Genomic DNA, 143,156 nt, shown 5'->3' on the forward strand with positions numbered 1-143,156 from the left:
ATTGACCATGGGTGTGGGCGCCCGGCTGTTTGATTACCTGCTCCAGTGAAGTATATGATGTAACTGTCTCTATTTGATATTACAGGATGAGCGCAGGCTTCAATGTTAGAAGCAAGGGGAGAGAAGTGGTGTACAGTAGGTGCTGTTTAATGTGCAGAATTTAACTGCTGCCTTTTATATTTTCTACAATATAGTCCCTCAGTCCATGAAGCTTTCCTGTATTGTATGTTGTTTTTTAATATCGTCAGTTTGTCAGTGTCTGTGCATTTTTAGCCAGATTAAAAAAAAATGCTGCCCAGCTTGAAGCACCATACTCTAAAAGACAAGTTGACCTGCATAGAAGGACACACACACACACACACACACACACACATATATATATATATATATATATATATATATATATATATATATATATATATATATATATATATATATATATATATATATATATATATATATGTAGCCTGATTTTTCAGTAAACATACAGAGCAAAGAGATTGTGTTTTGGAATAAAAATAGATACTGGATGGATGAATCAAAGCACAGTAATGGAAATCTCATGGTTTGGAGCTCCTTTGCTGCCTCAAGGAATGGGCAATGTGCAGTCCCTAAGTGTGTGGTCCTTTCAACAGGATCACGGTCAGTACCAGTTCCAACAAGGAATGGATGTAATTTACAGTTATAAAATGGCTGAATCAGAGGCCAGAGTTGAATATAACTGGAATCTACATATGTTGCAACGGAAGGAAATTTGCATGTGGTGAGCTTTTCTAGAGACTGGGATTCCACCCTTTTGTTGCGTGTGTATTTATTAAAAACAAAGGACACATTTTTGTGTTTTTCAAAATATAAAAAAATATCTCGTATATGTTAGATACAACTAAAAGGGCATTATGGAGATGAATAATGATGCTCTGCCAAATAATTCCATAACATCATCATGAGTCTAACATTTATATAAGAGATCATGATACTCATGAACTACATCATTATCAGAATTACAATCAGACTTATCTTTATGTGAAACTCTGAGTGACAAAAACAGCAAATATCTGAAAGAAGATCTCATGAACTTACAGGTGTGTAATCTAAATATGAAGCATTTCACGAAGGGACGTTTATATGAACAGGTAAGCTCATCAAATAAGACAGAGAGAGAGGGAGAGAGAGAGCGCACCCTGCTGTTGCCGCTGTCTCCGGCTGGCTGCGCTCTCCTCCCTCCTTCTCAGCACCGGACGGACAGCAGGAGCGCACCGGTAGCGCACCGTGAACGCATGAAGGATGAATGAACTTTAAATCCGCCTCACAACTTTCACTGCTCGCCTGCTCGTCTCTCTCGCTCGCTCGCCCTCTGCCTCCCTGCCTGTCAGTCTCTCTCTTTCTCCCTCCTCCGCTGATCCAGAAGCGAAACCCCAAAAGGAAGCTCTCTACAATGGATTTACTGCAATCACGATCCTATTGTGAATGATCGGATCTTTTTTTTTTTTACTTCTCCTTTCTTTGCTGATGCTCATTAGCCGCGATGATGGCATCGATAGAGGAGTTCGATCCTCTCAACACCAGAGTCCCTGCAACTAAAATAGAAGTTACCGTGTCGTGCAGGTGAGGTCAAACTTAAAAGTCTACATTGTTATCCACTAGTATAGGAAATCCCGCTTTAGAAAGGCAGGCAGCATGAATGTTTTTCTGTAACACTCATATGTTGCGTTAAGGAGCTGCATATCTGTTCAAATCATTTTACCAGTGCGTAATTTCCAGTGCGTAAAAATCAAATTAGATTCCTTCCTACCTGCCTACCTACCTGTCTGTCTGTCTCTCTGTCTGTCTTGTCGTGACCTTTAGTTTGGCTTCCATGGTAAATAAAAACAAACGTCCTTTGGTCCTTTCTTGATTTTTGCATGAAGTCTGGCTAATGACCCAGTTGATTGCCTCTGATATTCACAGTTCTCTTGTTTGTTTATCAGCTGAGGCTATAAAAATGCATAAATAATGCAAATATATGCAGCGATAATATTCATAAATGCATAATTGAGATTTAATTTGTCACTCTGAAACAAAAACAGGCACCTAGATTCACTGTGTGGTGCTGAATGGTTGACTGACTGACTGACTGCTGGCTGACTGGCTGACAGAGCAGTAAAACTCAGTCAGGGGTTTTCCAGACTGTCATCCTGCCTGCCTGCCTGCCTTGTGGTGTTCTGACTGTCTTTCCATTCCACTCCTGAATAATGAATAGCAGTTTCTTCTGTGCCGTCCCCCCTGAGAGCAGCCAGACTTGAAGTGTCCAGACACCTGAGTTTGACTTTCCCTTACCTGGGAGGCAGCAGCCAGCTCAGATGGTGTCTAACCATGTGTTTGTACCTACACTGTATTATAAATGTCTGCCATTATTTCGCCTTGAATCGTTCAATTGTTAGACTTAATGACAAGCGCAGCAACAAAAGTATAAGTATAACAAAAGTATACAATAGGCTTGTGCATCGGGGCCTGTAATGGCATGGACACCATGAACGGGGCATATTTTACAAACAAATCACTGTCATTCAAACAAACTGGTGACTTATTTATTCCTAATTCTAATATTGAACTATAATATATCAATTTTTCATGTTATCATGTTGTGTGTTTTTTTAAGTCACGGTGTGTCATGGTTTGGCTTTTTTTGTTTGTTTGTTTTTGTTTTTTATTTTTGTGTTTTTGTAGATCTTTCTCATGGTCTTTCAGGTGTTTCACTTACATATAGCCCACATATTTACTTTTTTTGCAATCAGACATAAAGAGCAGCATTTATCTAAGAACTGCAGTCATTTGTACAAAGTTTAGCTGGCATTGTTTGCAGTAAGAGATTTGAGAAAATGTACTATTTCCATTTCTGCTTCCTGGGGGTCTTCATCAGCCAAACCAACTTTTCTCATTGATTTTTCATTCCAGGAAGAAAAAAAAGCTTTGCAGCACATTTTTTGTTTAATTTCACAGAATAATTGAGGGAGCAATTTAAATTTGCCCATGACTTAACTTTCGGGGCTTAGCTGAGACATTTTGGAAACGCTCAGGAGAGCAGGGATGAAAAGAGATAAAAATGGAACTCGAGAAATGTTAACGAATGAATACATTGTCTCAAAACAATGAAGCGAACTGAAAGGATCTATATTTACCTGCATGTCTTCTAATGTTTCTACAGGAGTCTACTGGATGTGGATACTTTCTCCAAATCAGATCCTGGTAAGTAAAAATTACACTTGTTACTTGTCAGAAATGTAAATTTTGATTCTTTTGTTTACATTTAAGAAAACTAGGCATCCAGTGCATTTTTCTTGTGTATCGGCACTTGTCCTTATCCAGAGAAGCAGCAAGGCACAATAAATGGCGCTTCACTTTCTCTGGCTCTTCCCTAGTAAATAACCCTTAAGGTCAGAGCTATCAGTGGGTGACAACATGGCTGATACAATACAAAAGTGAAGATGGAGGGTGGAGGACAAGGACGAGACTAAGGAGGGAAAATTTAAGGTTAGGGAAAGGTCAGGATGTGAGGCTGGCTGAGCTTCGGCATGTTGGGCAGAGGGAAGATGACAGAAGGTGAGAAATAAAAGGAGCATGTCAGAGCTGGAACATGGGAACAATGTGCTGTAGAGGTATGTTGTAGATTCAAATTCAGCCAAACCAGAGTCCTGTTCATACAGATATTGTTGCAATTCCTACATATACCAGAATGCATTGCATGCCAGGGTTTCCCAATATGCTTGCTCATGTGTACAAAAAATATCAACATGTCATATATTTGACTGTTCAAGAAGAACTGCTTGTTACTGTAGACTTTATTTAGGTAACAAGAAGCTTTTCAGATGTGTTGATAGTGTTGCTTGTTCAGTGTTATCACCACCTCAGCCTGCAGCTAATGATTTCTTGGCTATGGCTTATACAGTTTGTTCTGAACACGGCTGCTACGTATTTACTTTCTGCCTCAAACAGCTTAAATCGCAGTAATGATTGGTGGATTCTGTGGTTTTAACCTGTGTCGCTGGTTGATATTTTGGGTCACTTGGTCCATTTCTCATTACCTGCACAGCTAACTGTGTGTTTGTTGTTATTTTCATTGTCACTTGCTGCTGTTTCTCAGGGGAATTTGATGTGTCAGTCAGAGGTGATACTAAGGCCTGACTGCCAAGTGTTGCATACAAACATGCTCATAGACATCAAGTTTAAATGGCCCTCAGCCGGTTGCTTTATTTCTAAGCAAACAACAGCACGCACATCATGAATGTAAAACATCACTTTTTTGAATAATTGATTCTCTCATGTCAATAGCTGACTGATGTTGTGGATGTTTCACAGCCAATTATCTCTGCAGGACGCAGTCTGGTTTTTGGTTTGCCACAAATTCACAAACAGCATGGCGATGTTTTCTTTCATATTCATTTTTATCTCCAACGCCTGATATCTTACCCAGGGAAGAAAATAAAGGAATGACACATGCAAACCAGAGGAAGGGGAGTGAATGCTCTGAGAGTGACTGGAGCTAAACACAAAAGGAGCATGTGGGAAAGATGAAGTGGGACAGGAGATCGCATGGCATGGTGCGCTCATTTAAAGTGTAACATTGTCCCCGATATTTGAGCAATACATAAGGGTCAGAGCAGAGGCGAAAGTGTTGTGAAGTGCTGCTATCTGGTATAAACAATAATAATATTTGGTTCTAATACTGACTCCAATACCCAAACTCTCTGATTCAATACCAGTGCACTGATGCAACAGCTGTTTTAAAATGTGATGTAGGAAAAATTCTTCTTCTGATTGGTGTATAAACCAATTGTGCCAAATTGTAGGTAAAATTATAGCCACTGTAAGATTCATTTCAGATACATGTGTTTGCTTCACTAATGGTTAGCTGTATAGTGTTTGAGCAGAGAGAGAGAGAGAGAGGGAGAGAGAGAGGAGACATGATGACACGATTGAGTGAAAAGACTACAACAATCCATTGAATTGTGTCTCTATATAAAGCAAGGAGTCTGTAAGTGTGTCTGTCTCACTTTCGTTGACAACCTCTCATCTAATCTATTTTGCACTAGTGTGTGTATTGATGGGAGCCCAAGTAAGTGCAGTGCCTAGGTTGAAGTCATTTAGTTGAGTGGTCGTCATATTTTGGCTAAAAGTAATCTTGTGTTTCGCTCTCAGCAGTACTCTGTCCCCGCTGAACTGAGAGAGAGAGAGAGAGAGAGAGAGCAAAGGGTGGTGACACCGACAGTACATACTGAGCAGTAGTCCTGAAAAGCCGCGTCGTATGTTTGAGAGCCTGCAGGCCCTAACTTTCTTAGACAAATAATCCCCCAAATCAGCCAGACAGTCGGGCTTTTAAATGAGTTACACAAATCACAGCTGGAGAGCCCAGCTGTCCAACTCCTGGTCTTAAGGCCTTGGTGATAATGTGTGTGACTGATGGCAGATGTGAAGGCCGCCCCGAGGAGCTACTGGGCTCCAACCAGTACAGACAGGGAGAAGTGGTGCATGAGCCTCTCATTCAGTGCAGCGCACATAAGCAGATGTGGTGCACAGCGTCCCCAGCTGCCTGTTGCTATATGTGCCACAGCTGGAAGATGTAATTAGGAGAGACACTATATTAATTGTGTGCTAAGTAACATGGACAGCACAGGAAAGAGGAAGGATAGTAATGCAAGATTTAGACCCTTTTTTGTCCAAACGATGAACCAGTTGTACTTCACAGTGACACTTCTGTTTTCTGTCATATTCGGTCTTCAGGAAAAAGTAATTACAAAGTAATGAGTGGGAGAATATAAACTTGACTTGAAATATTCAGTATAATGTGCAGCAATAAAAAATGTTCAAAGTCTGAGGTGAAACATTTGCATAAATTCAGAGTGCAGCAGTAATACGGTATTCCTGGATGTGCAGAAAGCACAATTGGTTGGATGTGCAATACTAAATGAGCCTTTGTTAAGAAAAACTTCTCCATTAATAATTATGCTAAACAGCCTACAGATTCAGTGCACTGCTATGCACACTAATAAAGCCATTTACTCATTAACTAAGACATCTGCCGAGCTCTAGCTTGCAGTTTATTATCAAGCATAAAAAGGGAGATCTTGAACCATGGTAAAATCTACACTTCTACCTTCACACCGAGTGTGCAGCAAACGTGTCGGCCATCTCATGAGATATGTTATTCGAAGCTGAAGTGACTGACAAGCCTAACAACCTCTCATCTAATAATATGTTTTCTAAGCTCAGTTCAGTATAACAGTAACTCTGCCTCAGTCCCAGCCCATGATTAGAGGTTGAGACTTGTATATGAATACAGCTGTCCACAAGTCTGACCAGTTAACTGATTTAGTTTCCATTTATAGCTGCTCCCTGCCATGGCAATAGTCAGGCCCTGTGTATGACAGGAAGAAAGTAATGAGGAAAACATCTTCATTATGTGATCACTTGATATAGGCTTGTTTGTATATGAATGTGGTTATTGGTAAATTAAACCAGTATTCTGTACTACTACTAGTAGTTTCAAATTTCGTATTTATTTGTTACAGTGAGAATTGCCCCTTGACAATGTGACTGAGCACCAGCCCAAACATGAGTGAATATCAGGCTGGCGGACCGATGGTGATGTGGCCTTGTTGCTGTTTGATGACTGAATTATAATTGGTTTGCTTAGCTTCAGCGGCATAATAAGCTGCATATTGTTGGCTGTAGCCTTTGTTTTTAATTTAAATAAACCACTGCACAGCTAAAACACAGGTAAACAGTCTTAGCAATCGTAGTACTTACTAAACAAGTGAATGTGGGCAGTCGAAATGAGCGGCCTATATAGCAGCGTGTCTGTGTGCGTGTATGAGGCAAATGGAAATCATATGTGTAATTGGCGTGGCTGTCCCTCCACAGTCACTGATGGGGTTGCTCCATTGCAAGTTTTTTTTATGTTTAACTGTGCTACTGAGGTTGTTCACCCCCCAGTTAATGCTCTTTAGCATAAGATAAACATTTCTCTCTCTGCAGCAATTCTATGTAGTTTTTTAGTGTAGTGTCCTTGTTTCCTGTCTTGATGGGTTGAAATGTTTCTCCCTCTCTGCCCACTGTCTATACCTTATTCTGGATCGCTTGCACTGATTATAACGAACTTCTTTAAATGTCTCCCAATTGCTCATTCTGGGGGTCAAAGGTCAAGAATCTCACAGCACTCATTTTTGCCTATATTTCTACTCATTAGTGCTTTGTTACATGAACACAGGGTCTAAAGAATCTCTGAGAAAGGTTTTGGATTCGAGGCTAAGGGGATTTAATCATTCGGGGTCAAAGGTCATACGTGACCAATCAGAACAGCTCAAGAAGCCTTAAAATACACATACTGTGACTGGTTGGCTGAAGCAGAAGTTGTAATTAGCTCAGGATAAAGCTGGAGAAAAACTGAGTTGCATATTATTCTGTGAGGCCTGTGAGGAATCAAAGTTACTGACAAATCTACAGCACAGACACGGCAGACGTGGAGGCACATTTGGGACAAAAATAGAAAGAGGAAATTAGAGAAGAAACTTAAAAGCTTCTACACTTTGATGCAGATAGAGGCAGGTAGAGCTTTATCAGGGCAAATCATGTTTCTCTGTGTTCTCTTTTAGAGGTTTATTCATCCTTGCCAACAGTTTTGAGAAGAGAGTGTGTGTGTGTGTGTATCTGCTGTTGTCGTGTGTTGCAATTTTGTGCAACAATGTGCTAAAGAGAGACTTGAAGCACTCCTTATCTAATTTATTGATGACTCAGAGTTTGTCCTTGGGGATGTTGTGTGACGATGCCTGGTCATTGTGCAAATTAAATTTGAGTTTTTTCGACTCTGCCATCAAATTACCGGATGCCTCTATGTATCTGCCCACACATGGTTGGAGGATGCAAAATGTTGCCAGCATTGTGTGAAATGAAGAACGATTAAGTCGGGTGCACAAACTTCTTTAGCTGACATGAATAGAGAAGCATTTAAAGAAGCAGGTAAACGAGACACATTTCCTGTTCCTGTTTTTTTTTCCTTTATGCTGGGTTAAATTGCACATGCTTCTTTGCTGGCTGCTGACTTTGACAGTTGTCTTTTGTGTTTCGAATTTGACGTGCTTTACAAAAACCCTGAACTCCTGCACGCCTGACTTATTCAGGATGCATATCTATTCTTTGTGCTCCTTTTGATTTTCTTTTTTTTTCATCTTTTGTTTATTACAGTCTGTGATCTTGATCTTGAATCTTGTTTTGTCTCTTCAATCCCAGGAGCGTGACTAATAGATACTTCTCTAACATTGTGTTGATACACACCTGCTAACACAAGGTCTCCTGACACCGCTTCTTGGGTTGCTTGTAGTGCATCCTCACCAGTATAATGACATTTTTCTATATAGAGGTTCAGCCATCTGAATTTCCTTACTGTTCCATGATTTGGTATGATATTAGTCATGTCATGCTCTACCAGACTCTTTACTGCATCACATCAACAGAACAGCAGAGCCCCTATAGGGATATATAGCTGAGGACTCCAGTAGCCAGGACCTCCTGTTGCAGTTGTAATGTGAACTGACAAATCAGCATACATTAGCATGGTGCTTATGGTCAAAATTACCCCAGCTGAAAGAGGAAAGGACAAGTCTTTTTTTTACATTACAATTCTGATATGCAAGCAGGTGTATACTTTAATGTCCCACAGTGAACAAGAATGCACGAAAGTGTCTTTGCTCTGTGGAATTATAAAGAGACCAGTGTTTTTTGTGATGACAAGCTACAATATCTTCTGAGGAAAAATAGTGTTGCTCAGATTCAGACTCGACATAATAATCATATCAATCAATCACTAGTTGATTTGACACCAATATTTAGTTTTAATTTGTGTGGACCCCTTTAGAAAGTATTCATGCATGCTGTGTACCAATTTATTCTGTCAGGTTTGTTTTGCATGAGGTGTCACAAATGATGATGGATGTTTCATTTTCAAACAAAGCTGCTTCACGTAAGACGCTCTGCTTTGTAGTTGGATACACATGTTGACCCTCCGCCCATTCTTCACTGGGTTTTAACATATTCCGAGCATGCGTGACCTCAACCACACAGACGTTGCCCTTGGAGTGAGGCAGGCAAACGGCTTCTCCTGAATGTTTCCCGAGCGACTAAAAAATTCCCCTCTGTTTGAATCACAGCAGCTCAGAAGAATTGAAATCCCCGAAGAGATTATGCGCTGCACGAAATTAAAAAAAGAAGTTCTGTCGTTTTGGTCAGAGAGACAAACGCATCTGTATGATACGTACTTTTAGACCCAGATAAAAAATAATGGAATTCATGAGCTATTTTTCCTCTCATTCCCAAACGCTGAGCCTCATTGCTTTCAGCACAGCTTCTTTGTCACCGATGTGACCTTTTTACATTTCAAAAACCTCCACTTCCTATTCAGGTTTGTCATTGCATTGATATTAGCCTCACTTCTCAATTACTTTAGAAAATTACTTATGACACTGGATCATTATAACCTTGAAAGTTAACAAGGAGACACATTAAAACCGAGATGATGGCTGAGCTGTTTCATGTGCAGCTCCTCTCTTATTTCTCTCCACCACCATCTAAACTTGCTATCAGGCTCCCATACGAAGCATCCCACTTCTCTTATGTAACATCATTTTCTGGTTGGAGTGCTGACGGTTTCCATCCACATGCATGGGTGTTTCACTCCATTAGATTCCGTGGGAGTCGTCAGCCTCGCTGCTTCCACCATCCCAGGAGTATTTAAAAGTAAAATCAATTACATTGAACCAATTATGATCACCGTTTACAGTCTCTCATTGTAAGTTAGTGAGTCATGTTTATTAAATTCTCTGTGATATTTCCTGCACATTTATTTGGTTTTCGCTGTTTGAGGATTGTGACTCATCAGCGGGTGGGAGTCAGTGTTTTGTTACAGTACAGCAGGTGTGCTTTTAGTTTTGAGGGTTTGTTGCTTGCCCTTTTGTAAAGATCTGCCCGCAGGAAGATTATATTTATATATTTAGGGAGGATGATTGATAGCTATGTGGTCGTCTACATGATGGTGACAGGCCTTCCAGGATGCCACTCTGCTATGTTTAAGAGGGGGCACCCTTCTCTGATGTTGCCACCATCTCCTGTTGGACCCATCAGGGGTTAAGCCCTTAAGGCCAAGGTAGCACAAAGGCCAATGATGATTGGCTGACTGATCCAGAACCAAAATACCTTAAAACTCATTGACTTCAAATGTTCTGCATCATGTCTTAGAGATATGGACTGTACCTGCATATATTCTCCTATCTTAGCCCACAAATGTGTCAATCTTCCTTCATGAAGTAAATGTATTTTAATTTTCTCTGTGTTGCACAGTAAGACAGTGTACAAATTGACCCTGAAGAATTATAGGAGACTCACTTCCTAAGGTCATAATATTTTTCTCTCCTCTGTACACATTATGTTAACAAGTGCCTCTTTCATAGGCGTGCTACGTGTAATTCAATAAGAGGTGGAGTTGAATAAAGTCGAGGCTTGACTCATACCATCAAAATAAAGGTCACTGGTCTCTAATTACCCCCAAGGTCTCCTAATGAGATCTGAGGTAAGAGTGATGAACAGCCCCTGTTGGTTCAGATGTTCGTCCATCCCGTACACACAGCGTTTAATAACCACGCTTAAAAAAGGAGGTTTTCCAGAAAACATAAGGAAATAATAATGTGCTTGGATACAAAAGCTTTCAAAGCCAACTGTATGTTGATGAATGAATGAATGAATGAATGATATCATATGATGATATCATGACTCCATCTGGCAAAAATCTTCTCTATATCAGAGGAGGGCTTAGAGCTACCTATAATATACTGTGCATGCCAAGCTGTAGAATATATGAAGTGGTGTCACAAAGACTTTCAGGTCAAACTAGAAGAGCTTTTGAAGTGAAATCCTTCTTTTTGAACTTGAGTGAGAGCCAGGCTGTTTTATTCTTCTTAATGCTGAACTAGCTGATTGCCTCAGAGCTCTGTATTAAAATGCATAACTTTTTCTGTATTTCCTAAAAAATGTCAGGATGCTCTTCATTCTCTTGTGGTCACAGATCATCATCAGTTTTGTTGGCTGACTCTATGGGCATTATTATTTTTTTTTTTTTTTAAATAAAGGCACCTCTATAAATAAGCATTCACTCAGAGGTTATCTTTAGTCTAAGTTAGTGGAGCATGTAGTGGAGCATTTAGCAGTGGTGTATTCCCCTCACAAGGTGGTGGAGACAAAAGCTGTGAATATTGGGTTACTGCTCACCAAGTGAATGCAAAACACACCTCCTAAGGAAATAATAATAAGCCTCCATGTCAGCTTGATGTGTATAATGGGATTTTGAAAACTGGGTAATCTCAGCTGAGTGTGATGAGGTGGTATTCACTATTGCACCCAATATTGGCTCCCAGCGGCGCAGTTTTGTCACAGCCTCTCCGCTGACGTTCTAGAATTACCTCTAAAGGGTTCTTGCCTTTATCCTTGTCTTGGCAGCAGATCAGTAGATTTGTGTGGATGTGCGACCACCCTGCCTCACCTAAATTGCTGTGTGAGAGGTGTATCTGTGAAGGATTTCTGACAGCCAAGCCCTTAAAACCTTTCTCTTCTTCCTCTCCAGCTGAAATCTGCCACCACCTGACTGTGCTGGACACAGATTTTCATTCCGCCTGTGTTTGCTTCATCTCCTCCTCTGTTTCTCTTCTCTTATTCCCACTCGGCTTCTCTGTTATTCTCGCTCCCATTTTTAATATTCTACCTTGTCCTTCATCACTCCTCCCCTCTCCAGCTACACCCACCACTACCACCACCACCTCATATTCCAACCACCTGACCACCTCTGTGTTTCACCTCACAGCGAGCAGTGTGCCCCCAGCCTGTAAGCCTGTAGCATCATGTCTATGTCTGCCTACTCTCTGATTATATTTTCCTGCAGTCTAAAACCAGGAGGCAGACAGTCTGGGGGAAAAAAACACCTCCACACAGGTGACAGCTTGCTCCGGATCATCCGGATGAGTCCAGAAGTACACTGCCATTTTCAGTTATGCTCAACACAGCAATAGGACAGACATTCAAAGCGGAAAAATGTTGCATATTATGCCTGCAGACGTTTGGTGGAGCTTAATGTATCCAAAAGGAATTATGCAGCTTCCATTAGCTCAGCTGTATAGTTTGTCAGTTTTTGGTAGAAGTGGGATGTTGAAGAACAGCTCTGTCCATTATGACTTCTTCTTAACAGCTCACAGTAGAAACAATATGTTGACCGCTCCTCCAGAATATAATAGATAACATAATAACATGGAAATATAAACTCTGCATGCATCCTCATTTTATGCATATGGAAAAACTGCTTAAGTGCAAATTCACAAAAACTCTTTTATTACTAATGTTTCGTAAGTCTGGACAGACATCGGTGTGAACCAGGAAGCTGTAACATGGTAGTTTTATTGCCAAAAGTGTGAGTGTGAGTGCAGGGTCAAAATGGATGCAGAGACATAGCCACCATCCACCCGTCCCATGGAGGAATATCAACAGTAATATTGTTTTATTAGGAGAGCTATACAACTGTGGCATTTATTCTGCTTAGTCTTCATCTTTGATATTAAGGATTCTCCTTTTGCCACCCTCAATATCAAAGATGACGGAATTGTATTGTTGACAGATAGATTATTGCCTCATAAAATGGTTTCACACAAGTGATCATATTAAAACTCCTTGCTAATCCTAGCAATAAAGTGCAGTATTTGCTATTTTCATTTTAATATGGTTCTCTATGATCTATAGCTGAGCTCTGCTGTTGAGAGCTGCCAGTCGGTAAGTGATGCACATTACAGTAAAAATGTCCTTTTTTAGTGAAGTGACTGAAACACAGCTGAGAAGAGGCAGCAAAGGGGATTGAGTCATTACTGAAACATCCAACATCCTAGATTTATGTAGTTTGTATGGTTTAAATATGAGCAGCTCGTACTTGTATGGCACAGGGGGATTGTGGCGAGTCCTCTCCGACAGCTGGGTTCAAAGGAGGGCCGGTTGTATAGCTGCAGACCTCACCCACCTAGGACACATACTGTTTGTGCCTCTTTCCTCTTGAATGATGTACAGGAACATCAAAACCCACATAAACAGACTGAGACACAGCTTCTTCCCCAGAGCTGTGAAATCCATCACCCCATCTCCTCAGACATCCACTCCCCACCCACCCAATGACTGAGCATTAAACCCCTGCAGACAGGCAGACAGACACTCACGCTGCACTCCACTTCAGGACATCAATTCACTGCAATATGAACAATATATTCATGCTGGTCACTTCAAAGGTTTGATTGCACTGTTACTCTTTATTGTTTTTATTCCATTTTTTATATATTTATTTAGATATATTTTAAGTGTGGCTTAAGCCAAGAGCTGCTGAACTAAATGTCATTGCCCCTTGCATAATGACAATAAAGATTCTTGATGGGCAAGAGGTGCACTCTAATGAATGCTAGATATATGTGTATTCTATGGGTTGAACTTGTGTATAACAGGTTTTATCTACAAGAACATGTTAACGTAAAAGGGCGTCCTTTGGAGCTGCTTGACTAAAAGAACATGAAGTCATGGAAGATGATAAAAGGTTTGGTGACCTGTAGAGTGCTGACACCTGTAGAAGGCCCTGGGACAGCACCCTGTGCACATTACTATTAAGATTAAGAAAAGAGATTAAGAAACCTTTATTAGTCCCACAATGGGGAAATTGCTGTATTGGCTGTATGCCTGTCCTTTCTCTGCTCCACTCTGTTCTGCTAAGCTGTGCGTCTACACTAGAACTTAATAACATTTGTGCTCAATTCTGAGTCGTTCATGTCGAGTGTCCCCTGTGTGCCCATCCTGTTACCAGATGGTTGTCAGGAGCTGGGAGTAGGGTTCGGGGGGGACATGGAATTGCCTTGTGATTTGGTCTCTGTGTGGCCGACCAGATGGGCTCCTTCCTTTTTTCAGTCACCTTCCATGAAGCAAGCAATCAGTCAGGTTTTTTCGGACATGGCCGACACTCATGTGGCCATTCCGTAGATTAGTCTGACGGCCTGGAACCTTTGGGAAACATCTCGGTCAAAGAAGCGTGCTCTGTGTCTTCTAGATTATTACTTCAGTTTAGGGATACGACTTTGAGACACACTGAACCCCTGTTTGTTAGTAATTCAGTTGAAGGCTAACATGCTGATTAACTTGTATTAGTCAGATTTACAAACCCCATTTAAGTGTAGCTGTATGTTTCCCGCATGGCTAACAGCCTGACAAAAGAAAGATTGTTTCCTTGTGAACTCGCTGTCTGAAAGGTTTGCTGTCTGCTGCCCTTTCTCTCCTATCTCCCCTCTGTTAATTGCTCATTAGGAGGGAAAATGTGGTTTTAATCGTGTGCCGGTCCAGCAGACAGTTTGAAGTTCATTAGAGCTAATGTCCAAACTTCACACAACGCAGCTGATGGTGCCCGTCTAGACACAAACAGCAGCACTTGGCCAATTAATAATAGATCCCAGTAGAGCCTTTAGCGATGGTACTTTGTTTGCTTATGCATGAACGTGCAGGTATGCGTCTAAGAGCCCAACATGATAAATTTACAGGTTTTAATTGGACCGCCTCTGTCATTGCATATTCATACTGTTGTACGCAAGGCAACATTTTCCGTCAGAAGACAAATATAATGTTGAACAAACCACAGTGGGACTTTGTAAACAGTAGGCTATGAATACTAACTAGTCTAAATCACAGTGTAACTCACCAACTTTTATTTTTTAGAGTACACACTCTGTGTCGATGCAAAAGTACAGTTCAGTCACAATATTAACCCGTCTTTATTCTAGCAGAATAAAGTCTGTGTAATGTCCTGTTGACCTGATGTGTGATGAGAGCTGCCACTAGTTGTAGTAGTCCACAGTGGGATTCACACCAGCTGAGTGGGCATGTTGATGCCATTAACTGCTTCTTATTTTTTTTTTTTTGCCTGCATGTGGTGAATATATAGTTTTGATAATCATATTGTAGAATACGGTACATGACTTCTGAAAATGACCCAGCCTCTTTTCTCTAGACTTTGTCTGCTGGTTAATTAAAGCAGCCTCCATTAAACAGTATAGTGGTGCTTAGTGAAAGATAGATATGAATAATGTAACATTTGTATTATGCATCTTTTACTGCTGCAGACTCAAGAAGACACGGCAAAGCTTTCTAAAGTACATCTGAGGCTGTTGCCAATCTGCATGTGTTTGGAAGGAGAAGGAGTGTTAGTGATGACACCCCGCTCTTTCATTTGGTCCTCAGACGAACTTGTACACAGTGATTCTGCCTCTCCTTTTTTTGGTATTATACATATTTATAAACAGCAAGAGGCTTGGTTGAAGGTGGTGAAAAGAAAGGACTGGACCAACACAGTTGTGTCAAAATATCTTATTTAAGAATACCCCTCCCCATTATCATTATCAGATGTAATGAACATAAATGTGGACTGTCTTGATATCTGTCAGGTTGTGTTGGTGCCACTTAAATTGAACAACTTTTCTCTTCACTTTTTCATGCTTTCCCTCGGGCTTCTCCAGTGGTTGTGTTGTATTTGCAAGCTGTGGGAACTAAAGAATGGAGGGAGGTAAGTAAAGCAACTCTTCGTTCCTCATATCAATATCCAATATTTGTGCCTGTCAGAATGTTTAATGTTTTTTAAAGGAATGCTATTTATGGATTTTACTTCATCTGATCTGATAGGGAAAAAAGAAAAAAAAGAGAAGGTTCTTAAGATTAAGTCCAGGGGTAACCCCTGAGAATATAGCAGTAGAAAATTGGGAGTGTCAGACTCTTCACTTGCTCACAGAGCACCCACTGCACAATGAATTCAGATAGGGGGGAAAAAATAGCTCCCAGTACCTGACCTACCTGGATGAATTAATAGCTGAGGTTATAAAATAAATATATAAAAAGGATCTCATAGTTTTATGATATTCAATGAATTCACATCATGACTCGGGGCAGGAAGAAAAAAAGAAGAAAAGGTTGATTTTCTTTCGACCTCATCAAAAATGCACCATCTGCTCCCCTTGACTTCTTGCTGTCTCGTCTTCTGTCACTGTTTTTTATAGCAGGGTCATGTGACTCTCCATTCATTTCTTTTTCTCTCTTTCTTCTGGCACACATTTCTATGTCTCATCCCATCGTCTTATTTTCCCTTTAATTTGCCTTATGCCATGCTGTCTTCTGTCATTTATTTACCCGTGTGCAAATTCAAAGTCAACACTAATGTGCCAGTTAGGGCTTTGCTATACTGCTGATCCCCTCACTTCAAGACACCTCACACCTTTTTATTCTCCGTGGCGGAGATTAATCAAAAAACACGGCGTGAATTGCGTCGCAATCAGCAGAGTAAACATCTCGCTGCCAGCCGTGCGCGTATCGACACCTTGAGCGGATAATTGCACTCCAATGGAAACCTGACAAATTCTTTGTTTGCTTTTGACGAGATGTTTTGCATTATGTAAATGATCAGTATATAATTTGTATGTGCTGATTATTTTTATATTCATTCCACATACAATCTAAATCTGGTTTATCAGCCTACTATTACAGAACGTCCTCTGAAAGCACATTTCTTACAATGGGTTTTGCTGTTGCTGTTAATGTTTTTGTCTTTTCTTTTTCTTTCTTTTGCTCATTGCTGTCAGATCTTGACATCGCAAGTGATTCCATTTTTCCAAGTGAACAGCTATAATCCTGCACTCACAGATCATCAGTGGTAACCTTTGGAAGACTTTGTCTCTCGTCTGTCTATGTGATTCCACACTCTATAAAGTTATAGGTGCAGCCGCACCGCTAGTTTCAACTGTTATTTTTTTTTACTTGAAACAGGAACAGTAGTATTACATACAGCCGCAGAGTCTATTTCAGAGTGCTCAGCCACCTTCTTACTGCTGGGGTGTTGTTTTCTGCATAAATCAGACCAGTTTTAGTTATTTCAATTAAATGATTTCTGCGTGTATATTTTCATGAGTGCTCTCCTCACTGCTTTGAAGTGGCTTTATCAACCTTGGAATCAAAATATGATGACAATTACAGGGTTCTTTGCTTATGCTTCCAGGCCACTGTTTATCAGATTTGATCAAACAAACACCCACATGGTTTCAGTGAAGCAGATTAGCATGAGAGCTAGTTAAAGGGAGCCCTATCCTACTCATTTCCACCTCTGTTTTTTCATTCTGTAGCCCCGCTCGTGGAGCAGCTCATGCAAAATCTTACACAGATCAGCCAGCTTTTTTACATTTTTAAGATCAGTTAAACATCAGCATCAGTGAGGCCTCATCCTTCCTATAATGCTACTATGTTAAACTGAGCCGGCAGCACCAGAACCTGACCAGTTCTGATGCTCCACACTTAACGAAATAGATGTGGACACATTTTCACAGCCAGTCATTGGTGCAAAGACAATCAATAAATATTTCATACAGCAATGTTCTGATCCACCCACTTAGAGGACTGTAAGTGTATACCATTTCATATTTATAATGAGTCATCTCTCAGTGTAAGCTCTTTTAGCAACACCTTGTTCTTGTGAGTTGTAGCATGCTATGCTATGCTGATTCCTATCGACCTTTTGTTAAAAAAAAAAGTACCTGTACTCAATAGTGTGAATAAGGAATACCTTTCATTTAGTGGAATTTAAAGCCTGGTATCGATGGGCTTTAAGGTCATATTCAAAGTAGGGAGAGTGAAATAAACACCTCCATCACTCTAGCCTGTTGAATTATTCTGAGCTTGTACACAGCTTAATCTGGGTTCCTCTCCATGTGTTGAGCCTGCAGAAATGCTCCTAAGGTCAAGCTGTAGAACACAAGGTGCTGAGTTCAGGGTCAGTTCATTCTGTCCTGTCAATCTATAGGTTAAACAGAGCTGACACATCTATGGTATGTTTTTTTAAGAACTGGCACCACTAAAGAAATGCTGTTAAATGAATTCACAGCATATAATAAATGTTGTTGTGTGCTTGCTGCTGAACCCATCCTGTAATACCCATTAAATAGGATATAGGACACACACATTCAAGGCAACAATTCTCTACAAAACCTCCAATACAAGTCGTTCAAAAATGGTCTCACTTACATGTTTACAATGAATGCAAATCTAGCTTAAAGCACACAACAACTGTACGCACAAATCTTCTTTCTACAGCAGCGCTGTTATTATTCAACTTATTTTTGGACTTGAATTGGTCCTTCTGTGTATTTCCAAAACTGGATAAATATTCCCTGTCAAAGCCTGACTAAGAAGCAGTGAAGTGGGTCTCTCACAGATACAGTGTATTTTCAGCAGTGCCTTTATATTCCTGTATGTTTATGCTGAAATGTCTTTTCAAACTTGAGCTCAGATAATGAAATGACTCCAGCAGTTACAAAGCATTTCCTTAACTTCACCCACAATGCCCCAGTATCTATTAACCAGTCATGTCTGAGTGAGATTATAAACCACAGGCCTCCAACCCCCGAAAATAGAAACACCACAAGGAAATATCATGGGACTTTCCCTTTAGGGCAATACAGCAGGTAGGTTCTTAGGTCCAATACACTACCCTCAGAGGCCCTGGTAATGAATAGGCTGGGGACGCAGTTGATAGCGCGGATTATGTGCGCTGGGCACTAAAGACATGAGTCGAGGTATTGAGGCTGTGGTGAGGCAGTGCCAAGATCAATAGCTCATTACACAGTGCTGTCGGGCCAGGCCAGAGAGGCGAGGCCGGCACTCCACCTGGGGGATTACTGGTGTGATTGTCAGGGTGATGGAGAGACGGCCTAGCCCAGGAGAGACGTTGGGAACGGGCCTCTTAGGGCTCGCGGGGTAGAGTGCTGCCTCTAATGTTGGAGCCTGATTTCTCTGGAGACACGAGATTTAGCTCACAGCACAATGCAGCTCAGTGTGATACAGTGTGGTCACATTTTTGCAAAGGAGATTTGGTATTTATGGATACCGGTTCTGTGTGAAATGTTGCATTGGTAATATGGGTTGCTGCTGAATCTCATGAATTTTATTCACTTGTTTCTCAGGTTGTCTTTTTTTGCCTTCAATGTGAGCATCGTTGCATCTATTGACTTTTGCATCAATACTGGTGATATCACCTATTATCACTTTCTTTCTGTTTTTTGTAGTTTGGCAGAACGGAAGTAATCGATAACACTCGTAATCCAGATTTTGTCAGGAAGTTTGTTCTGGATTTCTTCTTTGAAGAGAAACAGAATCTACGGTTTGATGTGTGAGTATTCTGACAGATAAATCTTTAGTTCAAACTTCAATACTCAGCACTCCATTTGAACCTGAATGACTCTTTTTGTTGGTCCTGGTGAAATGGTAATTTGGCCTTATTAGGATAAACCAACTGACCAATCAGTGGTAAAATTAGATGCTAGGATGTCCAATTATGAAAGCAGATTTTTTTTTAAATGTCACTTATCAAGGCCAATTTATATTCCTGCTGATTAAATTATACCTATGTGTTCTTCTCACCTACCTTTTATCCCCAATCAATAGCAGAGAAAGATCACTTACATGCCTCTGCAGCTTTAATCAACAGAAGTGAAGTTGTTAAGTGGGGTCTGTAGGGCAGAAGAGGTTGCAGTAAAAAGAGTTTGCAGAGAGGCATGGGAGCACAGCTTAGCTAGGAAAGCTTGAGTACAGCCTGTTATTCTCAGGGGAGCTTTATTTTAAAGTGATGGAAGCAACTTGTGTTTCTGTAGCTATGAGGAAGATGGGGGGGTGGGGGGTTTACACAGTCTATGATTTTAACCTAAACCAAGATCATTTCCTAAACCAAACAATGACTGTGCTTTACAAAGCAATAAAAGGTTACTAAGATTAAACCACTGCAGTGTAATGACTGAGCTCTAATTGTACTCCCCAACCTGTTATCACAATGCTGTAGTTATCCTACTCAGCACTGATAATGCTGAGTAGGATAAAGCTGGTATTTGTGCTTTGAAAATAAACAGCCCTATTGTTCCAAAATGTGTGGCTCACAAGTTCTTCCAATCTTCCAATCCAACCCTTTTGTTTCTCACAGGTACAATGTGGACTCCAGAAGCTGTAACATATCCAAACACGTAAGTTCAGTATGTCAACCTCATGAGAGCTTCGACTCCTTCAAATGTATCCACAGTTACTCATACTGGTAAAGCTGTGACTGTTATTTTGTCTCATGACAATGTCCCTTATTCTTTTTTTTCCTATAAATAAATCACACGGGAGAGCAGAAGGTGAGTAGTTTGACCTGAACCTTGTTCACCTGATGAGTGATAACAATCATCTTTTATCCCCTTTTTTAGTGTATTTTGGTGCATCCCCACATGACGCGTGTGTCATTCATTTGTTTTAATTTTTTTTGTATTTTCTTCCCATCTTTCATCTCATTACATCAAGGACAAACACCAACAGCTCCCACCCTGGAACGCTTCCTCATTTTGTCTGTCTACATTTTATCATTTGCTCAGGTAAAAAAAAATCTTTCAGAACTCCACTTCAAAGTGAAGGCAGCTGTTGTTGTTTGTGTGCTACAGCAGGATTGTGTATGTCAGGGCATTTCCACACATTGCGGGGACTCACACCCACACCTGCCTGTGCCCACGCACCACAAACATCAACACGCTGCCCTTATTGCTGCAAAAGGAGTTTTATTGTGTCGTGTCATCTCTGCTTTTTTTTCATGTTGCCATATGCTTTTCTTTGCAGCGTGTGGGCAGGTTGTAAAATCTGTTGTTCAATGAAAATGCTGAACGAAGGAGGAAGCGGTCTTTTCTGCTCTGAGGACATTTATCATATGCGCCGTGTGGTCCTTTCAGGAATAATCAATCGGTCAACAAGCAGCTGAATAATGCAGTGCTGTAGGACTTCCTGGGCTTGACCTAGTTGGGTTAATGAATGCTTATGTAAATGGTGAAATTAAACTCTGAAGCTAATGTTTAATTTAATGGCTCTTCAATAAGATGGGATTTAATTTTAATGGAAATTTAATGACTTTAATATCTTTGTTACTATCCCTATCGATTTTTATAGTCTTTTCCTAATTGCTATTAGGCCCAGTGCCTTAGTGTTAACCCTGTTTGTTGTATAGCACAAGCGGTCCAGGGATGTGTGTGTAGTGCGATGTTTAGTGTTCATATATTTTAATGGGCTGGTTCCCTTTGTTGCTAAATTGTGAACTGTAGTGGAGAAAGTTGAAGAGCTAATGAATGAAATGAGAATTTGTCATCGCTGAGCACGATGTGGTATATAATTAATAATCTGCACCATGACTGCATCATTATTATTAACTGCAGGTTTAAACCCAATCACAAACAACACTGTGTCAAACGTAATTAAAATACAACTGCATGATTTGTAGATCATTTAAATCCTCGACTTAATGGAAAATAGGACCAGGACAACACATACACAACAGGGAAATGACATTATGCTAATTTTGTATATTGAAAGAGAGTTCGGACGAGTCTGGCCTGGACAGATCAGCACCCAGAGTCGTTTACCACAGAGCTCTTGTTTATACACGCAGGATGAGGATTTATTGCCCTGTTGAAGTAATCAAGCCTTTCCTAAAGAAAAAAAAACAGGAATCTTTATATCATTATGCAGTAAATTGTCCATGCCACATAGTAACTTTATATATATATATATACTGTATATATATATATATATATATATATATATATATATATAAATATAAATAAATAAATATATATATATATATACACACACACACACACACACACACACACACACACTGGTGTTTGAGCTGCATGCTGATAACAAGCCAAATGCTCCCTCTCCTCATTAGCCTGTAGAAAATGAAAGAAACTGTAATGTATGCAGGAAACCCAAGTAACCTAATCCCTTAAACATTGTGATGTGATGCGTGCTTTGTTGCCACTTTTTGAAATCTTTCTTGGTATTAAATTAAAAAAAGAATATATATACATATTTATTTTTAAAAAAATCTTGAAATGCTGTCACTTAGAGGCCAAGCCATGTAAGCCCTTTTCTGCTTTTCTACTAAGGATTTTCTGGGCCAGACCTTCTGTACACTGGGAGAAATCATTGGATCAGCAGGAGGACGGCAGGAGAGGACGCTCTCGTGAGTGTTGAATTACTCCCCCTATTTATAGCCACAGTCAGAGGCTTTGCTTTTCAGGTTGTCCATCCAGATTTTGTGAAAATCTCAGAATGTAGCAGGCATTTGGTCAGAATTCATACACTAATTATGAAAAAAAAACTGATGACATTGTATGTTCACACACCTCGAAAATGTTCACTAAATGTGAGTTGGTGGAGGAGGTGTTTCCATCATAGGAATAATGGTCATGAGTAATGTCCTCGGCTGGGCAGAATGAAATGAGTCCCCCTCCATCTTTTGTTCTACATTTATTGATGGCTGCTCTGGAAAACAACGCTATATGAGGCATCTCACTAATGCAGTGTGTGTGCATGTAGACTCACCCATTTTAAATAGCCTCATCTATTATATCGTTAGATCAGAAATACTAGAGGCCACTCAGCCGGGTGCACGCTGTGAGCCGGAGCATTCTCTCAGACAAATGTGCTATATGACAGAAGTCAGTTTAACTTTGAATGAAAGATGCCAAATCTGCTCATATTTTCTGCTTGAAATGTGGATAACGCATTCCCTTTTTCAGATAATAAAAGTTGCATTCTTTGTGAGTTCACTCCCCTGTTTTTTTTACTGGATGTCTGCAGTGTTGAATCACATGCTGTATTCTGAGGAGTGAAAGGATTGCTATGAGACAGAAAGAGCTGTCAGGTCAGAGAAATCAAGAGCCAGGTCTGAAACCTTTTCATTGTAACAACTGAGCAACTCACTTTGTCTGCCTTAACACTGTGCAGCTCATCACACGGGGTGAAGTGGAATGATTCTCAACCTCAGGAGTCCTTGAAGTTACTCTTATCACAGAGCAGCAAAGGAATCAGAGGCTGTGTGTTAGCTGAACCAGGGCAGCTGCAGCAGTGTTACTGTTTAAAAATCTCTGACCTGAATTTCTTGAATGCCAATGATCAGTTAATTGAATTTATGACAAACTGTTATTGACTTCCTCATCCGGCTTTGACTGAATTGATTCCAAACTAATCAATGATTTGGGCTTAATTAGGCAGAAATAGTCAAATTAGTTGAGTTCAATGCAACAGAGGGATGTGATGAGGCTAGTTATAAACATGTTTGGTTTAAATAAACCCAAATGACATGAAGCATTTATTTCCTTTAAAAATCCTTGAACCCAAACAATAATTGGCAAGGTTACATCAATCACTAGTGCTTACACAGAGCTGTGGGGATGCAGGTAGTGTAAATCTTAACATTAGATTTTTTTTTTCACCATTTTCCGAGTACAGCTGCAGGTTAAGAGGGTGAAATCAGTCCTTGATGTACTTCATCTTGTAGGTATTTCATAGGGTAAGTAAGAATTTTAAAATGCTGGCAATATCAATCCTCTGAGGACCGTGAGTATTTATGGCAGTCCTTTTAAATATTGAGATATTTCAGTCCGACCTGAATGCTGGACATGAAGAAAGACTGCTAATTTGTCTCTGTTGTCATTGAAGTTCCACACTTTAACTAACAGGTTATCTCCATAGCAACAACTCATCCCCATGGTTTCCAGACATGCAACGTTTAGCTCAACCAGCAGCTCTACCTATAAACTCTGTCTATAGACAGCTTCTTGTATGATTTAAGTCACAATTAGAAGTCTTTATGAGTTTGTAGAGTTCTGTTGTAGTGGCTGGAATGGTTGTACATTGGATGAATCATTGCCACTGGACACAGACGTGGTGATGAGTCAAGTCAGCTGGGGGCCAGTTTATGGCTCCTGCCGCTGTTTGTTGCCAGTAGCACTATTGACATGTTCTAGACAGCTTATCGTGCTCAGACAGACCAAACAATCAGCTGGCTATGTTGTGCTTTCAGCCCAAATGCCACAGCATTGAGTGAAAGGGAGAGCAGTATTTTACATTTTGGCATCACTGGACTGTGTGATGCCAAAGCTGAAAGAACACACAAACACAAACATACCCATTAAAGCCAAATGTCATAATTAAATAAGTTGTCTTGTCTGACACACAGACAGAAATGAAAATATAAATAGATTCATAGATTTATTATGACACCACTCCTGCTTTCTGCATTTAATTAGATGGACTTTTAAAAACAAGGACAATTACTCACGCTCATCACAAACTTGTCATAAATTCTGATTCTGTGTGATTAATCATCTTTTCACTGTATTCATTAATTGAATTCACCTTGAGGAGAGAAATGAGAAAAGTGACATAAGTGAAAGGTTACATACAATAAGACCTTTTCTGAAGAGTCTTAATAATGACTTTCCGTGTGATTAATGGGAGGTAACGGAGCTTCGAGGCACTGTCAGAGGAGATTTTCACTGTACAGATAACAGCCTCAGCTATCCATTAACTCAATGTAGGGTTGTGAGCTTGTATAGGTCAAAATAAGAAAGTATTATTAATGTTGTGCAAACATTTGAAATCATATTCACTCATAAATTGATTTATTTTATAAAAAGCAGTCTGACATATGTGCTATTAATGAGGTGGAATCCTCCAATAACTCACAATTATGTTCACAATATTTGTCACAAATCACCAGTGTAAACCCTGTACAAGTGCCCTGTAAATAAAGTTTCAGCTGTCACTCAGATTTCCTCCTTAGACTTCAACATCCCTGATGCTTTTTTGGCATAAATGGTAGAACCTGTTTTACGCAAGTGCTTTTAATTTATAGTTTCCCTTTTACTGATCCTGTCTTGGCACTTAAACTCTTTCGCTATTCTTTTCACAGACATATAATACCATTCACAGTGGTTCATATCCCTGCCGGGGTAAAGCTTGGTCCACTGTTAGATCCTATGGCACTCTAGAGGACTGGAGACATCTGCACCAGCATGATTAAGAATAGGAAATCAAATTATTACCAGTCAGCTCTCTCTTCTTTTGATAATCACTCCTCTGAAATTTGGAACACAAAAGGATCTCTTAAGAAGATGGAAAGGTCACATCTCCTGCCACAAATCAAACTAGAATATAGTCATATTTCTGATTGACTGTGGCTGTTATTTCTTATTATATGATTTTAAATTAATAATTCTTAATAATTCTTCTTTTTCAGCTAAGGGCAGTATAAATATCTCAAAAAGTAGATGGAATCCACCAAAACAGTCAGCTTTCTTTTTCTGACAGCCAATTCTCCTCTGAATGATAAATGTAATATTTCACCTTTCACAAAAGTGGTGATGTCAGTCTGTACGAGTCCACACCTTATAGGCACAGTGGTTGAAAGTGTTTGCTCAAGCCCTCTTACCATCACTAATGGATTGCCACTTTAGGCTTTATTCTTGGTCCATTATAATATGCACCAGTAACATTCTAATGTCCACTTAAATGTCCATTTCTTTGCAGATGACAAAATGGTATATACTAATGCTGGACCTCTGTCTTTAACTTAACTTCAGTGAACCTTATATGCTTTCTACTTATTCAGGAAAAAAGATTGTAAAAAAGATTTGTGGTCACTGTGAATGTGGTCAAACTAATGATAAAACACCCACATTTAAGCTGAATATTGTAGCATATGCAGTTTAGTGCAGCAGCAAATTTATTTCACATGCACATGGCACAAAACAGGAGCCAGCTCCTCAGGATTGCTGTCAGCAGTACGCATATTATCCAAGGACAGCAACATGTTTTCAGGACAGCAAGGTACAACATATCATCTCATGTTATGAGCAGCATATGGCCTCAGCGATACATCTGTTCATTTGGCTGACACAGATAAACGTTAGGGCTGAAGTAGATAGTGGCTATAACATTGCTCCAGACCATGACCCAGGAGGCTGGAGTGAAGCCTTCTGGGTCTGTGCTAGTTTTTCTAAAACGGACTCTTTCTGCCTTAGGCTAAAAACGTCACTGCTCATAAAAAATATACTCAAAACTCAGTGTTGGAGGAAGTAATGAAGCCTGAAACCTTAAGTAAAAGTACAATTACCCAGCAAAATATATACTTAGGTAAAAGCAGAAGTGTTACATCAACACTCCTTACAGTACTTACCTAAATGTACTTAAAGTATTAAAAGTACAAGTACTCACACAATGAGTACTAAATATCTAGGTGGTGTCATTTTGATAAAGAATGCAGATGTAGCTCCTGGTGATACTTCTGCCTCTACAGATGTCACTACTAGTAAATCCCTGCCAGCAACTGTTTCCTTTGAGGCCGACACAGAATGCTCTGCTTTATCCACCAATGGTTTTATGGGCCCTCTAAATTCAAACATACACGGGTGGCTCAGTTCAGTGGAGGCTGACTCTCCATGTTCAATGGTAAGGTTAGCTGCAAAGGACAGGAGGCCAATGGTCTGCAATAGCATCATAATTGTCAAAGTAAAGTTTACATTTTATTTTCCAATGAGTTTTGACTCAACCAATACTTTAAAAACATTTTTTATCTAAATTGTTCCCAGCCATGCATAAATAAATCCAAAAATACCCGAGATAAAAATACCTGGTGGCCTCAATTCCCTTCAAAGACAAGTGTCTTGAATTTAAAAACAGGCCCGAACAAGCAAAACAATACAGCAGAGATACATAACTGTCAGATTAGGATTCTCCAATGATCATCCCAAACATCCCTTGTCCACGGCTTGGTCTCCACCCCATGGAAGACCACAAGCACTTTGGCTTTTGACAGCCTGAAAGATTTAGTGAGAAGCAAAATGAGTGGAACCAACGGGAAATGGCTTTACAAGGAGTGTTCCTGGAAAAGGCTAAAAATGAAAAGAGGAACAAGACAATAAGAGACCAGCTGAGTGCAATCACTATTCTTCCCATATGGTCAGTGTCCCTGATGGCTGCCTGCAGGGAATAGACAGCTGTCTGGAGCTTCTGATAGATCAGACACAGCAAAAAGCCCAGGGGGAGAAACAAGAGGGGATGAAAGGAGAGCGGGAGATACAGGGAGAGATGGAAAGTGTAGCGGAGATATTTGAAGGCTGATAGACAAGTTGGTAGACCAGAGAGAGAAGAAGAAGAAGGGATAAAAAGTACCTCTGAAAGGGAAACAAACAAAACAGGTGAAGGAGATCAGCAAATAAAGAAAGATGGATCCAGGAGGAAGGATGAATTAACTGTGAGAGGCAGACAGACAGATCTGTGTTTACTTTCAGAAATGCCTCTCTCTATAGGTGCTGTCATTCTGAGGTCTCACTGCACTTGTGCAGCAAGCTGTGCACACACACACACAGCTGTACTGACGGCGTTTATGAAAAACTTCTAAGGCTATTGATGTATTTTTCCACATTTGTTGAGATGAAGTACTCGCACACACACACCACGTCCAGCACATATGGTTCCGGTAGCCTCCTCATGATGGTGGGTGTACATTTTTATAGGTCAACAGTTTTAGAAACGGGCTTCATGCTGCGTGGCGAACCGAGCACTCCTTTCCACTTACCTGTGTGTTTCTATGGTAACCGAGGGGGCTATTAGCCGAGGCGGTAAAAGTATAACTATGATCTAAAATACACCCTTTTTAAAAAAAAAAAAAAAAAAAAAAATATGGGGAGCTGAGTGGCGTGTGTTTTATGGACACCCATGCTGTAAAACCACATAGCAGAGGTATTTTTAAACTGGAATTAATGTTTGTCTAGAGAAACGTAACCTGTGATACACACCCACATGTATACTGTGATGCATTCATCTAAATACGGAGCAGCAACAAGCAGAAGCTGAAACTTTTCAACTTTAACATATCATCATCACTTATAGCTGACAAGCTGGAAAGCAAACAGACAAATCACCCATTTGTAAATGTAATCTGAAAAAATGAGGCCGATCTATTAACAATGCCAGTGCTGCCAGTCGCCCAGATGCAGATTGATGAGGTGGATAGTGAGGCAAATAAGCCATCTGTAGGGATAGCTATGTTTCTAGGTTTATAGCTGAAAACCAGCCTGCATCAAAAAAATGTACCTATTTGGGCTTTTGCTGGGAGACAGTGGTCAGTCTGTCGGCACTGTGTCAGAGGGCAGGGTGTGTAATTAGGGGCAGTTGGTGGGATGCCTTCTGGTCTGTGCCTGTTGTCGTGCAGACAAGGAACAGCACACACACACACATATACACACACACACAGTCTGACAAACAGATGACAAATATGAGAGAGATGTAGTGGACTGAGATACAGATGTAGGGTTATGTGTTGTGTTCATTTTAAAATCTGGTTGCCCAAATACATCACTAAAAAGCTGAACTCTTTTCTGACTAGCATCTATTCATATTGTAACATATTGTAAGTGTGAAAACACTGTTAGTCATTATCATATTCTTTTACACGTATTCCATTACTCTCCATCGGTGCTTCTAAATCAAAAGAGTTTCCTGATTTAAATATGTCCCCAGTTTGTTTGGTGGTCCCCTGTTCATGAATGTGTAACGGCACCGTGGTCCGCTGTTGGTATGAAGGAGTTCACACACACATTCACACATTCACACACACACATTACTGTGTCATTGTCTGTCCCCTGTGGACCTCGTCCTACAGAACCGTCACCTGCCATCTGGTGCGGTGGTTCAGGACTCATCTGGCCTGCTCTGCTATGACAGGCACGAAGACAAAGCCCTGCTGCTGCTGCTCTTCTTGTGTAGAGAATGTTAAGCATTAGCAAATCTAAAATCAAATAGGTGACATTTAAACGAGCCACTGCTGCAAAAAAAAAAAAAGATTTAAAGAAGTGCCCTTGTCCTTGTCTATGTCAAATAACAGGTCTTCAGGTTCAGCAGACACACTGAAGCTGTGATGCATGCGTAATTGTGTCAAGGAAAAGAATACAAAAGAAAACTATCTTCATTTTTATCAGCTACAGTTTCCTATTTAAAAAAAAAACTACTTCACACTCAGCATGGTCTCTCTTTCCATTGGCAGGAAACAAAGATATGTTTGTAAATGGCTCTGTTTGGGCGAGCAGAAATTAGCTGTGAGCTAGTTTCATGGCTGCCAGCTTTGAGCATCTTGGCAAATAATGTGACAATGTTGTTTTGTAACAGTCACGGAGAGAGACAACACCTCTAATCTGTGAGCAACACCACTTGTTGAAACAACAAAGGATTCACAGTAGAAAGATTCAGTGTTTGGACTGAGTGGTGAGACAGATTTTTGCAAAGAGAGACACATAAACATGAAGCATTGGACTCTTTAGAGCATTTGGAATGATGTTGAATCATTTTTTTAATTTAACTATTTTTACAGTGGTAACTCCATTAGTCATAGTTCTTCCTCAGGCCTTCCCCCGCTCTATGTATCATTAACTGCTAACAGTAACAAATGAAACTCATACAGGAAGTACAAATGCATCGGCTACTTTATGTCATTAATCACTCGCAACACTAGCAGCCCTTAGTGTGACTAATTCACATCAAGCCACAACATCAAAATTGCTGTCTAATACTACCAAGGAGTGTAACTGGCCATAAAAAAAATGTTTTTGAACATTCACACTTGCAGCTTGTCTGTCTCACGCTCTTCAGACACACACTTGCTAGTGATAAGAATAATACTCTTTTTTTAAGGTGCTTTATTTTGTGCACACATACACGAATCAGCCATTTTCTTCTGCCAAGGTTACTTTGCAGCATTATAAGAGGGGGGGTGGTGGATAAAACAAACCACACTATCACTTTAATCTCGTCTTCCACTTGTGTTTGTGGTTTGCATTAAAACACAAGTGATTCATGTTAGTCATGACAAAGGGTGGGGTTGTAGGTTGTCATGTTTGTGTCACTTACACAAAACACATTCAAGTACATCACTATTTGACAGACAACAAAATCCAATTAATTTGAAATGCATTAGTTTGAAATACTTGCTGGATGTTACAAAAAAGGGAAGATTTGTGTCCCTACTGATGGGGAAAAAAATACATTAAAATTATTGGACTGTTACATGTACATAGGATGATCTTGAGCTGCACCTTCACACAGTTGGCCGTGGTACTTCAGCCTACAGTCAGTCACATGATTTGTCATCTCATGTCATCTAGATCCATCCAGGTTTTCCATCTCAGACCTGTATCTGTGTGTGTGTGTGTGTGTGCAGATGTGATGTGCAAATATTAAATGCCTGGATGCCTGGATCTCAAGTATGTGTTCAGCAGATTCAAATGGCGTTCCAGTCAAGTGAGATTTACTACAAGTAGCAGAGAGAGGCATGTTGGCTGTGTGCAGCACCTCAAAGACAATATGACAAATAGATGAAAGTGTCTATACTTTCTGACAGGGATTTTATAATTCATTTATCTGTGGCCTTGAACAAAGAGGACGACATGCAGACAGGTTTAGGAGTAACCACAGAGTGGGGGGGCTGATTGAATAAAATGCAATCAGTTCCAGAAAATAACAAACACATCAAATTCCAAGGTGAGCTCAGCTTCCTGTGTTTTTTTTTGTGTGTGTGTTTGTTTTTCTTTCTGCAGATTCATTATCAGCATTCTAGATGATCTATTAGTAATACATGTGAGCCCAGATTTGAATGAAGTTGGTGCTACTAACACAGTTAAATATCATTTATTTTATTTTATCAACTTCATGCAGCTGTCATGGTTCCCATTTATTGTCTATGTAACCAGCCCTACAACTCCTCCTTCAGTCTGCATTACATTTCAGCAGGCTGGTCGTCCTCAGTATAAAGCTGAAGGCTCAGCCACTTTATGCATATGAGTAGCATCCGGGACCTCTCTAATTATGGACTTTATCAATCTAAAATGAAGGTAGATTACAAACTGCATTGCTTGTTTCTAGCCTACATATCACTAAACACAAATGAGAAAGGTTTCAAATGAGCCACCATGTTTTTCCGGATTTGAAAGACTGCACACATGTAAATCAGATGCAACTTGTGCTTGAGATTTCTTTGTTGGTCTGTCAATGTGTAGTGCAGGCCCACCAAGCGTGCAGGGTTTCTTAAACGCCCCTGTGGACACACACTACAGTCCCAATTAATTCAAATATAGCCACAGCATGAAAATTCACTCCCTGTACATGTGTCATAAGGGAAACTTTCTATAGAACTCAAATTTTGAGCTTGTGGAGTAAATGTATATAGCGTGATGTAAGGCAGGCTTGAAGCTGGTCTCTGGCATTATTCAGAGCAAATATATCTGAGAGAAGCTTTATTCTGTGCTGCAGACACATTTAATGATGCACTGAGCTGCAATGATGTGTCTGAAACTACTTTGGCAAGCAGCACAAAGGAGGATCCTTCTGAAACTAGAGTGGAGATTGTTAATGCTGTGATATCTGCATCTCTGACCACAGGGAGCTAATCAGTAAAATCCTTCCTGTATTGTTTGGGTAGACTGAAAAGAACTCACACGCAGCCTTCTGGCTTTAATAATCCCAGACTCAGATCTGAGCCAAAATCTGCAGTAGTTTCTTAGAAAAAGAATATAACCTGGCACTTCGGGCACACTTCACAAGGCAGGTACGGCTCCAAGGTTAACCAATGTTTTTATAAGAACCCATACTTGATGTCGTTAACAGCAGATGGCTGCTTAGCCTCCTGGTTACTGCTTATGAAATAGCTCACAGCTGCTTCACTGTGACGGTATGCTGCGTAGGTGCTGAGGACAGAAAAAAAATCCAAATCAATACACACAAACTGGGGGTTGTTTCTTTGCGATCATATAACTCAAGCTTACAGCGATACAAATAGAGATGTCTAACAAGTCTCTGTGGCCTCTCAGGGAAGCAAAGACAACAGACTAAATAGTCGTAAAAATCTAGCAGAGGAACAGCGCGCCATTGCAATGGAGGATCGGACAGATACTTCAGGAGGCAGTTTTTATATCCGGTGGGCTCACTGGCAGGGGTGCAGTTCGACACACTGTGTGGATAAATTCATAAATAATTCTCACTGTAGCTGCTACAGCTGGCAGGCAGCATGAGCGAGAGAATCCATCGACTTGAAAAGTACGTCATGGAAGGCTGTGGATTTATGAGAGGAGGCGAGGGTGGCTAGCACACTCCTTTCCTTTCTCCGTGTCCCGAAATCAATTATCCTTACACAGTCACTCCTTTTCCCTCCTCTCTCATCTTATGTCAGTTCGGTGGTGCTGCTCACTCTTTTTTTTCTTTTATATCAAGGCTAAATAAGTTTGTGTCGGTGGTGTTTGGACACGGCTGTTATTCTGCATTCTGCTTTATCGTGACACTGAACTGGGACACAGCTGAAATATTCAGGGTCAGCACACAGCAGCTCGGCCTTCTGGCTCTGCCTCAGGCCCCCCCTGGTTCCAAAATGTTTGGATACAGGGACCACTGTGGCACAGGGCAGCAGATGAAAATGTTACAAAATCACCCCTACTAGGAATAGCACACGGAGGGCAGCAATAAAAGAGGACAATGATTTTTAATGAATATTGCGAATGACTTTTTCAATCTTACTCACAATCAAACCATTATTCAAATCCAGTTGAACTGAATTACAAATCGATGGCGTGATGAAATGTGTGCTGCAGAAATACGCTCATTGCAAATATTTAACTATGAAATATGTGTGAAGACTGGAAAAAGTGAGTCTTGATATCAAGGCCCAAACACATTGTAACCATGCCATACAATTTCACTTCAGCTGTCATGAGCTGTCAGCTGTGGAAACAATGGAGTTCTCTCAATATACTTTTCAAATGGCTGCAGTGTTTCTTTGTGCTTCAGTCTCTGTGCCCACTGAATAAAAACGGCAGGGCTGATGGAACACCAGAGTTCAGATGTGAAATAGTAGCTCATGACATGAAGGTGCTTTACGCCGCACTATGTTTTATAGGACAGGATGCAAGCTGTGAAACAGATTAGGCCATACATTAATGTGGCGCCTTGGTCCCTGGCCAATCACTAGTTGCTATTTTTTTATGTTACTCTGAAAGTATTTGACAGGAAGTCATTACCAGAAATACGAGAGCAAAGAGTCCCACCATGAGGACGGTAAGGGTTGTATTATGCAACATGTCCTCATGGGGAGGGGAAAAACCATTGACAGTAAAAACTATGGACAGAGCCTCCGTGACGTCACCCGTTTGTTTCTGAAGAGCCGTTTTGAGGCTCGGTGGGAGGTTCCGGGACTTGATGACCGCCGCCATGTTGGCAGCGTCACGTCATCTAAAACTCCGATTATGGACAAAGAGGGGGAGCACGAGCGGGGTTTAGGGGGGCGGGCGATCGTGGAAGCAGGAAACTCACACTGTGATACGTCAACTGTCTGTCACTCAAGCGGCAACGCCCATAATTAGGCGTAATTTTAAGTCCGAATACAATTGAAAAGAGTGAGTTGTAAAAAAATTCACCCTCCCTACAATTGACACTAGCAGAGAACCTATCATCTGAGACCAGAGTGGTTTTTTGTACCAGGCTGTAAACTGTTGTGACTGTTTTTTTCTGCTGTGAAGTCGGCCATTTTAACATGGGAGTCTATGGGAAATTACTCGCTTTTGGAGCCAACCCCCAGCTGTTGCGGCGTGAATTACAAGTTTTGACACCTCCGCATGGGCTTCCACTTTGAGCCCCGAAGGTTGCCGCTTGGGAAAAACCCATCACATTTGGTTGATAATACATCCTCCAGATACAACACATGGGTACATTCATGCTAACAGAACATATGGACATGTAACGCTTATTTGAACAGAACATTTTTATATTGCCCAGTCCTAAGGAGACAGGTCAGGGATGTAGGTGGTACATGCAATGCAGCGCACTGTCATGCAGTCACCATTTTCTGCTACCATCGGGTAAAGAGTCTCCACCCCCATGGGCACATAAACATGCATTCATGTTCTGTTTTGAAGGACTGAAATATATACAGACCTCATGTTCCATTTTCCTGGTGAAGAAGGGCTGACTCATGATTGTTTACTACAGATTCCAAGACCTGGTCTGAATGGTCTGCACTACAGCCTTAACCACGTTATATTCTTATTTAAAAGCCATCCTTGGTCTACTTCCCCTACTTACGCTGTATATGTAGTTATAACTAATGTTAGATCCTTATGATGAGTCCTAGATGCTGCATCAGTTGTTTTTCACTATGAAAAAGTGAATTAAAACATTACTTGCTGCACCCAAAAATATATATTTTGAATCCTGACACTGTTACTTAAAATTAAAATAAGTTTAGGAAAAAATAAAAGATAAATACTATTTCACGCTTTAGTTGTATTACTCAACTGAACCAGCCTTAGAGGCTCGTCTCTTTAAATCTAAGACGTCAATTTCCTTTGAGAAACAGAGCAAACCACACAGTGAATTCCTAAAACCTGCTGCAGCAGAGGCACATCTGACAAACTAACACACTTTTGAAATATTATCACATTAATAAAGATGTGTGTGTGACCGTTGGCTACATGTTCAACTAATTACCCTCAAATCTGTTTTTTTAAACCACTAACGTCAAATCCATGCCCTCCTCCCCCTCCTGCTTCTCCTCCTGCATGTCCTCCTCTCCCTCTCCCCCTCCTCCCCCCTCCTCCTCCTCCTGCATGTCCTCCTCCTCCTCCTCCTCCTCCCGTTTGTCCTCCTCCTGCTTGTCCTTCTCCTCCTGCTTGTCCTCCTCCTCCTGCTTGTCCTCCTCCTCCTCCTGCTTGTCCTCCTCCAGCTCTTTTAAACATCATAATGAAGCAGCAGTCAGGTTTGACACTTTTGTGCCAAGTTACCCTTCATTGTATTCTCATGCAACAAAACTCTTCCCTTCCTCCAAGCCTCTCTTTTTTTCTCCCTCTTTTGTGTCGGTTCAGTGAATTGTCCTTTTAATTCAGTCTGAAGACTTCACATGTAATTTGATTTTAAATGAGACAAAGGAAAAATGAGGACAACCTTTACGAGCTTTAACCTGAGAACACATCAGCATTTGTATTCAGATCTTGCGATATGTGCCAATCAATTTGACAAATATTTAACTGCTTTAATTGTTTCCTTTACCTGTTGCCATGTGCCATTAGAGGCTCCCTGTGGAGTTTTTAACTTTGCTTTGTTGTGAGTCTGTGTTTTGATTGCCTTTTTTCTTATAATCCACATGTTGTATAGGAAAACAACCCATATCAATATCAACAGCTCTGTTCTATTACAGTTGTATGTATGTATGCTATATGCATTTCCATAAAAATATGCATGTAATAGTTTTTATAGTAGGGTATAAGAGCAGTTAAAAATAAATAAATCATATAACTTAAACCCAGGGGTAAAAAATGTAATTGGACCATGACCCTCGTAATGTGTCTCACCCCCCCCCCCCCCCCCCCCCCCCCCCCCACACACACTCACACACACACATCAGACAGCCTCCTGGAGCTGAAATAATTAATTGATTAGTCAGTTGACAGAAAATGAAAAAGTAATATTATAAAAAACAGAGAATTCAAATATTTCACCACACATTTTTTGTTCTAATTATATGTATTGGCTAAGCTAGAAAGGAAATGGCACAACCAATAACTTATTTTAGTTTCTCGTTATAATAAAAAATAAAATAATGGGATCAAGCTAAAACCACCTCATTCAACTAGCGTGGGAATTGGCCAGTGGGAATGTCTGAAAGTACATTTAAAAAGTGCAGTAGAGTAAGAAACAAAGGCAATTTAAATTTGCAAAATTGTGATTCTCACTGTAAAGTATGCCTGGTTATGCTGTCTAATCAGCACGCCTAAAAATCCGCCTTTGTCCATCTTTATCCATTGATAGGTCATAGGTTGTATTATTGGAGGTTAAATAAAACTCTGCTGCAGTTTGACAGATCCTGGTAGTAGTTCAAATCTTAACTTTGCCTCTTAAACAAAGTGACCACCCCAGTCTTAGATATTCCATATAAAAGTTGTGCATGTCAGATAAAACTTTCTCGCCTGTAAAACTACCAAAAATAAAGTGACAACATTCCTACTCTGGACAAAAAATTCTGAAATATTTTACCCTGGCTCAAAATCTCAGCCATCACTGATGGTTGGTGTGAAATCCACTTCCAAAATCCTGTCAGCTCCCAAAGCATCCTCCAGGCAAAGCAGGGACACTTCTGGTTATTCAACCTGCACTCAGCTAAAAGTGGACATTGGATTGCAACTGTACATGCGCGCTGACTGGTGATGTTTTACACGCCTGCAAGAGCACAAGTACATGGAAGAATATAGATTGAGTGAGGTCTTATGTAACCTTTTTTTCCCCCTCACACTTTAAAACTAAAACTTTACCTGTTCTGGCATTTCAAGCTGGTTGCTATGGCTAATGTCAGCTAATTGCTGCTTGTAGGCCATTTTTAGAAAAGGCTCTCCCATTAGCAGGAAAGCGCAGGTTCCCATGTGAGCTTTTCTTGGAAATACGAATCAGCATGCTGGGCTGTCACTTAGCACAATAACAGCTAAGCAATGAATGGCATCTCCTTGACACTTGTATTATTTATGCTCATTTATGCTACAATTACCCTCTTTTACAATCTCTTCTCTCTCTCTGTCTCTCTCTCTCTCTCTATGCTCTCAGTGGGATTCCAGGAAAGAAGTGTGGAGTCATTATCTTAACTGCAGAGGAGCTCAGTAACTGCAGGGTCAGTATGCACACACACACACACACACACATGCACAAAGCCCAAATGTTGCTGGAATATTATCTCACTGTCTGCATTTTTTATTTTGTTGTTGTTGTTGTTGTAGCTTGCAGTCCTTTGTCCCTGAACACCTACACAAAGAAACTATGCATAAATTCACAGAAAACAATAAAACATTTAATGAGCAAAACTGATTTTAACTTGAACCAAACAAGACTTTAAAGGAGCAATTTGTAAAAAAAAAATCAGGAAGTTCTGTGAAGCTGCTTTCATCATGATGTGCTGTGCTATAATTACACATATAAGCAGTTAATGGTTCAGTGGGTAATTACATCAGTGTAGAACCGAGTAAGTAATAATTAAACTAGGCCTGGTCCCTGAAGCCATCTGACATTTAGTATCTTATCCGGCAGATCATCACATAAGTAGACTATGGGTGGATTTTAGTGCTAAACATAAACATCAGGCACTGTAATAGTTCTTCCACTCACCAACAATCATATTTACTACATATAGATGTATGCCTATGATGAGATTTCCAGTTCAGAGGGGTTTTTTTTAATTGTTTAAACAATCTTACAAATTGCTCCTTGTCTTGACCCCTTCAGTTCACCTATAAACACTTGACGTTTCATTAGCCACAACTCTCCACAGCTCTCTAAATGTGTTTAAGATTAACTGTCACGATAGTTTCCTGCTATGTACTAAATGATTTTCCCCTCCAGTTTTGCCGTTCCCCTGCCACAATAATATATTAATACCAACCAGGCAGACGGATACTAACTGTGTGTGTGAGTGAGAGAGACTGTGTGTGTGCTCCAGAGACTATTATGTGAACAGGCTTATCTTGGTTGTGTTTACCATCGTTACTCTGGGAGGTTCTGCTCCTGACAAGATCCAAATGCACCTCAGAAATGTTGATAAGTGTGTATGTTACTGTGTGTGTGTGTGTGCGCGCGCAGGCTGACAACCCCTATCTGTCAATGACAAGCTTAGTTTTCCCATGATACCATCCCACAGAAAATGACTAAAAGGCCTTATTATTACCCTTCTTACTTCCCTCTCTTCCTTCCTTCCTTCCTCCCTCCCTTCCTTCCTTCTTCCCTCTCTATCTTCTGGGCATCCTCACAGTAGCAGAAATGGCACAGCTCCTCATTAGCTGCTGTAACCATTCATACATATGTATGATACATTCTCTCTGCCTCTTTAACCATTGCTGACATCTCATAATAATAAAATAAGTTTCTCCCACTAATAAAATGTGTTATTCATATAAAACAATGGATTCCAATCACTGTAATCCATGCATGTGTTTGGTTATTAAAACCTTCCAGGGCCCAGTGAGCTGCTACTTGGGATTCCGCTCTACATTTGCATTAACTCTTATGCATAAGCTTTTATTTTACAGACTGAGTTTCATTTTCACACAAAGTCCTCCACCACCTTTTGTTTCCATAAAATTAGCTCCTGGTAAAAAAAAAAAACAAAACAAAACAAAGAAAGGTTGCCAGCTTAGGAAAGCTATTGCATCAGAATGATTATCTTGAATGCTTGTTTGTCTTCTCTGGCAGGATATTGCTACCATGCAGCTTTGTGCCAACAAGCTGGATAAGAAAGACTTTTTTGGCAAGTCTGACCCCTTCCTGGTTTTCTACCGGAGTAACGAGGATGGAACGTGAGTGTGGGCATTCAGTGTGGGCTGCTGCAACTCTGTCTTGTTATACCAGCAACTGTTGGTCCCATGAGACCAATATGTACTAAAATTAATGGACCACCAGTAGATATTACAGTATATTGTTATGTAAAGATCCAAATCTGATGTTAGGTCCCATTTTATATTTTTACTTATTTTTAATTACAGGATATTATTAACCCCCAGAGCCCCAGATTTAAAAGAAAACCTAAAAAAAGACCTTTTAGATGTTTAGATGATGTCATCGGAGGCCAGTTTTTAGGGAAGAGCATTGGGCCTCTGGGGGTTAAGCAGATGAAAAAAAATACAAAGGATATAGCAGAATTCAGAAGCAGCTGAACATAAGAGAGGTGGGATTATTTTCTCAGGTACAACGTGAGCAATGAGAAAGTACTCTCCATTCTGAGGTCTCATGTGTGGTGTCTTACTGTCAGGTTCACCATCTGCCACAAGACGGAGGTGATCAAGAACACACTGAACCCCGTATGGCAGCCCTTCACCATCCCTGTTAGAGCTCTTTGCAACGGCGACTATGACAGGTCAGAGAACGTTCCGTACAACTCCTGCCGCAAATATCACTCTGAACTGCATGTATGTGAACCAATCTTCTGTAATTAAATAATGAAAAGGTGGACTTTTCCGTGGATGACATCACCTGTTGCTGGGGCGGTCAGAATAATGCCAGCAGTCGGTCATGGTGTCCCAGGGACCAGCACTGGCGTTATTGAGACTGACTCAGTTTTCACACAGCAATGTTTGATACTGGATATTGTGTACAGGGTTTGAATAAAAGCTTTTATAAGTCACTTGTAGCTTTATTTTTTACTTAAAATCACACATAATTATGGGCGTGAATGCTTTGAATGACGGGTGCCGTATCACAGTGCGAGCTTCCTGCTTACCAACCCACTTGCTTCAGCTCCACTCGCGCTCGGTTTTTTGTTGTTATGCTTTGTCATATTTGGAGTGTGGCGCTGCCAATATGGCGACGAATGGAGCATCCCACAGCCTCCCTCCGAGGTCAAAATAGAGCTTCAGAAACCAATGGGTGACATCAAGAAAGCTCCATCCATAGATTTTTACTGTCACTTTACTGCCACTCAGTTGATGTAACAGCAGTGACTTCCCATCTTGTGATGTCTCGTGCAAAACAAACAGATATATACACTGTAGTTTATCTGTTGTATATTATTATCTTCGTTAATTGTATTAATGCAAACATGCATTAGCTCCTCTAAATCTACAGCGACACCTCAGAAACATTGAGAGCGTATGTGTCAATAACTCTGGCTACCGAGGTTAATTTAATACAGTAAAGACTTTGTGCGATCTCCATGGAAACGGTACTCAATGTTTAGTGGTCAAGCATACATTGTGTACTGGTATTACATAGTGTGTTGCTAACAGCCTGTGTTTATTTTACTTATTTCTATGAGATCGGGTTGATCTGTGGACATTGCACTGTTGTTCCTCATATACGCTAGGTGCTTCAAATATGCAACAAATATCTACCACAGTGAGATTGCACATTTAAACGCAAGGGGAGCCCGAGAGCAATTTTCCCATTGAACTGCACTCTATTGTTTTAAGTGTGCAGCTGCAGCTAAAAAGGGGTTAGTCACCTGGTTATTTAGCTTTACACTCTACATGATAAAGACACAAAGCAGCAACATCCAGGCAATCAAATTCATGCAAACAATGCAAAAACAGAACTGGCTTCACTTTTTGCATGGGGGGTGTGAAATCTGTCACTTTACTAGTTGTTTCTTGACACTATCTCCTTTACACAGTGATATACTAGCACTGGAGATAAATGCAGGGTAACTGTGAACCTTTGGGGTTTAGTTTAAACACTCAGAGTAGATATGCTAATGACTCAAAAACCTTTGACATAACCCAGTAAACTCTCAGTGTATAGTACATGGCTCTTCATGTGAATTTTCATGGTTATGCATGCATACAACTTCTACTCATTTCTACATGAGAGAAAATAGAAATTTAAAATTGAGCCTCGCCATTGACTCATCTGAGCACAGTTCACATATCGATCTGTCCCTGCTGTGTCAATAATCTTCTTCAGTGTGACACCTCTGAATCGGTGAATGGGTAATGACTGTATCTACTCCCTGGAGTGAAAAGAGCTTTTTTTTCTTTAATTAAACAGAATTTAAGGTGTTATTTTACAGGAGATCTGCAGAAATAAGAATTCTCTGTCTGTTTCAGGACTGTGAAGGTAGAAGTCTATGACTGGGACCGAGATGGAAGGTAAAAGCATCTGTGGATAACCACTCATGATTCATACTGACACCTCCCAAATGTCAGAAGGAAATGAAACGTCTTGTGTACATTCTGTGGCTGCAGCCAAACTTGTTATGAAGCGAGGAATAGAGAGAGAGAGATGGGGCAGCTTGATAGAAGCAAAGATGAAGCATGAGGATACAGAGAACGACATAAAAATTTGTATGGGATTATAGAATTTGCGCTCATGCTCGCCTGCCCGTGTGGGTGTTGTTTGTCTGCAGCCACGACTTCATCGGCGAGTTCACCACCAGCTACAGAGAGCTGTCTCGGGGGCAGAACCAGTTCAATGTGTACGAGGTGAGACATGACATGGAGGTGGTTTGATGATTTCTCATTGCTGTCATCACATGAAGACCTTATAATTCTGATTTTAGTCATATTTTAACTTCAGCTAGGGGATTGGAAAAAGCAACAGTCCTCACAAAGGCTGTACAACCTTTTTTAAACTGAAGTATTGATACAATGGTGGACGAATATAGGTGCTCTCAAAAGCATAAAACATTTTGTACATGTTACTGTAATTACGTGACCTTCAATTCAACAGATGAACAAAACACAATGAGAGGATTAATAGCACGCTATAGATAGTCTTGTTCCGCTTCACATTGTTGTGCATGTGTCCATTTACAGACACTGAAGTCCAATTCAGCCAAGCAATTCCAGGCTCTTAACTTCAGTGTTTGCTATTACTTATCATCAGTCCATCATATCATCATATTTGACCAAAACATGTCACTTTACTCAGCAGAACAAATTATACTACCCCATATGTAATGTGGATGGATGGATGGATGGATGGATGGATGGGTGGGTGGATGGATGGGTGGGTGGGTGGAGTGATATTTTTTGCGGTCCCTATACATGCACAGTTGGAAATATTGTCAGTTTCAATTCAGGGCCTGCCACTATTATCAAGAATCTGCTGAATTATTCATGTTCATTATTAAACACTAGTCGAGGATATAAAGTGGCTTTTTACAAGTGCCTTTTTCCATCACTAACTTTTTCCATCTCCACCAGGTTTTGAACCCAAAGAAGAAAGGGAAAAAGAAGAAATACGTCAATTCCGGGACGGTAAGAGCACCCATATCTGCCTGTCATTTCCTCTGTATTGGTATTTTATGTCATATATTTCATCACCTCTTACCTGCTTATCTATGACTTTCCTTTTTTTACTGCCTACCTGCTGCTCGTCTACCTGGCCTTCATCGTCCCTCTCTGTTTATCACTCTGTATGTGTATACGTGTCTGTGTGTGTTTGCCAGGTAACTCTGCTGTCCTTCAAAGTAGAGTCCGAGTATACCTTTGTGGATTTCATCCGAGGAGGGTGAGTGGAATAATAATGAGCTTGTGCTCACAGTGAGTGTCAGTGACCACCATTTTGGTTGTTTGTGTCCTTGTGTGTGAAGATACTAGATTGAATTTCCCCCAAAACAGTTCACTTCAAACTGAATTCCTTTCAGATGTGAAGGTTTTGTGTGTTTGTTTTTTGGTTTTAGTTTTTTTTTGTTTATTTGTTTTTTTGTTTTTTTGTTTTTTTTGGGGGGGGTGTTGGTAAATCGTATTTGTAAATACCCCCTTTAGTGAGTGCATTCACTTTTAATTAGAGGTTCCATTTGTTTTACCTAATTAGACCTTCAAGATGGCGAGGGGAGTTTTGTCCTGCCATACTAATTAGCCACTCTGCCAGTAACCTGATTGAATTGCACTTTGTTGTGTTGGTGTGTATTAAAGACACAGTGTACTTGTGTGTGTAATGCCCTATTGTTTTGTCGTCTTTATTTAAAACAGAACACAGCTGAACTTTACAGTGGCTATAGACTTCACAGCATCCAATGGTAAGTCCCTGACAGATGAATTACAAAGATTGTGTGATGTTTTGTTGTGTATTTGGGATGTGTAAGAACAAAAGAGCCAGCTGTAAGTGGTACAGCTGCAGTTTGGGGTCTTGCAAGGTGATTTTAGCTGCTGGATGCAAAAGAGCCTACCTTAAGATGAAAACAACACTTAGTTAAAAGGATTTCACTTGAGCTGCTGGTTAATATAACGCAAATCAGTTGTATTTAACAAAGTTCATGGCTCGATGCACAGGTTAACAGGCTGTCACCAGGGGAACAGTTTTTCCCAGTGTTATAAGTCTGTACTCTAATTATAGAACCTACCGCGGTTTCTTAACTGCAGGTTTCTTCATCTGAAACTGTTCTTAGTTATGACAGACATGTATATGACAGATGTAGCACTTAAGTGTGAAAGGCACGTGTCCCTTTGTAGCATAATGTGACCCTTCATTTTTTCCATGGTAAGTACACATAAACCTGGAATGGTGCGCACACCGCTGCCTTGAATAGACTGTTGCATTTAGGCTCTTATTCTCAAATGATGGAATGTGCAGTGAGCTGTGCAATGTGCAGGGAGTACGGTGATTGTATTCGGTATTTCTGTGGCCAAAGGCGCACAGTACACCTGCGACGCAGTTGGGAAGCTCGGTGGGATTAGTGGGAATACATTATCAGTGGGTGTATCAGGAGCAGGGAATCTGTCGGGGCTAATCAAATCACCTTCCCTTTCTTTCATCCTCTTTGAAAGCAGGTCAGAGTAGAGGAAAAGATTGTTATTCCAAGGAGAGAGGAGGAAGCTGTGTTTGATGTGTGCAATTTTTACAGTGTAGACATTCACATGATTCCACATACTGATAACATCGTAAGATTCTTTGATTTCCTAAGAGATAAATGTGTGTCTTATTTTTCGTGATTTCTACTTTTACAGCCACAGTTCCTAATCTGCATAGACTGTCTCAGTAGGAATTAAAAATGCAAATGCTATGTGCTACATTTGGGGAAAAGATGACGCACGTTGTATTTTTCTGGCCTCTATATTGTCTTGGTTTTCCACTGGTGATACAATGTTCCTTGTATTTCTGCCAGCCAGATAGAAGCAGCATGTTATTATTCACTTTGCTGTGTGTGTGTGTGTGTGTGTGTGTGTGTGTGTGTGTGTGTGTGTGCACATCGGCTCATTCTCAGGTAACCCATCCCAGCCCACCTCCCTTCACTATATGAGTCCCTACCAGATGAATGCATATGCCATGGCCCTGAAAGCAGTGGGAGAGATTATCCAGGACTACGACAGCGACAAGCTCTTTCCTGCCTATGGCTTCGGAGCTAAGCTGCCCCCTGACGGCAAAATCTCCCACGCGTTCCCACTGGTAAGTCTCACACACACACACACACGTGCGCAGAGGGCGCATGCACACCATTTACCCATAGCAGGGTGTGGTTTGAACTAGGAGATATAGCTGCGACAACAGCTGGTCACACAAGTTGAGAAGTTGGCTCATCTGTCTGCCAGCGGGGATCTCCCAGCATCCCCTCCACTTCCTCCTTACGCCCTCCTGAGGGATGAGGGCAGCCAGACAGAACGCTAAGTGTCTACATGTGATGTGGCATTGCATCCACTTTTCAGAAAAGGGGCGTCAAAAGGTGTGATTGATAATCGATCAATGATGGTAAACTGGAATACTGAGGACCACCATTTTAGGTGCATAAACCCAGTATCTTTGTCTGTGTAACAGCTTGTTGACAGTGTACAGATTATGTCTTTGCATAATTCAGTGAAAAGCATTTTGTCTTTTGCATTTCTCAGTTTTAAAGCTTATGTACTTGGGCTGAATCCTTTCTCTACTTCAGGGAAATAGAAAAGAATTAGTATTGACAACAATTTAGGAGAGCTATAAAAGATGCAGCGTTCTCCTAGATACATTTTAGAGGATACAAACCTGTAATTTACCTTACCTTAGTATCTATAAAAATAGCTTTCAGATGGACTACCGGAATACTGATTAGAAGAAAACGTAGAGATGACTCCAAAATGACTGGTGTTGAGTTTTCAATGGGAGAATTTTTGCGGTTTTTGAGAAGGTGTGATTTAGAATGCAGTGCAGTGCAGGATACGCTTATTGACATCAAATCATAATGTCATTTGATGGCATCATGATTTGATGGCTGACGCAAACACACTAGTCAACATAGCATTCAGTATAGAATCTTTGTTTGCTAGAACAGAAAGTAGAAAGTAGAACAATACAATTTTGCAAAAGCTGAATAGCAAGGTGTCGATGAAAAAACTCCTGTTAGGACTGTCACAGAATGAAAGTGTTCCTCGGTGAGGGTGCATTTGGTTGTGTAACCAAATGTTACAGCGGAGAGACTAGCACAACAGAGGCTGTTAGGGTTAATATAGGAGAGGAAACAGTCCAACAAGCTACAGCTGAAATGAACATATGCGTCTCAACCATCCTGTTACAGACAGCTGTCATATTGTGAAGTGTAATGGACATTTCCTCCATAAGAGTAATTTTACATCAGCTGGCCACAGCTCTGCTCCACCTGCAGACCACTGCCATTGTACATGCTGATCTTCAACCACAAAATATAATGGCTGTGAATCGTCAGGACAACCCAATCAAGGTTTGAGTTATGGACTTTGGCCTTGCTCAGCTTGCCTCTGAGACCAACTCTGAGACCAATATACAAGAATTCCTTACACAGCACCAGGTAATTCTGGACATTCCTTTTAACAAGGTCATTGATAATGTGGACTGTTGATAGCCGTAGAACTGGCTGTGGAACTGGCTGTTGGACGTTCACCAGACCACATCCTCCTCTGTGGGAAACTTGTTGAAGAGCTTTTCCAGGCTTTAAATAACAATATAATAACAACACTGGGCACTCAGAGGTCTTTTTTTCAGAAACTATTTTTCACAACTATTTCCTTGGCAGCTGATGGCATACTAGACAGGATGCCACCCTGATCAGCCTCTTCTCACCACCACAGAGGTGTTGAACTATCCTTTTATTTGCTGCTAGTCACCCTTGGAGCACCTGTGTAGATACCAGCCATGTTATGGTGGGTGTCAACATGGAGGACCTCCAGGCCAGTGAACAGCCATCCTGCAGCCCAGCAGCCAAACAAGAGAGTTTTCCAAGCAGTGGCCAAAGTTCTGTTATCTCCTTGGCTGCACTGTTCCACAATGAGCGAGAGGATCCCTTCATGGAAGCATCAAACTGTCCAGTCATTGCTGCCAGCCACCCTGCAACCACTCACCCAGACGCCAGTTATGACACAATTGGTATGAGAATAGTGGACCTTTAGTGAGCAACTGTTCTTCAGATCACCAGAGATCATCAGTTATCTCCTTGGCTGCATCGTTTGCAAATGATGAAGATGACATCACCACACTCATGCCAGCAGGCAGCACAGAAGAAGTCTCCATAGATAAAGGACCCCAAAGAATAAACTATCTCCATAAATAGTGTTTTCTGGAAGGAAAGGTCTCTATAGTGATACCAGAGGAAAACAAAAAAAGGAACATCAAAAATGTTCATGTCACCATAGATATAACAGAGGGTTTGATAGATAACAACACTTTAGCTGATGATCAGGTTGAGGTTGGCGGATGCTTTTGGCCCATTATAGAAACCTTCTGCTGTTTTCACTGCTGAACAGCTCCCTCTAAAATTTTGAGAAGTCATCCTTTTGTACTTGTCTGTCACAGTTCATATAATCAAATCGAAAGAAAGAAAGAAAAACATTTTTTTTACAATGCTCTAATGAAAACCTGATAGCCACAAATCAAATAATCAAATCAAAACCACGAAACCCCAGAGGTAAGAAAAATAATTTTGTGTTCTAAAAAAACAACATTTTTACAACATAATATAATAAAATCACATCATCTATACAAATAAAACACAAAAAACCTGCCCTTTTGTGTCGCTTGTTAATACGGGTAAAATATACACATGCACTCTGAGTGCAATGCTCAGTAATGATCAAGTTTCAGACTTGAAGATTGACTATGTCATGATCTATATAAAATCGTCAGTAATTTGACAGCTTTCACAGCCTTGTGTGACCAAGGAAGCTTAACAAGAACCTACAGAAGTATGTAACAAATGAAATTCTTAATTATCCACCACAGCACAGTCGGGAATCTAATATATTACTGCAGTGTTACAATAAGTGTGTGTGTGTGGCCTAATTGCACTGTAATGAAATATGAAATCATTATATGGCTTCTGTCATTTTGACTCTTATTAATGCTGGGAGTCTCTTTACTTTATTGAAGTCCAATATAAAAATCCTCCACAAGGTACCTTCAAACCTGTTTTAGCAGGTTGTAAATCCCATTCGAACCCCCTGGAGTTCACAATTTTTATACCCTCCACCCACTCAGTTTTGAACACCCGTGAACCTCATGGCCTCACGAGTAAGAGTGAGACAGTATTACAGTCCCAAACTGAGAGATTGCTTCACTTACAGATATATAATATGATCCCCATTCACCTCCTCGCTTTGTGACACAGTGCGACTCTTTGTTAGATCTGTACACATTGTATATAATCGCCGCTGTCAGCAGAATGTGTGTATAATGGTGTTATTTGTCTCCTGGATGGACTATCATCATTATCACACTGGACTCATGAACCTGTGTTGTAGAGTGGCGACGGTGACAATCCAAACTGTGTGGGCATAGAGGGAGTCCTGGAGGCCTATTTCCAGAGCCTGCGCACAGTGCAGCTGTACGGACCGACCAACTTTGCACCTGTTATCAACAAAGTGGCAAAGTAAGTGAGAGATCACATTAATAACTCCTCTTTAAACTGTGTAGTTATACAATGTGTTTTTATTCTTGGATGGAGATGCATTGTACCAAAATGCCTTTTTGACAAATTTAGGACAAAACATTGTTAAACATCACAGTCCAAATTATCATCATCTCTGTGATTTGATTTGATTTGATTTGGGCTTCAGTCCCACGTGACCCTGCACTGCAGGACAAAGCTGGTTCAGATGATGGATATCATAGACGGATATGATGCAGATTAAATACGTAGCAAAAAGTAGATTGACATTGATGCACCTACAGACAGATCCAAGAAAAAAAGGAGAAATGTATGTTTTTTGCTGTTCTGGCTTTTGAAATATCCTCAATAACATTTTAAATTAATTCAAAAGGGTTTCCCCTAGACTTTTAGTAGTAGACTGTTAATTGTAATCTTTATTTTCAATGACATAACATGCAGTGGAAAATAAACCTTGATCATTTGATTTAGAACTTTTAACCTTTCCACATCTTTTATTTTGCTGGTACTCAGACAGTGTTTTTTCACCTTTTGGTCTAAATTCAAAGTGTGAATATGTGACTTGTGTTCATGTACTACAAACCTAACCTGGTTAGTTAACCAAAATGTTGGACATTCTTGAGGAGCCACAGTGTCACTGCATTGCGTAGGCAGTTGTTGGGCTTTTATTGCACCATGTGTTTTGCCTGCACTTTGTCAAAAAGATAACTGAGGAAAAAGTGGAGTTAACACACACTAAAATAGTCTACAGACAGGTGGGACAGGTAGGTCAAAACTTAAAAGCTTATACTGACCCACTTTTAAATCATACTGGTTTAATTTAAGTATATAAACACAGGATGTTACACAGCACTATATGGTTCACCTGCTTCCTGAACCAAAGTGCTGCTTTCCGTTGCTGCCTTGTTTCTCTGATGAGAACAGATTAACTTCAGCTGCATCTGTTATTTCTTGAAGCTTGATTTAGCTCAGGTCAGAGGACAGACATGTGTTCTTTGTGTGTTCTTTGCTTGGACTGAATGTTAGCTTTAACATGGATATTCATGTGTGTGTGTGTGTATGGATGTTCCCCAGCTGTGCAGCAGAGATTACAGATGGCTCTCAGTACTTTGTCCTGTTGATGATCACAGATGGAGTGATATCTGACATGGTCCAGACCAAAGAGGCTGTGGTCAATGTGAGTAAACACACACATATACACACATACACCTACACGCCAACCAACAAATATCAATATCTCCTGCTACTGATGTGCATCCTGTGTTTTATATTTCCCCAAAATAACGTGATAGCTATCTTCTACTCTGTCAGCTTTAGTAACCTGTCAAGTAATATATGTTGACTTTGTGTAACATCTGAGTTAGTGAAATCAGTTTCTAACAGTCTCAAATACAAAATGTTAGTCATTTATTTTTGTCCCCATCTGACTGTAATGACTAACATGACAAAGTAAACCTCAGTCAAGATGATTACTTTCAATTGTCCAATAAATATTAGTTCACTTTGCAGACGAGTGTCCAGGTACACATCTTTTGATTTTGTGTCACAGAAAGATAAAGGGTTATGTTGAAGACCTATCGACCCTCTGCTGTAAGTGCAGGATGTTAATAGTCTTGTCTAATTGAGCCTTGTTTAGCAAGTTGCATCATTTTTTTTCTTTCTGTCTTCTAAACAGGCATCGCCACTCCCTCTGTCCATTATCATCGTCGGTGTGGGGCCGGCTGAGTTTGATGGTGAGTTAGACTGTGGATGAAGGCTGTGCAAGTCATCAGACTGCATGTAGAGGGATCTTAAACATGTTGTTCTATCGCAAGGTTAAGGCATTAAACGTATATAATAAGCAAAAAAGAAAACGCATATCTCTTACTATTATAATCCACAACATATTTCAATGTGTCTGCAGTTGTTACTACTAGTATTATTTTTTGACCAAAAATGTTTAGGGGTTCAAAAGAGTGCAGGAACCTTTGTATGAAATTTGTTGTTAAAATGGTAAAAAAGTTAGGTAAATCCATACACTTCACAGTATACTACAGTCCTAAATGAGGAGTAATGTAACAGCTACTTCATATTCATCAACAGTGTTCGTTTTTTGCTCTGACTGCTAGAAAAGTCTGCAAAAACACTGCACTATAGTGTTTGTTGTTATCTCCAATTGTATATGAAGAAAAGTATATAATCAATAATCAATCTCTGCTCCTATGTTGTTGCTACTGGATACCTGAATTTCCCCTCAGGGATCAATAAAGTATCTATCTCTCTACCTCAATCTGCTCTATAGCGCCACCAGTGGACAGAATGTTTAACGGATATATTCTAGAAGAGTGACTGAAACCTAATTCAACAACCTTGACTTTGCAGAGACACAGAGATGTGATGTTTCATGAAAAGCATCTTTGGACCTTGACTTTTACCTGATATGATGAGACACAAACAGTAAACCACAGCAGCAGCTGTGTCCTAATTGGTTCTTTATGTCCACCAGTTTTCTGCCCTCCTTCCAAGGAGACCAAAGTCAGTGAAGTCAAGTGTGCGAGCATCTTCCAGCCCACAGATCAATGAATGACTTTTCGGTGGGGACTGTTTGTGTGCGCCTGCATTCTGTTACTGCTCAGCAGCGTGTGACAACTTAACACCTAATGATTGTGTCGGACGGCCTATCATTTTTATACTTGTTTAAGCAGTCGAAAGCGTGTTTAGAGGTCAGAAGGTCAAACTGGCTTAATAGCACATCAGTGTGTGTGTGTGTGTGTACACCTTAGTGCTGGGCCAAATTGCCTTGTCTGCTCTTTGTTGAGTCTGTGTACTGAATCTTACACCATGTTTGACAGTGTTTACAGGCTCTGTCTGATGGCAAGCCTTGCTGTGACATTAGTGCAGGGCAACTTTGAAGACATCAGGATGTGGACAGAAATGGGATGAGAACAACTCATGTGCCTTTTTTCAACTTGAAAGGTTTTTTGGGGTTCATAGACCTGGGAATGTAATGGCCCCACCATTAACCCTTTCAGTTAGAGTTAGGTCAATATTAAACAGAATTTTATGAGACACAACCTTCCCATCCCTTGCCATTTTTGGTTACCATGGTTACAAGAACCACCCTGAAAAAACATTTTCAGCGGCCTGGAAGTTGACCTCTTTGTGAGAGCAGGAAGGTGCCTTCTGCTGAAAGCAAAACACTTTTGATTCTTGAATACTAAGTTAGCTACATAAAAAATAAATGATCGACATCCTGTTCTCCTCAGTCTAAGCCCTGTGTGGGACATCATCTAACTTACCTGGTTCCTTACAAGATTTGTGGGATAAGGAACTCGTCTTGTCAGGCTTTAAGCTCTGTGCTTGAAGCTGAACGACAGGTGGCCCAGACCTGTCGATGTCCTGTGAGGAAGAACAAACCGCTGATGTTGTGTTTTAGGTGCAGTGACAGGAAAAAGCAACTGCTCTCACACACTTTTCTCTTTTTTTATAGATTTTTTTGTATTAGTTTTATTGTTGCATCAATTGGTTGAGTTTACCTTGTGACAGATGATGCCTGATCGCCTGTCAAGAGGTATTTGGAAGGACCCTGTACTTTCCTATGATTGTCATTTCCTAGTTGGACTTGGACATGGTTCTGTTCTTGTACTGGACTCTGTGAGTGGCTATCAGCCTGTTGAGTGGTTTATTTATGAGTATGTGTAGGTTAGTAAGAGCCTTCATAAATAAGTCAGACCACTGTCTATCAGGCCGTACAGATCTCTACTTTATTTATTTTATTTTTTTGCAAGATGCACAATATAGTGTTGTGCAGCTGCTGTTTTGATGACCTCTGAAGCTGACATCTCCAACTGGGTGCAATTTTACAGAGAGCTATATTTGGCTGTAGTTGAACCTGCTGTCTAAAAGCGCTCCTGTAACTGCACTCTTAAGCTATTGAGCCTTCCCCCCTCTCCAGTGTCCAGAATTATGTTCATTTTCTGACCTGTAGTGTAATTGTGGATCATTTTTTTGGTTGAGGAATTACATTTTTGGTGTATAGAGCATTCTAATCATTCTCTGCTGAGTACCCCCCTACACACACACCTTTCAGTCCCCATGCTGTGTTCCACTTGAGAAATTATGCTATGAAAATACAAAAGAACATCTTGTACCTTCTTTGTATTTTCCCCTAGTGGTTCTAGTATTGAGTCATGCTCTGCTTTCTCCCCTTTCAGCTATGGAGGAGCTGGATGGAGATGAGGTGAGAGTATCCTCCAGAGGACGTCTTGCTGAGAGAGACATTGTTCAGGTACTGCTTGCCATTCTCCTTAACTTCGCACATTAGACTGGAGCATGTTTCTGTCAACAGCATCAGCATGCGGTATATATCCCCACAGGAGGAAATGCTTTACATTCATAACACACACTGAAAACACACCAGGGGTTGCCTTATACAATACACATCTATGATAGACTGTACAATACAGAGGAGAGTCCACCAATTTTTGCCCATTTAAGGTCTTCTCATATTTGAAATAAAAGCAAAAAAAAATAGAAATGAAATAGAAAACATAAGATACTTTATGTTCTTGTGTTTGTGTGATCATATGGTCACAGTAAACACAGAATATGTATAATACTCTGTACCACTGCCAGCAAGTGTATTTAGTATTCCTGCTCCAGTTGTAGTGAGATCATGTTTATTTTAATCCACAAGGTAAAGTGAGTGTCTGTCGGCCTACTTTTTCCTTGTTTATTTCTTATAATGATGATATTTTGCAGTCAGAGAGTATCAAGTTCCTAAATTCAGTTTATTATCCCAGCTGTGTGGAAAACAATAATAGTAATGATTATAATAATAGCAATATAATAATAATAAATATTTACATTTTTATGTTTTCTTAAATTTTCCTATTGTTCCTCGCTTGAGTCCGTGTGTGCTTGTCAGGTTGTCTGTTTGCTCCTTGCAGCATCACAGTTTGTTCCTTGTTGTTGTGTTTTATGTCTTTTCTTCTGTGCTTTGTTTTTTAGTCTTTTGTTAAAGCTTTTTGTAATCTGAGAGTTTAGTGTCTCTGTTTTTTTTATCCCTCAGAGATTGTATCTCCCACCATTTATTTTAAGCAAATAATTCTGTTCATCCTCTTTTTATCTTGTATTACACATATAAGTATTATACGCATAAAAAAGGAGTTTGATCACTGAAAAAAAACAAAACCTCTGTTACTATTTTTAAGAGAAAAGAGTGCTCTGCCCTTTGTAAAAACTATTTGGTATTAACTCCATCAAATACTGATAAAAACACGCCTGGAAATAGCCACTGTTGGAGATATGAGAATAGGAAGCCAACATAATCCCTCTTGATAACAGTGTGCTATGGAATGCATGGATAGTAGTGCAGAGCACCGGCCAGTCTACTGAGTGCGATGATAAATAGGCACTTACCATGATAAATGTCCGTACATTGAGAGGGGGTGTGAGTATTTACGATAACGAAAAATTACACCCCAGCTGTTTGTTGTAAATAAGGAAGTTACATTTAACACCGACATTAATGTTGTTGTTAGACGGATTGAAGCAAAGCCTGAACAGTTGTGTATTGATGGATAAGAAAACAAGCATCACAGCAGGTTAATAACCGGATCATTTATGCTACAGTGCATTGAGCTGTGGTGCTGTTGCTATTATGTTATCACATTCTGACCATTCAGTCTGTTTCCCAAACAGCCGTAATCACATTTGCATGCACCCAGTAATCCTTTGATTGCTGCTAACCTTATTATGAAATTAGCTTCATCAGGATGTTTACACTTCCAGGAAGAGGATTTCTTCTCTTTACGTTTCATGCTCCCCTGTTGTTATTAGTTCAATATGATGACACTACACCTTGAATCTCTTAAAATGTGGATTGGGTGCTGCAGAAGTAAACAGCAGTCTGCAAAGTGGACAGGTTTCATAATGGTTTGACAGCCCCATTCAGACGTGTTTCACATTTGCATTACACGGTTCTTACAAGACTGAATTTTGTAACATTTCCATTATGCTTTCAATACAAGTCTGTTCTGAAGCACAGAGATGAAAACAACACAGAGGTAGACTGTGTCGTTCTGTCTCTTTCAGAGCGCTGTGTTCAATTTATTAGAAATTTCCTACATTAAATTTTTCAAAGAATCTTGTTTATTTTGTTTGACACTGCATTGTTGTCTGAACAAATGATGATCCAGAACATTTAAAAACACAATGACAGAAAAATCGAGCTTGGAAATGTTGCAAACTGTTGGAGTGTTTAGATGAAATTGTTATCTTATACAAAGTTGTAGCTGATGAGAACATTTCTAGGAGTCCCTTGTGTGCACAGTTGTCCTCTATTAAGAGCTTCAGAGACAGGCGCAGCTTCCAGATCTATCACTGCTGCAGCCAAACACCTTTCTCCCTCAGCATCATTAGTTCCCAGCTCCACTCTCTGTCACGCACCAGGTGCCAAGAATCAAGTGTTGCACAAAAGTTGTATGTCATAAACAGACAGATGAAGCCAGCAGTGGTACATATATCATGTCTGAAAGGAGCATGTTGTAAATTAATGTAATGAGAAACAGTCTGGATTCACCTGTGGTTTATAATGTCCTCAAAGCGTGACAGCTTTTTTTCTCACTGAGGGCCAAAAATGTGTCATGTGGGCCTTTTCGCCCTACTTTATATGACAGCTTAATTTTATCCCCAGACACCAAAGCAGAGCTCTAGAGAAACGCAAAGAAAATAAATCATTATCTGACAGTCTGAACACTGAAAAAGACAATTATTACCGGAAATCAAATCACTGCTTTCAACATTATGAACTGATCTGGGCTTATTAAGGTTTTCTTCATGTTAATTAGCCAAAACAAAAATCAACAAAAAACAAGCGCCTGAGCTCAGTATACAAGGAGAAGGCCTTGAATCCTCCTTCAAAGCAAATTGTTCTTCAGGGCTCTATGCTTTCATGTTGTTAACGTTATCAGTCATTTTTAAAGGTAAAATGTACAGATGATGACAGAGTTTTTAATATTCTGTAATAGGACTCGCCATCAGGACATCATCCATGCCCCCCAGTTCTGATGTTGGCTTGCTTAAAAGCAGCAATTTCAAATCTGTTCATTAAATTCAAGCCTGACTGCTGATGGAGCCTATTAGCTCCAGATTTTAAAGCTAGCCATGTTTGTGTGTGTGCGTATGCATGTGTGTGCATGTGTGCGTATGTGTGCGTGTGTGTGCGTGTGATATTCCCATACGGGTGCACCAGGGGCAAAGCTGAAAAGGGGAGCAACCGTAGTCATGGAAACGTTGTAGGCTACAGAGGCGTGCGAAAGATCCAAGTTTGTGATGCTCCAGATTTAAAAAGGCTTACATCATGTGTATGTCAATGTTTGTGTAATTACTCTCACCACCAGAGGGGGGAGACAGATGGTCGTGAATTTAGCTTTAATACCTTAACGTTCTCTGTACTAATCTTATTTTTTTAAAATCTTTTTGTTGATATCTCTAAGTAGGCTCTTAAGTGTTCTTAATAATCATAATTTTCTCTTTAAATCACACGCTCAGCCCAAGATGGATACACCCACTGACATGTTTATTAGTGAACTACACTTTGAAATACACAGCACCTATACACAGTCTATAATAAAGTCTGAACTTCCTTTTCCCATCTGCTCCCAGTTTGTTCCATTCAGAGACTACATCGACAGATCTGGGAACCAGGTCCTCAGCATGGCCCGTCTGGCCAAAGACGTCCTCGCCGAGATCCCTGACCAGCTGCTATCTTTTATGAAGAGCAGAGGAATTGAACCGCGACCGGCCCTGTCCTCCTCCCCACTACCAGAGTTCCACCGGCATATCTGACCCACCCCCCCCCTCTCTCTCTCTCCCTCCTCTCTCTTTTGCAGCCTCTGCCTCTGCACTGGTGTCTGTCTCTCCTCCCCCACTTTCTTCCCTCTGCTTATCTTCACTCACTTGTTTGTCAGTTTAAAGCAGCGGAAGGATCGACCCGTGACGCTCTCCTTCTTCTTCCCTTATCTCCGGTGAAACTGAACAGACACATCGACACAGCAGGTGCTCATCCTTGACTCACCTGCTGCTGTAACTCTCTTCTTACTCTGTTATTACTTTTCATTTAAAAGACAGTGAGCCTGAACCGTGCTTTCTCCTCCCTGCTGTCATCTGATCATTCACAGCTTGACATTTTTTGATTTTCTCTCCTAATTCTCCTCATCTTTTTCGTTTTTTTGTTGGCACAAAATGTTTTTACATTTATCCTCCTGATCACATTTGGCCAGAATCCTAGGAAGTTTAATTGAAGCTAAATGAATTCAAAGCCCTTGATGAGCAGTGTGACAGCTTGTATCAGGTGCTGTGGGGGTATCTGAGGCCAAGTTTTGACTGTAATCCATTGAGTAATTGGTCACCATGAGGACAGGTGTTTGTGATTTATACTTCACCGTCTTCTGTGCCAAGTCTCTTTGAAACTGAAACTGAGGGTGCCAAGCAATTAATCCATCCAGGTGAATTAGAGAAGGTGACTCACAGATCTAGTGTGGGGGATCCGGTCACATGTTGCCAGTCACACACACACACACACACTCAGACATACACGCACACTGTCTGCTATGCCACACCCACAGCCCCAGCGTGGGCTGAGGCTGGGTGCAGATTCCCCCCCTGCTGTTAGAGAAATGCCAGTCTCTCCGGCTGCCCTGCAGAGAAGAGGAGGAGGAGGAGGAGGAGGGAGGAAGGAAGGAGAAGGTGGGAGTAGCTACAGACAGAGATGTGCTAGGATGAAGGAAAGAATAAAGCTGCCAGAGATTTGTTTTGTTTGAAGCTGAGAGGGGAAAAATAGAGATGGGATGAGTTGGAGGAGGGATGCTGTCTTTAGTTTGTATGCATAGTTCCTTAGAAAAAGATATCTCAATAAGGGATAAACGCACATTCTCCAAAAAGCAATACACCCAACTCCAAGTGTAATGTTTGCCCTATGCATGTCTCTTCCTCTCCCCTGCCATGACTTGACATTTTGTTCCTAGGCAGACTAAAGCTGTGGGCAAAGTGTGCAAAGCCTGCCACCTAGTGCTCACCCTTTGTATAGCAGGGTCTCTTTATTATGCATGACTATACTGTACATTCCTATACTAACTCAAATCAGTACACACGCATGAGCAGATGCAGCTGACCTAACTATCACAATACAGACAACCACATAAGGAAACATCTATGTGAAGTCAATGTGGTTGTTTAAAGGGGTGTTTATGTGCTGTGTAAGTATATTCACTTTTCATGACATCCATCACCTTTTTTGTTGCATGTTGGGGAATAAATATGTTGTTAGTATTGTCTTTGCAGCCTGTTGTCCCGGATAACTAAATAAAAAAATAATAAAAATACAGGAATATATCACAATGTAATAATATGCACTTTTCTTTCTGTCACTGTATATTTTCATTTGTAGATTTGAGGACTAACTCATATCTGATCTGTATTTTTGATATTTGGCAAATGCAGGCTCATAAACAAACAGAAAGCCAACAACAAAAAAACAGAAAGTATATATTCAGAGGAGATTTAAAAGCCCTGCTGTGATTTTTGTCCGTCCGTTTGTCTTATGGCTGTCGGAACATTTAAGAAAAATGAAGATGGATAAGGTTTAACTGTATATAATATACATCCCATTCATCTGCTTCCAGTAGAGCTTCAAAGGCCTCTTTTACATCTGTGTCTGAAATAACATCTATATCGTCTGTTTTTATGAATGTCTAATGAGGAGAATGTAGAAGTGTTTTGACAAATATCCTGTCGTGTTTTGATATGAGGTTTGACTATGTTTGTGTTGATGAACTGCAAAACAATATTACCGAACATAAAGCGACACAATCTGATTATTGTTTGTCGTAGTCATTTATTCTGCTGCACATCTACACGAGCCCCAGCTTTAAATGGTTGATTCACTAAACAGATTAAAGTGGTTTAATATATAAAGGTGACATAACTGAATCATCAGTGGAAGATAAATTGCTGTCTCTTTAAACAGTGTGTGTGTGTGTGTGTGTGTGTGTGTGCATAATGAACAGAGAGCAAGGAAACAAATAGATTAGAGGACAACAGAAGCACAAAATGACATTAGAGCACAGCAAAGAGACGTGTGAAGAGACACAAAAAATCTACAGATCTAATATGCAAAATAGCGTGTTGAAATGTCTGTAAGTCATGATTGTCCTGTGACAGAGCGGTGACCCTGTCTGAGACATGTCCTGTGCATCCTCTCCAAACTGTATAGACATAAAGACGGTTAGTTCAAGAACAAGAAATGTAATGAGAAACAGACGTTGAACACAGCTTACACCAATAAGCAGTGATGTGGTGGAAACATTCAGCACCATATAGTCTTCCTTTGTTTACTGTGTAGCTGTTCTCATTGGAGGGTTTTCAGGTTGAAGGTTCTGTGGAAACCCAAACATCATGTCTGATTCTAAAATTAAAAAGATGTTGGTTTACCAATCTCAGTTCTTCTTACACTACAGTAGCCATTAAATCATAAGGGACCTACAGAGTAATTAATTCATTTAATTAACTTATGACTTGTACTTTTAACTAACAAGGTGCTGCCAGGATCCTTCACTTCTTTTATGAAGTCGTAAATCAATCCATCAATTTTTTTCACACTGTGTTAAAATGTTATCCAATTTTTGTTGATAATACAGCTACCAGATACACATGGTTGTGTTAACTTATGGACGTATTGCCCAACATATATGATCAGTATTACCCGATGTCATCTGAACATAGGACAGATACAGCTGCAAAAGTCAGAGGAAGGAGGTATGTTGGAGATGGTAGTGGCACATGCAAAGTGGCGGACTGTCACTTAGGAGTGCAAGGCTGGAGTTCCCTGACACCACGAGCTGCTTTGTTTTTTATCACAGTTGGATTAGACATGAAATAAGTACAAGTTAAGGTTATGCATTAAAAACAGGGTAAGGGGATAGGTAAAGATTCTCCTAAAACTTTAATTCATAACATTGAACAAAGAAAAATGCTCCTTTCACACAGTTGCCGTTTTTGGCTCCTCACCCCAATGAACATGTAGCGATGCGGAGAGATATACGCACTCATGTTGTATACGTTGGACATCACTCACCATCAACAAAGGTCTTTAGCTTTCTTAGTTCAGTCATCTCTCGCCTGACACACAAACAGCAGAGCACCTATTTCGACAAGGTTCATTTGGTCTTCACTTTTTCAATTATAAGAGTATTCTTTTCAGTCAGACCAGTGTTTTTTGTGTTTTTTACCTTGACATGTTTCGACTAATTCCTGCAGTCTTCCTCAGAAGTCACAAATCAGCTGGCAGGCACGTCACCGGTAACATCATGTGACTTCTGAGGAAGACTGCAGGAATTAGTCGAAACATGTCAAGGTAAAAAACACAAAAAACACTGGTCTGACTGAAAAGAATACTCTTATAGCAGAGCACCTATACTGTACACCCTGCCCATCTACTCCTGCTCAGCAGTAGAGCATATTCTCTGTGCCTCCATCACTGTGCGGTGTGGGTCACCTCACAGGAGATGGTTAGGTTAGTTGAGAAGGTTGTTGGTAGCCCCTGAAATCGTTCCAGGACATTTACTGCTCCGGACTGAGCAAGTTGGAAGGCATAACAATCCCTTATACCCTTTTCCATTCCTGCCCACTCATTACTTTTGTACTGAGACACAAAAGACAGCCCACCACCACATCTGTAAATACAGGCTACTTATTCAGGCCTAACAGTGTAGCTATTCTTGTCTTTGTACTCTAGCATGTTTCGTGTCTTTGTGTCTTTTGATGTGTGTTGTTGAGTATGCACAGAGTGCTGCCACATACCAAAGCTAATTCCTTGTTTGTAATAACATACTTGGGCAATAAACAAAATACTGATTCTGAATGCTGGAAAATCAGATAATATCCCACTGGAGTCATGTTTTCATTTTAGAATTATGGAAGATTAGCTTCCAACAAGTGCAGCCAAGACTGTTCCTACAAAACATAAAAATAGTGGAGTGTTAAAACCGAAAACTGGAGCAGACCCTCGTGCTGCTCTCACTATGGCTTATTGAACTTCTGATGAATTCTAATTAAATCAGAATATATAATTCAAAAGTGATGACTTACTGGGCAACTTAAAAATTAAATTAGTACCTCATCTTAAGTGACTGCAAAATAATAGTAACTTATCAAGCTAATAATGGCCGTCTTAAGTTTAGTGGCTCCATCCTTCAAAGGACTTTTTCTATGGAGGCCTGGTCATTGACCGTCTTTGTGACATAATCCGTCTTTGAAGGATACAGCCTTCAAACTGGGATCCAGCTCTGCTATATCCGCCAGACACTGCATGTACACAGAGAACAGTTGGTGCCGGAGATGCTGTGATGGCCTATTAAACATAATGACCTGAGTACCTCTGCCTAAATGTAAACATGTTACCTAAAGGAGCTGGCAGGAGTCAGGGAGGAGGATGTGTGCACAGAGAGACTGAAGGCACCTCAGGAAGTGAACATTACACAAAGTTCAATGTGACGGCAGAAAAAAAAAACTGATAGCCTTCCATATGCACTCATCCAGATCATTTCCAATAAGCCAGTAGCACCTCACTCTGCTGCAGCTCTGGACATCAACAAGTAGATTCTGATGTCATTACGGTGTTCTTTTTTTTCCTTTCTAAACATAATTTTTTATGAGTATGTGGAAAGAAACAAGGAACAACATCTGGCAAAAACGTGTGTTTTTTAAAGGGACTCGAACAAACCTGGTTTTGTGGGACTTTGGGTAATAGGTCAGAGAGGCTTAGCTCAGGGAAACTTTGGGCAAATATAAATGAAGCTTTCAAGCTTGCAAAAAAGAGCAAGAAAGAGAAGGCACAGCAAGCGTCTTTAGTAATATTAGCTGGTCACACCACTGTAGGATTCAGACAAATGCAGTGAGGTCTTTAAATCTCTTCCAAAGTGGTTTCCTCTAACGTTAACATGTGGAGTGTGGCACAGAAACACTATATGATCGGTTACAAGAGTATAGGATGTCTGTGGTTAATTCAAAGTGGCAGATTCTGCTGGGTGAATAACCGAGGAGACGTAACCGTGTCGAATTTTAAAAGACTCAATAAAAGTACCAGTAATATTACCAACAACAACAATGTAGCCTTTCTGTTTTTCCACCTACCTCACCGGCAAGCTGCTTTATAAAACAGTTTTTTGTTGTTGTTATGCTGTCACAGCTTAGAGGTGCTGAACGGAGGCAGAGACCTGAAGTCGGCTCAATCCCACACTTTAACTCATGCAAAGTCCCTCTTGAGGGAGAAAATCCATTTATTATACACATAGAGTTGCACATAATTTTACGTCTATCATGCCTTACGTTGAATACAAAGCTCATCTTTCAGCCGATGTATGTATTCAGCTTATTGTGAAAACTAGAGGCAGGGAGTAATCAATTAATATTAGTTAAAATTTCATGACGTGCATACATTAGAAGCCTCCATCTTCTCATGCTGACATTTACTTACTGTAATGTGAGCTGGTACTTTGGATCATGCCCTCTGTGTTCAGCCTCTGACAGCACATTTGGATGTCACTGCACTGTACATGTTGTATTTTCCCTCATTTCATTTCATTTAAAACTGATTACGTCGATGTGAGAGAGCAGGAAGTCCCATCCCAAACAATACTTCATTCTCTCTGTATAGTTTCTCAGTCTCTTCCCATCACTGGAATCTGTGAATAGACATCATTTAAAGCCATTAAACCTTGACTTGGCCACAACATACTGAAGCAAACCATTTTTAGATCAGGACAGAGGAGGAAGGGGGATATATAATACCCCTGTTTTTGGAGTTTTGAATAAAGGCAAAGCTTTGTTCTCTGTGTCTGTAAACGGTTTGGATTAGGACTACAGATGCAAGACTTGGAGGCATAATATTCTCTGTGGAGCATGGCAATAGCCATGACAACAGTACTAAACACAGCAGCCTCTGTCCTGGAAAAACAGCAGTATCTGGGAGCGGAGGAGAGTCTTGGAAAACAAAGGTGGAGGTGACTTATTTTATGACCACCTTTTTACAGTGTTGTAGATTCCAGCAGCAAAAGGTCAAGTTTTTAATCTTTTTTCATGACAAATCCAGCCCTGTTTTTGATACTTTGCACTTTGTTTCTATTTCAATGAAACATCTGTGGTGAAAATATGTTGAATTAACTGTTTTTTTTTAATTAAACAAAACAATAAATCTGCTGTATCTGTATCTGCAGTAGCTGTTGATGGCATGGTCTCTGTTCCAAGTTAAAGACGTCTTGAGAAACACCCACAGGGTTTCCGAGAATAATCGAGAATGCGTATTCAATGTACAGATCAATTCATCAACATATGCATTGATCTGTACATTCTGTGCAATCTCCTAAATATCAAGATATAGCTGTTAGCCAGTTAGCCAGCTCAGCTAGCCTCTGTCTTTCCAAATACTGATTGATTACATATCAGTAGAACAATACAGGATATGTAGAACTGTTTTAACCTTTGAAAATCATACTTTTTGTTTGATTAAATGCTTTAAAATTGCATCACTTGTTATGAATCTTTCATTCCCCTGATCCACTTGGCCACCAGCCAGTGAGAAGCATCCGTACAGACAACAAAGCAGGGGCTTAAATCTCACAGCAGGCATTCAGATTTATAAAGCACCGTGCATAGTGATCGGGTCTGAATAAACTACCTTTCTTCCACTCAGCATGCAGGTATTTATCAAACACCCACTCACACATGGGGGGAATTATGCCACTGCATTAGGTTACTTCACATGAATTATCTGATTTCAGATATAAGGTAAAAAAAATGATGACTCAGGACCCTGTGGGCCACAAATGCTGTATCCACAGAGACAATCGGGCTGCTGATGATAAAATTTTGAATTATACAACTGCATCCATAAGCCATGAGTAAAACACTGATCCCTGAATTTTGTTGACAAAAGAGTAGGTTGAAGACCTTGAAAGGCAGGCGATGCACTGTGGTCTGTTATTGTAGAGAGCAAACAAAGGCTGGACGCCTGGACTCTGTGATTTCAGGTAACCTGTCCGTATTTCTATTCAATCTTGATTTTAGTAAGTGCAGATGCAGCTGACAAAGAACATGGACATACGTAAACATTTGGGTGTTTACAAGGTCAGTAATATGCATGCTACATTTGATGTAACCTTTTAAGTGTTCTTCAAAATCAATACAGTGTGGCAATGTGTACTGTGTTGCGTATCATGTGCGTCATAACATCTGGAGTTAGGGTTCAATAACCTCTGGTGTCTTGCGTACTTTTTTATTGTGAAACAGAGAGCCGCACTCATTCAATATTAAGCAGACCTTGTATTTGCCACTTTATTATACATCATTGATGATTTAAATAATAAGGACCTGACAGAGTCTAAGATAACCAATGTTAATACAAAATTCAGTACAGTTTTGCACAGTGACAAAAGCCTGTGTGACCCTGTATTATTTTTCACTTAAATGTGAGAGTATATATATATATATATATATATATGAATGTATGTAGGTGAAAGGCAAAGGCGCATAATCCATCAAATAGGATGAGACTTGCCAGTCTAACTAAAAGCCAGCTAAGCTGTCTAAGAAGTGCATTAGAGGCAGGGGGGCTGTTTGTGCGAGTGTCACTGCTTGTGTTTGTGCTGGTAGCAGTGCTAGTGATTGGACTGGGAGGCGGAAGAGTTGAAGTTGCTTATAGTTATATTAAAAACTCATGCATAATCTCAGTATTTTAAACAAATACTTGTTGTTTGTTCTGGGAAGTTCTCAGAAGAGTGCCTGAAAATATATGTGTGTGTGTGTGAAATGGGGACATATATCTGTTTACATATTCACTATATGAAGACCTGTTGTCATCACAGTTAGGTCTTGTGTGTGTACGAACAGCAAGTATAAGCACAGGGTCAGGCGCACACACAGATGAGATGTTTCCTTACCTGACGAACACAGAAGTGGTGTTTTTACATGTTTCTGCTCCGATCACCCAGTGAACTGCTGCTGCTTCCTGTTTACATACCAGGGTTATAATGGCAAGGGTCTGCTGGTCATCCTCTGAGGCTAAAGCTGGTTGAACATTCAATCCAAGATAACAGTTAGAATGAAGCAAGAGTAGCAATGACAACAACACAACACAACTAATCTTCTTTATTGTGCATTGGAAACAATGGATGTTTGGTACACATTTGTTTTTTAGCATAGTCCTCTCCAGGTTACTGTAGACCATATGAATCCTCTCGGTTAACTTTAACAAAGTTGTTATCATCACCACTCATCTCCATCTTATAGGGTGGAGGTGGAACACTTCATTAGGTGTATTGGTAGGTGTTATCCATCCATCAATATATTTGCTGAATTTTTAGTTAATTGGCACATAAGTACCACAAAAAGATGCAGATGTTGAACTGCATGTGCATATTATAGTGTATGTAGCATGCCTCTTTCAAAGACCAAAACACTTACATGCTGTGAATAATTATATGAAGCATTTCCCCATATCCCTGTGTAGTGCTTCCTCAGTGAGAATGCCAGCTTTGTAAAGATTATTGTCTCAGATGGAAGGAGCACACATTTTCTCCATTTCAGTTTTGGCACGTTGGAAGCATTACCAGAGGAAATAAATCAATTTGATTCATTAAGTCCATCTGGAGCTTACATAATATGTATATGTGTACTGTAGGTGTTTGCGAGTTTGAATAGAGCAGCCGAAACCAATTAGTTTGCGGAGCAAAGAAAAGAACCTCTGTAGGCTTCATGGGACTGTGTTTGTGAGTAATCACTCTGAGGTCTGCATTTCCTCAAATATAACATTCAAATTAGACCTCTGATTTATCTCAGAACATGAAGTTGAGATACCTTCAGTGGAGCCTATCAAGATACCAGGACTTCTTAGTGTACTAAACAAGCCAGTTACTGATATGAGCAAAGATGCAATCTGTGCAGGAAAACAGAGAAGTGTTGACTGGCTCGCTGGTCCTGCTTCTCTTTAAACATTTTGTACCTTACAGGGCCTCTGTCTGAGAGAGGCTGAGACTTTAGTAAATGAGCCATGGTCCATTTCATTTGTGGTGACGGCAGGAGCAGGGAAAAAAAAAATGTTCAAAATACATTTACCGTTTGCGTAGCAGTGGTTTCAGAGAGGACATTTTGGTCAGAGCAGGAAAAAATGCAATAGTAATAGTATTAACCATGATGCTGTAGTGTGTAGTGTCCCACTAAGCTGAAGCAACTAAATGGAATCAGCTATTTTAAATGGTATTATCTAGAGAAGAACTGTGCCCTTAATTATTAGTAACATCGGTTACTATAATGCTGCATTGCCAGAAGCCATATGGCAATAAACAGCAGTGTAGTAGTACACTTATTGCAGTACCATAAGAACTTGTAGTGTGTTATCTAAAAGTTATCTTTAAAGCAGTATGGTGCACCTGTTATGGTTTGTGAATGACACATGATTGCAACAAAAGTACAATAAACATACGACGAAGCAATTAAAGTCTGTGATGTCATAGTACCAGCAGTACTACCAGAAATAGCAGTAACACTACAAATCACAGAGCTGTAGAAATACTACATTACTAATAGAAATACAGAATGTTGCAGAACACTGTTACTAACAGCAGTAAGCATGGAAGGAATATTAGCATTGATAGTATTATAATACTATAATAAGATAATGGATGTAATCATATGAGTAGAAGGACCAGTTATAATTTAGTATACCTGCACCATGAGTAGCAGTATGTACACAGCAGACCTCCTAAGTGTGACGTTGTGTATCCTTCTGTGCTCCATAATAGCCGCAGACTCCGAACTGTGTACCAGTACACACTGAAACACTCCTGATGTTTACAAGCAAGCTGAAAGTGGATCATTTATCCAAACACACTGAAAGGTAATCTACCTTACACAGCCAAATTAAATTAGGTTGGAGTCAGTAAAGTTACTTCAGCCCCGCAGAGGTGTTTATATGAGGCCTGCTCAGCTGGAGTGAAAGCAAAACTTCTATTACTGATGTTATTAGGCAGCATGTAAACACGCTCTCTTACCTACTCAATGGCTCCCTCATTCACTCAGTCACTTGACCACTTATTCAGTCATGGTCATGTGTGTGACAAGCAGGAAGCTGCAGTGCTACTCATGTTAAAGTCCCATAATGTACCAATTCATGTCTCAAATATACAATGTCTCCATGTGAAGCTACTACCACCCCACTGAGGACAGAAACATCAGGGATATGGACACCTATAACACACACATTGGATGCACACATGTGAAGCTATCAGCATGGTGTGAAACACACATGACCTATGTTAAGCCTGTGCAGCTACATGTTGTTATAACTAACAGACAGTTTCCCTTCTTCTCTTCACTCACACACACACACACACACACACACACATATACACACTCACACACTGTTCTTTTCACTAACGCCAACCCCCTGAAGCGGGCCTCCCTTCACACAGAGCCAATTGCGGTGCGCCGAGCAGGCGAGCCTTCATCAGAAGCCCACCTCCCTAATGTGACTGGTATAACATACTCAACTGCGATCATGTGACTGCTAAGCGAACTACCCTGCAGAGTGAGAGAGCGAAAACAGTGAGTGAGTGAGTAAGTAAGGGAGGGAGAGAGAGAGAGAGAGAGAGAGAGAGAGAGCGTGCGCGTGTGTATGCAAAGCCCGTGCGGTGGCGTTCTATGCCATTACGCACTATTACGCACTGATACCTACTTCCAGGAGAAGAGCGCTGAGCGTAAAGAAGCGGGATTTTGGATTCCTCATAAACGCAGGTGAGCGCATAAAAGTGTGATTCACTTTAAGATGCCTGTTTGTATCATATCTTATTGGGGAGCTACAGCGGGACGCGTGACTCTGCTGAGTGAAAGACATTTGATATCTCTGCGTAAGCAAAGCGGGGACAGTGTGCTGCTGCTGCCTTTACAATATATCCCCTCATGCTTGCAGCAGTGTCGAGTTAATAATCGCAGCCGTGCCATGAATTCCGAGTAAACCTCCATAACTAATCGTGGTTAGAGCGCTTCATGCTGTCAAAGCCTTTTTGATGTTTCACGGCTGCAGGGTTACTGTCGGGCAAATGACTTAACACTTGGCCAAGCAGAGGTGTTCCTAAACTTTTTTTTTCCCCATGTGGTGTCACCTACATGCAGCAGCTGCATATGATGTTATCTCAAATGCATGCATATTTCAATCCAATTCTGGCATTGCATTAGAAATTACATAACAACACCATAGCTGCAGAAACAATGAACAATCTCCTCTAACGTCCTGCGAGCGAATCAGCTTGACTCAAAGCCAATAAAGTAACGAGTCATTTTACAGGGGCCACCTGGAACCTTTTAGGACTCCTGGAGGTCCTCGCACTTCACTTTAGAAAGGCCTGCTTTTTCAAGGCGTTACAGAAGAGGGCGCACAGCCTTTTTGTTATTTTTTTTCATGCAATATACATGCAGCCTTTTAAGGGGATTTTAGAGTCATATTTAATCATCATAAGCCACTCAGTGCATGTAAGGCCATTTGATAATGTCTAGTGTTTTTAATCCATGTAAATGTAGATGTGGTGCATTGTTTGATGGATAAAAATAGACACTAAATCCTTTATCCCTGTGTAATATTGCTGATCCTAAACTGAGTGCCTCTAAAACTGTCCCACTTTTCAGACTGTTTTTTATCATATCAATCTATTGTAGTGCATTTATTTCATTTACTATTAAGGTAATAAGTAGAAAGATGTTCTTAAATGACCATGTGGCTTTTACGTTAGAAGTGGTGAGAAATGGGAACCCCTGATTCCACATAGTCAGCTTGGAGTCTGAACAAGCAGCTGCAGTGTCTACACACACACTCACACACGCACATGCACATGCACAGTCCTCAAATTCCACTTCCTTCACACGTGGTTGACTTTGAAGTGCCATCAGCCACAGACTTCTCCGACAAGCAGTGCATAGAAAAAGAATCATTTTTAGTCACTGTGCTGCTGGTTTACTTATTACCAGAGGCACTTGGGACACCAGGTTGTTAAATATTAACCTGAAATATTAAAGTCAGTCTGACCATAGACTGTTACTGTGGTGTCATGATGGGGTCACTTTGGTTTAAATGTCACTGACAAAGACCACTATTTGTCTTTTTTGCAGGAAGAAGAAAGAAGTAATCTTTACTGTCAGAACAGTTTGATCCTCAGATCAGAGACAGCTGCCATTCATCCGCACAGGAATGGTGGATCACTTGCCGCTTGGTGAGGAGACCTTCCAGTATTATACCGGCTCCCCGGGGTCCGACTACAGCTGCTTCTGTCACCACACCAGTGATGGCATGTCACCGGGTATCATGGTAACTGACGCATGCTACCACAACCCCTACCAAGGGGGGATGCTCTCCTCCTCACCCAGCCTTTCAGAGGATGACCGCAGTGAGTCCTCCAGCCCTCGTTCATCCCTCTGCTCCAGTCCTGAGTCTTCCTCGCCGGTGTCACTGCACGTCATGGGCTATGAAAGCAGGAGCAGCAGAAGTAGTGGAAGCTCCTCAGGAGGAGAAAGTCAAGACAGTCTGCTGGACCTCCTGCTGTCCCAGGCCTCTCCTACCACATCATTAAGCTCAAATGGTGGCAGCAGCTCACTTTCTTCTCCTCTTTCATCCTCTCTTTGCCTCTCTTCCCCAACCCCTTCAACCTCCTCATCTCCCACTGCTCCCTTTTTACCCATGGGTCTGGCTTGGGAGTCCAAGAGGGAGCAACGACTGAGTCTCCTCCAGCAGCAGGCCAAAGAGGACTGTTACGAGTTCCCTGTCTTCCTTGATGAGCTGCAGGATCCAGCAGCACTCCTCTTTCAGCCCACTCTGGAGGAGATTGAGGAGTTCCTGGAGGAGAACATGGTGGTGGCAATGGAGAAAGAAGAAGAGGGGAGCGATGAGGCAATGACGCCAACATCAGAGGATGCTGAGGTGGAATTTTCAAGGACATTAACTGGACTTGCTTCAGTGTCACAGAATTCAGATCAGACTGTGCCTGTGGCTCATTCTCCGCTGTCCTCCCACACAGAGACCAAACATGCACCACATGCATCAGACACGGACAGCTCATCATCACCGGTGGACGCTAGCTGTGCGACTGCTAACAGTTGTGTTGATGACATCAAACAGGAGGACTGTGCATCGTCGCCAGCCTCATCAAAAAGTACCAGTGCTGCCTCCAACGTGCCTGTCATCCTCCAGATCCAGCCCATACACATCAAACAAGAACCAAATCCCAGTGCCATATCAGATGCTGTTGCCCAGCAACCCCAAAAAACCCAATCCCAAACTACCCAGGCCCCATCAGATATCAAAATCGCCCAGCTCCTGGTTAACATTCAGGGGCAGACCTTTGCCTTGGTGCCTCAGCTGCTTTCCCCAGCAAACCTTAATGGTTCCAACAAAACTGGAAACCCCTCTTCATCCAAGTTTGTCCGGATCGCACCAGTGCCCATCGCAGCTAAGCCCACAGGACTTGGGGAAGGGGTAGGTGGAAATTTGGCTGCAGGTGTCCTTGCTGGAGGCCAGAGGTACCAGAAGAGCGCGGTAGCAGACCTCATTAAAATGCACAAGTGCTCTTTTCCTGGTTGCAATAAGATGTACACCAAGAGCAGCCACCTTAAAGCCCACCTGAGGAGGCACACGGGGGAGAAGCCGTTCGCCTGCACATGGCCCGGCTGTGGATGGAGGTGAGCACAACAAAACAACGTCACTCTGGTAGATTAAATTGAGTCGATAATAGATCGAAATAGATCGTTCGTTATCTGGACAGAACAAAGTCTGTGTAGAAATATGACACTACACATTTTTTATGTACTGTTCTTCTTTAATGTCAGGTCATTACAGATAAGAACTAATCCATCCAACATGTTAAAAGACCTGTATCCTTTTAATAGAAACAGCAGCAGCATACCTGTGAGTGCCTTTACTGTTAGAAATGTATTTGAAAGATCTAAAGATACAGTTTTACAAGAGAGGAAGGTTTTATGGAGACATAAATATGTGTTAAATCCAGTCATAGGGGATTCAGGAGGCTCACAGGAGATAGTTTATGGATAGGAGTGGAAGGAGAAAAGGGTCAATCTTCATGGAAACAAGACTTTTAAAGATGATTACAGCTTGTTCTTTTTCTACATGCTGCCAGTGTCCCCACTATCTGTGTTTTTGTGCCATGGTAAAGTTGTAGATTAGATATAGTGCCCTTTGAAGTTGTGTGCATGCAGACTTTGCCCCTGTTAGTTATTTCGTTTGTTTGCTCACTGTCTGGAACCACTTCAGGCACAAGCATGCAGTACGGACACAGTGAATTATTCAAAAAATCAAGTTCAAGGTTTTCACTTGAGATGCTTTTCAAAGTCACATATATGTGTTTCTTTTTCTGCCATTTAATGATTACCTCTTAAGTAAGAACTCTGTAATCTAAAGTACAAATGCCAACTTCTGACCTGTTGTCGGACCCCCTTGGCCGGTGTTTATCAGTGATTACTGCAAACACTCTGCATGGCAGCTCTGCTGCTCCTGCAGCCATTTGAAATCCTGGAGATGTGAAATTGTTTCATCATACAGTGTGCATGATATCTGGGCATGTGTCCAGGTATTAAGCAAAGCCTATTATGTAATATCCAGTTATTCCGGTCTATCTTTCATTACGTCCATTTACATTTTTCCAGGCAGGCATTAAACAAACCCTAATTTTCTTGTACAGCACGTTCATTAGGTTCCTTCAAATAGAATTGTGTCATTCCATCAAGCTAAGAGGAGTGTTCATCACTGTCAGGTTGCCAGGTAACCTTTAGAAACTGGTGTATTGAGTGATTAAGAAACCAGATTATAGTCTGTTTGCTGTACTTTTTAATGGCAGTAATGAAAAGATGACAAATGATATGAACATGGGTCAGCAACCAGATCTGAGGCATGGAGCTAAGTTATAGTTGATATCCTTGATTTGCATCATTGTTGGCTTGTCAGCCAGTTTTAAAATGCAAACAGTTTGACATACAGTTCTTAATAAGTGTGCATCATGGATCGTAGCTGGTGTAGTTTGTCTCTTTATTCACTGTTACTATAATAACAGTGTTATTTTTTTTGACTGACACATGGATACATAATCTAAGATTAAAATCTTGCTGATTGTGGCTCCAATTCTGCTTCACCAATGGAAACATAGGAAAAGATGAGCAGTTTACAGAGGTTATTTTTAGGCTCTTTCACCTGCATTACTGCTGATATGTTGGTAGATCATCTACAAATGGGATTATAAATGTATGCGCAGCAGCTCTTGCTTGCTTGTTTCCGTTGTCTTTACATGACAGCAGTAATTTAGAGGATTATAAAGTTGCCCTGTTCACTGCTCGTCCCCCCCTATCTGGGCCAGGAAATGGAGGTGAACTAAGGAGTCAAGCACCTAGACCCTCTGTAACCTTAGAATAGATCCATGTGCTTGCCCTCTGAAGTAGAGAGGAGTGGTATTTAATTGGCTGGACTCCCATATATAACTCAGTCAAAGTTATATTTCTTCCCTTGCCAGACAGTTTTCCTCTTTAAAGCTTTTTGGACTCTCTCTCTCTCCCTCCCTCCGTCTCTCTGTAGTTTATGGTTATGCTCAAGTACAGATCTGGATGCTCATATGTAAACACTTAAAGGCACACATAAGTAGCACACACACACACACACACACACACACACATACAGTATCATCAGCTCAAACCTGCATAAACACTCTTGTGTGAAGTTTGTGTTAAGCGGCCAAGCTGAAACCAAACATTTGCAGTAAAAACCCTGTGGTGCATGTGTACTCAGCATCTGTCATCAGGGCTGTGGCTTGTTGTCCTTGTCAGCTGGTGCATTCATCATTACAACAAAGCGAAGCTGGGTGGTGACAGAGCTGTCACGGATTCACTCAGCTTTAGCTGTAGGAGAGTTAAAGAAAAGGGAAGAGAGGGCACTACTTGTTTTACTATATGTAGAGATAACCAGGTAGTAGCTTCTGATGAGCAAGATAAATAGATGAAATAATAAAAAAAAACATTCAGTGGAGGTTTAATGGCTGCTTGTATAATGGTGTGCATGCAGGAGGCAAACGTCTGTCACTGGTTAGTGCAGTCATGCATTAATGGGATTTTTCTTTGAACTTGAGCTACTCATAAACAGAGTGACAGACAGGCCTTTGAGGTGACATAATAAACAGAACAAAAAAGAGACGACCATACAAAGATGGCAGATAAAAGTATGTGCAGCTCTGTTACTGTAATCTTCCAGGTTTGTAACCAACCTGAACGCCCCACCTTGTTGCCCGTTTTTTTTTTATGCACTCTGCTGGTTGCAAAGCTGAGTTTAGGGACAGGCTAGAACAAAGCCTGCGTATGTGTTTCCCACTACGCCCACTCTAATATGTATACTATGTGTTGATGCAGCCACGCCAAGCCAAGCCCTGAGGACCTAAGGTGCAAAAACCCACAATTCTAAGTGAAAAACACATTCAAAGTGATCAACAGAAGGGAAAACAGCTCCACCCTCACAGTTGTGAACTTGCTGACCTTGCCTGGAATCCCAAATAAAGCAGATAAACATTTCAAAAGTAAGATTAGGAGAGGGCCAGAGAGAGAGAGAGAGAGACAGATGGTAAGGTGACGAGAGAGACTGGCACAAGATCAGTCTTATCCCCAAAAAACATGGATTTGAAGAAACAATCAGGGTATCTATTTGCATAGGTTCTGCTGAAAGCCGCTCTCTGGTACAGTGTGTTATTGGGCACAGGTCCAGGCTGAGTCAGTATAATAACTGTACATGGTTTCTATCATGCCCTGGCTTGCTACTGATATAACACAGCTTTAGGGTGTAACGTGAGCCTATAGGACTAAATGTACAGCCACCTGAGGTACAGAACATAAAAAGAGAGCTTTCTGATTTTGAGGGCATGTTCTTGTTGTAGGTTTAGATAACTGCCAATCCCATTTACATCTACAGAGGCTCTAAAATAACACTGACAGGTCATCACAAGTTCATTTTTACCTGACAGCTATTGTCCCCTTACCTTATCAGACAACTGAATGACCAACTGTTTGTTCATAAACAATCGCTTTAACTTGCCTTTTTTAGCTCATATATCATTACAAAGATGGTAGAAATTTGCCTACTAACTTCTACATGAACATCCAATCTTCTACCAAGTATCCTTTGATATCACTGTAACCTTTCCGAATCATTTTCTGGAGTAATTTAAGAGATAAGAGACTAATTTGTGTGACTTTTTCCTCTCAGAAGTCTGATTTAGAGGCAGTCTGCAGTGCTGCTGTGTTGACTAATGACATCAGTGGGTATGAAAAAAACTCAAGTTGGCAGCAAGCAGCGTTAGCTGGTGGACAAAATGTACCCATTTAGTGACTAACAGAGCAGACCAAAATAGAGGTAATGGAGGAAGAGGATGATGATGTACCTTATACTTATCAGGTGACAAGAAACAAAACTCATAACAGGGACCCTTACATGAAGCATGTCATCTTTATAAGGCGCAAAATGACTTTTTCATAGCTATAAGTGTACATGTGTATTTGCACATCCATCCATCATCATCCATCAAGTATCATAGTATAATGTGCATATTTACAGCATAATCAATCCTTTTTCATGACTGCTAGAATAAAGTTTAAATTTTACATTTCAAAGGCCATAAGTGTCTTTACCACAGATGTTTATTTCTGTATCAGGATGAACTGTCAACATCAGTGTCTGCCGCTCCGAGTTTGTGCTAATTGCATGCTTACATGCAAAAATAAGTTGGTAAATATTGTTCCTGCAAGTTAGCATTTAGCTCAAAGCACTTTGCATCTGTACTATGATGTTACATTATATTAGACGAAGGTAAAAACGTGTCAATAGATGTTTGTTTTTAAGGACCTTGGTTTCAGATCCCACAGCTTAGCATCATAATCTCTGTCAGTTATCTTCCTTTTATTACTGGGCCATTAAAATGATGAATAGGCCGGTTGTGTAATCGATGTCTAGAGTGGAAATGGTTTGAAATAACTGTGAGTGACGTCTTTACATCTCTGTGAATTATCACCTTCAAGCCTTCTGCCTGCTGCTGCTGTTGCTTCTGCTACTGGAAATGTGCCGAGAAAATCAATCTGTGTTACAGATTAATCTGATCTTAGCAGCTTTACTCATATATATACAGATAGGCACTACTTTATCATGTACTTAACCCTTTACTTTCATGATACCCCCCATGCTTGCTGTGGAGCCCCATAGAGACCGCAGCACAGGAATAGACTGGGCAGGGATTTACAGTGCTCATGTGTTGAGCTAAATATGGGATGGCTCTTTAGCTGCAGAGAGATGTTGCAGGGCAAGACACACACACATAGCATCACACCTCTCACATTACCCTCATATAAAACAGCTTGACATTGCTTTTATGTTATTTGGCAGCTCAAGATATGCTTGTAGTCTTTACTTTTATATAGGAAGTGCCACAGAGATGCACAAAGAAACTGTCACATCAAGGATTAAAGGATAAAACTCAATTCAGGAGCATTAACTGGGAGAAAAGGTGTAGAAAAGATTGTTTTTGCCGGATGATTTTAATCATTTATAATCCTGCTTTTCCTTTTGACAGGTTCTCTCGATCGGATGAGCTGTCCCGTCACCGGCGCTCCCACTCCGGAGTGAAACCGTACCAGTGCATCGTGTGCGAGAAGAAGTTTGCCCGCAGCGATCACCTGTCGAAACACCTCAAAGTCCACCGCTTTCCACGAAGCAGCAGGACAGGACGCTCTGCAAACGGACCCCTCTGACCCCGCTCTGACAGACTGACGTTAAACTGAGGAGTCGGATGGGGAGGGCAAGCGGGACTGTGATGCGTGTGTGTGTGTGTGTGAGTGCGACAAAACCCAGAGGAGGGGGGGTCCACAGTCCGAACACCCCTTTAAAGGAGTCTGTGCAGGACTTTTTGCTCTGCGTGTGTGCGTGTGTGTATGTTTAAACATGTGCGTGTGACGTACATTCATGGTACTGTGATAATTTATTGGGTGACGAGGAAAAGACTGTAAAACCTGAACTAAAGCAGAAAACTGTTACTTGACACAGCACCCTCACAGGTGGAATAAGCTTCTTGTATATTACAACTTTATGCTCAAATCTTTTAGCGAATCTAATTTGAAGAAAGATTTGTTATTCAGAGTATTTTTACACTTTGAGCTGTGTTATCGCTGATGTTTGAGTCAAAAGCCTTATATTGGTTTTAACACTGAGGGGTTGTGGTACTATTTAAAACCCCCTATCTGTTTTTTTTACTTTTACATTTGGAGCCAAATGCTGTTTAAAAGTAATATTAGCAAAACCTTCACACTTGATGGCTTGAATATAGTTTGTTGCAACAAGCATTAACTGGACATCGTGATAGGAAACAGTGAGAACTATTGGGGCCTTCAACATTCCTTTAGCTTTGAATACGTCTCTTTGTTGCCTTCAAAGTCTCATTATAGTAAAAAAAAAAATCGTGATATTTGTAATTTGCACTGGCACACAGGAAATCTTTTGGTCGTCTGCCCATTCTGAGAATTTTAAGCATTCGTGTAGCTGTATTGTGGCCTAACTCAGTCTTTGATTTATCTCTTGTAAAGCCTGTTTATCGGAGTAATTATGATTTTTATGGTCTGTTTTTTAATGTAAAACAGATTTTTGCACGGCTACATCCAATTATAATCCAGAAAGTAAAAAGCTAATCTTTAAAGCATTTTATTGTAATGTATATGCTCTCAAATACTACAAGATAGATTAAAATGATCTCAGATCACTAAAATAAATGGATTACTCTACTTTATCTGCACAACTGGCACAAATGCAGGATAAAAAAAGTTAGGTGGTGTTAGCCAGGATAATCTTCTGGTCGTATCAGACCCACGGGTTGTTCCAGTTTGGTGCTAGGCAGGGGATAGCATGAATTAAACTTAATATATCCTCTTCCAAAAGTTGTAAACATCAGTATTTTTCCATAGATTAGCACTTAAACAGGTTAACATCCATCCATCTCTAACAGAAAACACATCAAATTTATATACTTAAGCTACATTAAATAACATTCAAAGGGAATTTTTAGGTAACATTCTCATTTGTTACAGAATATCCCTCAAAATATTAGTAATAATAATAAAAAGCAACATCATCTGTCTCATGTATCACATCTGTTGCCACACAATGTACTGTAAGGGAATAGTGGCTGATCAGCTTGGAGTCATATCATCACATTTACCTGTATGATTTTCTTTATTCTGTCATGGAATTACAAGCCAAATGTGTCGTGGGAGAGACAGCAGATGCTGCACAGCTGCTGCGCTCAGAGACGTATTCCTGTGCCATACAGTTAAGAATCAGTTGACTACGTTCAGTATTAAAATGGATGAAAAAAATGAATTGGAATTCAGGTTTATGATAATCTGAAAACCTGATGATGATTGATGAATCCTTATGGAGTGTTTGGTACACAGCCCCTGACGCTGTATGGAGGAAGAGTTTTAACTCTGTCAGGCATTCCTTCCATGCAATCAGAAGAAACACTTTTTTTTCTGAATGGGTGTCATGTGATCCCACGAATGTATGTAAATACTGTATGAACCGAAATATTCTTTTAGTGATTTTTGTGATTGTGAAAAGATTTTTAAAAATGTAAAGAAAGTGTACATACCATGATAATTCAAATAAATAGTGTAAAGATATGGCAATTAATTTTCTGTCATGTGACACATTACACATTATTAAAGAGTTTCATGATACATTTGTGGGCAAATATCACAAATGTATTATGAAACAGGATTTACAAATGTGTCTTGTACACACTTAACATAAAAGGAGTTGCTAAAAATGTTATATTTTCTGCTTTTGTTCTACTATGTAAAACACATTTACAATAAAAATACCAAAACCAAAGATATTGGGTTTTTTGTGTTGTTGTGTGTATCATGCAAACTACTGATATTTTGTTAAAATTCAGCGTTTGAAACTTAATTTCTGTTTTAAGCTCCCGGGGTTATGTCACTGTAGGGGGCAGCAGTGCGCCTTAAGGCCGGTTACCACCGCCTTTAAAAACCCGTGAAGAAGAACAGGGGCTACTAGCATAAAGTGTGTGGCTAATGCTACCAAAGCACTTAAAAATACCGCCAACCTGTGTCCCACCCTCATCTCTACCAGTGCACAGATTTAACCACAGCAGAGTGTGTAAGTTACAGTTACTTTGGAGGCTCCGAAACGTGAATTGTTACTCCCGGTTTGTGTCTCCTGGTTTTGTTTGTTAGCTTTAAAAGAGCCTGTGATTCAGGTTAGCTAACTGTTTGTGAAACAGTGAGCTAGCTCAAATCAAATCAAACCACAAAGAAATAAATGGTATTTAACTGGTTTATAATGATATAAAAATACCATTAAACTTTAAACATCTTCACAAATGCACACGTCACAAGTCTTTCAAGCATGTTTGCAAAAATCAAAGAAGGGCTGTTTTAAAGTAACTTCAGTAAAATCCACATGCAGTTTAAATGTAGCTCTTTCAGATGTATTGTGGGGATTTGTGTTTTCAACCATGTGTAGCTAAGTAAGAGAGACAACAGAACTGTTTCCCAGAAAGTTGCATAAGGAACATAAAGCTGGAAAACGTGAGGTATGTTCAAATTTGTACCACATGGCAAATTTGCATGGAAATTATACCCCCATTCTCTGCTTCTCTTCCCGCATCCAGACCCTTCTTTCTCTGCCTTGCACTTATTTCCCCCCCTTTCTTCACAACACAATTTACTGGGATGTTTTCTGCTGCAGTTGCTGAGTCATTGTGTAAAAGCAGAGAAAGGTAGCTGCTAAGAAAGAGGTGGCAGCTAACAGCAAAAAAACAAGCTGCATCTGTCTGTGCAGAGTCAGTTCTGGATATAGATCATGTTGATTTATGAGGCAGTCTCAGAGGCATTCTGCGATGCAACAGGAGGTTTTAATTTAACTGCTCTGTGCTGGCTGCTCAGCTCAGGTTAAGCACTGAGGCTTCATTTTCTGTGGATGTCTGTGGGTCATTTTCTGAAAAAGGGAACCAAATGGTTGTTGGTAAATGCTGATTACTATACAGAGCATGTGGGAACATACAACAGCAGCATCAAATGTCACTTGGCTGGTAACTTAAAACACATAAATTAACGCGGTTAAAAGAACCACTCAGGAGCTCTACTGGGAAAAACAGAAACTCTTTATTAGTAAGAAAAGTAGCAGATGAGGACTTTCCCATTTTCTCACCATTTTTGGTGAATGTAAACATGCAGATGAGTCAGTTTTGTCAAACGTTATAGGTGAAAAAGCTCTAACTAACCCTTTTAAACCAATCCTGCCATTCATTGGCTTTCACTGCAGCTTCAATTACAGGTTTATATATGTCATATGATGTTATGTTTTGCTTAGAAATTCTATTATTTGAAGGATTATTTGAGGATATAAACCTCTTTGCATCAACCTGGGTTTGGCCCCAGCCTGTAGCCTTCGCTGCATGCCAATGTCTCTACCTGTAATGCTTCCTGTATCTCTCCACTGTCAACTAGAAAAACAAACACACCCAAAAAGATATCTCCATTATGTCAGTGATGGCCAATTTGTTCAACAACACAACAGTTTACACACAGCTGATTTGGCTTAATCTAACTGCCATTGCATTGTTGTGCAGTGATTTCTTATGTTGCATGAAACTAACCATTTCCTGGTCAGCTAACATATTCCACACTACTGCAAAGCAGAATGTATGCCTTTTTGTAATTGTTGTTGCTCTCTCTTTTTTTCAGATGAATGGCTGCTCCACCAAGCAGCAGCATCCAGGCAAGTGCCAAAATCTACAGTTCTTCGCACAGTGTTTCAGGTAGGCACCAAAAATGAGTCAGTCCCTATAGAACTCCATGTTGAAATGTCCTATGTACTAACATGTTGACAGTAGTACAGAAAACTCCAACATTAACTTGTTATATATTTCTTGCTTTTTAATGTTATACATTGTGTGGCCAATTTTGAATTCACTTTGCCTTTTTTAGAGTGATGACTAGCACTCGTGCCTGCAGGTTTGTGTGGATGGAACCACAGTGGAGCTTGTCATGGTTTTAGTTTCTGTAGTTGTGTTTTTACTTCCTGTACTTGTTCTTTTTTCCTACAATTATAATTGCTCCTACCTGGTTTAACCTGAGTTCAATGAATCCCTGTGTGTTTATGGTTCTGTGCTTTATCTACCCTCCCACTGTTCCTTGTTGCTTCCTTTTGTGCTTTTCACTTGCCTTTGGTTCATTTTAAAGCAGCAATTTATTATTTCAAGGCTTTAAATGCTTGTTTGGTTTAAAAACCATTATATTTCTGTTAGTATGACAGTATAATTATCTAAAATACACTGAAATATATAAAAAAAGAAAACGGGTATTTTTCAGTTCCTAAAAAGTGACAAACAGCTGTGTGTACTTTCCATGCTGTGTCAACATGTTGGAGGGTGCAGGAGAAACAGATACTGCACATAAATCTGAAGGTCACTGGCAACATATCTTGCAGCAAACTACAACGGCCCATGTGCCAGTCGGACATGTGGGATCAGATGATAGCTGTTATGTAACTGTCCACAATTCTCCAGCCAAGTTCAGACCCAGAGTATGGACTGAATAAAATGAAATAAAACAAAGGAACACATGAAACATGTATGTATCCACCAGGAAAAGTGACATATCTGTATGTGTGTATAGTTTTTATATCAATTTGAACATGACATAGAGGCTGAATCCCCTCATTGGATATTTGGATTTATTTAAGCCACTAGTTAAGTGGATGTGCCAGCTGTTAAGGTAAGCTTTGTTTCATCTGGTGTTTTACACACACACTTTTTTCCCCACTTTTGTGGAAAATAAAAGTAATACACATGTACCTGCACACAGAGACACACACACGTGGAGCAAGTGGGGGTCTCTCCTTTGTGTCAACAATGGAACCTGGAACGAGCCACCTTCATGCCATGGCAGCAGGAGAGAATTTAGAAGTTTGGCCATTCATGTGTTTCCAAGATGTCTTACATAATCCCCACAGGATGCTGTGCAGAGGGTAGACACAAAGAACCTTCCTGTGCATGGAACCACTGTAGCTGACAGGAATCTTGCTGTGGCACTCTCTGCCCTGCAGTTGTGGGAAAGCTTGACAGCGCTTGGCATAGACAAAGCTATTATTTATAACACTCATCCTGACACTACTGTCTCCCCCAGGTTAGTCTGTTGCCTAGGCACATGTACGGACCTTCAAACATATGCTTGTCATTGTACACATGCTGGGCACCGACTTAACTCTGAATTAGTCAGTATAGCATCAGGTTATTTATGTGAAACATAATCGAAAACACTGTTCAGTTTTTAACAAAAATCAGATCAGATGCAAAAAAAAAAGATTTCTTAGAAGTTGTTTAAAATGGAAGTACACATTATGCAGGCAGGTCAGCCTCTGTGCTAAAAGCTACAGTTCTTCAAGTGGCCAGTTGGGGGTGAATGAAGTTAAGTTATGTCTTAGCTTTACAGCTAAAATAAACTTGTTTTGAGTCAGAAAATGGCCTTCCTTAGTGGATCGGTTTGCATAGTTTCACAGTTTGGAATCGGTGAAGGAAGAAATGCCATATTTGTTGCCTTTTGATTTCTCAATTCTGTGAATGTGAAAAATTGTGCATTTACACTGATTCATCATGAAAGCAGCTGAACAATGTGACATTTGTTCTCAGAGATGAGTGACACCCCCATTCTGGAAGAAAAGTGAAGTCAGTGAAACCTGCAGTTCAAAGTCAAAGCAGTAGATTAACAGTGTGGTATACAAAGCAGTGGGCTGTCAGTAGCATTCATCTCCCTGAAGTGACATGTACAGCCCTTAATTCACCTTGTAGACTTGCCTCATTCGTCCTGGCCTCTCTCTTTGCAGCATGTATATTTCATCTCTTTTAGTCCATCAGGAGAACCTGAGTTACAGTTAGCAGCTTGTTCAAGAAGGGTGACCTCCCCCTGCTAACCTCTACACTATATAAAAATATTTTTTCATGACAACACCTGTCACAACTTCTCTTTCCTATCTGTCAACATCAACATATGTTTTACATTGTCGCTATTCAACGTAAGGCAGAGCAGAGAGGAGAAATCTGTCATTTTTCTTCCTTCCCTATTTCTCTCCCTCTCTCTTTGCCAGTTTGTTCTGCTACATTAACATCACCTCTTGCTGTCTAAGAGTTGGTGGGCAGAGGGCCAGAGAGGCCAGGATTTCATGAGGTTGGGATTGGAGCGTGACCGCCAGAACCAGGCTAAAGTCTTTCAAAGCATTTTTAACTGGTGTTACATATGGTAGTGGCATCACTGGGGAGCATAAATTGCAGTTTTACGTTAAACTAGTCAAAGCTTAACCTGACACGCCAGATGGTTTTTTTTTTTACACAGAACCATCTGGGAGATCATCCTTGGAAACTGTTTTGGAAACTACAGGAACATTTTTCAAAAATGCAGCCCAGGCAAGAGATTGGATGAAAAATATGTCTATCACCATATATCATCCTCTTACTGCTGGGAGTTTTCTGATTGGTCAGAGCCACTGCTGGCAAGATGGATTGTTGTGCAAACAGCATATAATATGTATGGCTCGATACCATTTTTTTTTTACTTACCTAAAAATCGTGCTCATACTGGAAACAAACTGCCCTGAGGGAAGAACTACATAACCTATGGTGCTACCGACTGTTCACATGCTACAACCTGCTCACAAGTGTCTTGCCAAAGTTTAGTTAAGCATTTACATGATAATTTAGGCTGATGAATTGGATTGGACAGATTGTGGTGTTGAAAATCTGATGCAGTAATTTGATTGCCTCACCCTTAATAATATCAGCACATACAGTACGTACAGTGTTGTGGAGCTTTGCAGACGCACATTGCCCTGTAGTAGACAAAGGACAGGGTTGATTAGTTTCTGATGGTATGTAGACAAGGTCCCCTGACAGTCATTTCTGGTCTCCCCTCTGAATAATAGCAGAATAGTGTACATGGCAAGAAACACCCAATTATTTGACATTATATGTTTTATATAAGATTCATATCACTTTTCTTCTTCTACTAAATATAAACTGGTTTAGATTTGATCATTTTCTTGGCTGTAATTGTAATCCATAAAACCTGCTCTAGCAAAAGTGCTGTCCAATGGGAATAACAAAAACTCCTAACTGGGTTTCAGGTACACGGAAATCAAAGATATATTTGAAAATACACTGTAAACTACACTGTAATACAAGTGTGTTTCAAATAAGTGACATGACACTGTAGTAAAAAGCTACAGTAAAGTATTTAATAGTGATTGAGCAACAGGTTCAATCACATCAGTTAGGTGACTAACCTGACCACAGAGGCATACTACAAACAGGTTTTTTTCAGGCATGATCATTTCTCACTGTCAGTCGTTAATCCACATTTGATATAATAGAGATTTAATTAAGCCTGCTTTTTATCTGAGACTAAATGAACTTGACCTGTCAGAAATGATTAATAGCCTGGTATGGATAAACAAAAACGTTTCCTTTGTAAATACATTTATGTAAGATTACACTTTTCATAAAGATTAACCTTCACATCAGCATCAAGTGTTCTTGTTTGTCATTTGGCTTTTTGACAGTCTCCAGGCAGCACACTACAGTTCAATGAGCAAACAAAAGAGCCATTAAAAGCACTTTTGGAGGAGCATTCGTAGCAAAATCATTATCTGTGAACACATCACTGTCCAGTGTGGGCAAATGCTTCCCAGGCTGTGATGTAAAGTGTGTTAATGTGAGCTCTGGCCTCATCATGTGTTTATCTAATGAGTCATATCCCCTAAGGGATGGCCATGATGACCACAATCTATCCTCAGCAAGGCATGTATTCTGTCTAAAAGCAGTGTTTCTTTGTGTGTGTGTACATGCAAAGACATGTTTGTGTGCCAGCAGGACTGTATGGTATCATCAGTCCTTGTGTAACATTGCACAAAGGACTACTGCTCCGAACCCCATTTAAAGCATTATGTATGTGTTTGCTTTGATTAAGCTTCAATTGGCACTTTAACACGAGCACTTTCTAATGTGTTTCTGATGCAGTGTTATTTACAGTTTCCACACCGCCTCTTCAGAATGAATGGTTTAATCTTGCAAAGTGGTTTACATAAAGTGCGGCTGTTGTTTTAGAATCTGCACTTCCAAGTGTTTCGACGTGTAAATGGCATGGTCAGTTTGGGATGCATGGGAAGAAACAATTGTTGAGGAAATAGAACTATCAACAATACTCAAACTGTTCCGTGTCAGTGCTGGTTGTAGTGTAACACCATTTACTAAATATGAAAAACCAAATGTTAGAGCAGGGGTCTCAAACTCAACTTACCTGGGGGGCGCTGGCGGTAGAGTCTGGGTGAGGCTGGGCTGCATCAAATATTCCAAAAAAAAACTGGTCCAATCTTCTCAATCTAACAGGTCGGAACATGAACAGTTCTTCAGAACATAGAACCTCAGAACCTCTTAGTTAATCACATTCCAACCATGTGACCAAATTGGCTAACTTGTCAACAAACGCCACCAGAAGCTGTCACATGCCTGAGCTATGGTAGCCCATAAGTGATAAAACAATATAAAACGCACAGGGCAAGACTCAGTATATAAGTGTGTGAGAGAAAAAGGTGGGCCACACTAACATTAAACTTTGATGTCAAGTGGGAGGCCACATGTTTGAGACCCATGCTTTAGAGATAGATGGCCTTATTGGCCAAATTGGCCTAAATATAACCATTGTCAGTCATATATCGTGATTTAGAAAAAAATGGCAAAAATAATTCTTTAAAATTCCTGACACAGAATGTAGTCCATTATTTATTTTTTTAGCAATAGTGTTGTTCTGATTGTGACTTAAAGAGCCGACCCCTTTCAGTGGACCACTCTAGGATTGAATGACATGAATCACATTACATGTACTTTGTCAAGTCATGCAAGTCAGGTAAACTATGTGGTGTTGCTGCTGTTTGCAGGATTGACTTTCCCCATTACCAACGTGCAATTTGTTTCTACTCATTTACAAGGAGCTTTTTCAGTTTTGGGTAGCTTTAGCTAGTAAGGTAGCAAGTGGATAAAGTCCATTCATATGACAGCTTCAGCTGCTTTCAGAAAATGTAGCATATGTGATTTTTTGTACCTGTAGCAGGACCCCTCACCTTAACCCACACCGTCTCTCTCTTATGTAATCATAAGGTGTGTGCGCTGTGTGTGTGGTTTAGCTTGCATATGAGCATATTTCTACACATGGGAGCCATATAAAAAGCAATACATTCACCGCGCTCCCAACTCTGCCACCTTTTACCACACGTTATTTATGGCTGCATCGGAGCTCTGTGGCTACATTATACTTATTTACACTCACTCTAACAGCACTTTTAAGAAAAGAAGGCATGAATTAGAGGCACATACACACACACACACATTTTGAAAGGCACAGGAGAGCGCTGTAAAAAAAGAGAGCAGGGGAAACATAACACACTTGTGCCGAGCACTCTCATTCCGAGTTGCCCTCAGGTCTTGTGAATGTAAGGAATTCACAGCGAGGGGTGGAGGGGAAAAAGGCTGTTTGCTAGCGGTGTGGCTGCTGTTGTGCAGATGGGGAGATGTGTGATACACTTTCAATAACACACACACTCGCACCCAGCAGGAGGCTTTTGAACCATACACAGGCACATACACACTTATGATTAGTCAGCTCACACAGATACAGCCGTAAATAATCCCAATTTATGCAGAAGCACACATGCCCACACCCAACAGGAGGCCTTTTAAGTAAACTCATAATAGCTTTCATCATCTGGTTTCGCCTAGCATGTTCTAACACAAACTTGTGTGTCAGGATAAATGTCAGTCATGTATCTCACGCTCATGTTTCTCCTCAGGGTAAGTGACAGATACCTCATAACCAGGCTTTAGTTTAATTAAAAAACATTTAAAAAGAACATTAATTAACACACTTTACATTTTTCTAGTGCCCTTACCATGTTTAAAAAAAAAAAAAAAAACTTGTTCTTGTCTTTTAGATTTTTTTCATATTATTATGATAGAAATTATGTGTCTGCAGTTTTTATTTTATGGTCCTAAACAGCTTGGTCTACAGCCATTCTACATTTAAATATAACCAGCCAACATTTTAAAGTTCTGTGCACCTCCTGAAGTCGCTGTTACTTTGCTCAAGTTGATCTTTTGTAGTTCGACGGATGTTTACACACAGCATACGGAAGTACAACGTCGCTAGCCACATTTGCGTTCAGACTTTAGCCCTCTAAATGTCTCCCTACTTATACCATACCAGATGTATGGAGACACTACTATGGAGCTATTGTTTGTGAGTTTCACACAAATCCACCCACTACAGTCCTCCACATGTAAACCTGTTTCCCTACCAAACAGTTAGAACTGATAAGTCTACTTGGACGAGCAGAATAACATCTTCAAGAAACCCAGAGTCAGTACATGAGCGTTATACACACCTCTGGTTTTGGTTTATTTTCACTGGAAGGACATGAAGCCCAAATTTATGAAAACCTCAAACAAACCTGCAGTGTCTCTGTAGTTGACCTCTGATGTCCTTTTAGAGGATAAATACCCTACCGGGGTCAATAAAGTACTGCAAAATCAGGTTTTCTGGCACTTTTTCCCTTCAAGATCCTGGCGTACTTGTTTCCATGAGTGCTGGCTTGTGTTCACTGAACTAGAGAGTGGTGGAAAATAAAGTCAAAACACAAGCCTCTTTCATTGGCACCTTGGGAAGTTTACTTTTCCTGTATGTGTGTGTGTATGAGTGACAAAGAGAGAGTGCTGTGTCTTTATGCATGTGCGGCAGTGGGTAAAATTCTTACCGGGCAGAAATGTATACAGATAGTCACAGGGGGTTAGACAGGAGGGAGTGTTTTACCTCATGAATCCTATCTGGTCCACTTTGTGACACAGCAGAATTCCACTGAAAGTTTTGCATGAATCAGAGGAAACCTAACCAGCATTTTATGCCAGCATTCTTATTCAGACACCAAATAAGAAAATGTAACTCCACTTTTCATGCATTTTATCAAAATCCGTAAGGCTTTTAGAAATCACCGAAATGGAAAATCTGCTGCTGTAATGTTATGTTTTGGCTCCAAATGATGCCCGTGGGCAGCAGCATGAGGCTAATTGAACAGTTTATGAGGACTAACTTACATCAGTGATGCTCTCTCTTCCTGTCTCTGTGAAACCACTTCCTATGATTTTCATGTTTTGACTTACAGGAAAGATTACATGCATCTCCGCAGATTAAGAAACATACAGAATGATTGCTGTCACATTGTTGCTCTTTGCCACGAGTCATGTAGCACGATTTAATGAATGTACACAGTATACTACGGGGGGGAGAAAAAGTCATTTTCTGAAATTACTATTATTAGCAGATAATTTCTATTAATTATTTGAGCATGTTCATTTTTGTGAAAAAATGTGTGAAACAGCCCAAAGCAACAACTTATGATGGGTGAATCATACACACTAATGCTCATCAAACTAACATCAAAGACACGTTCCATGAAAGGGCCTTTCATAATTTAAGCTGCTGCTGCTATCTTCTTTCAATCTCGCCTTGCTCTCCCCTCTGGATCAAGCTCAGTGTGGAGTCTCTATTTGATCACTTAGTTCTCTTTACTGTGCTGTTTTAGCACTAAAAGACCTAGGGATTACTTATCAATTGCAAGTTCTGTATTGATTTAAGTTTGAATTTCTGTAGATGTACTTTTATTATAAAGTATTCCCCTTGCTGTTCCTACCTTTTCATGGTACTGCTTGAACCTGTTTTTTGACCTGTAATCAGAAAACTGTCAAAATTGAACACTCTCTTGAATGGTATGTTTCTGAAGCGCAATGGAACCAGAGACAGATTTGTAAGGAGACTCTTGTGGTCGGCTGAGCCTCGCGGGTGGACAGGCCATAATTGAGGCGTTTATTGGTAGTCATTTGGCCCAAAATGGAAGAGAATTACTTTAAATTACAATAATGGAGGTCATTATTGGGATCTCAGATTCAGTCAGGTCTCAGAATCCTACTAGGGACATGGGCTGGTTGTACATACACATACAGTAGTAATCCAAATATACAGACAAGGTAGAGTATGTTAAAGCCCCAACCTCGGCACACACACAGTGCAGGTAAATAAACTTTACTAAGATGAAGCTTGAGTTGCTTCCGTTCCTGTACCTTTCAGAGGCCCCCAGGCCTTAAAAATATGGTCCATGCAGTCCATGCAAGTGTTAAAAATTGCAGTTCACCCTGTGGCCTTTGGTGGCTGGCTCCAAACATGAGTCATATAGGCCTCCATGTTACAAATGACAAACTTTAGAGCAGAAATAGACATGTTTACACCCTTGTACAAAAACACAGTTTTGGTCCATCAGGTGCTAAGTCACACCCCTATGTTCCCACTTTGGCAACCACCCCGTCCACCTCAGCTCCATTTTTGCTTCCCCTCTTTGCCTATATCTGTAGTTTAGGAAGACTATGATGTGCCACCATGGATGACCATCACAGTCTCCTACAGGGACTCGAAAGGACTTTTCAGAAACTCATGGGTGACGTCACAGACACTTCTTCCATAGTTATATGCAGTCTATACTGCATATAACTATGCATCACATCTCCTGGAACTCTGGAGTTTTTGGAGCATTATGCACTTGACTTAGATTTCGTCTGGCAGAATTTGAAATAGCTGGTTGCACTATGATGCACTTTTGATATGCAGCATGGGGCATTGTACTGATGTACAGAGCACCTAATAATATTAAGCAATGGCAATGAAACCCAAAGTCCTAGTACATGTCTTAAAGTGTTCTTATTTTGCTGCTACGTTTCTGCTGTTTGGTGAGGGTGAAAACCACCTTATTCCCACACCATGAGACCTATGAAGGATAGCAAGTACAAGATAATACAGTATAGTCAGATGATGAATTATGTATTGTCAGTAGTTTTACAGGACAGTACCTTCAAGGGTAGACTGATCAAATTTCATCTTGGTACTTTGAGAGCACATCACAACCATCTGCAGAAGGGTTTCCCCCATATGTTTATACTTAGGGCTTTGTTCTGGCTACATTCAAACATTGATTAGAATTAAATTAAATCAGATGATAGAGTAGAGTATAGATTATATAGACAAAGATAGTGTTACTTCTGGAGTTTTAAGTCCATCCAGTTCGTCTGGTCAAGATAAAAGTGATAGAAATCACACTTCATTAAAACAATCAAAACTTGATGAAAGCATTGCTTGTTGCAACATCTATAATGCAAAACTGACCAGGGCAACGCATTTAATTTGAAGAAATGCTTAGGCAAACAAAATGTTTCACAAAGTTCTATATTTAATAGCCTAAAAACCAAATCCTCTCTCTTGGGGCATTAGACTTGGGAGCACCGACTCTCATCTCAAATGTTTTACACTCAGTCTCAAATCATTCCAATCCCATCTTCCAAATAAAACAATTGCTAATGTGTGTTTCATTCAACACAGATCATTCTCCCTCTCTTTAAATACGTGTTCCTGCTTCAAACATATCTAAACAATAAGACAACATAAAACAAAAAATGTGCTTATATATAGTGTGTTTTTTGAATTGTAGTTAGATGGGTGAAAAACTGATTTAAAAAGAAAATGCTCCAAGTCTACAAAATGATCAACTTATTCCATGTGTGACATTTAGGTGATGATCACCTGACTAAGTGCACGATATCATCCTGACAGGCATCTGCTTTAATGTGATCTGTATGGATACATTTGTGTGAACGTGTATGCGCCTGTGTGTGTGTGTGTCTGTGCGGTCTGGCAGCCTCAGCAGTGTTTCCACCAGGTCAGTGACACTGTCTTGCAGCCAGGAACAGGACTGGACTTGGGCCAGTCCAGGGGAGATACGGCCAATTACTGATGAAACAAACTAAACACTTTTACATTTCCATACAACGACCTGCCAGCACAAACAGAGGACAAATTCATCATGTTTAACTGCTGCAGGACTTTTCATGTGTGTGAATGAGTGCGATCTTTCATCAGTTTGCGCAAAAAACATTCCACCTTGCCTCAATTAATTTGGAGATCTACTGAAAGTCACAATGGAAATTTGTTGAAAATTCACATTAGGATTACCTCACAATAAATTTCACATTCTTTGTTGTCCACAAAGGTTGTCTTTTGCAGCACTGTTGCGTTGTTACATAATATTGTTTAATGGAATTTTTTTTTGTGTTTTTGTAGGAAAGAAAGTAAAATCATAGAGGATATATGCATTTGAGTGCCTGCTGGAAGCCAAACGATTAGGGTTAGTGTGAGATACCTCTGAGGGGAGTTAGTAACCCTGACCCTTTTAGTCAACTGGGGTCGGTGGGATTGTGGGAATCATTTTCCATAGTGATAATTGAGCTATATTTGGCCTCCCTAAATTTTGGATGTATACAGCAGGGTCCAGTATTAGACCATGCTGAACTGTGAGTGCACAGTTGTTTATTACAATTTGTGTGAAAATCTGAACTGTAGAATACACAGTGAAGGCCCTAGGACTACACATGTAAATATTGCACAGTAGATGATAAATGTGACGGTAAATGGTCTGCAGCACTGAGGAACATTTTACACAGAAGCTCTGTGGCTTTTGGTCCATTATCACAGGTTTTATTAGAGCTGAAGGAGACTCTAGGGCCGACTGTAAAACTACAAAAACGTCCAGTATATCTACGTACAGTATGTACTTTTCAGCTGACATTTAGTTCACTGCCCAATGTTGCATTATGTATCAACATGCCCGGAGAAAAAGGGGTTGAAAACAGTGGAACCAGGCCAGCAATATAGATGTTGGCGCCGCATTCTAGCTCCGCTGCGGTCTCGTTATTTGGCTGTATCCCTATAAGCACACATAGCTACACACAACCCAAATTCTTACTGAGGCAAGGCAGTACTTTTTGCATTGGTGGAAGGCCTGACATTCCGTGTGTGTATCGTTTTGCCCCTATGTAAAAAGGTCCAGCTCTCACTCAGTGTGTTGCCGTGTCCCATAAATCCCAAACAGGGTTTGGACTCTATTCTCTGCTTCAGGTTAATGGTTTGCTTTTTGTGCTTGTAGCACAAAGCCACCCAGACTGATTTTAACAAACTAAACCTCATGTTTTAGAAAACCAGTTTTTACGTCTTTCACGGACATCTCAACTGCTGGCCTAAACACCAATACATTTCAATATTTCTCATCTTAAGGGAATTTTGGTGACCTAAGATTCTGCTCTCAGGTCACAATTTCCCAAAAACAAATGGTGGCACAATAAGTGTTGATGGATTTCAGTGTTTGTTGATGTTACATTTCTAAAAGCCTTTGACATTTTTCCATGTGCTGCTGTGAGTTCAAACTTCCCACTTGGGTGCAAGAAGTTTTGAAAATGTAATTGGCTGATTGCCAAGAAACTCACTGTGCGCATTCATGATCCCCTTGGAAGGATCTATCTTAACCTTTGACCCCTCTTCTCTTGAGCCATCTTCAAGCCAAAACCAAAGTCTTTTCCATACATTAATAGTATTGAATATATAAACAAAATCAGGAAAAAAACAATTGAGAGTCAATTGCCTTTTATTGGCAAGTTTACTACGAAATAACTGTGAATGTGCTCTAATTTCCAGTATAAAAAAGGTACTTATTTCATCAACGTGATTCATTTTTCTAGAGCCACCAACTGGGCAAAGTCCACACTTTAAGCAAAACTAAACAAATTTAACTCGAAGTGCTGACTGAGGCTGATTAGAAAGTCATTACAGTTTGGGCTCTGTTTCAGCAGCACACAAGCTGAGCTCTTCCATTAAAAAGAGAGCAACAGTAAATTACATCCTGAAATGCTGCCATTATAGCAACACACATTTTTTTTTCTTCTTTTCATACAGAGATCCTGCCATTATTATACCATATACGTTCACCATCTGGTTTTAATTTGCATCATGTGGAGGAGATGGTGATTGTGGTTCTTGTCAGAGAAGCTTTTTTCCTGCCTTTGTTTCTGTATTTCTATGGTTTCAATTCAGTCATCTTCAGCAGGATAAAGTTTGTGTGTGTGTGTGTGCGAGAGAGCGAGACAGACCAGAAAATAAATGGCAGCACTCTAGTGCCTCTATCCTCTGTTGGCATCCTCTGCAGAGAAGAAAAAATGCTAAGGAAACTGTGGATACAGAAAACAAAAGATACGTTTAATATTAGATTTCTCAGCTTTTGTGTCTCCATCTGTTTTTTTTGTGCTGCACTACATTTGTCATATAAACACCCCCATTTACACACATTTTTGCAAACTGGATTTGAAGTCTCAGTGCTAAAACAGAAAGGATGAATAATAGGAACAAAGGAATCAAGGGCAGACATAAATGATTGTGTGTTGTATGTTCAGTATCTCTGCCACCTTAAATACCTGCTGAGGGTAATTTCACCCTGAATTGTGTTCCAGAGGAAGCAGGAAAAGAAGATCACAGTCCAACAGATTATCCCCTTTGGCAAACCCTGGATTATGTGTGCAACCGATTTCAACATGCACCAGTATCTGTTACAGTTTAACAGATGTGCAGTCTGGTTACTGCACACACACACTTCTATCTTCATACATTAGGCTTGCATGGACACTGATACAAAGGCTGCTTCAGAGCAGTGTTAAAATATTGTTTGTTATTGTATGAGCTGCATTGGATGATGTTGAGGTAGATGGCTCAACCTCCAAGTTGGAGACTGGCAAATTAAAAAAAAAAAAACCCTTTGGCTAATGTTACAAAATTAGACTGGTGGTTTTGGTTAAATGTGATTAAACCTCTTGTGTTGCAAGTCACCAACAAGTCGGTTTACCCTTCTTTAGGAGGTGACTGTCTGTCAGATCCAGTATCAGAAGTGAAATGGTAGCCATCAGATGATGCTAACCACTCTTGTTTGGGGACAAGCACATAGCTTCACGCTGTGATCTCATGAATCCTCACAGCAATCTAGCTGCTTTGTGACATAAATACTACCAGACTCTGAAGCTGAATAAATAGTAGGGTGGCATGAAACTGTCAAATACAATAACATTTTAGGTATGATTTGCTAATTTATTGTGTGAAATCCTTCCTTTTCCATCTACAAAAAGATTATTGCCTTCTGAAATATAACTAAAGATCCGATCTGTTGCCAGTAAGTCATGTCAACAGTGCTCGTCTAGACACTGCCTACCCAGAGTGCTCGCTGGCATTAATTGCTCCAAGAGATGTTTCGAAATGCAGTCTATTGGTTACTTTGCGTTGGCTTTGTCTTTGTTTGTTCATGTTGCGCCTGCGAAATGAGACTTTATGTTTCACTAGTCGGAGTTTCATCAATCATTCATCAGCTGTGTATTTTGTAACAGACACCACAAATGCAACATGGTGGCAGAGAAAATGAGAGGCAGAGAGAGACAGGGAATTGTTTTCTTCCTTCACACAGACACCATATCATTTGTACTGGAATCTGAAAATTGGACCTCTGAGCATCTTTGACTCCTCTGGAGGGTAAACACTCTTGTATTGTGGCTAGGGAGCAATGGCTGAAGAAAGTGGGAGGAGATAGGAACGAGGCTAAACAAACAAAAAAGGAAAAAAAAGTCTTAAGATTGAGTCCTCATAAAGAGGAGCTTTCAAAAAATTGCTGAGGAAACACTTTCATAAGACTGACCACTGTTCCTCTCTTTCCTTTTACTGTGTCTCTCTCATTCCACTGTTTAATTTTTTTTATTTTAGTTGGAAATGCTCTGTGCAGTGATGGTATCTGCAGAATGTCCTGCAGGCTACAAGCAGCAGGAATCCTATAAAGAAGGTCAACAAATATCCCAGAGAACCAGAGGAATGGAAAAAGTCTGCCCTCAGACACTTCTCCTTTTTCAACACTCTCCAAACAGAAGACACACCAATGGTAACCTATATTAGCAAGCTAGTTGTAATAAAATAGGCAACTGACTCTTAACAGTTGCAAACCTGAGGGTGTGCTTGACATATTCAAAGTATCGCATGATTAAGTCCAAACTGGTCATATTCTGTGACCCAGTTAAAGTCTAGTTCACCCAGATGCAGTGTTTTTGTAATCACTCTTACTGCCAGAAGGGGGAGACAAACATTCTGTATTGTTGCTTTAATGTATGTACACACACACACATTAGTTGGGGTGGCTGTGGCTGCATTCTGATTTGTCCCTGGGCAAAACACTGCTCCATGCATGTCTTAAATTAAAAATTCTGGGTAATAACATTATCCCCTTAATCTTTCAGTTACATCTGTCATCCTGTCAGAAAAACTGTTAACAGTGCTCAATATGTTCTTTCTTACAGTCAGCTGATTCCACTGATATATTAATGCTAACAAGTAATGTCTTGTCTGTTGTCTGTTATTGAGGGTGACCTCCCAGGTGATTACGAAAATTCAGCCATCTGGAATGCTAGGTTATAGTTAGCATTTGATGAGTTTTAGTTTTAGAAAATTAAATCATATTGTGACATTTTTATCTTATCAGTAGCAACAGTGAGTTGTAATCCAGTATGTGTCTCCATCATTACGATATCTGTGGCAATACTTGTTTAAGGTTTGCTAACAGCTTCCATTTCTTACATTAACATACAACATCAGATATCCAGCAGTGTTTTTGTTTCCTGACTTTTATATCGAACAAAAAGGAGCCATTTGTGAATTGCTCTATCACTGTGATATTCTGTCTCCAAGTAACACGATTCCCTGCTGTGCATTTCAGATTTGTTTTCAACAGAACCTGCTCTCAGGAACATTTTCAAACATATCTTATTATACATTTCTGATTGCCTCCACTCTGCAAGGCTTGCTGTTGTAGGCACCCTGCAGGGCATGTCTGAGGGTGTCTGGGACCAAGTGGTTGACCACAGCTGATTCCTGCCAAGCCATTGTAATGTTAAAACAACCACCGCATTCCTTACACTGCAGTACAAGCACTGAGCCAGGCTTGGAAAGTTACCGACCTGGGGCCCATGATTTCCCAAAAGCTTCTTGGAGCTCAGATAATAGCAGTTCTTCTGTAAAACCAATAGATAAAGATCACCACTGAATGAAAAGGACTTGTTGAACCCAGAGTGTTGAAGTGGTTCAAACACAGCCCTGTCAAGCGTCAGATTGAGATATAAAACTCTGTCCTGAATAATAATGTCAGCTAATAGTTGGCAAAATCACCATGCATTCTAGGAATAAGCGCACATGTCCAAATTACTCTTTTACGGGTGTCAGGTTGCCAAAACTGGAAGGCTATAAACCAACTAGTCAGGGGCCACATGGACCAAAATGATCATTCAAAGTGTAATGCGAGGGGATATACAGTTGTAGTCAGAAAGGAAAGGCCCAGGTGAAGAAGGAAAGCCCTATTACAAAATAAAGTCAAAGTATGTTTACCGGTAGTTTAATTATATTTTACTGCCAGTACTTTTTCCTTCCCTGCCTTTTTTTAGACTATGTGTCATTAAGGAATTTTTTTTATTATTATTATTTTTAGATTCTTTTGTTATTATATATATTATATAAGTAAAGAGAAGTATGTTAGTAAGTAGTAAGTACACTCAATGAGTGCATTGATAATTACTGCAGGTTCTGACCTCATCTCTTTCACAAGCTGCAATTAGCCTGTTAGAGGGTTAATTTGCTCCCTGAAAGCACTGGAAAGGTGGGATTTCACCTCTGTATAAAGTAAATGCACTGCATGGCACCCCTCTTACTTTAAGCAGCTAGAGTACCCACAAATCATTTAGCCAATGTGTCATTATAAGTATATGAAACACACCCTGGTAAAGAAATTGGCTGAACAACTGTGTGTGTGTGAGTTCTCCGTCATACAAGTTCCTCATTAACCTGAGTTTTGAACCTGTGACCCTCTTCAGTCAGTCACATTTCCAGCTGGCTGTGCCAGGCCTCTCAGCTCTGTGCCCAGCTGACTAACAAACTCAAGCCGCTTCATTATTACAGCTGCTGGCAGCAGCTCTGTAGCACGCAGGACCTGGAAACTAAATATCTCAACCTGAAGCTGTTACGCATGTAGCAGCATTTATAGGCCGCCTGTGGCACTTTTACTGTAGCTTTTCTATACTGTCTGAATCACATGTTTAGTTATTTATTTTCCTATTCTAAGAACGTCTTTGTGTAAGGCCTGTGCTGTGATTTATTTCTGTCCATTTTATCTTCATACAGTCATACACAAACATTCATAATCACATGCAGTTGATTTGCATGTAGCCTGATCTGTGCACATGATTTAAATGAATTGCTTTGGATTTTAGATCAGGCCAATCTCAGACCTGTAATTGGGCTTAACTTCCTGTGTGTTATCCAAATCAGATACTGAAAGTTTGACATTACACACACACAGAAACCTGGCAGACACACAGCAGAACTTTGTGTTGACTGTAAGCCTGGTGCCACAGCTCCTGCTGTTGCAAACATAGCATCATTTAGCCACGAAAGAAGCACGTATACTCGCAGACACAGAAACCCTGGTGTCACCCTGGTGTCACTTTTAACCCTCATTTCTCCTCTGTATGGCGGTGTGTCTGATGTGCTAGCCAAAACTCTTCAGACTGACCACACATTTTTGCACACTCAGCTCATTTATTGGGTCAGGTTGAATCTTTTTTTTGTGTAATTGCTGCACTGCTGTGTACTGTAACTGCTTTTTTTAACTAACAGTGTCGCAATCTCATTGTAGATCACAAACCTTTTAGAATGCACAGAAAAGACAAATACCTTAAGTTACTGCAGCTGATAAAGTGCCTTCATAATGTGTTTTTGTTAAAGTTTTTCATCGGTATGCTTTCAATGACTCATTCATATCCATAAACACTTCAAGGGCCTTAGTGAAGATAAAAATAGTCCATCCCCAGCGTTAATGGAGGCTTTGGGCTTCTTAGCTCTGAGTTAAGTGATCAGTGTTTTCCTTTTGGGATGTGGCTTATGGGGAAATCAGACTGATTAAAGGAGCAGCCCTAGTGCCTCTCTTTCCTCCCAGTCTTCAAGCTCTGAGAGCTATGTCTCCATCATCAATCTGGGTCTATTAGCAGTGCAAATTAACAGACAATCTCTTATTTCAGCACCTGAAACAAACATGCAGCGATCAGACATCCCAAATAGAAGAATTCAAGTTGTCAGTGGGCAAAAGACACACAGAAAACCTGAACCTGAAACCACTATCACCTGTAAATTTACACAGTAGGTAATCATGGTAACAATTGGGATAGACAACAAATTCACGTTTACAAGAATTTAAAAAAACATTACTGCATGAATGCATACTGTAGAACCACCAGCATCAAATCCGACTTCCATAAGACTTGTCTTGAGGCTCTAAGTCATGTTATGAGCTGTGATTGCATCCTGCATCGCATCATTTACAGCAATAAAACTCTGTTTTTGTAAATCATTTTCTGCTACAGCGCAGCAAACATAGTAAATTTAAGAACAAACAAAACTACCGGTATGTTCAGATGTCTGAAAGTAAATGTGCCAAAACCTTTAGCCCCAAAGACAAAAGAGATTATGGTGTAAAGCTGCACTGAGGACTCCACCTTTCCTTATCTTTTGCTCTTTTACAAGGCTGACATAATACTGCCTCAAAGGGCATGCCGCTGTTGTGCATCACAGGTGTGTCCCGTCAGTTCTTTTCTGTGGAGCATTCCACTGTGATTGTTCACCCACTCAATCTCCTGTCAAGTTGTGGGTTCTGCTTAACTGTGAATATGCACCATCTTGTCATGGTGGATGGTCTTTCTCTAACCTTAACCAAGTATTCTGATCTCCATTTAATTTTTTCTTTAAACATTTATATGAATCCCTTTCAGACAGGCTACACTAAAAAACTACATCCCCCAAAAATATCTTCACCACTTGTTGCAGTTTAAGACAAGTTTCCAGTTAAAAATCACATCCAGATGGAGCAAATGATAGTAGTAGACTCACAACATGCGATGAGCGTCAAATAGTCCATATTTCAAACAGCTGTAGCCTAATGGATAAATTTGTGCCAGAGGTCACAATCAAAAGTATCAAAAACACATACATTGCTTTTTTTTTTTTTTTTTTTTAAATGAGAGTAAACATGTTCAACCCTCTGGTCTGTCAGCCATGCAGAGAGTTCCTGCATCTGGGTTTATATGGCTTTTTACTGGGAGCGGGTGCTTTCAATACTGAGGCCTGGGATAGTGTTTGTTATAAAACAGTACCTCTCCTGAGATATCTGCTTTCTCCTTTACACAGGAATGTACAGACATTGAGACCTTGCAAAGACTTCAGGGTTGGGCATCTAAGACAGAGAAGAGAGGTGGAGACACACACACACACATACTGTGATCTGTATGAGTACGCCTGAGTTCTGTCTTGAAGACAGAGCTTTAAACACTACCACATGCTACAAGTCCAGCAGAGAAAGAGACACACTGTGTGTTTTGTGTGCATGCTTATGCAACCATATGCATAGCAGTTGCATCTGTGCATGGCAGTGTGTCTTTGTGTATTTTTGCTCACTTATCTGAGTGTGTGTAAGCAGGAATGGACTGAGCGTTGACTGTTTTATTATCCACTCTGACCAATTATAACAGTGATTAGGCTGTACTTGGAAGAAAATGTTGAGGCTCTGCTTAGAGTCAATAAGGAACGCAGCCAGAGAGTTAAAGTGTTGTTCAACTCTCACTCACACACACAAGATGATGCTTATTACAATGCACAATAGTTCTGTGGCTGAATTATGTAAGAAGATGCATGGCCAGTTAGAAAATGTGTTTTCCAGAAACTGTCATCAGCTTCCAACATTTCCTGGTTAGCATTACAGTTTCTTTTGTGGTCGAACTATGCTGCTCTGTGTGTGTGTGTGTGAGTGTGTGTGTGTTTGTGTGAATTCTCAGATTAATTTCCCCAACTAATGTCAGTCCAGCCTTGGACATTTCCAAGAGAAACCATTCATTCAGTAAAATGATCCCACATCACGCTCCAGAACCACAATGAGATGAGAAAATCACATCCAGCACATCTCACAGACAGATTTGGTCCTCATAGAGAATCCTTTATGTGAATGGAGATTTCGCATTTTGGTGTGTGGAAAGGTTTCCTCAAGTGTTTAAAGGTAGGGTAGGAGATTTCATTCTGATGCACTTTTTGTTAAATTAGTGTAACTTCTCTTTACAGTCTGATAGCAACCAATTAGTTCGGCAGTTTCGCTTTAAAACGAAGAATATTAATCATCTGTGGAAACTATAAAACACTAAAAACATCAGCCAATCCTACGAGGCGCACCTGCGCAGAGTATTGGCTGGTTGTCACTCTCTTTCTGCTCTGCTCGCACCAGAGAAGTACGTGCATGATGGCCGAAGTCACAGACTGGTTGGGAGGCGTGGCTTCGGGGTGAGCTCAGTGAGAAAGGGGCGTGTGTTTACTTTCAAAATCTGGCTGACTCTCATTGAGTTGTCAAAATCTTCTACCCTACCTTTAACACTTGAACTAACAATACGGCCAAAGTTTTATACCAACAGGATATCTCAAGTGTCAAAAATTATAACCACCGAAACGAAATTAAAGAAGAACCTTATTATTTTCACCTGACGACACAAACATTTGTTTGCATGACATATTAGTACAGGTAACCTTCCATCATCGTGTCCCTATTTAAAAATCAAGGTTTTACTGATATTCTTTACTCACCATTCAGAACTTCTTAGTACACATAGCTAAGTTTAGTTGCCTGAAATTGAATAGAAACCACAATGGTGCAGGCCACACCAACTATAGTTGTCCTGTTTTTGATTCTGGGAGAAAAGGCAGTATATGATGAAGCAGTTACCCTTTGAAGCGAGCCTATGTAACTTTATCCCAACAACTGACTATCAATTTGAATTCCACTATTCTTTTGCAAAGGGGAAAATTATGTTTTTTCCTCCTATAGAAGTTACATAATGAGACATAAATACTTCTTGACTGTGTTCCTGTCAGAGCTGATGGGAAGGATAAGTGTTATCCTCTGCTGTGGTGTATTTCAGAGAACATAAATACTTAAAACATGTGGTAGATGAGAGTGAATCACAGACTACTAACTTAATTGTCAGGGCCATCATCACCGATGTAATACATGAGTCTCCTTGGAAAGAGTGCAACCAATGCTTTAACCAGTGACAGAGTTTTATCAGTAACAGTTTCACGTCAAAGTTGTTTTTCCTAATATTGTTCCAACATTTTTAGGAAAAGGGAAACACGGTTGTGGATAGCACTGTCACCTCACAGCAAGAAGGTTCTTGTTCGAAACCGGCGGTGGCCTTCCTGTGAAGAAATTGGACCTTCTTCCTGTGCCAGAAATAAAAAAATGACACGTATTACCAAGGCAGCTGCATTAACATACGATTTGTGAGTTAACAAACTGTCTCAATATTTTATATTGATCCAAGATAGATGATGACAGAGGGATGATTCATCTAGCCATTTGCCAAGTATTCTTTCTGTCCTTACGAAACAGACAAACAGGGCAACACGGCATGTCATTGCATCAGTGAAACACGTTACCTTAATTTAAAAGCCACTGTGACTGTGTATCTCTGGTATGAACTACTACTGCTTTAAGCACATATGGTTTTCTGTGGTTTGGCTTATTACCTTAGTTGATTTATGATTGATTATATCCAGCCAGAGGACGTGCTGGCTGGAGCGCTGAATGCTACTTGGCAACATGAGAAGAGGCTCACTCCCATACGCAAGGAATAAAGGTTGCTCTCTCTCCTCATCGGACACATTCACTTTGAAGGTTTTCCACAGTGTGAGTCACTGTAGAAAGTGAAAAGCGGTTCAGTGACATTCTTTCGCGTCATTTTGTATACCCATGCTCAGAGTCAGACAAACAGACTTCCAAACAGAAACAGCAGACGTGGGCAGTGAACCTCATTCAAGGTTGCTCTCAAAGCAAAGCCACACATACACAGGAAGGATAAACACACCACTTTCTTCTCATTGCTGAACCCTGTGACCCACCTCACTAGCTGGTGGCCTCTCCTGTGTATTAGTGCACAGCGGTGCAGCCCAGTGGTCACACAGACAATATCATGATTTAACTGGCCAAATATTGTCAATTGTAATTATTTTTTCATCTTTTGTGCATTCAGTTTTGGAAGACAGACAAAGACGAACAAACCTAATGACAAGCTGATGTGAGCAACATTAGGATTTACAGGGGAAAAAACTACTACTCCAAATGAAAAGAATAGGAAATGTAGTTAACTGTGGTTATGGCATTCCAAACACAAAAACAAACTCATGCAGCTGTTAGTGTGTTTTTAGGCCTCAGTGACAGCAGAGTCACAGAGGGTTGGTTGTTGTCTTTTTTCTCTGCTGTGTTTTACAACCTTCCTTGCTCTCTGGCCTGCTTCCCTTTGCTCACAGCAGGCAGCCTGGTCTGTGGGTGGAATCACTCCTCACTTCATTATATAAGAGCATTGCTGCTCCCTATCAACCTTTCTGAGCTGTCTTGTGTCAGCTAGACCTGACAATTCTTGGTACAAGCTTTATTATTAACATGAGTCAGTAAACACATGTGTAAATATAGAACATTGATGTAAAAGTAATTGCAGCTAGGGGATGCCTGTGAGAAAATGAATATGCCACCAGTGAAGATATCACTGAAAAACATTGTTTACATGCTTATGTTGTCTAAAACTAACCACTGACTGAAGGTTTTGAACCCAAAGCTTTTGGAGTTACTCCATTCTATCAAACCAATTTCTGTCCTTTGGTTTCTTCTTTCTTCTTTCATTTATCATAGCTTCTTGCTTGTGAAACCTTTCTGCCCACTCATGCTTTTTATCTTCAAGTAGCACTTGTGATTGTTGATGCTGGATCAGTAGCTTCTACTCAGCTTTTCTCACAGCAGCATGCACCTTTCTGACTGCTTGGCAGAGCCTCTTGGTTCTCACATACACCAATGACTACCTGTCCCTCCTCTAAATATGGTGTTTAGTTCGTGGGTTCAGCATACTTACAGCTGCAGCAGTTTCAAAATCTTACGGTAGCCAGACTCACTGTCTTTCTCCTAGTATTTAATTTTGATCTTTGTCACATTTGGATAAGACTTCTGTAATAGTTGCACCATTCAAAAAAAAAAAAAAAAAAAAAAAAAAGCCAGAATCTAAAAGCAGATTGGTCCACTGTTTGTACTGTAGATTAGAAGTGGATCTTTTAACAGACTGAGAAGCAGTTTTTGGGCCACATCCAGTTTGGAAGTAAGATCCTTGTTTAAAACATTCTCAAGTTGACCGAGTTTTGTCACTTGACACTGCAATCAGTGGATCTACTGATCCATTGTGCCTTCTTTCTACTTAGTCTACTCTAGTGCACAAACGTGATGGATAGTTTATTCAGTCTCAGAATAAATCAAGGGTACAGATAGTTGTAGCTGTCGTCTCTGTAGTTGTAGTAATCACTTTACTGTGACGGCAGTAATAATCACACCACAGGGTGAAATTACTCTTAACTCAGAGTGACGTGTGAGCAACATGAGCCGGTTTCTCTGCACCTGTGTGCTTATGGCAGAGATGGACAACTGTTGGAGCCACTGGGATTTAAAGTGACAGTGTAGCAATGAACACTCACACACAATATCTCACTGAAATACAAAGTGGTTATAAAATGGAAACTTAAAAGCATCTTTATTAACATCAGTACAATTTGATGTGGTCAGTATGCATTTTGATTGTCTGTGTGTGCTGTATTTTATAGTGGTTGTTTTATGTCACTTTGTAGTTACCGCAAACTATTTTCTAATCATGGTAATCACTTTGTTTTGAAATCTTCATGGTCAAATGATCAGCATAGAAGAGCTCTGTTAGAGCTGTCTCTTGAACCCTTGGCCTCTGTGTCAGTATCTGGTCAGGCCATACATGCCTCTTCACTGCTTTTCTGCATGTCAGTGGACCCATCTCACACGATTCTTTTTGACACTCTGAGCCTCTTCATAGATGCCAGTGCTCTGAGCACCCTCAGATCTCCTTCCGACAGATGAGTTCTTAAAATGCCGAGCACAAGACCCTGATGGTTGAACCCAATGTCAAACTGCAGTCATATCACTTGAACCTCGTTGCACTGGTAGATTTGTAAGAGTCAACATTAGCTGAAACGTTGCTTCCAAAAGAATAACGTATATTATGTAGTTTTTTTATTCTATGTATGCATTTTCATTTTTTTCCCCCACTCGTGAGCGTGACCCTGAGATACACAAACTCCTCCACTTGGGGCACAAGCTCTCCTCCTGCCCAGAGAGCACAAGCCATCTTTTTCTGGTCAAGAACCATGGCTTAAGACTTGGAGGTGCTGATTCTCATACCAGCCGCTTCACACTCGGCTGCAAACCTACCCAGTGCACACTGGAGGAGATGAAATCCTGTGGTTCCCAAACCAGACCCCCTTTGGCCCCTCGCTGCGTCTAGAAATTCTGTCCATAAAAATTATGAACAGAACCGGACTGTCATGGTGAAAAAGGAGCTGAGCCGAAAGGCGAGGCTCTCGATTTACTGGTCAATCTACGTTTCTACTCTCACCGTTGGTCATGAGCTCTGGGTAGTGACTGAAAAAATGAGATTGCAAGCGGCCGAAATGAGTTTCCTTCAAAGGGTGGCTGGGCGCTCCCTTAGGCCCCGTTCACACTGGGCCTAATGTGGCTTAAGCAGGATTTGGCCGCATCCAGATCAATCCAGATGTGTTTTTTTCCGAGTGTGAACACCTCCAATCCAGCTGAAGTTTGATTTCAAGCCGGCTAGATCCACCCTCGAGAGGTGGATCTAGCAGGATTGGCTCAAATGTGGCTCAGGTGTGAACGCAAATGTGGCTAGCAAATCCGGCTTGCCACATTATTAGCCATATTACGAGGCGCCACCTAGTGGTAGCCAGATTTGAAAATAGGTCTGAACGCATCCAGCTTATCCATCTGGATTGATCTGGATGCGGCCAAATCCTGCTTAAGCCACATTTTTTTCCCCAGTGTGAACGGGGCCTTAGAGATAGGGTGAGGAGCTCGGTCACCCGAGAGGAGCTCGGAGTAGAGCTGCTGCTCCTTTACATCGAGAGGAGTCAGCTGCGGTGGCTCGGGCATCTGTTTCGGATGCCTCCTGGACGCCCCCCTGGGGAGGTGTCCCGGGCATGTCCCATTGAGAGGGGACCCCAGGGGAGACCCAGGAAGCAGTGGTGAGACTATGTCTCTCGGCTGGCCTGGTAACACCTCGGGATTTCCCCGGAAGGGCTAGAAGAAGTGTCCGGTGAGAGGAAAGTCTGGGTGTCTCTACTTAGACTGCTACCCATGCAACCCGGCCCTGGATAAGCAGTTGACAGGAAAAACTTTAAAATCTGTCCTGTCAAAAAACTGAATTTTCACCCATCATATGGCTATATCTCAAGAACTCACACTATATTGTTGGGACTTGAGTTCAAAAACCGTACAAAAAAGTTGACACCACTGTTTTTCATGACAGTGGTTTCAGTGTCTTTGGGCAGAAACAAAAAGCAACAATAGCGACCACTTCTAGAGAACAATGCTACAGCTACATGAACTGCCAGACACACAAACTCTACTCAAGAAACTTTACAACAGTAGCAGTGATCTCTTCAATTAAAGCGATGAGTTTATGGAATACTTCCCCCACATATTCGGCAAAGGTGTTGTCACACACAAACCAACTGTGTAAGGCGCTGCAGCCATCCATCATCTGTAAACATCAGCTGGATTATGTAACAAGTCACTTTAACAGCGTAGATGTTCGACAGCAGTGCATCAACAGATGGCCCATCTAAGCTCATTCAGTGAAAGCTGACACACAAGCCCTCTGCGCATTCACATCCACATACAGTACATACTGGAGGCACCTGCAGGCTGGGACTTGACATGTCTGCTATATCCTTCAACTTCCATGTGACAGCTGTATCTGTGGCTTGAAAAGCTTGAAAAGTAATACCTATTATATATTATATCGTACTTTGGAACCATTCAAAAATAAAATAATGCTGTGTACCTAATGAACTGCAAGCTGGCTTAATTGTTCCCTGTGCACCATACTTCTTTTGGTAATTATATATTTTGTATTGTTGATTACTGTGTATAGCATTAGCTGTTATAATATTAAAAGTAGCCAACTGGATAGTGATGTGTGTTCAAGGTTTCCAGTTATACCCTATTTTTGACCATATCCAGGAAATGTTGTTTACATAGAGCATGAGTAACCTGGATATTTATGCCTTCAGGGGTATTCACGTGTCTGATTATGTGTATACAGTTGTGCCACTGTGTTCTTAAAATACACAATTTGTGTGACCAGTAAATGTTTTTTCTTAGTAGCATACACTGGTGTGTGTGTCCGCGTATGTGTGTGCAAGCAGAGAGAGAGCGATAAACAGGCTGAGGTTGTAGTGTCACAAGACCAACAACTGCTGGTGTGACCAGCAACAGGTGCTCCAAGGTAAACCAGGGGTATGCCAGAAAAAGAACAAGACATTTAGACCACTATGTACCTGCCCACTACAGAAGTCACTCCAGCTAATCATTTTTATCATGTGTAACTTGCTAATAAAGGATATTGGGCATGAGGATAAAAGCCTAATTCAGCCTGACAGACAGCTTAAAGACACAGAAGTGTGTTGCCGGATAAACACTCGAATAAGTAACAAGAATAACAGGACCAAATCAGATCCCTAATGGACCGACTGAGGAGCTGATAGCATGGCTGGCAACAGAGGAGAGGGACATGTATTTATAGCAACATTACAAGTTTCCATGATAGTTTCCAACACACTGGCCAGAGACCCTGGAAGCACATGGCTATCTATCAACCACCACGCTTATCATCACAGAAGTACAAAAGCTCCTCTGTCGGCAGCAGCTAATAAAACACTGCATTGACCAAGAGTGTCCAGGATTACACACCAGTCATTTCGTTCCTGGTAAATGGAATCAGCAGTCCTATTGATCTGAGTGTATGTATACAGAGTTCTCATTGTCTCTTTGATAACAACAAACCTACTGAAGATTAGTGTGAAGTAGTTAAATCAGCTGCTCTGTGCTGCTGAGTTGTTGCTACTGAGCTTACAGTATCACTCAACGTAGTACACGGTATAAAATGCTGGTATGGAACACTGGAGCCAACAATCAACCACTGACATGTAGATTATTAAGGAGTTGAGCCCCTTCAGTGACTCTGTAATAGTTTACCTGCTTGAGATGGATATTGCACCCCGGTCTACGTGCAATAGTTACACTGGTCGACAGCTCAGGCCATATTAACAAAAACCCTGCTTCCTACCTGCAATGCTATGTTTGAAAAAAATAATGCGTTTTTAAACGATTAACTCATTTTCTGTGTGTCACATGTGCGCAGTGTGTAGGACACAGAGCACAGACAGTATATAATTGGCTGCGCATGCCTGTGTATCGTGTCTGCATGAAGGCGTTAATGAGGTGCTGAAAATGCCAGGGCTCATACAGCCATGGTGATCTGAAGCCAAAGAACACCACAGAACACATACTGTACACATAAAAAAAGCACAAAAGATTGCATATACAGGAACATATGGGCAGGCAATCTCAGTCATTCCTGGTTTTGATTATGGTTAATATGAGTTGAAAATAAACAGTGAGGGATTGTAAACCAGATTTCCATAACCTCCAGGGGGGTTTCCACCTCTGAACAGAGGGATAAAGAAATCCATAACTACTGCACGGATCATGTTACTATAAGCCTAAATAAGACCTGGACTTATCATCCTAACAGACCACCATGTAGTTGATACCACCGAGACACACTTGCACCTGAAGGTTTTTGGTCAAGATGTTGGAAAATGACTCTTTATACTTGTCAACTCTAATATGCTGAACATTTTTATAAGCCTCCATGTTTTGATTGCAGCAGTTAGCAGCAGGCCAGACGAGTACTTTTAATAACAAGGTCTCCCCTCTGGGTTCTGCTTTTAGCCACAGTATAATGTTGCAAGTAGGTGAGAATTTTGCCTGGCCGTTGGTTATTTTAGAATATCCTTGAAGTAATAAAGACATGAACTGGACCTATTGGGTGTTGTCTTTCTTGTTAACCAATGCTGCAGCCTAGCGGTGGAGTTGTGTATTACTAGAGAGAGAGTGAGGCGTCTCAGTACGCTTTACAAAGGGTGGTTGTCTAAGGCAGAGGGAGGTGCAGCTTTTTATACATGCACAGTGACATCTTTGTGTGATTATGCAGAATATTTAGAATAGTCAATAATGTCTGGTATTTCTGTTTCAGGTATTTGTGGAAAAAGCTCTTGTGCAATCATCTTTCTCCATCTGTGGTGTGTCTGGAAGATGACCCCCCCCCCCCCCCCCCCCATTCCTAGAAAAGGCTGGTTACCACCATTACACAAGACGACACAAGACCATTATCAGTAATGGCTGGAGATCCCCCAAGAGGAGCTGGCAGGCATTGTTGGATATGAGAAGGTCTGGGCATCTCTTCTCCCCTATGTGTCTAACATGGCTACAATGGAATATGTGGTTTCCTGAATTAATAGCTTGGCTGAATAAACTGATACACCAATACAGTACCATGGTGAAAGAGAGATGCCTTTTTGCTTGCACCAAACTGCATCAATCACCCTTTGTATTTCTGAAGCAACCCTATATTATCAGTACCAGATATAAAAACGTATAATTTTTATATCTGGTACTAATATAAACGTATATCTTTATTTTTTACTATAAGGTCAAAGCAGTTTGGCAGGATAGCTTTTTGAGGTTAATGAGCACTGCTAGCAGCTTACTATCCCTTTTAACGGTTAAAATACAACAACAAATTCTCATCCTTATCACATGCATAAATGAAATACACGAGTGAGGATTTAATGTAGACATAGACCACAAACATGTTGACAACATGACTATGACATAACTACTGTGTGACACAGCGTGCAGGTGGTGCGGGTTCATATTACAAGCAGCGATAAAAATAATCATACACTGTTCTATGCTGCACATGACTGCAGACTGGAGTGACCAAATGTCTAAACCAGGATGTGTATAGATATAATTGTAGACATATAAAAACACATACCGTAATACAATAGATCCACATGGTCTTTGTCCACAAATTACAGTAGACAGTTTGATTTTAGGCTGCTTAGCTGTCAGTGGCTGTAGTGTGTGCTGTTAAGGTAAAAAAACTTTATTCTTTCCAGGAATGAAACAAGAAAAAAAACACTGGAGCTGCCTGCCACTGTCAGCCAGTTTATACCAGAGATGGAAATAGACAGGAGGGGGATATCCTTATCTGCCAGTGCTATGAAATCCAAGACGGTGCCGCATGAGTCATGCGCAGTAGCTCATACACACACTGCACACACATTACAGCTTAATACACAATTATATGTACAAAAATGCACGACCAATCCTGACGCTGAACATTCTTAATATAGACAGACACTTGGCTTCACCTCAGCTGTGCACACACTCAAGACTTATAGAAGCTCCGGCAGCAGACAAAGGTAAGGACGATAAATCCATGTGCAGTATAGGTTTGGCTGCGTGTAGCCTTAGAAAGACAGCATGTGCTTTTCAGCTATAAGTTGTGTGTGTGCCTTTATTAGTTGTGTACCAGCTACTAGCAAAACTCCTTAGAGGTTTCTGCTCCCAGTTATAGCTTGGTATGTTTATCAGTGACTGTCAAGGGACTCTAAACTAAATATTTACTTTTTATTATGTTCTGTGGACCTCCTCCAGTAATAGATTATATTGTCTTTTTTGCGGCCACATTTTATGAAGAAAAACTCCACAGGAACCCGGAGTCCTCCCACAGCTGTTCATTCACTTTCAGGGGGCGGGGCTAACGTAGGTACTATTTTACTCTAGCGGAGATCCAATCAGAAAGCGCCTAGTCGTGTAACCGTGGTTACCGGAGCAGTTGTATTATGGGATGTAGACATGGCAGCTTCCAGTGAAGGAATGCATGTAAACAGAAAGCTTCAGCCCCCGTATAGCTCATTTTTCTTATGCCAGTAGATTTTCGAACATGTTTGGAGATTACAAGGACTCCGTGTCGACATGTGTGTAATTCTTATCGTATTACTTTCGTTTCTTTGAGCGACGGCTGGCCCGCGGCTTTGAATGGACCGGGCAGCTCAGTCTTATCATGTAAACAGATGCGAGAGAGACGGCTTGTTAGAGATGTAAATTGCTAACAATGCTAACGTTGTCTTTGTTAAAGCTAGCAGTTAGGGTTTCTTGTTGTAAAAAAAATCAGTCAATGCAATTGTAATGATTTATGTTTCATAGAATAACTGTGGGTATCATTTTATCATTTTAGACACACAATCACGAGTAAACAATGCTAACAAAAACAGATGGTGTGTACTGATAATTATTAATTAAAATGTCTTAAAAATAATAGCTCATTTTAATCTCCCATTTATCTTATTTATCCTGCTTCATATAGGATGCCAGCTGCTACTCACACTTTTATATATTTTTGGTTCACTATGTGCCAAATGTTGAAATATGTGCAGAACGTAGCTTGGCATTGTCCTGATTAAATAAACCATGGCTCATCCAATAACACGTTTCTGCTTCTTGTTGCTTTACAGGTTCCATATTTGCAGGAGAATACATAGGATTGTGATACACCTGATCCACCCAATGCCCTATTGTATTATAACCTCTATAAGCCCATAGTTCTGCTTGCCCACCACTGCTGCCATCATGCCTGGGGAGGATAAACCACCACAACAGACCCGCCAGAGGAAAAAGAATAAAAAGTCCCGCTCCAAGGGGAAGAGCCCAGGTGGAAGTCCCAGTGCACATTTAGAAGACATACTAGGTGGACAAGATGACCTCATGTTACCCCCTGTACTCAAGCCTCCTCCAAAAAAGCCAGTGGAGGAGAGGCCGAAACCATCTGTCGCCAAGGTGGAGGAGGAGTCATCCATAGCTATCTGTCTGCAGGTGTTGTTTCCTTACCTTCTTGCTGGAATGGGTATGGTGATGGCCGGCATGGTTCTGGACAGTGTACAGGTGAGTGTATGTCAGTGACTTGACACACTAGTCACGTCTCAACAAAAGATGTTAAAGCAGATAGTGTCATCTTGGTGTAACAGAGGTGCTGATAAGTACTCAGGGATAAATGCAACTCCTCATTCATTTATCCCCTTGAAAACAATGTTACTTATAATTTGTGTTCAGACATTTTGGACAGATAAAGGTGGAAAGGTGAAAAATACACTGTTCTACTAACACTGTTCTATGTAACTATTATTATTATTATAATTTGAAAGACCAGTGTCATTGGAATACCTGGGTATTAGCACACAATATTTTTGTGTCTGTGAACTTCCTTTAAATTGATGTTGAGTGTGGGTGTGTATTTGTTTGGGCTAGTTGTATCGAAATGCCAGGTGTCCCTGGAATTTGGTCTGCAGCCAGCAGTGCTGAGGAAAATCAGACACACTGCTGTCTGCTTTATGATGAGCCAGTGCATCCTTTCTTTGTCCTCCACTGATAAACACACGTCTGTACTCATATAGCTCTTTCTGTTGACTCCATCTGCTAATCAGTATTTCTTCCACTCTCCAGTCTACAGTATCTGTTACCCTCTTGCGACATGATGAAGGACAATTAGTCATGAGTTTGGCTTAAAGCCCTGTCCCAAAGCATAGCTGACGTACAAGGACATGGACAGGAGCTTGAATGGAAGATACTATCAGCAGTTAGTATTGTTGCTGCAGGTCGTTGATCTGGTCTAAACATAATAGCTTTCATTCTACATGTTATGTCCCACTTATGTCATATACTAACAGTCCAATTGTAGCAAACCTGGCCTGTATTACTCAAATATTATGCAGATACTGTATATATTTGACCACAATATTTGTTGGATTAAAATAGACTGCAGACTGTGCTGCCCACATAATGTCTTTTGTAGTGGTGTTTTTTGTGGTGGTAAAATGCAACATAAAGGTGTTTATACTTGCATCATCTCCAAGAAGCCAGAATGTGATAAATATTTAAGATAAACAAACCTTTTGCCAAACTGTTACAATCCACCAGCAGTGTGGGAGTACCAAAGACTAATATTTTGTTGCAAAAAATTGATGAATGAGAAGAGTTTGTAGGTGAGAGAAAGAAAAAAAAATGAATAACAGGTAATTGTAAGTTTTGCCAGTCAGCTGCTTGAGTGTATTTTAAGCATAGATTTGTGCATCTTGTTGTGTTACTTGTTAGCAAACTTACAGTTGTTCTGTTTCAGGAATACATATGTTGAACTCTGACCCCTAAGTAGCATGTTATTATAGCTTAAGTGCTTTGCAGGACATGGCTAACAGTGTTTGTGGTTTGGTTTTTCACTTTCAAACAATATGTACATTTACTACTGAAAGCAATCAGGTGACCTTTTGTGCACATCTGTCCACAGTGACAGGCCAGTTACAAGCTTTTCAATGTAATGCTGTTGACTGTCTTGCTTGCAGGGTGCATGATAGCAGTATCCTAGCTTAGATGGTATGCGGTGTATTTATATTTTAGTAGTGCTTTTCTAGATGTGCTCTGGTGCAAACGTGTAAACCTGAAAGTGCTGACTTGACACAGCAGCGGTGTACAGGGAAAACAGAGTTTGTAGAGATGCTGTCAGTACAATAATCAAACAGAGTAACAGTAGAAAGAAAGTGTTATTTCATGTTTTGTTGGATTGGGGAGAAGAAGAAACATAGCACTCTATACTTACAGGCCATCTCATTGGGTACACTTTGCTAGTATGAGGTTGACTTCAGAACTGCCTTAATTCTTGGTGGCTTAGATGCAACACAGCACTAGAAGCATTCAATATGATAACACCACTGCATATATATACCAAGTCTGAGCCTACCATCCATATGAAACTCACCAGACCAGACATTATTTGTCCCAACCTTTGTTGTCCAGTGTTGGTTATCCTGTGTGAATTAGTAGCTGACAGGTGTGAGACTCAGTGTGGCCTTTTCCCTATTAATATTAATAATTATATTATTATTATTGCTTTGAACTTCAGCAGGCTGTCTTTACCATGTCTAAATGCATTGATTTGTTGCCATGTGATTGGCTGATCAAATTTTGCCCTAACCCTACAGTAATTAGGATTCTGTACATACATTCTGGATACTCCCTTTGCTAGCAGGCAGGTTTTAGTATATTGACTAAGCAGTTACATGGATACAAGATAAAAGTGTATTTGTGCACACAGCATATTTCAGTGTGTCTTCTAGATGTGGTAACCTGTGAGGTGAGAACTAAAAGCCATGCAGGCAAGTGTTGGAAACTGCAGTTCTCTCTTTGGCCTCTGGGGGCTGGCTCTATCGCCATACACACCAAAATAAAACTGGCCAATTTAAGAACAGAATTAAACAAATTTACAGACTGGTACAAAACAGCATACTGGTCTTTCCTGATAAATTCACTTTTTTGTAACAGCTGTACAGGGATGGAATTTTATATAAGTTGCTTTAATCATATTAATTAAAATGTGTGATAACTCACAGTAGCTGGGATAGGCTCCAGCCCCCCATGACCTTGCACTGCAGGACAAAGTGGGTTCAGATGATGGATGGATGGATAGCTCACAGTGTGAGCTGCTTGCTTGCCTCAGCACCACTCATGTCCCACCTGTTTGCCAGCATTGGGAGTTTTTGAACGCTGCCAACATGGCACTGGTCGGTATCTCCCACAGGGAATCAAAATGGCTCCTTGGAAGTGGCCTTATTGATTTGCTGTCAATATAATATAATCTGAAAAATGTGCTTCAAAAGTGAATTTCATCCACTTTAAATCAGGGCAGTGTGGCACAGTGCAGTTGTTGGGTTGGTGTTGTAGAAGTTACAGTATGAGACTGCAGCACAAATAAAGCAGGTGGACCAGAGGTTGGAAAAGAGCAAAAGAATGAGTCATGATACAGAGAGTGAGATTAGAACAGGAAGGATAAGAGAGAGAGAGTGAAATGCAGCTACAGTATCTAGCGTAGCGAGACGGATGTCACATGGTAAAAGGGAAGGAAGATGTGAGGCAGACACGCAGCAAGAAACAGTAAGGAGGGGGGAGTCTGTAAGCCGGTCGATTCCCTCATGTGTTTGCACAGCACAGACAGTCCTGCCTCTTTCTTTGCTACGTCACAGCAGAGCCGAGTGGAGGGAGCAGGACTACCCTGATGCTGACAGGAAGAAAGGAACACTTCAGCCTGCCAGAAGCCGGCTGCTGCATCGTGTCAGTGGATCTCTTACTGACAGTATGGATCTGTTTTTGTTTTCCTTCTTCACCTTCTTTGTGAGCCTGACAACCACAATAGCCTGGAATGGCAAAGACACAAGTGTTTCCTGCTGCTCTTAACTCTCAAGACCTTTTGGATTATTTCTCATCTTCTTCTCCTGTCAGTGTTTCAGCTATCCTGGCAAATCAGTGCTATCATTTTCAGGATACAGCTGTGCCTTTATACAGGAGGTCAACAGGATTTCAGACTGATTCAGAAGGAAAGATGACTACAAGTAACAAACACTAAACTCATCTGAGAAGACTTTGAAATAAGGCAAATACATTTTGGTGTTGTTAAGATCAACTGGACATAATCAGGTGTTATTTATCTTCATGTAAAGCTGCCTTTTCATCTTAAACAAAGTATAACTTTGCAGATGTAGAGCATCTTTTGGCTGGAACATTGTGACCTATGAATCAGAAATGGTGTTAATGATTGTGTTCACCAGTGGTGCTGACGAATGGATACCTCATCATTGCTGCTGACTCACCACCGGCCAAATATGTCATGCTTCATTGCTCTCAAGTTAGAGTTAAAACGTTTTATTGGGATTTATAAGGGACTAAATGTGCTTTTTTTGAACATAGGAAGACGCAGCAGCCGCTGATTACCTTGATCTCTAATTTGTCTACTGGTGCATCACAAAGAGATAACTTGAAACAACTGTACATTGTTTTAATCATAGAGTTCCTCAGTGGCTACTTGAATCATTTATCTTTGGCATCTCTTTTGGATGTATCAAAGGCAGTTTATTTCTTTATGTCTGGATGGTTGTTACACTTACCATGGGGTAACTTACCTGTTCATTGAACAAACTTAATTAAGCCTCAGTCAACATGGTGGTGACTCGTTTGGAGCTGGAGCTGCGCTATCAAGGCAAGAAGTTACGAGGTGTGACCTGGAAGTTGACTCGATCGGAACATGGTTTCCTACCAGAGAGCTCTTGGCTCATTGCTGCACAGGTTATAGTGCCGTACCTGGTGTCAGGACTTGGAATGGTCTCTGCTGGTATCGTTATGGACCTGATACAAGTATGAACATGTTTTTTCTTTTTGAGAAATTAATAGAAGTTGCAATAGATGCAATTACTAATAGAATGCAACAGACCAACAACTTCATAACATAAACAGAAAGCATTTAATTAGCAAAATACAGAAATACAGATCATCTGGTCAAAGTGTATACAAAGGAGCTTAAAAATCATTCAGTGTCATCATTTTGTCCTCGATAGTTTCCAATGCAAAACATAATGTTCTGTGAAAGGAGATTCATACACAGCCTGTGGATGGAACAGTGAATGAATTGATCCTCATAAGCAGTTTATCATTGCGGCTGGGATGGACATGTACATTCTGTGTTTAGACAGCTACAGACAGATTAATGGCTCACTGATGTATGAAGAATTGATGAGCTGAGGTAGACATTGACTTTACCTGCTGCTCGAGTTAGAATGATCTCAGCTGGCATCATTCACAAGCAGAAATTAGGGTCAGGCTGACATTGGCCTTTTATTAAGCATTGGATTTTTGCCAGTCAGTCTAATCTACTCTCTAATACACAGTCAAACACAGTCACTTTTATTGTTAGATATGCCCAGGAGTGGATACTAACAGACTCAAGTTTAATTGCTAGGTGGTTCAATTATGTTTTGTGGCACCTTTTTGGTTTTCTGATTGAAAGAGGAAAACTACGCAAATAGTTTAAGGTTCTGGTCGGGGTTTCTGTGGACTGACATGATGTAGACATTCCTACTTCTGTAACCTCCAGCTTTCTGAGCTTTCAAAATAGAGATTTAGATGTAGGAGAGAGAGACTTGGACAAAAGCACACAGTTAATTTGATAAATTGTTCAGATGAGGAAGTAGAGAGCTGTACTAGATATAAAGGGAAAGGACTGTGCATCACAGAGATACTGTCAAAGAATTATTTTTACAGCAGTGTAATCACAAAATATTAAGTGTTAAGTGTTCCTCCCGAAGAGGTTTATTGTGGAGTAGAGCTGTGTTTACTTATACAGGCTTAAGGACCATCACAATCACTCAAGCAGCAGCAGTTTTACAGCAGAACTGGGCCATGTCCCAAGATAGGCTCTGTGTGACAGCCATCAGCCAGACCCAGTAGTCCAGAAGCTGAGATGGATGTGCACACTTTCTTTTTTTGGATCTTTTAACCCTCATTCCAGTAAAACTGACCAGGTCCTTTTAAAACCTAGCTGACTGGAATGTACAACTAACATAATTTATGCTCAAGGAAACCACGAGAACATGACATTCGTAAGCAGAAAGCTGTGCACCTCCTCACAGTTATTTTTTATTTTTAGTTCATATTTTTCCATGCCAACCATAAATTATGCATCATGTCTAGCTCCTCTATACGGTCTGTATTATATTTTAAGCATATATCCATGTTGGGTCTGTTTCTGTACAGTAACAAAACAAATGTCACCATTACATTCTATCATTTACAGCTTCCTTTATAAATCCCTGCCTCCCATCTCCACTTCTCCCTGCTTTTGGAGGCTTAGTTGCTCTTGTGTATGTGCATCTATTTAAAGACCTAAACCATCTTGGACCTGCCAGCTCAAAAAAAAAAAACACAAGGTAGACTCCGTGAACTGTTTTCTAAACCTGCTGAACTTGTGCGGTATAGCGTGCGTCAGGCGATGCTCAGAGATGTGGAAACAGGGAAAGTAGGCTACTGGGTTAGTCTAGAATATGTGATGGCCTTATTTAACTGCATCAGTACAAGGACAGTTCAGAGGGTACATCTGAGGTGGCACACAAAGAACAGAAGTGTCAGTTTTCATTAGAGACTGTGTCTGTGTTTTTTTTGTGCAGTGCTCTGTAACTGTAACATTTCATTTCCCATGTGTTTATTCCAGCACTGGGAGGTGTTTAAGGTGATCACAGAGGTCTTCATCTTGGTCCCTGCTCTGGTTGGACTCAAAGGAAACTTAGAGATGACCCTGGCTGCTCGTCTCTCCACTGCTGTAAGAATCATATACATTTATTGTACAAGCATGATCACCTGTTCAACTTCTTACAGTGTCATTAACATGACAGTGTTCATTTAGCTGCAAAGCTCACAATACCTTTCCCTTGCAGCTGCAAACAACAGATGCATAGTTGTTGTTACTATGCTACATGGTCCACACAAAAACACAGCTCTGAGCGTTTTCCAAATGTTGTAGTACGGATTAAATGGACTTTACTCTGCCAAACCCTTTGTCTGTTTAAGCCCATGTGTGAATGGAACTAACCACAAGAAGAAAAAAGACGATTCGTTCATTTCATTTATTAGACCTTTTAGACCTTATAAATGATTTATTCAGCCCTTTTATCTCAGACCTGTCGTCCCCTTCAGCAATAGTAAAACAGTGAGCTGTCTCTACTCATTTTGATCATACCTGTTATTGAAACTGGCATCTCATGCTTTTAGGCCAACACAGGACAGTTGGACGATCCGGATAAACAATGGACGATGGTGTGCAGCAATCTGGCACTTATTCAGGTAACACACTCGGCTGATACTGTAAATTCACATAGTGAGTGATCATCTGTGTTACGCCTTACATTACTATTATAATAAATTGATACAATTTTGACATATTATTGTAACTTTAAGTTAAAGTCCAAACCTCATACATTTAAACTGCACACAAACCCAACAAATGTGTTACAGCTGAAACAAATTTTAATCTGTCCAATAAAATGTAATGGTGTCACCTCCCTTTCTGCAGGTTCAGGCCACAGTGGTGGGTTTCCTCGCAGCAGTGGCAGCTATTTGTTTAGGGGCATTTTCTCGAGGAGGTGTGGAACTGGACCAGGCAGCCGTCCTGTGTGCCAGCAGCATCACCACAGCCTTTGTAGCTGCTCTGTCTTTGGGTAAATAAACACTCACAGAGGAAACCCATACATTTCTACATCCATTTGAACGGCCGACTTTGTCCCCTCTGCTATTAAGATCTGTCTGTTTTTACAGTACTGTAAACATTTGACTGTTTCTGTGGTGTTCTGTTGTCTTGTTTTTATACTGCTGATCCTTTGTCCTTCTCTTCCTCCTCCTGCAGGCCTGGTGATGATAGGAGTGATCATCGGCTCCAGAAAGGTTGGGATTAACCCTGACAATGTGGCCACCCCCATTGCTGCCAGTCTGGGGGATTTGATCACGCTGTCCCTGCTGGCTGGGGTCAGCAGCACGCTGTATGAATATATAGGTGAGGAGACACAGAGTTAGGATTTGTGTCACACTCGTGATGCCAAGCTAGATTTATGATTATGATATTTCTTTAATATGTTTATAGGGTCATTTATTCATTTTCATTTTTTCATTCAACAGGGAACATTTTGCAACTTTCAGTAAATTCCACTAGATGGCAGCAAACGTCTGATTTATTTTTCCAGACAGCTCATAATAATGCATGCTGTTAAACATGTCTATGTCCATTTACTTCTATTATAATTATTAATAATACCATGTTCCTCTCCCACAGATACATGGTACCTTTCGCCTTTAGTGTGCCTGGTCTTTCTTGCTCTGATCCCGCTGTGGGTGGTGGTGGCTCGACAGAGCGCTCAGATCAGAGAGGTTCTCCGCTCAGGGTGGCAGCCTGTTATAGTGGCCATGTCCATTAGCAGGTATAAACCTAAAGACTTTGAATTTGCATAATTATTTGTAATTGTTTACCCATTGGACGGACCCGTAGATGAAAGTCGTACGATAATTAAAAATCCCCGTCTGTGTACAGCACGTTTGTTTTGCTTCTCTTTGCAGTTTTGGAGGCCTTATACTGGACAAAACAGTGAGTGATCCCAACTTTGAGGGTATGGCTGTCTTCACACCTGTCATCAATGGTAAGATGCGTGAAACTGTAATGTATAACATAAGTGTGCAGATGTTTTTCTGTGATGGATTCCAGCTCCTCTGTAGTCTTGGCTGTTAAAGCACTGGTTGAGTGTTCAGTTGGCCGGTGCAGGTTTCATGTTCAACTTTATTCCAGAGTTTTTAAAAGTGTCCTTGTCAGGGACTGACTGTTGGCACATTGCATATTGGTGCTGTTTTTTATCAAAATCCCGAAACCATATTTCTCAGAAATGAAAATGTAAACATAAGCAGCTGCAAAATGCTGTCTGGAATTAGCTTTATGGAAATAAGATTAAAAAAAAGAATATCAGAGAAGTGCTATGGTACAATACCCAGCCATTTAAACACCAGGCCAGTCAGAACAGAAAGTGAATTGCCATGAAGGAGCAATTATTGTTTTTCAGATTGATTTTGCCCTCGAGAAATGAACTGAAACCAGTGGCTGTCTGGAAGACAGGAAACCAGTTAAACTCATATGTGCTAATTTGGAAAAGTAATATTAAAGTACCGTATACATGGTCTGAAGTTAATGGACTAAAATGTGCAGAACTGCCAACATCTCCTGTAAATGAAGCCTTGAAAATACAGGTATCAAGGCCATGGTGTGGCATCATACTGCTCTGAAGTTCTATCTTTACAGCAGAGGCTGTGCAAAAGCTGTCCAAGAAATTAGAATTGCCTCAGGAAGACTGTTAGCAGCAACCAGTGTGGCTAACTAGCTCAAAATAGCAAAGGGTATGTGATACTGTTAACAGGTTAATGGTAGGCTAACACTGCTGATAGTAGCAACTTTTATTGCTCAAATTCAGTCTTTTGGTTACAGGCATAAAATAAAGCTAAAACAAATCTGAATCAAAATTCAGGAGGTTCAGCCTCAGCTGGTGAGTGAATGATATCTCTCTATTGATTTCTCTCTATGACTTCAGTAAAATTTATTTAGCTGCAACTGAAACATTATTTCAGTCATGATTGTCTTATGTATGTATGACATAAACTAGAAAACAGTCCCAATCATCTGAAGAAATCAAAATGAAACTAAAGGTTATTGTTAATTGTTAATTTCAGTCCATAGTGCTCAGAGAATTGGAGCAGCTCTCAGAATCGGTGGTTTGGCTGTGTAGTGATGCATGCAGAGATCCACTGAGTATAGGAGAGAAGGCAGTAGAAACCACTAATAGTGCACACCCAGTGTCCTGGCACAGCTGACAGGGCCTTTAATAACCGTGGACTCTCTGTCACTGCTTCACATTTTGTTTCTACCCATCTTACTGCTGTTTCTCATCCTCCCTCTCTCTCTCTCTCTCTCTCTCTCTCTCTCTCTCTCTCTCTCTCTCTCTCTCTCAATTCCAAATTTGCCAATCTGGTTTGAATTTCCCATTTTCCCTCACTGGCTTGCATATAAAACCAGTATTATGTTTTACTCAAAGTCCCCTCAAGTCTTTTCCATCTCACAAAGGAACATCTGTGCCATTTTGTTTGTGGGGGTAAATACTTGGAGAGGTGTTTGATGTAAGTAAATTAAGCACAGACACCCGTGTCAACACCAAAATACAAAATGGACTCTAAAAACATGTGGGAACTGGAGATATTGTTTAACACACAGCTTTGAAGAAGTAAATAAAATGGTCTCAACTTGCACCAAAATTAAGTAAAGTCTCTATTCTTGAACCCATCTGGAGCACATTTAAATATCTGACAGTGATTTATCAAGCAGCTCAGGCGTCTTAACACAGGCAGAACAAGTTATCCAGCAGAATTTGACACATAATGATTTTTGCACAACCAGATTCACATTTCACTGCTACGACCCTTATGGCTGCAGACTTTCTTTCCATATGTAGAGTACATGCTGCTGCTCTTAAACCTATCTGAAGTGTTGGGTGGAGCTTTTGTTTGTACTCATCTCTCTCTTTTTTGACTACAATGGCCAAGAGTTAGCAGAGCTTTGGCCAACTGTCTTTCTGAAATCCCTGGCCGGCTCAAGGCTGAGCCAGAGGTTTGTCATTACTTGGCTTTATTTATGTGCAGGCGATGATGGAAGAGATTAAATATTACTGATTCTAAAGCTGTGTTTACTGCCCCATGTGGTGAAGAACTGTGTTTCAGCTGATTGTGATGAAAAAAAGTCAATGTTCAAAGCAGATTTCTTTGAACACACACACACTGATCTTTTTGCTCACAATAGAGCTGCAGTTAAATGTGCCACAGCTGCATTCATCCCCTCTCTCTTTTTTTATTCCACATTTTAGGAGTCGGTGGTAATTTGGTGGCCATCCAGGCCAGCAGGATTTCTACCTACCTGCACTTCTGGAGCATCCCCGGGGTGCTGCCCTATAAGATGAGGCAGCACTGGCCCAATCCCTGCATCACCTTCTTCTCCTCAGGTCACACTTCCATTTTATTCATTATCATTTTTGTGACTTTCAGCTCATTGTTTTAGATTTCTCATTTAAAAGCACAATATTTTATGCTGCTTTACTAAACTGCTTGATTGACAGCTGGTGGTCTCTGTCTCCCAGGTGTGAACTCTAAGTCAGCACGGGTACTGCTGATGCTGGTTATACCTGGGCACCTGGTCTTCCTCTACGCCATCTCTCTGCTGCAGGGAGAAGAGGCTCCCATCACTGTAGCCTTCACTGTGTGCTACCTGTCTGCTGCTCTGCTACAGGTAAACTGACTCAGCTGTAGTTAACGTAGTGTACGTCCTCCACATTCACTATATGAAACACAGAAAATAGAAATTCTCCTCTCAGTGATAACACTGAACTCATTGGCCCTCTGTTGATCCCAAAGTTTCACAAAACTGTGAAAAGCAGTTTGTACCCTCTGATAAAAATGGCCGTGACCGCCTGTTACCTAACTGTCAAAAGACCTGTGCCAGGTGTTGGTGTCTCAGCAGCGAGCCGAGACGAGGTTTGTGCCAGGACAGACCCAAAAGTACTCCTACAAGCAGCCACCTTTCTGCCCTTGTCCACAACACATCCTCTCAGCTCCAGATGTTAATATGAGCACAAAATGATCCTCCAGTCCTTTGGTACCAAGTCAGTGCAGGCTTTGCAAGTTAGCAGTTAGCACATCTGTGATCTACAGAAGTCTAGATAGGGTGATTTTACTACCTCAGTTTACTACTTTTGTCATCTATCCACTGAAGATATTTGTCCAGTAGCTTCTGATAACTGTCCATCTTTTTATCTACTGGGGTTCTGTTTGCTTTTTAGCCACAAACACTTCAGCTTAGCTGTCTTCTTCCTCCAGGTGGCCATCCTCCTTTATGTTGCAGACCTTATCGTCCGTTTAATGTGGAGACGGAGCCTTGATCCTGACAACTTCTCCATCCCCTACCTGACCGCCCTTGGGGATCTGCTGGGCACCGGCTTCCTGGCCCTGTGTTTCCGTGGCGTCTCATTGGTTCACAGTCTGGGCCTATAGGTTTTTCTCATTAAGCTCTGGACTTGCTGCCAAATAATGACAATGGACAATAACTCATGTTTTGATTTGATCACAAGATCTTCACAGTGGCAGAGAGACAGCACAGGTGATACCCATCTATTTACTGCCATCTACCTGATCCATGTATATTGTGACAGCATCAGATTTCTTTTAGAAAATGACTCATGTCACTGAGAACATCTAGTACAGTGTATCTGACTTCAGTTTACAGTCATTCCACTTTAAAGATCTACCTGTTAGTTTTCCTACATTTAGTTCTTTGCTCCTCTGCTCTTACTCATTTGAAGATATTAGCTATTTATAGCAACTGTCTGATACGGCCTTTACAGTGAGTGGCTCTGTTCAAACCTGTGGACAGGACAAAGATACTTAAGGCAGTCTGGTTACTATGCATTCATGCTGACAGATGTGTATGTCATACACTTTTTTCAGGTTAAATGGCATAAATCATCATCTGAAAAAAAAAAACGTACCGGTAACATTATTACCCATAAAATGTAGCTTATCTGCTGAGAGTCATTTCAGGTATTGAGTCATTCAGGCTGAAAACTTTGCTTTGATTAATTTGGAAACTGTGTGGCGAGGAGGAAACAGGTGTTGTTATAGGGACATTTTTGAGATCTATAAATATGTTTATGTTCACAATCCCCACTTTTCATATGTCAAATGTGACACACAGCTTGAAAAGAAAAATAATTTAAAAACAAAATTACACCAACACATTTTAGTAAAAACACATTTTTGGATTTGTGTTAGGCTGTAACAGATCAACACTACTCATGTCAATGCAAACAAAACAATGACAGTATAAGCAGTTAGACTTATTCTACATCTTACTGGAAATAGTTAAAAAAAACAAACATGTCACCAACTGTTTTGAAACACTGTGAAACTTGTGTGTCTATTCAAAAACATATATATTTTTGTGATTCGTATTGTGAGGTTAGTCCTGCCATTACTTTGGGACATCCTGTAAAACATGTCCTTCCATGTTGACAGTGTAGCTGCAGAGAGTCTTGGGAATGTCCTCACTACTTGACATTAACACTTCCTTCAATGGAAGGTTGACAAAGCCTTACTGTTCATCATGAAGTTTTCAGAACCACCAAGCCTCATCCTCACTCTTAAAGGTGTGTTCAGGCAGAAAGTGAAGCAACTGTTTCATCATTTCAGTCTCACACGTCTGTATGTTTCACTGTTTAAAATGGGCCTGATGTTCTGTCTGAATACATCGTAACATTGTTTATTTATTTGACATTTGCATTACTACAAAAAATAAAATTGGTATGTCCCCCTTAGACACCCCCCCTTATTAAAAACACAAAAATAATGAATTTTCTGACCTCAAACCTTAAGACATTTTATGTGAGGTACTGCAGTGTTATTTGCTTATTATTGAGACACTGTAACACTAAACATGTACTACTTGAAGCACGTATTTCACATGAGCGTGTTGTCAGACATCTCTGTGTTGACTGTGATCATGTGAGATTTAGACCACACCTGAGGTTGTTTTGACTTAAGAGGGGCTGGATAATAAAACTAAAAGTCTGTGTCGATATAATTTTACGTTTACATTTTAATTAATGTAATAATAACCATCAATATGGTTATGATTTGGCATTCATTGAAATTAAATACTGGATTTATTGATATTATTTAAAAACAATGTATTGTTTGTATTCACATGACACACTGTTCAAGTAAGTAAAAATGTAGGTTTTACTACAAGTATTTAAATAGCTAATATCTAATAATATTAGCAACTCTAGAGATAAAATAATAAATTATTTCCATATACAAACATCTATTATATATATATGTTACTGTGGATTATTTAAAGGACCAGTATGAAGGATCTAGTGGCATCTAGTGGTGAGGTTGCAAAATCCAACCAAAACTGCAAATATTTTTAAGGCAAAAAAAAAAATAGCTTAAGCTTACTTAAGCATGCAGTCAAATGTTCTGATATGTCTGCCTCCTTTCTTTAAATTTTGAGTTCTCCTTTTAAAAACGTGTTTTATCATCCAGTCCTATTAATCAGTTTGAAAAGAGCAAAATATCTGACAGCTAACTTGCACTTTTGCTGTATTAGTACAGTTGCCTTTAAAGCAAATTTTATGTCGTAACTAAATCTCATTTTCAGCCATGGTCTGTGTAAAAAAATATATATATATATATATATATACATATATTTAAGTCTCATTTTGCTTTCTGTAGGCTAAACTATGTACTGTACTTCAGTGTCGACACTGCCACACTAGGCCCTTTAAGAATGCCTTTGTTTTCTAATTTTGCTCTGTCTACATCACCCTCCACACCTACAATGTGTTATGACTGGTGTGGACTCAGATTTGTTCGAGTGTTAATGTGACTTTGTGGCTATGAATAACTCTATTTTAATAAAAACCAACAGTGTAATGAAGTCAGTTACTTTTTAAGTGTCACATAAATCTGCCTAGTGTTAGAAAGCATAACCTTAATAAACAGGAAATTAGCAGTAGCTATGTGTTAAATACATTTTTCCTTCCAGTTAATAAAGGTCAAATGCGGTCAGAATGTGACGAAACTGTCTGTAATGAGAGAGAAAAAATGACACACACACATACTGCTATTGTGGGTTTGTATTTGTTGAAACTTCAAGGAAACTGCTCATTAACAGCAACTGCACTTATCACATTCACAGTTTTGTGGTACAGGTGCATCAGTGGCACTTTCAGACTGTGCTCTGTTCACTGTCACAATGAGCCACAGATCTTATATTTCTACAGAAAATGGTGACTAGCTGTGTTTGTCACAGCAGCGTCTGGGCTTTGAAAGAACAAGCTACAGAAAAAGGAAATAACGTCAGCGACATAACAGATAAAGGGTTTGATTGTTACATACTCCACGGGAACAGATCATTTTGTTTTATCTTCTTGAGTTGGCAAGAACAAAAACAGTGTTTCAGTCAGGATTTTTCATACTTGTGTGTGCAGAACAGCCCGTTCACTGCAGCGCACGTCATGCACACACATGAAGATGTTTTGCTGCTGAACAACAGCGAACATGTTTGTTTGGCCAAAGAGGATTAAGTGACATTTTCTTCTTGGAGCCCTGAGAGCTAGAACAAGTTTCTCTGTTCTCGTGCAGTATGTAGCAGCATGTAATAGCCTTTAGCATTTGACACAGTCACAGCTTCTTGCAAAATATGGCTTTACACACTGTTACACAGGAAAGCATTAAACATAAACACCCTGTAACCCATGGCTGCAGACAGAAGACTATGGCACAAAAGGCTTGGATAAGGATGAAGTCACATCCTGCATTAACACTGATATTGCACTTCTCAAAGCGTGACTGTGAGCAAAGGCACCAGCATCACTGTGTGGGCCTCACTGTAACAAACATCCTGACTGCTTCCTGAACAGCGTCAGGATACATAAAATCCAGATTAATCCCAGCAATAAATGTCTCTAATGTGTATTTCTACCTTAAACTGAAAGGGAGCAAATTAGAAAAAGTTATTTTGATAAATGAATCAACTGCATTAGTGCTAAAAAAGACATCATCCTTGCTTCTGAACAGTACAGATGCTTTTCTGCTTGCTCCTGCTTTTGCCAGCCCTACTTTACTTTTCTTATACGATAAGGTTTGAACTTTTTAACAACTCAACGCAGGGCTGCTGTAGCTCAGTCTTTAGCCCGGTGGAGAAATATCTGGAGTAGTTTTGCTCTGGAAGCTGAAAAAGGACTTTAACCTGAGACTCTCCCGATCACACATGGTGGTAAGAAGGCTAAATCTACATACAAAGTATAGGCTGCATACAGCCCAGAAACAAACATCAACCACTGTCTGAGCTGACTGTAAACGAGCCAGTGTCAGTAAGAAATGGCAAATAAAGAATTAAAAAAATGCAGAGAGAGAAACATCATCAGAAACAAAGAATCTAAGCCAAGAGTGAAGGACAGAGATATGTTGCTGCTCGGAGACGGTGCTATCAGTGGCATAAATAATGAAAGAATCCTCAGCTATGCAAGTGCCACAGTCACTGATATAAGCAGACGTCTCCCCCGGATCATCTCAAACCACCCAGGAGTTAAACTGCATGTGGGTGCAGTTGATACCACGAGGGGTGAGTAAGAAGTTTTGAAAAAAGATTTCTTTTAGGGGACACTAAACAAATTGGAAGTACAATCATTCATCAGCGGGCCGCTCCCAAAAACTGAGAGGAGGACAAATTCAGTCATCTGCTTGCACTGAATACATGGCTGTCAAAGACCTGTGAGACACAAGGAGTACACTTTATAGATAACTTCAGCTTGTTCTGGGAATGTGATGACCTGTTCAAAGGAAAAGGCCTCATCTGAAGAGACATAAATTGAGGCAGCTAACCAATAATCTTCTCCACTCTCTGAGGCACTAAAACCTCTCTGACTTCCCTCTGGGCCAGCCTAAGGCTCCACTGCAGAGTGAACACCAGCTGCAGGGGGACAGCAGCAGGACCACTTCATTGCATGCCAATATCTAACCTTCCTCTTCTGGGAAAAATCATTGAAAAGATTTTTTTTTCAGTCTGGATGTCAAGCACACCACAGCACTGACACTGTACTTATTAATCTAGGGTGACATACATTTGAATAATGATGCATCCAAAGTCTATTTCTGGACCTTAGTACTGCATTTGTTACGGTTGATCACAACATACTGCTCGACAGACTGGAAATGTGGGTGGGACTTACTGGCACTGTGCTAAACTGGTTCAGATCTTACAGTACATGGTAGGACTACTTGGTAACTATGAGTCTGACTGAACTAAGGTCACATGCGGGGGTTCCTCAGGGGTCCATTCTTGGACCACTTGTGTTCAACATCTACATGCTGCCCTTAGGCTCAGGTTATTGAACATCACAACATCTCTTATCACACAATGACTCAATGCAGACAGTGAGAAGTGATTGATTTGGCCCAAAAAATGAAAGGTCAGTGCTCAGCTTGACTCCATGTCACTGGAGGTTACAAACCAAGCAAGAAATCTAAAAGCTATTACTAAGTCTGCCTGTTACCGCCTGAAGAACATTGCTAGGATCAAGAGTTTTCTATCCAAACAAGACACAGAAAAACGTATTCACACATCCATTTTCAGTAGGCCAGATTATTGTCTTAACAACAAATCAATCAGGCAGCTGCAGCTGGTCCAAAATACTGCTGCCAGAGTTCTGAGGAATACCAGAAAGATGGACCACATTACACCGGTCCTCAAATCACTGCAGTGCACTGACTTCCTGTGAGTGAGAGGATACATTTTAAAATGTTACTCTTGGTTTACAAAGCCCTGAACGGTCTTGGACCACACAATACACCATGGACTTATTGGTTCCTTCTGAAGCATCCAGACCCCTGAGATCGTCAGGGTCACGACCAAACAAAGTGAAGCTGGATTCAGTTACTCTGCCTCTCACCTGTGGAACAAACTTCCTGAATACTGGAGGTCAGGCCTGAAAACACTACCGTTTACTGCAGCTTTCTCTTCAATTCAATTTCTATGTTGTTTCTATAATATTTGAATGTCTTAATATGTTGCTTTTATTCGGTCCTCTGTAAAGCACTCCTTGCCTAAAAACTGCAGTTCCTTGAAAGGTCTCAATCCGCAAAGACCTCCATATTTAAAATATCCAACTTAAAAGCATAAATAAAAACGTTTACAGCATGGTAAACATAAAAAATGCTAAATAAGCCCCATTTGTAATAAAATGCTGACACATTGTGAGATGTGTTTCATTCCTGCAAAACAAGTAAAAAATGCACTTAGCTAGTTAGCTAACAGGCTCAGCTCACTTTTCATGTACTCGCTGCCTTAGAAAAACAACAAGCTTCCTAATTTGGCTCAGAAAAGTGTACAGCACAAACTAATATTAATAGACTTAAAAAAATCTGCATACATACATTTGCTTACCCACGTGGGACTCAACTGTCACAAAACCAATGCCAAACATCTAAATGCAGGAAGGTCACTTTAAATAGTACAGAAGGTGCTATAGATCATCATAGTTTTATATATTTCAGATGAAGTATTTAAACCACCCTGGAAAAATAAATATTTTTTCTGCCAATCCCATATGGTTTTCTAAAATTAATATCATAATTATCATATTAATAGAAACAAGTTCTGAAACAATGGAAAATGTTTTCAAGTGAAACTGAGGAAGCCTGTTAGATTTCCAGAGGTAATGAATTCAGCTCTGTGCTCCTTTAGTGCAACAGAAATAACCACAAATTCCCTTTCAAAGTCTGCTGCATACATTACCCACAATGCAACTCACAAAATACTGAGGGAACTCCACTACAGAAGGCCATGTGACCACTTTCACACATGTAGCCGGGCTGCTGATGTGTACAAACTGGTGTGGGTTTTCCCTTTTAGAGGGAAGACAGATCTGGTCATTAGTACACGTTTTGCCATGCTAAGCCCTATTTTTTTATTATTATTATTATTTTACCCTAAATTCCATCACATTTTACAAACAACGCTCTGCAGTGAAGATGACTGTAGGTAGATTAACCCCTGATGTGTCTACATTCAGGCTTACAAGGGGAGCTCTGACTGGGAGTAAGGCGAGGCAGCTCCCAGCCCTGACCACAGCTATGTGGTTGTTTGTTCAGCCTACCTGCCCAGAGCTAAATACAGACAGTGATAGAGGAGGGATGGCAGCAAGCTTTTTACGGGAAGGAGGGAGTCGCTGTGAGGTCTATCTTGAAATGTCTCTCATCTATATTCATGTAGGATAGTGTGACCTGTGATGCGGGGGTTGATACTAGTTGGCATCAGTTCGTGTGCAAAAGCAGAGACAGGCATGTAAATCTGATACAGAAAAGCCTTTTTTCTTTTAAAAGTCATTTTCACACAAGGATTTCCCAAATCCTCATGTTTCTATGACAATAAATACTTTACGCACAGACAGACATAAATAAAGGCTTCCGGAGATAATCTGCTGTGTTCAGTTCCACACCTGCAGTGGAGAACCTGCTCCTGTGCAATGTGACTTTTCTCCATGGCTCATCTTTGTGAGAAGTAAAAATAAACCATCGTTCACAAATGGAAACCCACAAATGTGACAGACGTGCATTAGATTACAGCAGCCTCTCTTCTCAGGCACAATTTTGGTTTCTTTTTCACTGAAACCAGAGAATCAAGTTACTCTGCAGCCGTTAGCTTTTGTTGGAGAGTCATAATGACAAGTTAGTGCTTGTGATGACTATTCCTGGCAACCATGGCGAAGTGCAAACTGAATGTTGCTGAAGTCTAAGAGGCAACCTCTTTCCTCTGCTGTTCATCGAATCCTGAGATACTCTGGTGTGGAGTAGTTGAAAAGCAAGAAGTCCATTCGGTACATGTTGAACAGCTTCTTCTGATAGAAAGAACTGATGCCCTTGAAGAAGTGTGCTGCCATGTTACCGTCGGTCCTGGTGCTCTTGCCAGATGTTGGAAACTGAAGTGTCTCTTCCACACCGGCTAATCTGAGCACAGCCTCGGAGTCCGGCTCCAGAGTCTCGTACTTTCCCACCACATCATAGTGGATCAGACAGGGATGGCAGAGAGTGTGAACGCGCTCCCAGTGCTCATTAAAAGGTTCCTCCCGTTGTGTCCGAGGGTCCACCAGATACTGGACGAACTCACGGAAAGACACATCGCTTCCTTTATCCAAGGCGTCAGGGTCTGGGTTGGGCCGATGCCGGCGAATGATCTTGGTGCCGTAGCGCTTGTGGAAGGCGGTGTTGTAGCTGCGTGTAAATTTGTTCCGGTAGGCTGACACCAGGCGCTCAAAGGGGTCCCGCACGAAAATGAACTTGAGGTAGTTGCGAAGGCGTCTGTTGATCTCTGGGACCGAAAACTCAGACAGTGTGCGGAGGTTACCTGCGACGTGGGCCTCGTTGGCAGGGATGGCGAGGGGGTCAGTATAGCGGCCATTGCTGGTCAGGACCATAAGGACGCGCTTCCAATTGGTGCAAGCTACCTGTAAGTTACAAAAGAAAGAAATGTGTAACTAAAGAGCAGCCAACCAAAATGTAAAGACATTAACATCTACAGGTGGTTTAGGTCTTAGCCAACTCCTGTGAGTTCAGACTGCCAAACTGCACATTACATTAACAGGCTTGCACCTGTACCCTCCCGCTGTCTGTGTCATGGTAACCAACCTTGGGCACGTAGCAGTAAATAAGGCTGTGTTTATCATCCACAATGAGGTGTTTGAGATCCTCTGGCGAAAGCACCCGGCGCTTCCTTGTGTGGCTCAGACACGCCTGCTCCAACAGCTCCCTGCGGCCTTGAAGGGACCTCTGAGCAGCCTGCAGCTCCTGCTGCTCATGACCAGGACGAAGGAGAAAGAAGCACAAAGACGTGTTAAAAATTAGTGCAGGAAAAACATCATGAAGTGCTGAGATCCAATTTCACCCGTTGGTGAGGAAAAGTCTTCTTCCTACACATAGCCAGGCCTTACTAGAGCTGACAAAACTGATTGGATTTCATTAACATGTGTCTCTCATCCACAACATGTTTAAAATGACACAGCAGCAGAGCAGAAACTCTCTTGTTCTGTGAGGCAAAAATACATTTTTTAATAAATTCTGGTGGCTTTAAAGAAGTGATAATGCTTCAGTTTCTGTTCCTTGAATACACTGAAATACATCTGCTGCCAAACACCATCTTTTGTAGATGACAAACTGAAACTTGAAAGTAACTAGTGAAAAGCTGATGTTAAGGCTGTTGGCAAACACACAAGCTCAGTCATCTCCTCTAAGCATGGACTAACCTTTGATGCACCGGTATAGGATGTAAAAACTTTAATTCAGGCAAAAAAAAAAAAAAACTTTAGGACAAATAAACAGAAATGCTAATGCTAACTGCTATGTGTGTTTTTTCCTCACCTGTTCTCCATTGTAGAGTGTCTGCAGCGGACTCCTCCTGCTCTTCCCTGGTCTGCTGCCCGTTTTTACACCAGGTTCTATGGTTAAGACAGAGAAAGTATTATAATACACATTATTCACCACTAGCCTTTTAATAAAAAAGATATGTTTCTATGTTGTCTTTATGAACTCATGTTCCCAGGATTTATGTCTTATACGTCAAGCGGACAACTCCTATGAATTTTTGTTGAGTTTGTCACTGCTGATTTAAGTCTAACCACATTTCTGTTATTTTCAATAAGCCCATATGTAGGTCACAGATGAGAAACACTTTTTTTACAATGTGTCATGTATTTTTGCAGAGGATTAAATTACACTGTAAAGATGTCCAAACAAGAGTTATATGGGAGGTCATTCAGAGCCAACTTTCCACCCCTCTCGACTGACTCAGTCATGATGTGATCCTCCTCCTTTCACTTATAGATTCCATAGGAACACTGTGTTCCCTCCAACCTCTGTTACATAAGTTACACCGCTCTCTCTCTCTCTCTCTCTCATTTCCTTGACCCGTCCTTTCTCATTTGACACTCCAAAACAAAATTCTGACAGCACCCACTACCAACTTCCAAACATTACACAATGAATTAGCTAATTAGCTGTGATTTGGAACAATGCTTGGCAGCACACCGTGCCTTGGACATACAGAGATAATTATCTGGACAGAGACCTTGTTATCGTCTCTCCTCCAGCCTTAATAAACACATCTGTCTTCTCCTTTCACCACCGCACCCTCCTGCTCTCCTCTAGGCCTGGTGGCAATCGCTGTTTAACAGTATTGAGCGAGAACGGTGATTTGTTTTGCGCATATGGCCAAACAATGCAGAGGGCTGCTTTACATTTTAAAGCTGAAAGTGCTTTTAAGTACATTAGCATGAGGGAAACTACTTGGAAGAAGTCCTGAGGAATGATGAGAAAACAATCCATCATATGGAAAGAATATAAGTCAGCAATAAAAGTTAAGGTGAAGGGTTAGGCTGGGTATGTATGGAGTCCAGGCACAGCCTGTTTCTCTCCTGCTGTGTCTCTTCTTTCTGCCTAGCTCACAGCAAGCAAATAAAAAGTCCTTGTTCTGCAATGCTGTTTATAAGTCAGAAATAAATCTGTGTCTGCTTTGGTCTCTAGTGTTGCAGAATAAACACATAAAATATTGCTTATATGTTCCAGATTAAAATCAGCAAATCATGGCTGTTTCCTGTTATTTTGAGGAAGCAGAAAACACAGAATGGAGAACAGTTAAGACATCAGGCGACAGAGCAGTATAAGAGGATCTGAGATAGACGCTGAAACTGTCCCTGCTCTCTGCGTGAGCTCACATGAATCATCAAAATCCTCAACTTCCTCTGGGAGAATGTGTGCCACATCATCCCAGCATGCAGATAGACGTCTAAATCCTCCTGGACTGTGTTGAAAGCTCTACTGGATACACATAAAAACCCCTCCGGCTAAAATAATAAAAACATCTAATTTATTTGACGCTGTAAGATCCACTACTCACTCACAGATGCTACAGTGCATCCCTGAAGAGGACAAAGAGATGCCTGACATCCAAAAGGTTTAACACAAAAAGGTCTGAGATACGGGTATTATTTGATATAATACACATCTAAGCTGTTCACATTTTAAGCAGATAAACCTTCTGCAAACTCAGGACGCTTCCTCAGGAAGCTGGAAAGTAGGTCAAGAGACATTTGTGGAACCTCTGCTCATATTAATGGTTTATTGTCTGTTTTCATACTACAGAAGTCACTCTGGAGAAATTCAGAGGACAAGTTTATGGCTTTAAAACATAGTGACATCATCATGTGAAGGAGGAGGAGTACATACAGCATAACGAATCAAGCAATTTGTGGGCAGTCTAAACCTTAAGCTAATCTGAACTCCGACAAAATTCTTAATTTTTAAGCTTTTAAACTAGCATAGTAAAAGCAGCAGAGTGTTTTTTTGGTTATTTATTAAATGCCACAGGATGATTGAGAATGAGCAGTGCTACATGCTGACAGCAGGCCATAGCCAGGCGTTTCACATTCAGATGCAGAAGAAGAGACAAAGATTACAAGGATTTTGGGGATTTTAAGTGCAATCTAGACACATTCTGTAAATGTATCCATAGCTTGCTGAGGGGAGAACGGTTCCCTGTATTTTGTTTTTTTTTCCTGATACAAATAGTACAGCCTGATACAAGAGTGGCTGTGGCTCAGGCCAATGTGTCCTCGGGCAAGACACTTAACCCCAAGTTGCTCCCAGTGGTTGCACCACTGGTGTGTGAATGTGTGTGTGCTTGTGTGCGCGAAAGGGGAAAATGTGAAGTCGTGTGAAGCGCTTTGAGTACCTGCATAGGTAGAAAAGCACTATATATAGTAGACCATTTACAAGGATTTTAATTTAAAGAATTTGAATTAAAATAAAAAGAAAACAAAAACATTCCTCTGATCCACAATATTTACTGGCACCACACAGATGTCTTCCATTAGCAGTGCCATCTTTTAGGCTGTATAAAAACCTAAACCCAGGAATCCTTTCCTTATCTTTCCTTATCTTTCATACTGCATTAACATCTTTTCATCTGCACTTACAGCCTCAGCGCTATCTCTGTGAATGGAAAAGCAGACTTTAGAGGCCACTCATCATTACAACCCCAGCCTTTTTTCCTTCTGTGACAAGAATTCTGTCATACGCACCAAAAAGCCACAGCTTCCTCTCCGACCCAGGAAGTGACACAACACTGACAGTTAAAGAAGAGCAGAAGAGGCACTGGCCTTATTACACACACACAAACAGGCATGAGTACATGTCTGGTGGTGTTTTGACTGTGTGAAGCCATGCTGATGTTATGGTCCCAGACAAACAGGGTTCCATTAAGCCTGCTCACTTGTTAGGTCATTATAAACAGCACTAACTTATGACTAATTAGCTGACAGAAGGAGAAATAAACGTACACTAAAACACTGTCACAGTGTGCCTGGACCCAATATGTCCAATGTGTCCAAACACTGCATCTGATATTGTTATTAATGATTCTTTTCTACAGGCATAAAAACATCCTTAAAAAAAAAACCTCCTCCCTGTTGTGATCATGATACGAAGCACAGGGAATGTGCCACCTATAAAAGTAGATACTGTAAATACTTTCAAGAAGTATAATTGTATTTGATTGAACTTGAGAACAAGAATTATCTTTACAAGGTCTAGGTAATGGAAGCTTTCATGATAACCATAGCATTCAATGCTTTGATTAAGGTTTCTCTCTGTTACGCAATGCAACTGAAAGTGAGCAAAAGAGAAATGAAAACAAGTGAAGACAGGAAGAGATGACAGGTCTGTCAGAGTAAACAGTCTGCCAGTGTTTATTTTGAATGATTTTAAAGGTGTCACTCTGTCCACATGCTCCAAGCTGCAGATGGAGGTAATTAGACCAAAAAGATGAGGTGCTTTACAATCGCTGACATCTTTTGTAGTGAGGCAGGCCGATCCTTTTGACCTTACTCTGCCTCTCTATGTGGAGGACAAATGTGTCATTACTGGATTTCTTTTTAGTGTCATTAAATCAACAGGCTCATTTTTCACTTGAGAGAGTTGCACCTAAAAAAATATGTAAAAGCTCAGACTGACCTGAAATACAGTGACAGCCTCCCTGCTCTAATCCTCCTGAACATTATTAGGCTTCGGTTTACTCAGGTTAGACATGAGGTCCCCCGGCAATTTGTGAGGCCCCAACAAGTTAGTGTGATTATACACAACTGTATAAATACTGCATGCAGGGAGGTTAAGGTGTTTAAGGTTGTGATTACTCTGAGCAAACAAAGGCTGGCCAGTTATGCCGTCTTGCATTCACTGTCAGTACAATAAAGTTAAACCAAACTGCATCCTTAGGCAAAGAATAAAATGATACAAGTGCACTACAGCTAGCTAGCCATAAAACAAGTAAGGTCAGAATGTGACCAGAGAACAAAAGCACAACTTCATTTTTAAATACTTGAGTCCCACTGAGTCCCAATGTTAGTTGAGTAAAACAAGGTAAAACCAGGAGGCTCGATGATTTTCTGTACAAGAAAGAGCATGCTTAGATACTAACAAACAGACTTTTCATACACCCCGAAGCATGAGGCAGAACAAATAGCCAGCAGGTGTAGCATGTGGTGCACAGCGATGTACTTTGTTGGATGCCTTTAAGGCCACACAATATTCTTTGTTTGTTTCACAACAGCACTGATTTCAATGTCAGGTGATAAGTGGCAGTGAGCAGCATGAACTGAAGTAGTTCACATGCAGGATTACAGTGAGTATTTTAGGGTAAATACAGTGACACAGACGACGGTGTGTGTTCCTGCAAGTAGGTTTATGTGCTCAGTGTGTGGGCAGAACACATCACAGTTCTGTTTAGAGTTGGAATCCATCACTGTCAGACAAAGCAGAGGGGAATTTGCTTTTGCAAGCTCTGGTGTGGAGCATCACTGCAGTCTGGCAAAACAACAGTCAACTACCTGTAATCCATATTTAGCAGTATACAAATATTTTTGAGCCCACATTTGATCGTTTGTGCTATAGGTCAAGACCTTAAGCAATGAAGCAGTGTAAAGCGTACAGTATCCAGGTGCCCACAGGCAGTGCAGCTTGTTGATTATACAATTTGCTATTGTCTGCTATAGCTGGGAAAGAAACAGAGGAGTGTTCCCACCCGTGGCTATGTGAAGTCGTGTATTGCTGCCTAGCAAATGAAGTGGAAAAGTTGGCAAGGGAGAGGACAGAGCAAACAAAAATGGTGGCAAGAGCACACCCCCCCAATACATTCAAGTTCTAGCTCGACCTGTGTCAGCTTGGTTGAAACTGTCAAAACTTCTTTGAAGGACTGATCAACTAAGCAGTGATGGTTCCTGTGTCAAACTGAAACGTGTCAGCCTGACCACACTCTTCACAGGGTGTTCAGTTTTTTGAAATGCTGACTCGATACTTAGTTGTACATCAGTAACAGACTGCACTCAAAAGAAGGCACACAGTGACTGCGAGCTGCTGAGTCAATGATACCACATAAAAGATCTGAACAGAAGAAGAAACTATTTTGGTTCAGATTATGATGTGTGTAATGGGAGAGGCGGACTGAAAACATGTCATGGACACGTAATCAGTGTGCCAAAAATATATATTTTATTGGACTGAAGGGGGAATCCTTTGAGAAAACAAAAAACAACAAATAAGCAGTAATGGGAACATATTTCAGAAAGGGTTTAATTTGCCACAATACAACCAACATAAAATAATTTAGAAATGATAAAAAAGTGAAAAACTATTTTTTTGATCCTATATGTAAAAAAAAGAGCAATCCAACACTAAAGCACTGTATTAATTGCAACAATGTACACACAAAAAAGGATTCAAGAGGACTGTGCACTTATACATGTTTTTTGTCTTTCTTATCTTTGCATGATCTACTTAATCACAGAATAGAATTAGGATTGTAATCATTCTTACATTAGGGTGGCAGTATTAATGCAACACCAGCCGCCACAAAGTCCCAAAGCCGAACATGTCGTCAAACTGCACAATTTGTCTCAGGGTGACACTGCTTTTGAGCCTACTTCCTTGACTTGGAAGCTGCAAGCACACATTTCTTCAGAATTGATTTTTTTTTTCCATAATGAACATTACTGTGTTTTATATATTATAGTAAACTGCATGAACCAGGTCGGTCTGCTTTTATCTGGCTAATCTGTGAACACACACACATACCGAAACCAGACTAAATACTGTGTGAATTTATGTTTTATGTCTATCAACTGGTCTGCGAGTGACAGAAATACCGTTTACATGGCTGCATTTTACATTGAATGTGCTGCTTCTGTAACATTTTAAAGACATTTTAATATCTGGGGGGGTTAAGTCGGATAGAAAGCTTGTATTCGACATAACGGTATACAGCACTTACTGAAATAAGACACTGATAAAATGCAGTTACCTTGAGGTGACGTTACCACTCCACATTCCTCTGTCATCATTATATTTAGGGAGGTCTGGTATCGGGCCAATGTGTTATATTTGTTGTTAGGAACTACAAGCTATATGCTAACACAGCAGACATGGGTTTTAGGTACTGATGCCACAACTTACAATATAATGTTGGCAATAAACTAATTGAAGCAATCAGTTTCAGAAGCAAGCAATTTCAGAATGCATGCAGATAAAATCACTAAGATTCTCATCTTCAAGCAGCAGAAGAGGACCTATACCCGTTTAATTTACACACTAAATTTAACTTGACATTAAAGTCAAGTTAATAGTCAGATGTTTCTAAAGCTATGTATTCTTTAATGATATCTATTTGTTGTTGTTTTCTGCAGATTTGAATGTGTCAGCCTTGTGTTTCTCGGACCCATTCCGACTTGTGTAGACAAGCAGGCTAGCCGGATTTTTTCCTCAATCTGAACAGCGCAAATTTGGTTAAAGCCAGATTGGTTTCAATCCGGCTAGAGCCACCTCTCGGAGGTGTGTTGAAGAAGAAAGGACACTCAGCAGGAAGGAAAATTAGTCAAACTGAGTCTTATTCACACAGGTTTACTTCACAATTGCTGAAAAACATACTTGTATGAGGCTCACAGCAAGCAGCTGTGTTGTGCCAGAACATAATTGTACAACAAGAGAGCTGCTGCTTTCCTGAGGAGCAAAGGGACCTGTTGTTAATCAAACGTGCACATTTCAACATGTCTGCACTATTACCAAAAGAGTGGAGAGTGATGGACCAGCAGGAAAAAAAAAATAAAGCAGTTAAACTGCGCGTTCTGCCATCAACAACATATAGTCTCAGCTTCTCCCTATGAAAGTGCCAGACTGTTACCTGCTGTGTTTACACATCAGCTAAATTCAGCAATACACAAGCTTAGTATTTGGGAGACATTATTTGTTAAACCTTGTATTGATACAAGGATTTGAGCCTGACCAGCTCAAATTCTGACATAAATTAATTTTTGATGGAGCCACACATCTAACATGGCTTTACTAATGAGATCATAATGAACACTGGACACAAGTTGTATTTCTTTCCTGAGAGCCAAACCCAGGGTGTAGCTGCAGGAAGTCAGACAATGGAAGCACAACTATAATATGCACAGTGCTTCCTGTCAAGTATTAGGCAGTGGGCTTAATTGGCAAATGTGTCACCGCAGGGAAAGTGAATTTGTGTGTGCGATACACATCTTTATAAACAATGCAAAGAGAGGGCAGCAGATCAATAGTAGAGCAGAGAGACTCAATGTTCCCAAAAATCACAAGATTGTTAAGTTACCACAGCACCAGTCAGAGCTGCCCACTTCTCCATCTACAGTCACGCAACTTTACTGGAAACTAACGGTCATCCACAACTGACGGATCTGGGGTGTTTGCAGAAGTAAGATAACGGTTGTACCTTCTTCATCTCCTGTCAGGTATCTTCAGACCTCACAGAAGATGATGTACACTAGAGTTAAATGGAGTGGTCAAAACACAAATGTCAAGTAATGTCAAGGGCAGCTTATAACTTATGAAATGATAACATCCATCCAGATCTAGATCAAGTAGAACCTATGGACAACGTGCTAAATATATTCAATTAGAGGTTCATCTAAAAACCGAGCCTTCACTGACACATCTGGACATCTCTACTGAGCAATGTTGTTATCAGCTGGTCCAAAAAAAGAACCTGCAGCCTAAAGGAAACAAGGTAAAGCTAAATTTCATTCTCTCACCCCCAATAAAAGCCTCTCATGAGATTTGAGAAGATTTGAGTATGTCTTATCAAGTGATGTATGCCAAAAATGAATCACAAGGTTGTATAGAGGAGAAAATAAAAAGAAAGGATAACAAAATTTGTTTTGTTGGATGTTCCAGTCTGTCCTAAGGGACGCAGTGATTAAGAAACCCCTGTGAGGTAGTGCTCTTTAATGTGGCTCCAGTCAGGTTTTCATGTGACTTGCGTAGCTACTGGTACTGCAGCAGACAAGCCTAAACGAGTCAGGCAGTAAAGGTACATGCAGACAGTTGGTGGGGGAGGTCACAGAGAGGGCTGAAGTGTGCTGTTGTGAGTTTGGCAACATGTGGTTTGTGTGTCTGCCACTAACAGCCATAAAAAGTGATTTACAGCTTTTCCCAAAAAAGGTGTGTTCTCGTGTGGCACATCATTCATCACTCATCAATTCTTATACTGTCTGACCATGTATTTATATTAGTCTTATAATAAGAGACAACTAAAGGATGTAGCTTGTCATGGGTTCCTCTCATTTTCCACAAAAACACACATCAATCAAGCTCCTCTTGCCTGACAGCGACACCTCACCAGTTCAGCGTTCCCTCTTCTTGCCTAACCACGCTTTTGACTGAAACCTCCTTCACCTCTCTCCTTTTTGCTCACACATGCCATTTTTTGCTTCAGCGTGAGCGTGCGATCAATCACCTCTACCTCTCTTTCTCTGTGACTCCTCATCCTGAAGGTCTGCACTGCACAAGTGTTGGGGAGGTCAGATCTGTCTTTCGGTGTCCGGAATGGGCTCAGCCCAGGAAACAAAGGGAGAGGAGAGGTAAGAAAAGGAGCAGTGGGGGGGTTACAGCAGAGGAATGCAGGGGTCTCCAGGAGGGGGCTTTAAAAACATTCCACCATTCACAGTGAGCTTATTCATACCTCCTTTCATTTACATGTCATTAGGGCCATCTGTCATACACATAATCACACACAGGTGTGTCAGAGCGGTTTCATTTTAAATCCCGTTAATACAGGTATCTGTACAGATGGATTCACTGTCCCAGTAAACTGCTGTTATCAGCCTTCAATAAGACACTGTGGCTCCATAAGACACTGCATTAAATGTATAACGTGTCTTTTTACTGTGAGTTAGTATTTAATCTATAAAAATGCTCTTACCTGGTTTGGTGATGCTCTGAAAGTAAAGCACCAGAACGAAGAGCGAGCCGAGGCACGTCGCCAAGAACAGGCGTCCTCTGTGGGGCATCCTCATCCTGAAGCCCGGCTCTGCTAGCGGAGCCCCCGACCCCTCGTCTCTGCCTCGACACGGTTCATACGAGACCACTCGGCGGAGGATGCGGGACACCCTAAAGAACAAGGAGCTTATTTATGAATGGAGGCTAATGAAACGACCCGAAAAGTCTCTCCAGAGTACGGTAATTATTTGAGTGACATCTAAGCAGAACCGCTCCACTCGTTACCGGGTTTTTAGTTATTGAAACGATAGATAAACATGAAACAATGTCGCGTTTATGTGACGGCTCTATAACGCAAACTACACGTTTTTAACTCTCTGGTTTCGTCTCCGCTCTACTTGTTACGCGCACACACGGTGTCCGGAGTTTGTTGAAGCTACACAAACTTCTCCGACAAACATGGAGGGGGCACCGTGCCATTACGTCACACCCACCCTCTCTCACGCTCCCCCCGCCTCCATCTGTCACATGCTGCGTTCATGTGCGGCTCAAATTTTCGAACTTTACTAGCTTTTCCAGGTTGATGCTTTTACGAAATAGTATGGAATAACGACGAACACATGAAAGCAGCATTATGGTACATCGTAAACTGTGGTTATTAGTGCATTTAGATTCATGAGAAACATACCATATAAAGCACAGTATTTCCAGAAACACATTACATGAATACCCCCCCCCCCTAAAAAAAGGGTTCCAAAAGGAGAACTTTGGAAAATCATGAAAAAAACTTATATAGGTCAGTAAGCAAAAACTGCAACTTGATGCTAAATTATGGGCTTTCTGTATTTTAGTTTTATTTTTTACATGATTAGTAACATATAAAACAGAGTCTTGAGTTGTCCATAGGTTTACACAGACAGTTTGAATGGAGACAAATAAAAAAATGCATTTGAATGCTCTCATATTGTTAAACTATGTGCTTCGGTTGCTTGAAATTGTATTTAAAAGTGGTGTATGTAACTTTTGTTGGGAGCACTGCTGTGTCATTGGATTCTTTCTCAATCTCTCTGCTCCATCTGATGAGGCTGTTTAGTCACCCTATAGGGGATTATTAGACTGTTAAAATCTTTTATTGAACCATTACTTGCACCATGGAAAGCATGAATCACTATGTGTGTGTGTGTGTGTGTAGATCTGCGTGTGTGCTTGCCTCATGTCCTTTCTGTTGTTGTGGGTGTAATGTTAAATGTTGAAGCAGAAGAAATTAAGCAAACAGCAGCCTGGGCAGTGTGAAGAGTGCTCAGGGGTTTGGGGAGAAGCCTTCATAAACTTGTGTGTTACATTAAATATTAAAGATGCATACATTGCTCCGGTTGTACTGATTAAAGATGCCAAAACACCTTTAATATGTGTCTGAAACTCAGCAGGGGAGAGGTGACATGACATCACATGATGGAAAGTGGAAAATACCATTTTTCACACAGCCTCTCCTCTCTCTCTCACCCTCTGACGTAGGTTTTGTTTTTGTGGTTATCAAACCATTAAATAAAAGCTCATCTCAGGGCTGACGTTTTAACCAAGAGGCAGCCTGTCATAAACATCATCACCTCCAGAAGTCTGGCTGTGGCTGAGGCCAACTGATGGTTTGGTGATGAGGCCATGTTGCCACAGGATCTGATCTATCTGTTGGCAGCAGCTTTAAAAAACAACTTAATACATAAAACCTTTCCATCCTCCCAGGTCTTATTTTCCACATTGATTTAAAAAAGAGACACTTCATCTCTTAACATTGGCACTGAACATAAATCCAGAGGTGAGGTTTTCTCCTTCCATGTAAGAGACAGGAGATGGTAGACATTTATTTTTATTGTCTAACACTACGATAACACCACAGCAGCAGAGAAAAGACATCTGCCTGCTATTCACCTAGAAATTCAGTGCTACAGAGATATATTCAATTCATATCATATTTCATCACAATTCATATTCGTGTAAGTGCACCTCCTGCAGGTGAAAACACAGAACTGATAGCTGCTAAAATTAAATATAAAAATATAATTAAATCAGTTGAGCACAATGCCGTGGTTGTACCTCACATTGATAACATTTGAATGATTAAAAAAGTAAATATCTTGCATAAATGCCCACTCATATATTATAGGTGTGTGTGGCAATATAGTACTTATAGGTGATAAAGAAGACCAAATACAGTGTGAATAATGTGTTTATTTGACTGCTGGGTGGTATGTCACAGCCTCTAATCCCTCCTGTTCAAATGTAACTGTAAATAAATAATTAGGCTCCTCACCTACAGGATGCCTCCATGAAACATCATGTCATTTTATTATTATTCACCCGGGGAGAAGACAGAGAGGAACTTTGCTCCTGATCAGGTTATATTCACAGACTAAGTTACTATGAAACAGGCTGCACTCTCTTACACATAAATCAATGTTAGTCTCAAAATGTAATGGATGTTTTTATTGGCCTGTTTCATCAACGCCAAAGAAGTAATGTTGATTGTCAAACTGAGTGTCAACCACAATGTAAAGAATTACTATCCTGGGAGTTCTAGGAGCTGTAAATATAGAAACAGTCCTTCTGGGACTTCTTCAGATGCCATTTATTACTTTTTGGCAGTTTCTTTGGAGGACAGTGAGATAAAATACAAAGCCAACAAAAACACACAGTTTAAAGGCAAAAACAAAGAGACAAAAAAACAACAACACAACAGCAAAATAAATGCAGAATCATTTATGGGCAGCAGTTTTTTGGACAAGTATCTCTCACCTTTGGCTCAATACTGCCAGCATTTTCACACATAAAAAAACAAAGAAAACGGATGCTGGTTTATGTGTGCTAAACCATGCAGGTACCCATAGTGCACTGCGTGTTGCTGCATGCCTTTCACAACTAACTTCCACCACCACCATTTTTACCAGTTACCATGGTGACCAGTTTTGTCCTGACCACCAGATCTGACCTGAACTTGTTCGTACAACTGCATTAGGGCACACAGCAACATAAACACTCCCTGTGTCAGACATCTTAAATATTCATTCACTGCTGTCGTTATGCTAATAAGGACAAGCTGGTCTAACTTTCAACAAGAATCTGTTTCATAAAACTATTCCTTTGCCACATCTGGACTCGTTGTGAAAACAGCATCACGTCTTTGGATTCAGTCTTACTCTCTCTGTTAGGTGCTGCTTGGCCAAATCATCTGCCCGTGCTGGAGGTTTGGCAGTACACGAATCAGCAGGAGGACTTTTTTGATTTTCTCCTACAAATAGTGGAGAGAAACCTGGCAGCTTTTCAGGTCCAGTGTTTCGAGTAGATTTTGCTGATGTGTTTGTTATGATCTAAATTTTGTTGCAGTGAAACTGCTTTTTTTAATGCATGCATGTTTTATTCATTACATATATCTGACTTCTTTCGAGTAACTTTACCACAGAAAATAAATACAATTCGACCGGCTAGTTAGATATTTGACATTTAACAGCACTCGTCAACTAGACCACATGTATCTGCCAAATATGACCTCAGCTTTTTACAAGCCTGTGGGCCTGCAGGAGGACCGCCATTATGCTAGATTAAACTGTTAACACATCTTTAAGAAGACGCTGCTGACATGAATAAAATAAATGCAACCATAGTGGAGGTACTTCTAACACAAAGCAGATACTGAGCAGAAGCCAAGTCAACAAGGAAAACAGCAATATTTCTTTGTAAATAAGCTTGACTTCAATAAGCGAAGAAATCAAAAACTGTTGCACGAAGAGTTAAGTTTAAAATATTATTGCACTTTTTTTTATCAACAAAGCCCATAAAACAAAATCATACCACCTTTCTGTTTTCAATACCAGAGCCTGTTTGTGTCTATTAAAGATAAGCTGCTAAAACATCCATCCATCCCTCCATCATCTGAACCCGCTTTGCCACGGGGGGCTGGATCCTATCCCAGCTATCTACAGGTGAGGGGGGGGTTCACCCTGGACAGGTCACCAGTCCATTACAGGGCAACCTGCTAAAACATAATAATGAATTTTCCCTAAATATGTCTCATTTGGAGTAATCAGAGTAGATAGCACATGTTTGGTTCATGAATATTTACAGCAGCAGAATATAAGGTATTGATGTGTGATTTTGTTAGAGGTTGCTGAGAAGCCTGCCAAACAGTGCTACATGTTATTATAGAAATACATGTAATACAAGCAGCACCCCTCTGTTCATTTTAAGATTTTCCAATGGTCTTTGAATGCATCATGTGTGACTTATAGTGTCTGTCAGAAAATATAACCAAATCTCAACTTCACATTGGAGCATATCTCAAAACAGACACATTAAAAATAACTAGAGTAGAAAATAAGAAGAAAAAAATAAGCTGATTTTCAGCAAACCAAGGAATCCAAGGTGACAGCCATGTAGCACAAATGTAAGTATCTGTGTTTATTTCTGACCTCAGTGCACCAAAGGACAGATGTCCCTGTGCTGTGATACACAGTTTGATTATCTCCTTCACAGTAATTGCCATTTTCCAGCATGGTTAGGTGGATGCGAGAGGGGCGTAGTCCCAACACAGCCTTAGTATTTCCCCATGCGGAATCCTAGCTAATGGCTTGGCAGGTTGGCAAAAAGCCCAAATCACAGCAATGATGTCCCATCTGCTTTCTGTGACACCACATCTATGACAAGACACAGAGCTTGTCATTAAATTGATGTAATCAAGCTTGCAGAGGTTATAATCTGCAGAGCAGGCCTGTAATTTCTCTGCATATGCTTGCTGGTTCCAGAGTGAAGTAGAAGCAGTGAGGCATGCCTGGTAGTTGGGCCATTATCCATACTGACAATGCGAATTATTGTAGAAGTTGTACCTTTCCAAATATTCGAAAGAGCTCATGACAGTGGAATGTTTCTGCATTTCCTCCTTAAAGCATTGGCTTCTTCTGCTCAGTCCAGCTGGAGTGTGAAACCCACACTGGAAGGACTGCAAATGGGTTGCCTAACCACAGAGAAACCACTTGTATAGTTCCCAGTGTATACAGCCTCAGTCATGTGGCACTCAGCCCCAAGCCATCAAATCCAGCTGAGGCTAAGAGTTTTACCAGGGTAGCCTAAGACAAATAACACAAACACTGATTCCTTTTTACCTACAGGGAAGGGAATGTGAAAGAAAAGACAATCATTCTGCCTAACAAATTAAAAACATTCACATTCTGCAGGTGCTGCAAAATAAGCCTTGAT

The 143,156-nt window shown here is 40.6% G+C and overlaps 4 protein-coding genes and 1 long non-coding RNA gene across 11 annotated transcripts; 4 read left to right on the forward strand and 1 right to left on the reverse strand.

Moving 5' to 3' along the window:
- Positions 1-1,525: 1,525 nt before the first annotated feature.
- On the forward strand, positions 1,526-55,312 carry cpne9 (copine family member IX). Of its 5 annotated transcripts, none has more exons than XM_028409824.1 (21): positions 1,526-1,605; positions 3,185-3,225; positions 15,597-15,643; positions 19,182-19,285; positions 20,090-20,129; positions 20,280-20,282; positions 22,077-22,153; positions 36,607-36,670; positions 38,242-38,345; positions 38,798-38,902; positions 40,587-40,628; positions 40,886-40,961; positions 41,685-41,738; positions 41,930-41,991; positions 42,456-42,502; positions 43,688-43,869; positions 47,163-47,290; positions 48,383-48,485; positions 48,984-49,041; positions 51,502-51,575; positions 54,956-55,138. In XM_028409824.1, exons 1-21 carry the CDS (start codon positions 1,526-1,528, stop codon positions 55,136-55,138), a joined length of 1,674 nt encoding a protein of 557 aa, XP_028265625.1. The 5 variants fall into 5 exon arrangements, with proteins under 5 accessions (XP_028265625.1, XP_028265624.1, XP_028265621.1 ...); XM_028409823.1 differs by lacking the exon at positions 20,280-20,282 and adding an exon at positions 21,114-21,127 and having other exon boundaries at positions 1,529-1,605; positions 20,090-20,133; positions 54,956-55,312; XM_028409820.1 differs by lacking the exon at positions 20,280-20,282 and having other exon boundaries at positions 1,529-1,605; positions 20,090-20,140; positions 22,073-22,153; positions 54,956-55,312.
- Positions 55,313-65,922: 10,610 nt separating this feature from the next.
- On the forward strand, positions 65,923-76,093 carry klf15 (Kruppel like factor 15). The gene is made up of 3 exons (XM_028410315.1): positions 65,923-66,136; positions 67,505-69,067; positions 73,996-76,093. The coding sequence occupies exons 2-3, from the start codon at positions 67,584-67,586 to the stop codon at positions 74,171-74,173; spliced, it is 1,662 nt and encodes a 553-aa protein (XP_028266116.1). The 5' UTR covers positions 65,923-66,136; positions 67,505-67,583; the 3' UTR covers positions 74,174-76,093.
- Positions 76,094-91,835: 15,742 nt separating this feature from the next.
- Positions 91,836-106,010, forward strand: LOC114438933 (uncharacterized). Its single transcript, XR_003671009.1, has 3 exons — positions 91,836-91,975; positions 92,204-92,375; positions 105,745-106,010. It is a non-coding gene; the product is annotated as an uncharacterized LOC114438933 (long non-coding RNA).
- An 807-nt stretch (positions 106,011-106,817) lies between these two features.
- On the forward strand, positions 106,818-121,369 carry LOC114438547 (solute carrier family 41 member 3). Of its 3 annotated transcripts, none has more exons than XM_028409993.1 (11): positions 106,818-106,978; positions 108,074-108,500; positions 114,640-114,747; positions 115,197-115,268; positions 115,498-115,642; positions 115,828-115,974; positions 116,251-116,395; positions 116,532-116,611; positions 118,871-119,005; positions 119,141-119,289; positions 119,877-121,369. In XM_028409993.1, the coding sequence occupies exons 2-11, from the start codon at positions 108,189-108,191 to the stop codon at positions 120,048-120,050; spliced, it is 1,467 nt and encodes a 488-aa protein (XP_028265794.1). In that variant the 5' UTR covers positions 106,818-106,978; positions 108,074-108,188; the 3' UTR covers positions 120,051-121,369. The 3 variants fall into 3 exon arrangements, with proteins under 3 accessions (XP_028265794.1, XP_028265792.1, XP_028265795.1); XM_028409991.1 differs by lacking the exon at positions 106,818-106,978 and adding an exon at positions 107,373-107,536; XM_028409994.1 differs by lacking the exons at positions 106,818-106,978; positions 108,074-108,500 and adding an exon at positions 112,127-112,790.
- Positions 121,370-125,642: 4,273 nt separating this feature from the next.
- On the reverse strand, positions 125,643-138,358 carry LOC114438670 (carbohydrate sulfotransferase 11-like). The gene is made up of 4 exons (XM_028410185.1): positions 137,896-138,358; positions 128,976-129,052; positions 128,247-128,408; positions 125,643-128,065 (listed from the first exon to the last, which is right to left on the reverse strand). The coding sequence occupies exons 1-4, from the start codon at positions 137,987-137,989 to the stop codon at positions 127,382-127,384; spliced, it is 1,017 nt and encodes a 338-aa protein (XP_028265986.1). The 5' UTR covers positions 137,990-138,358; the 3' UTR covers positions 125,643-127,381.
- Between the last annotated feature and the right edge of the window lie 4,798 nt (positions 138,359-143,156).

The sequence above is a fragment of the Parambassis ranga genome, chromosome 7 (assembly GCF_900634625.1).
Source record: "Parambassis ranga chromosome 7, fParRan2.1, whole genome shotgun sequence".
NCBI lineage: Eukaryota > Metazoa > Chordata > Actinopteri > Ambassidae > Parambassis > Parambassis ranga.

Coding starts and splice junctions, on each gene's coding strand:
- LOC114438670 (XM_028410185.1), bottom strand. CDS start 137,989: ATGAGGATGCCCCACAGAGGACGCCTGTTCTTGGCGACGTGCCTCGGC. Junction 129,053..137,895: donor TCAGAGCATCACCAAACCAG/GTAAGAGCATTT, acceptor TCTTAACCATAG/AACCTGGTGTAAAAACGGGC. Junction 128,409..128,975: donor CACTCTACAATGGAGAACAG/GTGAGGAAAAAA, acceptor GGTCATGAGCAG/CAGGAGCTGCAGGCTGCTCA.
- klf15 (XM_028410315.1), top strand. CDS start 67,584: ATGGTGGATCACTTGCCGCTTGGTGAGGAGACCTTCCAGTATTATACC. Junction 69,068..73,995: donor TGGCCCGGCTGTGGATGGAG/GTGAGCACAACA, acceptor TCCTTTTGACAG/GTTCTCTCGATCGGATGAGC.
- cpne9 (XM_028409823.1), top strand. CDS start 1,529: ATGGCATCGATAGAGGAGTTCGATCCTCTCAACACCAGAGTCCCTGCA. Junction 38,903..40,586: donor TGCAACGGCGACTATGACAG/GTCAGAGAACGT, acceptor TGTCTGTTTCAG/GACTGTGAAGGTAGAAGTCT. Junction 40,629..40,885: donor GACTGGGACCGAGATGGAAG/GTAAAAGCATCT, acceptor GTTTGTCTGCAG/CCACGACTTCATCGGCGAGT.
- LOC114438547 (XM_028409993.1), top strand. CDS start 108,189: ATGCCTGGGGAGGATAAACCACCACAACAGACCCGCCAGAGGAAAAAG. Junction 114,748..115,196: donor CTGCTCGTCTCTCCACTGCT/GTAAGAATCATA, acceptor TCATGCTTTTAG/GCCAACACAGGACAGTTGGA. Junction 115,975..116,250: donor CACGCTGTATGAATATATAG/GTGAGGAGACAC, acceptor CCTCTCCCACAG/ATACATGGTACCTTTCGCCT.